The sequence below is a fragment of the Piliocolobus tephrosceles genome, chromosome 13, assembly GCF_002776525.5.
Source record: "Piliocolobus tephrosceles isolate RC106 chromosome 13, ASM277652v3, whole genome shotgun sequence".
In the NCBI taxonomy this organism is placed as follows: domain Eukaryota; kingdom Metazoa; phylum Chordata; class Mammalia; order Primates; family Cercopithecidae; genus Piliocolobus; species Piliocolobus tephrosceles.
The window spans coordinates 65,731,163-65,875,341 of record NC_045446.1 but is presented as its reverse complement, the minus strand read 5'-3'; the positions used below and the strand labels follow the sequence as shown (position 1 = coordinate 65,875,341).

Sequence of the window (144,179 nt, the reverse complement as noted above, 5' to 3'; positions counted from 1 at the left end):
CCTTCCCAACAGAATGGGGCCAGAGGTGGTAAGCTTAGGGCTGATGCATCAGGAAGAAGCGATCAGCATGGTCTTCTCTGGTTCGGTCTCATCCAGCTTCTGGGAAGGTGAGACAGGGCCCCAGGGCCAGGCTGGGGGATCAAGGGTAAGGCTTTGACCAGCCCTCTTGGTTGGAGGTAGAAAGAAAGAGAAGCATGCTAAAATATAATTCTCTCATTTATTGAACTGATATTTATGGAGCCCCCTTTTTTATGCCAAGGTCAGGGGCTTAAGTTACAAAGGGTGAATAAGAGGCGCCTTATGGAGCTCTCAGCCTATGTAATGTCAGAGCTGAGACTCAGAGTCAGTGGGAAAACTGAGGCACAGAAGGAGAGAAAAGAGGCCTGCCCACAGTCATACAGCCAGTTGGTAACAGAGCACAGTCCTCCCTATCCACCTTCCGTGTGCCTCTGGCGGCCACTCCATCACCCAGAGAACCCAGAAGCTTGAAGCTACCTAGGGTGAGGGCAGGGGTTTGCTGGCCACCCCTCTTCTCCAGCATGGAGAGGGAGGACCTGGGACATCCAGGGTGCAAGATGACAGGTCTTGTAGGAGAAGGGACTGGAGCTGGTGCTGTCACTCTTTTGTGCTGTCACTCAAGGTCAGAGGAATAAAAACCTTTCTGTTCTCTTTGTTCCCCTGCATTTCCTTTTATAATGTTTGAGTGACATTACAACAGAGATCAGAGACCTCAGAAAACATTCTCCTCCAGTCCTTTCTCCCATTTCATTGAGCAGACAGAAGCCAAGGAGCAGGAGGCTTGCAGAAGTCTTGTAGCAGCAGTGCAGATTGCAGTGCCAGAATCTGGTCTCCTCTTCTGCATTGCCCGCTCTGACTTACAGCCTGACATGGGTTGGATTTGCAGGAGTCAGGGAAGGCTCTGCAGATATGTTCAACAAACACCTCCAGGAAGTCTTCTCAGAGCACAGCACCTCCTGCTGGGCTCCCTAATGTTGGCCCTGCCCTTTGGGCTCAGCAGAACTCCAAGTGTTGGTCAGCAGGAATGTTGAACTTAAGTTTGTGGGCCTCGAAGAGGTTGCACAGCTCTTTGATATAGCGCTGGTGCAGCTGGTTCACCTCCTCCTCCGAGGGATGCAGCGTCTTCTGTACCTCGATGGGCTTCCCCACTGCAAGGCATAGAGGTGTACAGTGGCTTAGGGTAGGGAAGGGGCCCTTGGGGCAGGGGCCCATCCCCATGGTTCATCCCTGCAGAAAAGTGCTCTTACTGCCATTCCTTCCAACCCTAATCTCAGGTAATGAATTTTAAGACATTAGGGCAACTCCAAGATTCTGATATAATAACAATGGCTGGATTTCTTTTCTTTCTCCCTTTCTCTCTTTCTTTCTCTCTCTCTTTCTCCCTTCCTCTCTCTCTCTCTCTCTTTCTTTCTTTCTTTCCTGCAGAGTCTCACTCTGTAGCCCAGGCTGGAGTGCAGTGGCACAATCTCAGCTCACTGCAACCTCCACCTCCCGCGTCTTGGTTCAAGCAATTCTCCTGCCTCAGCCTTCCGAGTAGCTGGGATTACAGGCATGCGCCACCATGCCCAGCTAATTTTTGTATTTTTAGTAGAGATAGGGTTTCGCCACGTTGGCCAGGCTGGTCTTGAATTCCTGACCTCATGATCTGCCCTCCTCAGTCTCCTAAAGTGCAGGGATTACAAGTGTGAGCCACTGCGACCAGCCAATGGCTGGATTTCAATGTGTCAGGCAATGTATTAGGTGCTTTACATGAAATACTCCCTTTTATCCTATGGGTATAAAAAACTGTCATTATTCCTATTTGACAGATGAGTCAATGAGGCTCAGAGAGTTTACCTGACTTGTTCAAGGTCACATAGCCAGGAAGAACCACTGCCAGGTTTTAGACCCCGGGGGTGTGCCCTTCACCTTCAGACTATATGATCTGGGGAGTCCAAGATGCCATGATTGGAAGCGGCTATATTTCTAAGATGGAGTGAGTTCATAGCCCAGGCAGCTCTTCTTTCCCCTCTACCCCTCCACACTGACTTGCAGTGGATCTCTTACCCCAGGGAGGAATCAGGATGGACCTAACTCATCTCTTTCTCTGGTTCTGCCTGGCTGAGAAGGCAGGTCCTCTGTCCTCTCTTCTGGCAATAGTTCTGGAGGCAGCAGAAGTATTAAAATTCTTGAAAATATTGCCACACAACACAGGGCGGGTCATGATGTAGGGGTTTACCAAGTCTGCTCAATTAGCAAGTGGATGGATGGAGATGAGATAAATGGACTTCTCCCTATAAAGTCTTTCAGAGGCCGGGCATGGTGGCTCATGCCTGTAATCCCAGTACTTTGGGAGGCTGAGCCTGGGGGATCACTTTAGGTCAGGAGTTCCAGACGAGCCTGGCCAACATGGTGAAACCCTATGTCTACTAAAAATACAAAAATTACCCAGGCGTGGTGGCATGCACCTGTAATCCCAGCTACTCTGGAGGTTGAGGCAGGAGAATCGCTTGAACCTGGGAGGTGGAGGTTGCAGTGAGCTGAGCTCATGCCACTGCACTCTAGCCTGGGCAACAGAGCAGGACTCTGTCTCAAAAAGAAAAAAAAAAGAATCAAACCCACCTTTTCTGGCACTGTAAAAAGTCAGAATGATCCTAATAAAAAACCCAACTTTGTTATACAAAAACAGTGTGATATTTTGGAAGATACTTAACTTCTCTGAGCCCCAGTTTACATCAATGAAATGGGTATAGTAACTCCTGTCTTGAAGGTATGGCCAGGCGCAATGGCCCATGCCTTTAATTCCAGCACTTTGGGAGGCTGAGGCAGGTGGATCACTTGAGGTCAGGAGTTTGAGACCAGCCTGGTCAACATGGTGAAACCCCATCTCTACTAAAAATACAAAAATTAGCTGAGTTTTGTGGTGAGCAACTGTAGTCCCAGCTACTCGGGAGGTTGAGGCATTAAAATTTCTTGAACCCGGGAGGCAGAGGTTGCAGTGAGCCAAGATTGTGCCACTGCACTCCAGGCTCCCTGCCTTGAAGGTTGTTAGAATAAGCTGAGTTGCTTCATGTAGGGCAGCTAGCGTAGCGCCTGGCACACAGCAGATGCTCGGCAACTGGTCGCAACTATTGCTCTTGGCACCTCTGCTACAGTTCCTATCCCAGACTGTCTTCTATTCTATCTGCTTGCGTGTGTATGTTTCCCAGTCTAGAATGTGAGCCCCATTAGGGCAGGAATAAAGCTGGCCCATCTCCACGTCCGCTTGCAGCACACAACATAGCCTCCTCCCTCCCAGCCTGGTCCTGGACTTACCCACAGTGGTGATGGGCCGGCGGTAGGGTATTAAACCAAAGCTGTACTGGAAGACACCACGGCCATGAAAGAGTGGGAGGGAGATGCCCATGATCTTCTGCAACCGATTCTGGATACAGCGCAACCAGGAGCCAGAAGAGTTGGGAATCTGGTCAAATAGGTCATTCTCCCCGAAGGAGAAGATCGGCACCAGGGGTGCCCTGGAGACAAATAGAGGAAAGAGGGCATGTGAGAGGCCCCAGAGAAGGCACAAGCTGAAAGGCCCTTTAGCTTCCTGCAGGGACTCTGTGACCAAGAAATGGAGCAGAGGTCAGCCACCTGGGCTGGAAGTGGAGGCCTGGGTTATCTCCCAGACCTTCACAGCCCCATTCTCTGACCTTGGGCAGGTCCCTTGCAGGGGCCACAACTTCCCAGTTGCACCATGAGAGGTAGACCAGCATGCTTCAGACAGTCCAGTCCTCCCAGATATACAAATCTGCATTGTTTTTCCCAGAAAAATCTCTCCCACCTCAGCTGGCTCATGTTTCTCAAGGATGCTTCACCCCAAGTAGGGAGAAGAGCTCTGAAATGTACCCCAAATATCACTCTTCTAGATACCATAGGTCTCAGGTCAAGTGCTAGTTTTGTGGAATATGTTCATTGCCACCTAGTTTCTTAGATTACTGAGTCTCCCTTGTGGAAACTTCTCTAGGTATTTGGGCGTGAGACACCAAAATATAATCTTCATTGTGAATGGACTGAAAATCTCTACCAAAATAGAATCTGCCTTCGTCTCTGCCCTCTTCCCACCAAAATAAAATCCTTGCCAATCGCCAACTGAAACCAGAGTGCTCTTCCCAGAGGCTTGATACCCGTGTGTCAGGGCGAGCCTGATGAAGCCCTTTCGCTTCCGCAGTAACAGCGTGAAGGATCCAGGCCTGGCATCCAGGGCCTCCTGGGCACCCCCTACAATGATGCCCAGCAAGTTTCCGCCACCCTTCCTGTTCAGAATGTGAGCAGCGCTCTCCTTTTCTGATGTGACCAACCCTGTGGAAAGAGAAAGGTGGGTCAGGTATGGGGTGAGGGAGCAAGGGCTATGAAAGCACATGTAGCCCATGAAAGAGATCACCAGCAAGGCCTGGGGTTGCCCCCACTGCACCCCATTCCAGCTAGGAGCTCCCTGAGTCCTCTCCCTCTTCCCAACCCTCTGATGGACTTAGCACCCAGCATGGTGCTGTAGGAAGTGCTTCTTTGGGCCCAGCCTCCTTCTCCTACTGCACACACTCTTGGAAGAAGTATAGAACTGTTGGCAACCCTCCTGAAAATTTGTTACCTTCCCTGAGCTGCTCAGGGGTGGAAACACTCACCTGCGGACATGATGTAATCTCTGAAGAAGGGGGCCCGGAACCACAAGGTCAGCATCATCAGATGGGGGCGGATACCAGGGAAGATCGAAGAGAAGCCTGTGCTCTCAGTGCACAGGTTGGCAAAGGCTCCGGCTGCCAGGACTCCATGGGGGTGGAAGCCCGCAATGTAGTTCCGAGAGGGGTCCAGCTCAGCAGTCTTGACCAGCTGCAGGGACAGCAACCTACTGAGCCAGGGCGGGGCCTGTGTTCCAACCCTGACTCTTCCCCTCACTGGTGTGACCTTGGGAAACCCCCCTGAGCCTCCAGGTCTTCATCCATATGTCTGACCACCCTGGGTTCTTACGAAGATTCAGATATGGTGTGTAACAGCACCTGGAGATACCATGGTGCTGGCTGTGCCACAGAGTTGATGCTGGCTTGGGACAAATTGCTTCCCTCTCCTACAGACTCCTCATTTATAAAGTGGCAATACAGTATTTGGCCCTGTCCCTACTACCTCCTAGGGCTACTGAGAAACTCAGGCATCATGGTGCCTGGAATTACTTATACCAATACCACCTGTACAGGATACAACATGAAGGCATCAAGAGGCTACACAGGGGTATCACCATGCTGAAATAGCCCCATTTTAAGAAAAACAATGTTCCGGCCAGGCGTGGTGGCTCATGCCTGTAATCTCAGCACTTTGGGAGGCCAAGGCGGGTGGATCACCCGAGGTCAGGAGTTTGAGACCAGCCTGGCCAACATGGTGAAACCCCACCTCTAATAAAAATACCAAAAATTAGCTAGGTGTAGTGGCAGGCGCCTGTAATCACAGCTACTCAGGAGGCTGAGACAGGAGAATCACTTGAACTTGGGAGGCAGAGGTTGCAGTGAACCGAGATCATGCCACTGCACTCCAGCCTGGGCAACAAGAGCAAAAAACTCCATCTCAAAAAAAAAAAAAAAAAAAAAAAAAAGAAAAGCATTTGTGCATAGAGAAACACCCTGGTGAGTGGAAGGGCCTGTGTCTAGGTCACTGAGCCAATATTAGAATGGGCATCTACGCGCACTTTATCTATTGTGGTCCCACAGAGCATGCAATTGGATATGTGCACATAGATACATGTACTAATACTGGCTCAGTGACCTAGACGCAGGCCCTCCCACAGTGCAGGCACTTGGATACTGAGGTGTCGTCTGCACCTCCCTAGATGTGGTCTCTATTGGTATCTTTCTATGCTAACCTCTTTCATCTGTCCCCTGGACCCAAATCTATCACAACATCCCTGTGAAGATTACAGACCATGTGTCTGATGCATCTGTGTCCCCAGTGCAGGCCTGGAACAGAGGAGATGCTCTGGAAAGGGTATGGCATGAAGGAAGGAAGGAATAAGCCCAATGGATGAGGATGGTGCAGCCTCAGAAGGAAGGCTCCCTGACCCCAATCCTATCCTGGCATGTTACCGGGGTTCCACTAGTGAGAAAAAGAACCTTGAGTCAGGAGACCCAGGTTCTGCCGCTGGCTCATCACATGACGGTTGTCAGGCCCCTGTCCCCTCTGTGGGTCAATTATTTCAGTCCCACAGGACACTGATAACGCCTCCCTGGCAGGGTTGCTACTGGGTTGAAGGGGGTAAACAAAGAAGAGAGGAGACTTATGAAGTGCTGTGGTCTGTCTCCCTCCCTCAGTTCTGTTAGGTGAAGGGAGTATGACTAAACGAAGATGGATGGCTGTCAGGAAAATCCTGGCCTGGGTACATGCCCTGGCAGGCTGGGTGTGCAGCAGGCAGTGGGGCCTGGAGAAGGGCATAGCCAGGTTACTAGGCTCTGGGGGTTGCTATCGCTTTTGGTTGATATGATTTATATACCATAAAATGTATCCATTTTAAGTATGAAATTCAGGATTTCAATATATTTAAAAGGTATGGGATAGGTGTGGTGGCTCACACCTCTAATCTTAGCAGCCTGGCAACACAGTGAGACTCCATCTCTACAAACATTTTTTTTAAAGTTGTGGTGGTACATGCCTGTAGTCCAAGCTACTTGGGAGGCTGAGGCGGGAGGATTGCTTGAGCTCAGGAATGAGGCTGCAGTGAGTTATGATTGCACCGCTGCACTCCAGCCTGGATTACAGAAAGAGATCCTGTCTTTCTTTCTTTTTTTTTTTTGAGATAGGGTCTTACTCTGTCGCCCAGACGTGAGTACAGTGGCACAATCTCAGCTCGCTGCAACTTCTGCCTCCCAGGCTCAAGCGATCCTCCTGCCTCAGCCTCCTGAGTACCTGGGATTACAGGTGTGCACCACTACCGCCAGGCTCATTTTTGTATTTTTAGTGGAGATGGGGTTTCACCATGTTGGCCAGGCTGGTCTTGAGCTCTTGACCTCAAATGATCCATCCCCCTCAGCCTCCCAAAGTGCTGGGATCACAGGTGTGAGCCACCACACCTGGCCAAGATCCTGTCTTAAAAAAAAAAAAAAAAAAATCATTCATAGGTTAAAAAGCTGTGTTACCAATCAATATCTAATTCCAGAGCATTTTCAACACTCCAAAATAAACTCATACCCATTAGAAGTCACTCCCCCTCTCCCCAGCCCCTGGAACCACGAATTTACTTTCTGTCTCTATGGATTTGCCTGTTCCAGACATTTCACGTAAATGGAATCATACAATATGTGGCATTTGCGTCTGGTTTCCTTCATTTAGCATGATTGGAGGTTTATCTATGTTGTAGTATGTATCTGTACTTCATTCCTTGCTGTGACTGTATACTATTCCATTTTATGGATATTCTACATCTTGGATGTCCATTCATTAGTCAAGGACATTTGAGTGGTTTCACCCTTGGGCTATAACAAATAACATGGCCACGAGCACTTGTGTACAAGTCTTGGTGTGAAAATGTTTTCAGTTCTTTGGCAGGGGCTACAGGGGTGCTACTTTTAACCCCAAGACGCTCTTCAGTCCCTGCCTAAACGATCACAGCACCACATAGGGCTCTCCGGGAGTGGACATCTGGACATTGAGTGGGGGGGAGGACAGCGGGGGACTGCTATGTCTCTACTGTGTCTGTCCATTCCCATTTCTTCACAAACGATCTTGTGCCCCCTCACAGCCGTAGGTCAACTGAAGAGCCTCAAGAGCCCACTGTCCTAACAGATTCTTTATGGTTCACAAAGCAGCCATGCTGTTAGCTTGTTTAATGTTCAATCTGGCCCTAGGGAGGCTGGCTGGAGTATGATAGGCCCAATGTGACAGTCCAGCAAACTGAGCTGTGGAGACCTGCCCTGAGCCACACAGATGGCTCTGAGTTCTGCCATCTCCTGCAGAAAGCATCAAAGAGAGACAGAGAGAGAGAGAGAGGGGGAGAGAGCGCAAAATGAGCCAGGAAGCCTTTGTTCCAGACCCAGGGAAATATCTTGGCACTCAGGACTGTCTTTGGGGCCTTTCACTTGCTAGTCAGACTTGGAAGGTCCAGGGTTCTCTCGATTCCCTTCTCCCAGGAGAAAGTGGCTCCTGCATCAACAACCTGCCTCGCACTGCTCCAGGGCCTGGCGTGGGAGAGCCTGTTCATGGCCTATTTATATGCTTAGATTAATTGGCAGGTTAAAAATGCTGGGCATGCAGGGTCTGATTCAGTAGGTCTGATCTGGCCCTGGGCATCTGATTTGTGACAGATTTCCTAGGGGATTTGGTTACACATCAAAATTCAAAAATCCCCTTTCAGAGTCAGGCGGTTAGCTGTGTGTGTGTGTGTGTGTGTGTGTGTGTGTGTGTGTGTGTGTGTGTTTAGGGACTAGGGTGCTTCCCTGTCTCCCCGCATCCAGCTCAGATGGATGGAAAGGCTTGGATATTCTCCTCGGCCCTGGCTGTAACTCCCTGTGGCCCCGGGTAGGGTTTTGGCCTCCCCAGTCCACTCTGTTGATAAGTTATTAGCTGGTTCTCGCCCCACCATAGTCACACACTCACTTCACAGACACACATTGATACCCATGGACACATCTCCTCAATTCTAACATGCGTACTCTCCCTGCCCACTTGTTGAAGAAATACAGTAAGTGCCAGGCCCTGAAAGCTGGAAAGAGTGCCAGAGTTGGTAAACACTCCCAGTATCTACCAGGCCCCAGGCACCTTGTGTACACCAACTTGCCTCACCCTCCATCAACCGTATGAGGGAAGTATTGTATCATTGCCCGCCCCCACTTAGCAGATGAGGAGATGGAGACACAAGGTTCATTAACTAGTTGTAGGTCATATAGCTAGTATAGACTTAGAGCCAGGGTTTGAACCCAGAAGCCTGGTTCTGTGCGTGTAACCAGGAGGCTCTGCCACCCTGTAGGAGTCCTAAGTAAAAGGGGATTCATGGGGTAAGGGGGTGCACTCCAAGTAAGAGCGCCAGCATAAGTGACATAGCTCATGCCTAGATAGCTCCGATGACAAAGGGAGGACAAGCAGGTGAGGGGTGGGTGGGGTGCAGGGACTGGAAGGCTGCAGCAAAATAGACTTTAAGAGCCATGGGAGTCACTGTCACTGCAGTATTTCACTCATTTTATGAGGATTATTCCAGCCGCAGTGTGGTGGATGGGCTGCTGGGGGCATTGGCAGAAGTAGAGCCAAGATAAAGAGATATGTATGGTCAGGGCTTAGGGCCAGGGGAGAAGAAATCAGGCTGGAGGAGTTTAGGAGGCAGAGCCCAGGGCTTAGAGCAGTGGTTCTTCACTGGGGCGAGTGTATGCCCCCAGCTCCTCCCCCTCCCCTAACAGAAGTCATTTGGTAATGTCTATAAATGTTTTTGGCTGTCACAGCAGGGAGGGATAGTGCTACTGGCATTGAGTGAGTAGATGCCAGGGGTGCAGACAGTCCCCACAACATAGAATAATACAGCCTCAAATTTGAATGGTGCTCAGGTGGACAAAGCTACCTGGAGAGCTACCTGGCTGTGGGGTGCAGTGGACCAGAATAGAGTGGGAGGCCCCCAGTCCCTGCAAGGCAGCCCTGGGGCTAAGGGAACCGCTGTGCTCTGTGCCAGCTCTCCCTGCCCATGGCAGAGGTAGGACTCCTGGGAGGGTCCTGGAGGTGCGCCCCAGCTCCATGTGAGAAGACCTCCCAGGCAGAGCCTTCCTATAACCAAGGGGGCAATCTCAGGGGAAAGCACACATCCTAGATTGTGTAAGCTGGGATTTCTGTCCTGGGTGAAAGCTGGGCACCTGAGTCCCAGTGACTCGGGTTAAGAGACCCAGTGATGGCCGGGTGCGGTGGCTCAAGCCTGTAATCCCAGCACTTTGGGAGGCCGAGGCGGGCGGATCACAAGGTCAGGAGATCGAGACCATCCTGGCTAACATGGTGAAACCCCGTCTCTACTAAAAAAAATACAAAAAACTAGCCGGGCGAGGTGGCGGCGCCTGTAGTCCCAGCTACTTGGGAGGCTGAGGCAGGAGAATGGCGTGAACCCAGGAGGCAGAGCTTGCAGTGAGCTGAGATCCGGCCACTGTACTCCAGCCTGGGCGACAGAGTGAGACTCCGTCTCAAAAAAAAAAAAAAAGAGAGACCCAGTGCTGAGAGGTGGTGGGTAGGAGGTCAGGCACGAAGGCCCTAGAGATGCCTGGCAGGCTGCAGAAGACCTGAGGGTTTGTCACAGGTGTGTGTGGGTGGGGTCAAGGAGGTGGCCTGCAGGCTGCCCCAAGCCGGGCTCTGACAGTGACAGGCATGGTGCAGGCAGCATTTCCTGACAGCTGGTCAAAGCCCTGGTCATAGCCCTTGGTGCCTGAGGCCTTGGCCCATGGAGACCGTGTTTGCTCCAGATGACATGGAGACCGTGTTTTGCTCCAGATGACAAAATCTTCAGTGCCAGGGAAACCCAGAGCCTGGGTGGGTCTTCAGTATCAGGTGGGAACAGCTCCTCCTACACAAAACATTGCCTGACACTCCACAACTAGCTCTGTGGGAGGCTGACTGGGTGACTTTAGAAAGTTCCGAGGCCCAGAAACGGTTTCTGAATTTTTCTTGAAATTCCATCACCAGGTGCTAGTTCATAAAAGCACAGTAAGAACTGATAAAAGCTCAGAAATCACTGGACGGCCACATGTATATGGCAGGGGAACGTAGAGGTTTGTGAATGGTGGGGGAGCTCAGCAGAGCTGGGGCTCCCTACTGTCTGCTCACCCCATGATCCCTTCAGGGCTTGGGCAGTAAAGGTGTGTGGGAGGGTGGGAGGGTCTATGGAAAGAGAGTCTGCAGGCCACAGCCCCACCCAACAGGCCCAGCTTAGAACATAGTCAAAATCAACATCATCTCGCCCTCTGCTGGCCACTCGGTGGCATTGCCACCTTCAGCAGATGGTGCTGCAAAGGGCCTGCGGTGAGCAAGGATTCTGGAAACACACACACACACACACACACACACACAAAATGGTGCACGGGAGCAGGCGCAGTAGCTGACGCCTGTAATCCCAGCACTTTGGGAGACCGAGGCGGGCAGATCATCTGAGGTCGGGAGTTTGAGACTAGCCTGGTCAACATGGTGAAACTCCGTATCTACTAAAAAAGTACAAATTAGCCAGGAGTGGAGGCGGGTGCCTGTAATCCCAGTTACTCAGGATGCTGAGGCAAGAGAATCGCTTGAACCTGGGAGGTGGAGGTTGCAGTGAGCCAATATCACGCCACTGCATTCCAGACTGGGCAACAAAAGTGAAACTCCATCTCGAAAAAACAAAAACAAAACAAACAAACAAACAAAAAAAACGGTGCACATAGAATTTCTGCAAATCAAGGCCTGTGTCCCACCAGTGTTAACAGTACTAAGGTTGAGATATCCTCCTCAAGAGCCACCTGGCTGAGGAAGGAGCAGGAAGGACGTTGATAGGGTAGGCGCAGAGCTGCCTCAGCATTTCTGCCAGACCTGCAACTGGAAAGGCTCCAGGTGCACAGAGGGCCAGATGCTGTCCTTTGAGGCCCTTGGGCTGGCTGAAGACACCCCGGGAGAACGTTCAGGTGAGCAGTCCCAGTCCTGCAGAATGGCCTCCAATGGCCTCCACCCTCTGACCTGAGGGCCTCCCCAGCCTCCTCTGCAGGCCTGCCTTCTGCTTTAGCTGTGCTGGATGTCAGGCTGTGGCTCAGAACTCACCGTGTGGCAAGTGTCTGGGCCTGTGCTTGTGTGTTTGCCTTTTCAGGCTGCTTTTTTTCCCCCAGTGGGCTTGGGATTCACTCAAGAGCGGGAAGTGAGACCAGAACCTCCAAAGCTCTCCAGGAGGCCAGAGCCTGCTTCAGGTTTTCTTTGGCTTGGTCCCTGATGTCACACACACGTCCCCAGGCTGGCCACAGCACACTTTCCCAGGGAGACTCTGACCTTCCTGGCACAGAAGAGGAAGCCCAGGCTGGAGAGAGGAGAGGCAGGAAAGGGAGGTGAATCTCACAGTCCAGAGGTCCGGGGGTGGGGATGAGGACTCTGCCTCTGACACATCCATGGGCTGCTCCCAGAACTCAGCAAGCCCTAAGTTTCTTTGCTGACAAGACCCTGGAGGGGACCTTGCAGGAAACACATATGAGGGGCAGGGGAGACTGCCCCCCTCCTGAGCCCCCCAGGCTAGACCATGTTCTGCCTTTCCACATCTACCACCCCTCGTGAGCATGGCAGTCTCTGCCAGCCACTGCCCGCTCTCTGCCCAGCACCCGCCTTGCCCTTTGCCCTGGAGGCCCTGCCCACTGCGGTGCTAGAGGCTCCTGCATTCCAGTTGTGGCTCAGCCTTTGCTAGTCCTTCTTGGGCTCCAGGACTCTCAGAAGGGAGCAAGGCAGGAATCCCAACCACCTTGCGTTCCCATAATTCAGACAAGTTCCTTAACTTTGGTGGACTTGTTTCCTCTACCCTTCCCCCTTTGCAAGCTGGAGACCTTGTTTCTGGAGGGACAGGAAGAAGTAGGCTTCCCAGGCAGAGTGGGAGAAGTTACATAGGTGTGGAGGTCAGAGCAGCAGGACTCTCAGAGTCCTCTCCAGACTCAAGTCACGACCACGCCTTCTCAGAGTCCCACTGCCAAGGTAAAATAATACTAGCTACCTGTTTACTGAAAACCTACAAAGTGCTAGCCGGGCATGGCGGCTCACGCCTGTAATTCCAGCACTTTGGGAGGCTGAGGTGGGCGGATCACCTAAGGTTGGGAGTTCGAGACCAGCCTGACCAACATGGTGAAACTCCGTCTCTACTAAAAATACAAGAATTAGCCAGGCATGGTGGCCGGCACCTGTAGTCCCAGCTACATGGGAGGCTGAGGCAGGAGAATTGCTTGAACCTGGGAGGCAGAGGTTGCAGTGAGCCGAGATCGCGCCACTGCACTCCAGCCTGGGTGACAGTGCCAGAGCGAGACTCCATCTCAAAAAAAAAAAAACCTACAAAGTGCTTAACCTGCTTTGTATCATTGAATCTACACAACCCAGTGAGGTATGTGGCATTATCCCCATTTTACATATGAGGAAACTGAGGCTCAGAGAGACTAACTTGCCCACGATCCTACAGCCGGTATGGTATGGGGCTGACTTGGGATCAGAGTCTAGTCTGCCTGTCTCCACAGGCCATGTCTTATCCCTTTCTTCTCTCCTGCTTCCAGAGGAGGGCCAACTGCCCCTGCCTGTCCCTTCCCCACCCTATCCCATCTGGCCAATAAACCATCACTGGCTGGCTGCATAGATCAAGGCTTCAGATTGCCTGGGATTCCGTTGAAGGGGCCGAAAGATCTGCTCACTCAAATCCAGGGATCTGCTCTGCTATGGACACACCTTCAAGTCCAGGGCCAAGTGCCCACAATGACCACGAGGTGACAGGAGTCGGAAAGTCAGAGATGTGAAGGCATGCAGAGGAGGAGGAGTCAGTCTACTTACTAGATACATGGGGAGACTGAGTCTCAGAACAGGATAAAGCTTTGCCCAAAGATACACCACATGCCAGTTAGGGGCAGGGTAGGATCTGAGAACAATTCAGGGCTCTCTCACCTGTCCCTTTGCCCACAGTGTACACACTTGGAAATCTGTAAAAGAACTTGTGTGACATTGGTGACATTTCCTCTTTCTCTGGGTATCAGCCTCCCCTTCTGGTGAATGTTAAGTGTGAGGTTAGATGGTCCTTAGAAACTGTAAGTTTATTACCTTCGCTCCCAAGCCTGGGCTGCTCATGGGTCTGTGCCTTTAAGATACATAGGCATGCCTTACATCATATACCCCACAGAACTCCTTCAAACGCTGGGCACTCATCAGTCCCTGTATTGGCCTCGCGTCCCTGCAGATGCGAAACCATGATTGGAGAGAAGCTGGACTCTTCTCCAGGTCACATAGTAGCAGAAGCCCTAGCTCCTACCTCCCAGCCCAGTAACCTCCTCAATGCATGCAGGGCCATATTTTCCCATGAAGATGTGGGCACTCTGGCCCTGACCACGCCCCAGCCAACTCCCTCCCCCACCCCAACCAGCCTCAATACTCACCGAGATGGGGAAATAGTCCTTCATGTACTTCCATATGGTCCAGCACCTGATGGCCTGGACGCGCCGGCCCCCCTGCCGCGGCTTGTCTCGGTCCAGGTACCACCAGGCCGCATACAAGACAGTGAGGAGCCAGAATCTTGTAAACAGGAGGGCTATGAAGCCCACAATGCAGATCTCGGCTGCGGAGAGAAGAAGGAGCTGTCAGGGACAGGATCTGAGAGGAAGGCAGGTGAGATTGCTCAGACTGAGCTCTGTCCATAGGCCTGGCACCAGCAGCACTGTCCTGTACAATCCTTGGCCCCAGGAGGAGAGGAAGGCTCGAGAGGGACTGCGGCCAGCCCAGTGTCACTGGGAGCACGTGTTGAGCCTAGGTAGGCCTAACACCGAAGCTCACTTTCCCCCACTGCACCAGGCCTCTTAATTCACTCCATCCCCTGCCTGTCTCCCTTCTCCCCAGGAGAGTTGTCAGTACTTACCAAGTACTCAATCAATGGGGACAACTGGTTGGATAAACTGTTTTGGTTTCCATCTTTTGGGATCTCAGAGCAAAGGGAGACCCTTTCCTGCTCTCTTTCTGTTCATCCTCTGCCCCATTTTCCCAGAGATAAATCCAGGTAGGTCCCTCCCATTATTCAAGCCCTTCATGACTTCCCCATAACTTGGGGCACAGTCCAAGCAGCTCAACCTGGCCTCCAGGAGCCCCAGAGCTGGCCCTGTCCCTCCCGCTCCCACCTCATGTCTGTGGCCACTCTGAACTACGCAGTGTTCCCAAACCCTGCTGAGCTCCAGTGACCAGTGACGTTTGTTGTTGAAAGAAGGAGGGACAGAGGAAGAGGCCAGCCCTGGCCGCCCCAGAATCAGGGGTGCATCAGGGCTAAGATGCACCTTAGCCCTGGTGCTAGGGCAGGGCTAGCCCTAGCTAGGGCAGGGTCCTGGAGGGCCTGCTTTGCCAAGAGGGAGTTTTTTAGCTACAGAATTGTGCGGGAGTTTCTGAGGAAGTACGTGTGTGTGTGTATGTGGGTGTATGTGTGTGTGAGAGAGAGAGAGAAATGGCTACTGACCAATGTGTTCAGAGTGTGTCAACATTTCAACAACCAGGAGAATGGTATCTGTGTGCAGAACCCCAGCCCTGGAGGCAGCAGTTCCTACCCTGTCTGGTGCCAGCAGATGAAAGGAAAAATCCCACGGACTCCCAGTCATTCTCCCTTCCCAAGCCACGGATCCAGGCCCTCCTCGAAAATGTTACCTTCGGCAGAGCTGTTGTTTGGGCAAGGGTGATCTCTCTGGCCACAAATCAGTGGTGGGGTGGGTAAGGGGCCATGCTTATGCCCTCTAGTGTGAGCCCAGCCCAAGGTCCAGGCCAGGTCTGTGCTGAGCAGAGGTCAGCACATTTCTTCATTTCCTTCACAATAGCCCTGTAAAGCCAGCATTGTTGTCCCCAATCTGCAGATGGTGAAGTCGAGGCTTGGAGAGGTCAGGCATGGGCTGGCTAAAGTCATGCAACTGGTCAGTTGCCCAGCTGAGTCTGACTCCGGGTTTCCTGGTACCCAGCATGCCCACTCCACAGTCCGCTCTCAGCCTGCACTTTCTCCCCGCCCTGTTCTTTCCCTGTTTCTCTCACTTACCCTACTACCAGCCCGTTTCCTCCTCCCAGAGAGCACAGAAGGAAATCCCTCCTCTCTGAGCGGGCCGCAGAGCCCAGAACTCTCCCATCACCACGCAGAGGCTTTCCTACACCACCTGGCAGCCTGCAGATTGGTCTCCATCCAAGTGCCAAAGGAGAACCCACAGTGCAATCCAGGAAGAGTAAGTAACCTACCCAGAGCCGCAGATGGTGACTTCTACCCCACTCCATCACCAAGAAGCCTCTGGGCAGGCCCAGGAGTTCTCTCTGGGCAGGGGCTCTGAGCGCCACAAAGCCCCCTTTAGGATAAGTGTCTTCCCACCATCAATGTGCTGTGTGCACCTGGTGTGGCTGCTCTGCCCCACCTGAGTGCGGTGGTCTCCCATCCCACAGTGCAGCCCAACTTACCCAGAGCCAAGAAGGAGAAGACAAACTGTAGGACAGCAAGGGTCTGCAGCCTGCGCTCCCACGGCACAAACAAGGGCGCAAACTCTACCATGCCGGAGGGTCAGCCTGACTCCCGCAGGTTCTGTGAGCTCTGCTGTGGTCTGAGGCACCCACAGGTTTTTGTTCCTGCCCCGGGCTGTAGAAGCTGGCAGGGAGAGTGCCACACCCAGCCCAGCCCAGCCCCAAGGCCTCCTTGCCCCTGCTGAGGCAGGAACTTCTATCCTACAAGAAACCTTTGAATCTACCTGCTGGAGTCTGGCTAAGGAAGGAGGAAGAGAAGGGGTTGTATAGCCTTTATCAGCCTTCTCAGGCAACACCTTATCTGCATGGCTACCTTTCCCTGATCACTTAAATCTTGTCTTTCCTATAACTAGACAGGTGAAGCCCCAAGCATATGCAATCTTGCCCCCTTCCCACCTATTCAATGACTTGGCCCCAAGGTCAATGGATAAGACGACCTTGTCCTATCCATTGTTCCCCCTCCACACATATGCTGTACTAACTCCCACCTAAAAATCCCCACCCACACTGTGTCCTCCACCTCCTTCCTGCCCCCTTTTTCTGCTCACTCACACAGCAAACTCTTAGAAGAGCTGTCTTTCATGCCTTCCCGTCCTCACCTCCCATCTGTGGTACCACAAATAGTGGTCCACACTTCAGGTATCACCCTTCCACAGAACTGCCCTTGGCAAGTTCCCTAGTAACCTCCACGTTGTTAAATCCAGTAATCAATTCTCACATCTCATCCTGACCTATTGGCAGCATTAGATACGGTTGATCATTCCCGTTTCTTTGAAACCGCTTGGCCTTTGGACACTACGCTCTCCCAGTTTTCCTCCTAGCTCTCTGGCTGCTCCTTCTAGGTCTCCTTTGTGCCTTTCATCTTTCACCAGGCCAGCTGTTAGAGTCCCTCTCCTCCACTCCATCCTCGGGACTTCTCTTTTCTCTCCAGTTCCTGCTCTGTGAGATCTCATCCAGGCTCACACCTGGCATTCTATTTACACAGCAAACACTTCCAGATCTGCGTCTGCAGCTCTGCTCCCTGGGGCTCTAAACTTGAATCTCTAGGTGGTTCCTTGACACTTCACTCAATGCCTGATAGGCACCTCCACTGTAGCATGTCTACAGCTGAACTTGATTCCCTCCCCCACTTCCCTCCTGCCCCGCTGACTCCTCCTCTGCTCTTTCCTAGCTCAGTAAAGGGTAACGCCCATTTACCCAGTTGCTCAGGCCAAAACCTGAGTCACACTAGATCCCTTCTGTTCTTCTCTATCCACCTCTGTCAGTCACCATGTCCTATCAGTTCTTCTAAATCCCTCCCTCTATATGTGAACTTCAAATTGACGTATATCCTACATACGGAAAAATGCACAAATCCTAAGTGGACAGAGGAATGCCTTTTCACAAAGTGAAAGTTATCACCACTCTGATCCACAAACAGAACTTACCTAGCACCCCTTCTGGCCTTGCCAGTCACTGCTCTCCTCCCTGTAGCTCAGCACCATCCTCATCTCTGTTCTTGAACTTTATGAAAAGTGAATCATTTAATGTGTACTCTTTTGAGACATCATGTGTGTCTGTATTGCCTTTGTTTTCATTGCTGTTTAGCATTCCATTGTGTGAATATGCCACAGTGTCCATTTGGCTGCTGACAGGCATTTGGGCTGTCACCTGTTTCTGGCTATTATGAATATTGCTGCTATGAACATTCCTGTACATGTCTTTCGGTATACATCTATACACATTTCTGTTGGGTATGTGCCCGGAAATAGAATTGATGGGTCTCATGGTATATAGCCATAGAGTTTTCCAAAGTGATTGTACAAATCTACACTCTCACAAGCCTTATACAAGAATTCGGCTCAAGCCTGTAATCCCAGCACTTTGGGAGGCCGAGACGGGCGGATCACGAGGTCAGGAGATCGAGACCATCCTGGCTAACGCTGTGAAACCCCGTCTCTACTAAAAAATATAAAAAAACTAGCCGGGCGAGGTGGCGGGCGCCTGTAGTCCCAGCTACACGGGAGGCTGAGGCAGGAGAATGGCGTAAACCTGGGAGGTGGAGCTAGCAGTGAGCTGAGATCCGGCCACTGCACTCCAGCCCGGGCGACAGAGCGAGACTCCGTCTTAAAAAAAAAAAAAAAAAAAAAAAAAAAAAACAAGAATTCTGAGTTCTGAATTGTGGTGGGTGTGTAGTGGTCCTTCATTGTAGTTATAGCATTTTCCTAACAACTAATAAATATGAGCACATTTTAATATGCTTACTGCCCATTGGATGTCATTTTCTATGACCTTGTTCTAGTGTTTTGTTGATTTCAGTCTCTTGAACTGAACAGCTGCTGTCTACCTCCACAGCCAGCCTCTTTTATAGGCTGGCTCTGTCTTCCTTATTGGCCTCTCCGTTTACTTTCTATCCTCGTTCTCCTCTCCACAATTTCAATACAGCAGGAGAACCCGCTGGGATTATGAATACGTGAATGTTCAAGTTTGGGAGTGGAGCCAAACTGTCTTCCAAAATAATAAAATAATACATCAGTGTACAGTCTCCCCAGGAATCGAGAGCTCCCCACCCCTACGGATCTGCTCTGACCTTGGTGTGGTCAGACTGTCTTCCAAAATAATACATCAGTGTACAGTCTCCCCAGGAATCAAGAGTCCCCCACCCCCATGGATCCACTCTGACCCTTGGTGTGGTCAGACTTCTTTTCTAGCTAGGGTATGAAATGAGACCAAGTTTTACTCTTGATTTGCATTTCCTTATCATCATTATTATTATTTTTTTGAAACTGAGTCTCGCTCTATCGCCCAGGCTGGAGTACACTGGCACGATCTCACTCACTGAAACCCCTGCCTCCCAGGTTCACGCCATTCTCCTTCCCCCCGCTCCCGGGTAGCTGGGCCTACAGGTGCCCGCCACCACGCCCAGCTAATTTTTGTATTTTTAGTAGAGATGGGGTTTCACCATATTGGTCAGGCCGGTCTCAAACTCCTGACCTTAGATGATCTGCCCGCCTTGGCCTCCCCCAAAGTGCTGGTATTACAGGCTTGAGCCACCATGCCTGGCCTACACTAATGTTGAACATCTCTTTTTTTATGGGCATTTCCTCTTCTGTGAAAAGCTTGGTCTTCATTTTTGCCCATTTCTCGGGAGTGTAGCTTGTGCTTTTCATAATCATTTGTACTTCTTTATGTACTCAGGATATTAACCCTTTGGGGTGGTATATATACTGTAAATCTCTTCTCCCAGTTTCCAGCTGGTCTTTTTTTTTGAGACAGTGTCTCACTCTGTTGCCAGGCTGGAGAGAAGTGGCGCGATCCCGGCTCACTGCAGCCCCCAACTCCCAGGTTCAAGTGATTCTCCTGTCTCAGCCTCTCAAGTAGCTGGCCTTACAGGTACCCGCCACTATGCCCAGCTAATTTTTGAATTTTTAGTAGAGATGGAGGTTCACCGTGTTGCCCAAGCTGGTTTCCAACTCCTGACCTCAAGTGATTCACCCTCCTTGGCCTCCCAAAGTGCTGGGATTACAGGCATGAGCCACTGTGCCCAGCCCTAGCTTATCTTTTAAGATGTCCTTTGATGAACAAACATTTTAAATTTCAATATAGTCATATTTTCCAGTCTTTTCTAAAATACACATTGTTTGGTCGGATTTAGGAAATCTTATTTTACTTATATATTTAATTAAAAATTTTGAAGTTTTAGGTCAGCCCAGTGGCTCACACCTGTAATCCCAGCACTTTGGGAGGCTGAGGCAGGTGGATCATGAGGTCAGGAGATCGAGACCATCCTGGCTAACACGGTGAAACCCCATCTCTACTAAAAATACAAAAAATTAGCCAGGCGTGGTGGCAGGCGCCTGTAGTCCCAGCTACTGGGGAGACTGAGGCAGGAGAATGGCTGAACCGAGAGGCAGAGCTTGCAGTGAGCCAAGATCGTGCTACTGCACTCCAGCCTGGGCGACAGAGCGAGACTCTGTCTCAAAAGAAAAAAAAAAAAATTTGAAGTTTTGTTTTTTATATGTAAATCCTAATTCATCTGGATGTTTAGATAGCATGAGTTAGGTTCCAATCTTAGCTTTTGACATGTGGTTAAGCATTTGTTTTCAATCTCTGTTGAACACTCCCTCCATTCCCCACGATATGTTATGCCACCCTAGTCATGTGAGACAGTTCTATGGATGCGTGGTCTGTATCTGGGCTTTTATTCTCTCCTATTAGTCCTCTTATCTATCTCTGCCAGCACCACACTGTGTTTAAGAGCCCTCAGCTAAATTAGAGTTCCAGTACCGGAGCAGCTAGCAACACTGCCCGAGCAGGGTGGAGTTTTACAGTATGTTTTCCACAGGATACTCCTTTTCCCTGGGGGACAGCCTAATGCCTAGTTGTCCAACCCACAACCAGGGAGTCCCTCACACAGGAAGCTTGTTTATAGTGGCAGATGCTCTGGATTCAGAAAAGGTTGTGTAAAAAAAGTTAAAAAGAAAAGGAAAATATATTGGCAGATGCCCTAGTGGTTCTTATCAGATCTGTGTCCAATTTGTGTCTGCCTGACCATTACTTGGACTCTGGGAGCCATCGAGGTAGTCTCTGGTTCTTCAGATACATGGTGCAAATTTAATACACCCCACAGTAAAAAATATGTTCACTAACTTATTACTTATGAATCCTGGACAGGGAGGGTGCCATGAGTCAGGAAGGCAGTGCTCCATCCTGGGGTCATGAATGCAAAGTCAGGCAGAGAGAGAGAGAAAGAGAGAAACCCCACAACTAACGGTAGATATAAGGGAATGGGGTGTGAGTCACTTAAAGTTTGCAGGCAAATTCCTGAATTGTCCCTTTAAAGGAATCAGTGGCAAAGCAGAAAGCCCACCGGGCTGGACTGGAGAGATGCCTCTAAGTTCCTAACTCTGGGCCCCTGTTTGAGACATTTGGGTGTGCTGGTCTATTTCTATGACTAGACAGCAACCTTTTCTGTGTGTTCCTGTTATAACTGACCCTGTGATGCCTGGGCATTTGACCTCGTGTTTGGTGACAAGTACTGTTTAAATAGTGGAGACATTGAAGGCTACTGGAGAAATGTGGGCCAGGCATGGAGCAAGGCATTTGATGAGCATCACTGAACACACAAAAGATGTGGAGGCACCACTGTGACCTGAAACCCCATCCACAGGCATCCACTCCACTGTGTGGGGTCGAGCCAAGTAAATAGAGCAACCCTTCATCTTGGGCAGAGTAGGAACGTTGTTGTAAACCCGGTAAGGTTACACAATGCCTGTTATCTGTTGCGCCATTGCTTCTAGATTGGCTTTCCCCAGGCTAGAATTTTGTTGAGGTATAGAGCTGTGCGGCGGTGTACCTTTGAGCAGAGAGCAAGGAGTATACCAAGATCAGGGGCTAAGCAGGCAGTCGGTACAGAAAGAAAAGCAAAAATACCCAGTATCCATTTGTGTTTTAGCAGAGCCAGTCCATGGGCATCACTGGAGTGCAGGTTTAGTGCAAGGAGCGAAGCCATCTGTGGCACCAGGGGCAAAGCTATCTCCAGCATCAAGGTCTTGGGTTCAGGCGTGTCATCTGAGGCAATGTCACCTTCAGTGGTGAATTATAGGACAAAGGTAATGTCATCTGAGGTGTGGGACAGGTGTGTCCTTTTCATGGGACCTACTCGAGTTAATGTGGGCCTGAGCACTGGTCATAATTGGTTAAAACAGTGGTCTGCTGAAGGTTTTGGGCCTCTGGTTGTAACCAGTGAAAGCAGCCAAGGCAGTAGTGATAAGACCAGCCATCAACAGGACGGTGTGCAGCTGCAGCTGACAAGGTTTGTTTTGGGTGGAAGTTTGGGTTCAAATGGGTCCCCTATCAGAGGAGCAGCTGCCTGGTCTAGGGGACAATCTATGATGATGAGTCCCAGGAGAATATGCATCTTTAATCTGGCCCCTAACCCTTGAGGGATGGGGGCGAGATTGAAATTCATAAAAAATAGGTTAAGACCTGGGGTAAACTCAAGATCTTTAGTTTATTTATTGTATTGGAATTTGAAAAGAAGTTGTTTGAGGACATCATTAAAGCAACCATCAGGACCTATCAGGGACATGAAGGTTATATCGGATACCTCCTCTGGAAGCCCAGCATAGTGTATTCTAAGGAGTGAAATGTGTGCCTTCATAACTATTAGTAATGTCTCTAACTCTGAAAGAAAAAGGCAGTGAACTAGCAAGGCCTTGCAACATGGAGTTATGTGATTTTGGTTTATAATTTGGATGTCTGTGAAATAAGAGATTCCCAGGGTTTATTTATTTATTTATTTTTTACCTTTATGGGAACAATTTTTAGGTAATGGCCCAATAATTAATAATGAATGTGAAGATGAGACCATTTGTTGGCCAGGACAGCCAGTGCTAGGATGACTTGCTGAAGTTTGACCATTTGTTGGCCAGGACAGCCAGTGCTAGGATGACTTGCTGAAGTTTGACCAAGTGTGTTTTTTCTTGGGTCCTGTCCTTCATCATCCCGGCTAAGGGATGGAAAGTAACAGCTCTCCACTAAGCTGCATCACGTGTGATGGCTAATGATGCCGCTGTTTGCACAGTCCCATTCCTGTTCATTCAGTTAACACCAAAGGGCTTCCCAGGTAGCCAAGTGGTCTGGAGAGGGGTGACCTCCTCCAGCACCCTGGCATCTGGCAAGGGACCAAGAGAATGAGGAGGCCACACCCTCCTGCAGGTGGAATATCCCAGAGGGCCCAGGGTTCGCTCCATCCTGTCTTAGGGAGGCCTTGGTAGCCAAGCTGAGCTTGTGGAGAGATGTTCCAATAACTCAAAGCACAATGGGCAACTGGGTAGGGCGGGTCACAGGCTCAAGGTCTGTGACGGCCTCTATGTCCAAGACAGCTCATAGGTAGCCAGTCATTTGCTGTTTTAATGGTGTATAGCCTGAGGCCAAGAGGGACAATATTTTGCATCAGAAGCCCTGAAGCAACTAATGACCATCGTTAAGTGAATCAGAAACTCCAGGAGGCATTACAGGAGCTTGCCAAAGGTTTACAGTGAAGGCGTTTTTTGAGGTCACACACAGGAGTGCCTGTTGATTTTAATTTAGCAGTAAAATGTGTCAATAAGAAATGCGTTTGCCACCAGAGCCCAAAAGTATTAAGAAATATTGGGCTTAAATGTCTTAAATGTGTGTATCAAATGCATTTTCTTGGAGTGGGACGTTCTCAATGCAATGTCATATCTGTGCCCCTGGAGAAGGCGGTTGTCATTAAGATCTTGTCTGCAAAGATTGTGCGTGGTGACAAAGCTGTGTAGCTCCCCCATGGGTACCCTGGAAAGGTGTATTGTGTCCCCTCAGCAGTGCAGGCAAACTGCAGCTGAGAGGCTGTTGGAATAGGCACTAAACAGACAAGGTTAGCCAAATATATAAGAGCAAAGTATTTACCACTTGTTGATTGAATAGAATCAGCAACTTAAATAATATTAAGGAGGCCGTGATGGATGGAACCAGGGTGTTAAGACTGTAGTCATCCATCATAAGGTGCATGTTTTAGGTGTCACATATGCCTTAGGAGAGGCAACCTATGGGTGTCACTGGAGTGGAGGTTTAGTATAAGTGTCCAGGCTACATTGATATACATTACATATATAATATATATACACATGTAATACATATATGTTCCATGAATACATATAAATTCTCCTATATACATTATACATACATGGTTACATTATATATACATTATATAGTCATCTTAAATTTCAAAAACATTTTTCTTGGAATATTGGAATTCACTGAATGCAACTCATTTTGAGGAAACACATATATGAATAAAAATGAAAGATTAAGAAAGAATGAATTAAATTCCTAGGTTATAAAATCTAGAAAAAGAACAGCAAAGAAACTCAAAAGAAAGCCCAAGGAAGAAAGTAATAAATACAAAAGCAGAAATTAATGATAGAGATGAGAAAACAAAGATATAATTAACAGATTACATTAAAAATGAAATACACAAACTACTAGCTAATGTTATCACAAAGAGACAAATCACACGTACAAAAAATGAAAAAGGAGAATGAATGAAATGTTGAAACAAAAGAAATTTCTAAAAACCGTTAGAAACTAGAACTACTTTGTAAACTTCTATACAAACAAGTTGTAAACTAAACTGAACCAATTAAAGATAGACTAGTTAAACAAGTTAATTACCATAGCAGACTCAGAGAAAGTTATCAAGGAATTATTCCACAAAAAAAGCACCAGGCACAGACGGTTTCACAGGTGAATTTTAGCAAATCTGGAAAGATTAGATAGCCCCAGTGCTCCGTGAATCAATTCGAAGGTCTTAAATTCAGGAACAATTTCTAATTTCTTTCTTATGTAGCAAGTATAACATTGATATTTATACTCAATTTTAAAAAGCAGAGCAAAAAAAAGAGTACACATTTATCAAATTATTTATGAATATTGATGAAAAATATTTAAATAAAATGTTTAGAAATCTTATATTAGAAAATATTAGAAGATGGAATCCAACATCATGTTACCATACACCATGAACAAGTAGGATTAAGGAAGCCATTAATATAATACAAAGGATTAGTCAATTTAAGGAGAAAATCATATTAGTATCTCCATAGATGCTGGAGAAGCTGCTGACAAAACTCAACACAGAGGGAAATTAATGGGTGTTTCTCAATATAATAAAATATATATACCTTGTTCCTAAAGCTAGATTGTTTTTTTTTTTTTTGAGATGGAGTCTCACTCTGTTGCCAGGCTGGAGTGCAGTGACGTGATCTCGGCTCACTGCAACCTCTGCCTCCTGGGTTCAAGGAATTCTCCTGCCTCAGCCTCCTGAGTAGCTGGGATTACAGGCATGTGCCACCACACTTCCTAATTTTTATACTTTTAGTGGAGACACAGTTTCACCATGTTGGCCAGGTGTGTCTCAAACTCCTGCTAAAGTTAGAATTTGAATGGGGAAATACTAGAGGTGTTTCTGCTAAGTACAGGAAGAAACAAAGAGGCCCTCTACTATTCAATGTCGTGCTGGAGATATTAGGCAAAGCAGTCAGAGAAATCAATAAGAAACAAGAATTTGGGGGGAAAGGAGTAAATTTATCCCTTGCAGATGATATGATTGCATACCTGGAAAGCCCTAGAGAATGAATGGTAAAATTAACCCAGATAATGGAAAATTCAGTGAAGTAGCAGGATATAAAATTAACATACAAAAATTAATAGCCTCAGTATACACAAGCAATGTCTAGTTAGAGAATATAATGAAGGAGAAAACTCTATTTATATAGCAACAAAGAAGATGAACTACTTAGGAATAAACGTAATAAGAAATATGCAAAACCTATGTAAGAAGAACTTTAAAACACTCCTGGAAGATGCTCAAGTAGAAGTGAAATAAACGAAAAGACATCACTTGTTCCTGTTTAGGATGTCTCAACTCATAAAAATATAAGTTCCTTCTTCTTAATTTGTAAATTTAATGCCATCCCAGTAAGAACACCAATAAACTTTTCCTTTGAGACAGAGTCTCACTCTGTCACCCAGGCTGGAGTGCAGTGGTACGATCTTGGCTCACTGCAACCTCTGCCTCCCGGGTTCCAGCAATTCTCCTGCCTCAGTCTCCTGAGTAGCTGGGACTACAGGGGTGCACAGCACCACACCCAGCTAATTTTTATATTTTTTAGCAGAGTCTGGGTTTCACCATATTGGCCAGGCTGGTCTCGAACTCCTGACCTTGTGATCTGCCCGCTTCAGCCTCCCAAAGTGATGGGATTACAGGCCTGAGCCACCGTGTCCGGCCACCAATAAACTTTTTAATGGAACTAAACAAGTTGATACTGAGCATTATATGGAAAAATAGGTATGAAGGATTAGCCAGGAAAACATTAAAGACAGCATCTTCCCTATGAGGCTCAGTATCAACTTGTCTAGTTCCACAAAAAAAAAAGTTTATTGGTGTTTTTGTTGGGGTTGCATTAAATGTATAAATTAAATAAAGAGGAATTGACTTTTGTATATATTGATCTTGTGTCCTGGGACCTTGCCATTTTTACTTCTGTTGGGAATAGACCCCCCAAATCTGGCCATAAACTGGCCTCAAAACTGGCCATAAACAAAATCTCTGCAGCACTGTAACATGTTCATCATGGCCACGACAAAAGTTGTGGGTTTACCGCAATGAGAGCAAGGAACACCTGGCCCACCCAGGGCGCCGCTTAAAGGCATTCTTAAACCACAAACAATAGCATGAGCGATCTGTGACTTAAGGACATGCTCCTGCTACAGATATCTAGCCAGACCCATCCCTTTATTTGGCCCATCCCCTTGTTTCCCTAAGGAATACTGTTAGTTAATCTATAATCTATAGAAACAATGCTTATCACTGGCTTGCTGTTAATAAATACGTGGGTAAATCTCTGTTCCAGGCTCTCAGCTCTGAAGGCTGTGAGACCCCTGATTTCCCACTCTACACCTCTATGTTTCTATGTGTGTGTCTTTAATTTCTCTAGCGCCGCTGGGTTAGGGTCTCCCCCACCGAGCTGGTCTCCCAACTTCTTAGTTCCAGGAGACTTTTTGTAGATTCTGTGGGATTTTTTTTTTTTTTTTTTTTTACATAGACAACGATGTCACCTGTGAGTAAAGACAGTTTTATTTCTACCTTCCCAATCTGTATAGCTTTTATTTCTTTTTATATGTTTTATTGCACTAGATGGTAAGAGATGACATCCTCGCCTGGTTCCCAATCTTAAGGGGAAAGGATCCAGTTTCTCACCATTAAGCATGATGTTAACTACAGATTATTTGTAGACCTCCTGGCAAGACCTTCTGGTCTGGCATATCGTAGAGAATGTATTGAATGAATGCATGCATGCATGAATGAATGAATGGACGAATGGATGAATGAAAGTATCTGGAACATAAAGCGGTGGGGGAGTGGGAGAAGACAAGCATGGAACTAAAAACTAGGAATTAAATTAGGCCCAGTTTTTATTTTTTATTTATTTATTTTTAATTTAAAAGTAAACTTTAATGTCGAAAATGCAAACTTGGGGAGGGTAGAAAGATAATACAGAAGTCATTTCCTGTGAAGGGGAAGATTGGGAAAGATTAAGGGATATAGTCCTGGGTGACCAGGAAGAGAAGCAGGAGTCCACCCCTGAACATGTTGGGTTCAGGGGAACCTGGAGGGTTGCACAGTGGCTGGGCAGAGGCGCTCCTCACTAGGCCCAGTTTTTAAAGGTCTTGAATGTCTCAGAGCTCTCAGCCAACAGGCTGAATCATCTAACAAGAAATAACCAAATGAACCTGAGACCAAAGCCAAGTACTGCTGATGGGTGCCATACAGAGGACCCTATTAGCCACTGGGTGCTGGGTGCCCACCTCTGCTGGCAAGGCCTGGCCTGCCCTGGTGGCCTCTTGCCCTTAGCAAAGAATGAAGAGGACCTTTTCTTTTTGACAGTTTGGCCCTAAGGGTCCAGGATTTCTGTATGTGCTACTGGCTTTAGGCCGGGCACAGAAGAATGACAGGTCCCTGTTCTGCTTCTCATTCCCTAGGTGACCTTGAGGAAGCACAGACCCTCTCCGGGCTGGTTTCCACATCCATAGACTAGGGATGGGAGAGAATTAAAGGGAAAAGAACTAACATTAAGGGCCTACTGTGAGTTGTTCTTTATATCAATACTTCTTAAAGAGCTAGCATTTTTGAGAGTCTACTGTTAAGTAGGCAACCTATGTGTATTATTTCATTTAATTCTCAAAGCAGCCTTCTCAGGTGGGTGCTGTTGGAATCACTAGCTGGCACTTATACAAACTGACATGTCATGTACCTCTCACAACAACCCTCCAACATAGGTGTTAGTCCCGCCAGGCTCTGGGAAGTGAAGCCGCGTATCTAAGGTCTCGCAGTTAATAGGCGGCCGAATTTAGGTTCTGTTTGGGCCTTTTTACCCCAGGGCTTGCTTTCCACTTCATCATACTCTCCTCCACGATTATGACTGTTCTCCTTTGTTGCCCAGCCCGTGAAATCCTCAGGCTCCGGGACCCCATGTCCTCAATGTGAGAGAAAGAGCCTCGCGCAGCGCAGGTGGGAGAGACGTTTGGATGAAGGATCCAGCAATAGGAGGGGAATGAGAGGGAGGAGAGGAGGAAGTGTTGAGGCAGGCAAGCGCCCGCGGTGAGGAACTGCTCTCTCTCGTGGTCATTCTGAGAAGCTGCGGACAGGGTGGACTTGGTGCCTAGCGTGGGGCGGGCTTGGGCTCAGGAGAAGCCTGGCAAGGGCCCGAGCTATGAGGGGATCACCCACCGATGTGGTTAAAGGCTCTAGTTCTGCTGCCTTTGGCTGGAGGAGAGTTAAGTCTGTCCCCATCCAGGACTTGACAGGATGGAGAATTCTGAGCTTTGCTCGGACTCCATCAGCTGTTGAGCTCCTGTCCCTGGTCAGGCATGCTTTGGAGTGTGTCCAATGAGGAGTTACTGTCTCATTTGATGGAGGAGGAAACAAACTCAGAGGTATTAAATCGCTCCAGCTCACCACAGTAACGACCCCTTTTTTGTCTGCTTTTTGTTTGTTTGTTTGTTTGTTTTAATAAGACTGTTTTGAACCCACCTAGTTCCTGGCCCTCTTCTCTCTTTATTTGCCCTCTCTCCCCGGGTGATCTTGCTCATGACATGGTTTTAAAACCCATCTGCGCACAATGCCTCCCAAGTTTAGATCTCCACCCCTCACCCTCCTCTGGGCTCCAGACTGTCAACTGGGTATCTTCACTTGGGTAGCTCCGAGGCACCTCAAATCCAACATGTTCAGGGGCGGACTCTTGCTTCTCTTCCTGGTCACCCAGGACTATATCCCTTAATCTCTCCCAATCTTCCCCTTCACAGGAAATGACATCATCCTCCAGCCAGTTACTCAAGGCAGAAACCCAGGAAACATTCTAGATTCCTCCCTTACCTACACCTTCATCTTCAAACCATGAACAGGCCCTGTTGCTTCTAGTTCCAAAATATATCTTGAACGCATCCACTTCTTCCCATCCGTTTTCCTTCTCCAAGTCATCCTCACCTGCAGGGACTATCGCAATAGCCTTCATGCTAATGTTTCTACCTCTCTTTTTTTTTTTTTTTTTTGAGACAGGGTCTTGCTCTGTCACCCAGGCTGGAGTACAGTGGCTCCATCTCGGCTCACTGCAACCTCCACCTTCCAGGTTCAAGCGATTCTCTTGCCTCAGCCTCCTGAGTAGCTGGGACTACAGGTGTGGGCCATCATACATGACTAATTATTTGTCTTTTTGGTAGAGACGGGTTTTCACCATGTTGGCTAACCTGGTCTCAAGCTCTTGACCTCAAATGATCCTTCTGTCTCAGCCTCCCAAAATGCTGGGATTACAGGCCTGAGCCACGGCACCCAGCCTCCTACCTCTCTTACTGATTTATTCATTCAACAAATCATTGATGAGCACATGTTGCTTACCAGGAACTGTCCTGGACAGTGTGGAAACAGCAGATGCAAGATTGCCCTCTGGCCTCTCCCGGTCTATTCTCCAAACAATGGGCTCGTTACTATTCTCTGTGAGTGTGTGTTTTAATTATGCAGTTTCTCTGCTTAACACCTATATGATGAGTTTCAATTCTTCACTGTGGCCCAAAGTGCCTGGGTGATCTGGTATTTCCAGCATCTTCTCCCTCCAAGCCTCTCCTCTTCTCCATCCATGTTCACTGGGCTTTAACCACGTTGCCTTCCTTTCATCCTTCTGATTCCTCAAGTAGGCCACATTCCTTGCCAGCCACCTGAGGGCCTTTGCTCATGTTGTTCCTTTGGCCTAAAGCTTCCTTTCCTCTCATTCTATGTGCTGCCAACTCCTCCTTCAGGTCTTGGTTTTTTGTTTTGTTTTGAGACGGGGTCTCACTCTGTCACTCAGCTAGAGTGCAATGGCACGATCTCGGCTCACTGCAACCTCTGCCTCCCGGGTTCAAGCAATTCTCCTGCCTCAGCTTTCCGAGTAGCTGGGACTACAGGTGCGTGCCACCACACCCAGCTAAATTTTGTTGTTGTTGTTGTATTTTAGTAAAGACGGGGTTTCACCATGTTGGCCAGGCTGGTCTTGAACTCTTGACTGCTGGTGATCCACCCACCTCGGCCTCCCAAAGTTCTGGGATTACAGGCATGGGCCACCCCACCCAGCCCAGGTCTTGTTTTAAATGACACCTTCTCTGAACACCCTATTTCCTCTCTTTGCATCCTATTTCCTCCACAGCCCTTATCTATTAAGGTAGATGGTAAACTCCTTTAGGGCAGGAAACAGGATTATGTAATTCACCAATCTGTCCTCACACCTCAGGTGTGCTTGTTGAATAAAGGAACTCAGAACTAAGTCTGTCTCTTCCCACTATAACCCTTCTGAGAGCTGAAGCTGAGGTTTCTTTTCTTCTGACTGAACACCCATGCAGTAGCCTGGCCTATGCAGCACTGCTCAAGCTGTGTTCTATGAAACGTTGTTATCTCGTAAAGGTTCCACGGTGAGTGAAATTTAGAGCTTCACAGTATCCAGCATGGGATTAGACTCTGAGAAGTCCTGCTCTAAGGAGCCCATTTAGCTCGATTCAACCCAGACATTCCCAGCCTTGTTTTTCTAACTACTGAGATACAATTTAATGGGAAACTAGACAATCCCAAAGCTCAGGAGATGTGGCCATTCTGTTCAGGAATTGCTAGAGAGTCAGCCTTGAGGCCGGGCATGGTGGCTCACACCTGTAATCCTAGCACTGTGGGAGGCCGAGGCAGTGAATTATGAGGTCAGGAGTTCAAGACCAGCTTGGCCAATATGGCGAAACCCTGTCTCTACTAAAAAATACAAAAATTAGCTGGGCGTGGTGGCGTGAGCCTATAATCTCAGCTACTTGGGAGGCTGAGGCAGGAGAATCATTTGAACCTAGGAGGGTGGAGGTTGCAGTGAGCCGAGATCGCGCCACTGCACTCCAGCCTAGGCGACAGAGCGAGACTCCATCTCAAAAAGAAAAGAGAGAGTAAGCCTGGAGTGGCAGCAGCCTGAGCCTTGGGTTAGACAGGGTCCTGGATTGAATGTGGCTCTCTATGCCCTGGTGATGATGACTATGCTGGTGCCTGTGGTCAGCTGAATAAAGCCCCCAAAGATGTTCATGTTTGAATCCCCAAAACCTGGGAATGATACTTTGTATGGCTGGCAGGAGAGATTTTGCAGCTGTGGCTACATGAAAGAGTTTGAAATGATCATGGATTAGCTGCAGGAGCTAGATGTGCCCAGGGTAATCACACCATCCTTATAAGAGAGATGCAGAGGGTAGGGTCACAGGAGAAGGTCCTCACCAATCTGATGTATGATGAACATGGAAGAAGGGGCCTCAGCCAAGGAATACGGCAGCCCCTAGAGACTAAAAGAGGCAAGAAAACAGAGGCTCCTCTCAGAGCCTCCAGAAGGAACCAGGCTTGCTGATACCTTGACCCTAACAGCCCTGTGAAACTGTTTCAGACTTCCGACCTCCAGACCTTCAGAGAATCAATGTGAATTGTTTCAGGCCACTTGGTTTGTGACTATTTGTTGTGCCTGCTGTGGGAAGTGAAGACAGCACCTCACAGGGGCTCATGATGTCTTGGTTCTAAAGTTTGTCTTTTCTTTCACTCTCTTCAACAGCCATGACCAATCGTCTGTGCTCCTCTCTCTGTGCCTAACATTGTCATCTCCCATGTGCACCACCGGCCCAGCTTCTGAGAAAGAATTCAAACTTCACTTCCTGGCCAGGCTGGTCTCGAACTCCTGACCTGAAACCACACTTCCTTCATAAGGCTTGCTGTGACCCCACCATACCCACCAGGTAAAAGTAGAAACCCACAGTACTCAAAGTGGGGAACCCTTCCCACCCCATATTCAAGCCTTATTCTCCACCAGACTGAATATCCAGGGAGGTTTGTGGATGATGTAAATGGAAGGTGTAGAAGGTGAAGGCCCAGGCTGGAAAGGGTTCTGCCCTCTGGGCCTCCAGTGAATTAGGCCTGTGCTCTGTCTGACCCGGAGAGTGTCCTCATCTGTGCCCTCACCTTGGGTCCACCTTGTGAAGCCAACACGCCACTTCGCCTCCTGGACCATTTCCTCTGGATGTCTCACAAGCCCTTCAGGCCTACCACACCCCAAACTGACATTAGCATATACCAAACACGTGCCCCTCCTCATTCCCTGGTTTCTGTGGGCACCCCCGCCTGCCCCTACCCCAACCCAGGACTCTGACATCATCCAAGCCTCTTCCTTCTCCTTCACCTCACACTCTCTGTTCTTTACAAAGTCCCATTATTTCCGCCTCAGACACATCTCTCAAATCCATCTTCTTTTCTGTGTCTCCACTATCTGTGCTGCAGGCCAGACCACCATCACCTCTCACTGGACCCTGCTCCGGCCACCTCCCCGATCTTTCTGCCTCTGGGCTCGCTCCATGCAGCCCCTTCTCCACACAGCAGCAGCCAGAGGCAGTTTCTGGAGCCCAGAGCTGAATGCGTTGTTCTCCTTGCTCAGGCAGAGAAGAGGACAGATGGGGCTTTGGTCTCCTGTGTGTAGCCAGAGGGACTGCCTTGTCCGTCACCATCTCCAGTAGTTCCTGACACCACAGCTGCTGATGGCAAATGCCCCCAGCCCCAGCCATGCCCCAGCCCCCTGCATTGAGAGACCCAGCTCCACCCAGAGGGCAGCTGCAGCCTCCTTCATCCACAGCTGCTGCTGTGACTCAGAGGGACCTTGTCCTGGAAGGCCAGTGGAGCCTTTCTGAGGCCTTCACAGGCCCAATGTCCACCCTGGTCATGACATGTATAATAACACAGCTCTTGCATTAAATACTATTTATTGCAGCAGCAGTTGTTTTTAAGTTTGTTATAATTTTGAATTATTTTGAATTATTTTATGAAGAGTAAATTATTCATTTTGTTTTTTAACTTGAATTTATTTATTATACCTAAGTAAGAACTGATCTGGGCTATGCTTGACTAGTTGGTATAATACCACATCTGTAGACATTTAATTAAACATGTATTAATTTTAATGTTGTTGTTTTCTGCTCACATGTTAGCATCAATATTTTTTTAATGAGGGCTTGAATATTTGTGTAACTTCTTGAAAAATGTATGGGCCCAAAGCCATGAAGCTATTAAAGGTCCCTGGGTCTCTGCAAAGAGGCCAGGCCTCCCACAGAACTTAGGGCTGAGTTGCACCAGGGCTGGGTGGCTGGGATGGCAGTGTGGCAGGCTCCTCACATCCATGGGTATCCAGGCCACACCTGCTGTGTCACAGAGGGCCTGGGGATGAGAAAAAGAGGGAAAGAGGTTTGAGCTTGGGGATGCCTCTCCAGTGGGATCCAGGATAGCCTGAGCACCCAAACCCCCTCTGGTATACTTCCGCTGTCCTCTCCTGCCAGCCCTGACACCACCCCCTTTCCCTGCCCTAGTGATGCTGGCTCAGACCCAGCTCTCTTGAAGCTTGGCTTCTCCAAGAATTTATGGCTCTGAGCTAAGCGGAGAGAGATCAGAGCCACTGGCTCTCTCATATCTCAGTCTTATTTTCAATATTCCACTTCCCCAGCACTCCAACATCACAGGGCTTTGGGAAATGAATGGAGGCTATGGGGTCGGAAAAGCCTGGATTCATATGCTGGTTCAATATGAATGAGTTCCATGATTTGGGATAAGTCCCTTCCCCTGTCTGAGCCCTGATTTCCTCATCTGCAAAATGAAATACCAACTCATAGGTGATAGGATCAAATATGAAACCACTAGCACCACGCTTGGTAGTCTGTGTAGGCACTTGATAAAGAGGAGTTTCCTCCCTCATCATTTTTGGCCCACAGTCTCATCAGACACATCTGATGAGATGTGTCCCTGCTTCCTTTCCTTTTTCAAGAGTCCTTGCCACCAGGGTACCTGGGATGCCTATGTGAGGTACCCTATGCCAGGGTACCTATGTGAGAAAGGGTTGGGAGGTCTGTTTGCTTTATAGCTGATGGGTGCCGGGCACAGTGCTGGGTGCCTTAAGCAGGTGGTTTATCACTCTTCACCTGCCTGACGAATGTGTTGCTCTATTCCCAGTAGGCTCCGCTCCCTCACTCCTACCCCCAGTACCTCCAGTGTGCCACCACTCTGCAGAGGTGCAGAAGGCAGAATGTGGATCCTCTTGGCCAAGTTCCAAGCCACAGTCCCACAAATACATCAAAATCAAAATTGATTCTAACTAAAAACTACTTCTCCTGACCATTGCATTTGACCCTACTATTTTACTATTTAAGTCCAGGGGGAAGGCATATTTTTTTAAATAGAAAAAATATATAATCACTTAATTTCAGCACTCATCATGAAAGATTTCGAGTCAGCAAATCAGTGTAATGGATTGCAGCTAATGCATTTTCCTTCCAGAAAGTGGATGGATGGTATCCAGTTTCCATCCAAACTGCAGTCACCCTGCAAATGATGGAGGCACAGACTTGGCTCACTCTTCTCTCCACCAAAACTTACTGTGGTGTTCTCACATCCACATCTCCAGAAATCCCAAGGTTGAATATACTGCTCAACGAGCAGGGACTAGGGGCTCTAAAGTGCCTCCCAGTCACCGCCCTCATGATCATTATCATCACCACCACCGCCATCAGCAGCATCCCTACCATCCATCCGTCATCTCTGAGCACCTCCGTGCATCAAGCAGGACCCAGCCCCATAATGTTGCTATGAGGTTTGTATTGTTATCTCTATTTTTCAGAGAAGATGACCAAGGCTCAGAGAGAATAAATCATTTCTCCAAAGTTACTGAGTTGGTGAGAAACAGGGCTAAGACTCACCGCATGGTCACTCTGACTCTAAAACCCAGGTTTTTCCTACTGTAAGATAATTTCTGGCCAGGCACAGTAGCTCACGTCTGTAATCCCAGCACTTTGGGAGGCTAAGGCAGGTGGATCACAAGGTCAGGAGTTCTCAAACTGACCAACATAGTGAAACCCTGTCTCTACTAAAAATACAAAAATTAGCCAGGCGTGGTGGCATGCACCTGTAATCCCAGCTACTCAGGAGGCTGAGGCAGGAGAATAGCTTGAACCTGGGAGACAGAGGTTGCAGTGAACTGAGATTGCATCACTGCACTCCATCCTGGGCAACAGAGAGAGACTCTGTCTCAATTTCTCTTCTGTTTTTCCTTTTATCATCATGATCTACTTTTTCCTTTGCTCGTCAGCCCTTGTCAGTTTCTCCTGTCCAATGCTGCCTAATTTCTGGCATGCCCTCAAGATTAAGTCTTCTGTTTTCACGTACATGTTTTCAACTATAATCTGTGTGATGTGCTTGTGGCTCCCCCATAGCATTACTTACTACAATCTGTCTAAATTTGCATCTACTACTCCCCTCCCATTCCCTCCAGATGTATAGTCTTTGATGGCCAATACTGTCTATTGGTCACTGCATCCCTGATGTCCAGGGCTTGGCTCATGATTTACTCAAAAGTTTATGGGATGAATCGGTGAACAAATGCATGGATAGGTGGATGAAAAGACAGATGCATTGATGGAAAAGTGGAGGAGTGAATAAGACATTAATTGATGGTTAGGGATCACTCTAAAATCTACATTCCTAACCCTCTTCATTTCCCTCCATCCCTGTATCTCCAAATGTCTATCAGAAGCTTCCACTTGGCTCCTTTGCTGTCATCTGAAACTAAACCTGTACAAACGTGAACCCCACCCTAGCTGATTCCTGCTTACCTCTTTTCTGCCAATGGTACAGTAATGTTATTCCTCCCAGTGCCCTCCTGCATGTGTTCTTTGATTCATTCATTCAGTCAACGTTTTTAGTTTGTTTTTCTTTTTCTTTTCTTTTTTTGCTATCTGCTATGTGCCAAACACAGTTCTGGGCAATAAAAAACAAGTAAGTAAGACAGGCAAGATCCTGGGGAATTTCCTCCAAAGGATTTTGCAGTCAACAATGGGGTGGAAAGTGGGATAGCGAACAATAAGCGAGTAAAAAATTAACAAGATAATTATAGAGCATAATGAGTGATACATTAAGGAAAGAGGGTGATGAAAGAGAACAGATCTCATACCAGATAAGAAGGCTAAGCAGGGCTCGTTTGAAAACTGATATGAAGCAAGACCTGAAGGAGAGAATACGCCAGTCAAGTAAAGAGCTGAAAGAAGAGCATTCCAGGCAGAAGAACCAGCAAGTTCAAAGGTCCCTGGGCTGGTAAGAGCCTGATGTGTTTCAGGACCAGAAAGGCAGCTGTGTGACTGGAGGGCAGTGAACAGTGGGAGACTACAGGGGAGGAGGTTTTTCATAGACCTGTACAAGGTTATGCAGGGCCTTGAAGGCCCTGGGAAGGAGTACAGATTTTCTTCTAGGAGCAGTGGGAAGCTACTGAAGAGTCTTAAAATGGGAATGACATGATCCTTCTGGCAAGTAGGTAACAAGCTACTCCCCAAAAGCCCCAGGTACAGATGATTCATAGGTGAGTTACGTGAAGGCAGTAGCAAAGAGATAACTCCAATTCCATTTGCGCTGTTACAGAGCACAGAGAAGGTAAGCATCCACATGCTTTTTATGAAGTCATCATGGCTAGGCATGGTGGCTCACGCCTGCAATCGCAACACTTTGGGAAGGCAAGGTGAGGGGATCCCTTGAGGCAAAGAGTTTGAGACCAGCCTGGGGAACATGATGAGTCCCTGTCTCTACAAAAAGTCAAAAAAAATGCTGGGTGTGGTGGCGCATGCCAGTAGTCCCAGCTACTTGGGAGGCTGAGGTGGGAGGATGGCTTGAGTCCAGGAGGTCAAGGCTGCAGTGAGCTATGATTGTGTCACTGCACTCCAAGTTGGGTGACAAAGCAAGACCTTGTCTCTGATAAATGAATAAATATAAAGTCATTGTGATACTGTTGGCCATTCTAACAAGGTACAGCAAAAAGAAATGGACAGACTTATTTATGAAATTAATGCAAAAAATCTTTAACATTGTAGTAAATAGAATTCTGAAGCACATTGAAAGAACAACACATCATAACCAAATTGATATTGTACCAAAAAGGCAAGAATGATTTAATATTTAAGTGGAAAAGGCATGATCATCTCTAAAAAGACTGAAAGGCATTTGATAGATTCATCAATCCTTGGTTTTTTAGAACACTTTCTTGGTCAAATAACAGTAGATGTACAGTTTCTAAATATTTTATGCCAAAAGTCAACATTATGCTTAATGGTGAGATACTGGAAACACTTCCATTAAAGTCATAAAAATTATTCTAGAGGTATAGGAAGAACAATTGAATAAGAGAAAGAAATGAGAGATATAAAAATGAGAAAGGAGGCAAAATTGTCATTATGTGAACAATACATTCAAGATAACCTATGAACTATTAAAACTAGGAAGTTTAGTATAGTTGCTGAATGGAGATCAATACATGCAAAAATTTTAATAACCATGTTGTTTATAATTACAATTAAAACAATAAATGTAATTTTTTAAAAATGTAAAAGCAGCGCTGAGGCTGGGCATGGTGGCAAACGCCTGTAATCCCAGAGCTTTGGGAGGCTAAGGCAGGAGGATTGCTTGAGACCAGGAGTTCAAGACCAGGCTGGCCAACATGGCAAGACCCCATCAAACAATAAATTTTTTAAAAAACCAAAAAAGTAAAATAAAAGAAGCACTGAAGATATATTAATATCACTAAACATTAGAGAAATATAAACTAAAGCCATAATATGGTTTTAATATTGTGAAAGGATAAGCAAGATCAATAGACCACTAGCTAGATTAACAAAGGAAAAAAGAGAGACGATCCAATAAGCACAATTAGAAACAATAAAGGTCACATTACAACCAATCCCACAGAAATACAAAAGATCCTCAAAACTATTATGAACACCTCTCTGCACACAAACTAGAAAGTCTAGAGGGATGAATAAATTCCCAGAAACACACAACCTCACAAGATTGAATCAGGAAGAAACTGAAACCCTGAACAGACCAATATCAAGTCTTAAAATTGAATCAGTCGAAAAAGACCTACCACCACCAACAACAAAAAAAGCCCTGACTCAGGTGGATTCACAGCTGAATTCTACCAGACCAACAGAAAAGACCTGGTACTAATTCTACTGAAACTATTCCAAAACATCAAGGAAGAGGGAGACTCCTCCACAACTAATTCTACAAAGCCAACATCACCGTGATACAAAAACTTGGCAAAGACACAACGAAAAAAGGAACTACAGGCCAATATCCCTAATAAACATAGATGCAAACATCCTCAACAAAATACCAGCAAACCAAATGCAGCAGCACATCAAAAAGTTAATTCAGGCTGGGCACAGTGGCTCACGCCTATAATCCCAGCACTTTGGGAGGCCAAGGCAGGCAGATTACCTGAGGTCAGGAGTTCAAGACCAGCCTGACCAACATGGTGAAACCCCATCTCCACTGAAAATACAAAAATTAGTCAGGCATGGTGGAGGGCGCCTATAATCCCAGCTACTCAGGAGGTTGAGGCAGGAGAACCGCTTGAATCCAGGAGGCAGAGGTTGCAGTGAGCCGAGATTGCACTATTGCACTCCAGCCTGGGCAACAAGAGCAAAACTTCATCTCAAAAAAAAAAGTTAATTCATCATGATCAAGTAGGCTTTATCCATGGGATGCAAGGTTGGCTCAAATACTCAAATCAATAAATGTAATTCACCATACAAACAGAATTAAAAACAAAAGCCATATGATCATCTCAATAGACAGCAAAAGCTTTCAATAAAATCCAGCATTCCTTCATGATAAAAATCCTCAACAAACTAGGCATTGAAGGAACATATCTCAAAATAAGGTAATAAGAGCCATCCATGGTAAACCCACAGCCAACATCATACTGAACAGGTAAAAGCTAGAAGTACTCCCCCTAAAGAACAAGAACAAGTCAAGCATGCCCACTCTCACCACTGCTGTTCAACATAGTACTGGAAGTCCTAGCCAGAACAATTAGGCAAGAGAAGGAAATAAAGGGCATCCAAACAGGAAAAGAAGAAATCAAATTCTCTCTTCACTGATGATGTGATTCTATACCTAAAAAACCCTAAAAACTCTACCAAGAGGCTCCAAGACCTGATAAATGACTTTAGTAAAGTTTCAGGATACAAAATCAATGTACAACAGTCAGTAGCATTTATATACACCAATAGCGTTCAAGCTAAAAGTCAAATCAAGAATGCAATCCTATATACAATCATCACACCAAAAGTAAAATACTTGGAAATACATCTAACCGAGGAGGTAAAAGATCTCCACAGGAAGAACTAAAATACACTGCTGAAATAAATCAGAGATGACAGACCAATGGAAAATACTCCATGCTCATGAATTGGAAGAATTAACATCATTCAAAATGGCTGCACTTCCCAAAGCAATCTGCAGATTCAATGCTATTTCTATCAAACTACCAACATCACTTTTCCCAGAATTAGAAAAAACTCTTCTAAAATTCATATGGAACCAAAAAAGAGCCCAAATAGCCAAAGCAATCCTAAGCAAAAAGAACAAAGCTGAAGATATCACATTACCCAACTTCAAACTATAGTATAAGGCTACAGTCACCAAAACAGCATGGTACTGGGTACAAAAACAGACACATAGACCAATGGAACAGAATAGAGAACTCAGAAACAAAGCTGCACACCTATGATCATCTGATCTTTGATGAAGTTGACAAAAATAAGCAATGAAGAAAGGACTTTCTATTCAATAAATGGTCCTGCGATAGTTGGCTAGCCATACGCAGAAGAATGAAACTGGACCCTGCCTTTCACCATGTACAAAAATTAATTCAAGATGGATTAAGGATGTAAACCTAAGATCTCAAACTATAAAAATCCTAGAAGAAAACCTAGGAAATACCATTTCAGACATCAGCCTTGGCAAAGAATTTATGACTACGTCCTCAAAAGCAATTGAAAAAAAAAAAATTGATGAGTGAGACCTAATTAAACTATATAGCTTCACACAGCAGAAGAAATTATCAGCATCATAAACAGACAACCCACAGAATGGGAGAAAATATTTGCAAACTATGCATCTGATAAAGGTCTAATATACAGAATCTATAAGGAAATTAAACAACTCAACAAGCAAAAAACAAATAACCCCATCAAAATGTGGGCAAAGGACATGAACAGATACTTCTCAAAAGAAGATATACAACAAACATATGAAAAAATGCTCAACAGCACTAATCATCAGAGAAACACATGTCAAAACCACAATGAGATACCATCTCAGACCAGTCAGAGTGGCTACTATTAAAAAGACAAAAAATAACAGATGCTGGCTAGGCTGTGGAGAAAAAAGAATGCTTATATACTGCAGGTGGGAATGTAAATGAGTTCAGCCACTGTGGAAAGTAGTTTGGAGATTTCTCAAAGAACTAAAAATGGAACTACCATTTGACCCAGTAATCCCACTACTGTATATATCTCTAAATGAAACGAAATCATTCTACAAAAAAGACACATGCACGCACATGTTCATTGCAGCACTATTCACAACAGCAAAGACACAGAATCAACCTAAGTGTCCATCAGTGGTGTACTGGATAGAGAAAATGTGGTACATATACATCATGGAACACTATGCAGCCATAAAAAAGAACAAAAATCAAGCTAGGCATGGTGGTTCATGCACTTTGGGAGGCTGAGGCAGGAGGACTGTTTGAGGCCAGGAGTTCCAGACCAGCCTAGACAACATAGGGAGACTGCTGTCTCTACAAAAAATACAACAATTAGCCAGGCATGGTGGTGCATGCCTGTGGTCCCAGCTAGCTGGGAGACTGAGGTAGGAGGATCGCTTGAGCCTGGGAGGTCAAGGCTGCAGTGAGCTGAGATTGCGCCACTGCACTCCAGCTTGGACAACAGAGTAAGCTCCGTCTCAAAAAAAAAAAAAAGAATGAAATAATGTATTTTGCAGCAGCAGGATGTATGCTCTATAAGGAACTTAAACACTTAACTCAACTGGAGGGATAGAGAGCTGGTTAGCCGTATGCAGAAAAATGAAACTAGACCCCTACCATTCACCATATATAAAAATTAACTCAAGATAGATTAAAGATGTAAATCTAAGACCTCAAACTATAAACTATTATCCTAAGCAAATTAACACAAGAACAGAAAACCAAATACCAGATGTTCTCACTTATTAGTGGGAGCTAAACATTGGGTACAGATGGACATAAAGATAGGAACGATAGACACTGGGGACTACTAGAGTGGGGAGAGACAAGGGAACAAGGGCTAAAATACTACCTGTTGGTACTATGCTCACTACCTGAATGATGGGATCAATCATACTCCAAACCTCAGCATAACACAATATACCCATGTAACAAACCTACACATGTACCCTCTGAATCTGAAATAAAAGTTGAAATTATAAAAATAAAATAAACCGTGATATAATGCCACTGCACGCCTGTTACAATGGCTAAAATAAAAAGTACTGACAGTGTCAAATGCTGATAAGAATGTAGATAAACTGGATATCTCATCCATTGCTAGTGGGAATGTGAAATACTACAGCCAGTCTGGAAATCAGTTTGGCAGTTTCTTAAAAAGTTAAACAGACACTTACCTTATAATCTGGGAATCATACTACCCAGTATTTATCCTAGAGAATTGAAAATGCGTTCACAAAAAAAAAAAAAAAAGCTTGCACATAAATGTTTGTAGATGTATAATGCCTTAATATCCCCAAATGGAAACAACCCAAATGTCCTTCCATGGGTAAATATTTAAACAAAACATGGTCTATACAGACAACGGAATACTACATACAACAAAAAGGAACAAACTGGATATATGCAAAAACTTGGATGGATCTTAAGACATTATACTGAATGAAAAATCCAACCTCAAAAGGTTGCATGCTATATAATTCCACCTATGTAACATTCTCAAACGTGAAATTTTAGAGATAGAGAATAGATCAGTTGTTACCAGGGGAAATCGGAGTAATCAGTAGAGGGTGTGACTATGAAGTGGTAGCAGGAAGGAATTCCTTTGTAGTGATGAACAGTTGTGTATCTTGATTTTGGTGGCAGTGATATAAATATAGATGGAATAAAATGTCATAGAACTGGCCAGGTGCGGTGGCTCACGCCTGTAATCCCAGCTCTTTGGGAGGCCGAGGCAGGCGGATCATGAGGTCAGGAGTTCGAGACCAGACTGACCAACATGGCGAAAACCCCATCTCTACTAAAAATACAAAAATTAGCCAGGCGTGCCTGTAATCCCAGGTACTCAGGAGGCTGAGGCAGGAGAATCGCTTGAACTTGGGAGGCAGAGGTTGCAGAGCCGAGATCAGACCACTGCTCTCTAGCCTGGGCGACAGAGCGAGACTCTGTCTCAAAAAGAAAAAAAAAAGTCATAGAACTGCATGCAAAAATGTACCCAAAACATGAGTCATGCAAAAACTGGTGAACTCCAATTAAGGTCTGTAGCCTAGTTAATTGTGTGGTCCTTTCCTTGTCTTGATAATGTGCTATAATTAAGATGTTACCATTGGGAAAGCCCGGATGATGGGTACCAGGACTTCTCTGTGCTATTTTTGCAACTTGCAAGTCTAAAATTATTCAAAAATAAAATGTTAAAAAGATATGCCATTTCCAGTCACAACAAAAATCACTCTTGAACAGAGAACTTTTCCATCTTTATGAGTGGAATGTCTCAAAAATCATAAAATGAAAATTCTTCTTTATTCAATAAGTTCCATGCAATTCCATAAAACTTTTTTCATAGAAGTTTTCAAAGAGTTTTTCAAGCTGATTCTAAAATTAACAGGGAAGTCTTAAGGACAAGGCTTCCAACGCAATGTAAGCACTATGAGAGAAATATTTTACATCTCAGAGCATGGAACAGTGCATAAATTTTAGATCCCAGAGTATGGAACAGTGCCTGGTACAAAGTAGGTGCTCAAAAAAAAATTGTGAAAAAAAGAATGACAACTTAAAAGAAAAAGCAGGCCAGGCATGGTGGCTCATACCTGTAATCCCAGCACTTTGGGAGGCAGAGAGGGGCGGATCACCTGAGGTCAGGAGTTCAAGACCAGCCTGGCCAACATGGTGAAACCCTGCCTCTACAAAAATATAAAAATTAACCGGGCATGGTAGTGCACACCTGTAATCACAGCTACTAGGGAGGTTGAGACAGGAGAATCACTTGAACCCGGGACGGGGAGATTGCAGTGAGCCGAGATCAGGCACTCCATCCTGGGTAACAGAGAGAGACTCTGTGTCAGAAAAGAAAAAAAAAAGGAAGAAAGAAAAGGGAGAAGAAGAGAAGAAGGAAGAGAGATTTGCCCTACCAAGTATTAAGAACTAGAATAACTCTTGAGTATAATTTAAGCACAGGGTAAATAAATAGACCAATAAAACAGGATATAGAGTTTAGAAACAGACCCACATACATACACAAACTTGTTATATACTGGAGGAAGCATTATTAATCAGTGAGGAAAGGGGAAACTATTCAAATAACCTGCTTAAAGAGATATGAAAAAAATAGATTCTTATCTTTATCCTTGGGATTTACATTCAGCTACAAGCCACAGGAAAGTGGCCTAATGAAAAATGGATTAATTTTCTCTCATAAAAAGAAACCCAAAAATGAACAAAAGAAGAAAACTATGCTGATTAAAAGAACCCAGAGGCAGAATGCCACTAATGTTTCATATTCCTTCTGTCTGTCCATTTACAATCTTTAGTTTGCAATTTCTGTCTTCAAGTTCATCCCGGTGGGTGGAGAGAGGTCTCCAAACACCTGTGGGACTGTGGCCCCAGCCAGTGTCCATGTTCTTGACACTGTCGAGAGAATGAATTCAAGGACAAGCAGAAAAATAGTGAAAGTACAGAGATTTATTGCAAAGCAAACAGTACATACTCAAGAAAGGGGAGTGTGGGTGTACTCAAGAGAGTCATACAGTGGGGTTTGGGGTTTCTACCTTTATGGGGTTTCTTTAATCAGGGGGTGGAATATACATAAAATCCCTGGAAAAAGGTGAAGATTTATCAGAATTGTGGTGCCACCCATTTTTACACCAAATATGGGTGTTCCTGAAACTGTCATTGAATGGGTGGGAGTGTGATGTGTATGTTAATGAGGGCATAATGAGGTCCTAGATGAAACCTAGGTCAAATCCAGCACCACGTTGTGTCCAATTGGTCTCAGCCAGCTTGGTCCAAAACTTTTGTTTTCAGAGTCTTATCAGTCTCTAGCTTCTGCAGCTATTTCAATTTTTCTTTTGCTAGTCATATGAAACTGCTGCCTGGAATTTTCTATTCTCCTGTGACCACCTTGTGTTATTCCTGTGTCAAAGCTTGTGACTTCATGGTGGCAAAAGGGTGATTCATCTCTAGCCTATGTCTATTTTACAGAAAAGAAGAAGTAGAAGGAAGGAGAAAGGTAGATGGAAATGCACTCATATCAAGAAAGCCATATTTTCACAGAAATCCCTAGCAGTCTTCTCCTTCTCTTATACCTCAATGGGCAGAACTATGTCATATAACCTTTTCTGACTACAAGGAATTCCAGAAAGAGAAGTATACTGCTGACCTGAACAGGAATAACCTGGGGTGCTCTAAGTAAGGAAGAAGAGTAGTCTGCTATACTACCTCACATTACACACAAAACATAGACTACAAATCTAAAGACAAAAAACTTAAAAAATCTGAAGACAAAAAACTCAAAAAATATAATATAAGGTAATATCTTCATGACATCAGAGCAGGGAAGTTTTCTTAAACAGGCAGAAAGTGCAGCTCCCAAAGTAATAGATTGATAAGTTTGACTACCTTAAAATTTGAAGGCTCCATATGTCAAAAGATACTATAAACAAGGTTGAAAGATAAGCCACAGCCTGGGAGATGATATTTGCAATGCACATAAACCATGGGTGATTAATATGCAGGCTACATTAGAAAATTGTATAAAATAATTTTTCAAAGTCAACCTGATAGAAAAGTGGGTCAAGGCAAAACAGAACAAAACATGAGCAGCAAAACAGACACTCCAATAGGCAATAAGCACATAAAAAGATGCTCAACCTTACTGGTATTCAAATTTAAACACCCATGATACAACATTTCACACCCTTCTGTATGGCAAAAGTTTTAAAGTCTGGTTATAACGGATATTGGTGAGGAGATTGAGAAATAGAAACTCCCACATACTGCAGGTGGGAGTATAAATTGGTACAACCATTTTGGAAAGAATTTGTTCCTTGTATTTTCAAAGAAGCATATACCCTATGACTCAAAAACTCTACTTCTGGATTATCAACCCTAGGGAATTGTTTTCACATGGGCAATGGAGACATATATGAGAAAAAATATGTTGTATTGTTTGTAATAGCTAAAAAGTAGGAACAACCTAACTGTTCCTCAGCAGATGTATATGTGTGTATGTGGGTGTGTGTGTGTTGGGGGGGATGTATTTAAGTGGTTTATCATACAACAGACTACTAGAGAGCAGTTCAAATGGCCTAACCAGATTTAGATGTATCAGTATGGATAAATCTCACATTCCTATTGATGAGTGAAAAAGGCACATTGTAAGAGTTTCACAAAGCATGATACCATTCAGGAAAAATACAATGTTAAATACACAAAGAATACAGATTATTATAGGTACACATATGTGTAAAAAAACAAAAACAAAAACATGCATCCATGTCATCTTCCATATGGTGGGAAGGAAGGAAGGAAGACGGAGTATGCTCTGCATGGAACCTAAAATGTATCTGTGTCATTTTATTTAAGTGAGCTACAAAACTGTCACCAAGGGTCTCTCACTGGAAAATCTGGAACAACTGGGCATCAAAATTTAAAAGCGGGGAGGGGTCAAGATGGCCAAGTAGAAACAACTCTGGTCTGTTTCTCCCACCAAGACAAATGCAAAAGGCAAGTGATTTCTGTCAACTGAGGGACACAGATGTTCTCATTGGGACTGGATAGATGGTGGGCGTGACCCACAGAGAGGAAGGAACAGCAGGGTGGGGCGACAATTCATCCAGGAGCAAAGGGACCACCCTCCCCCAGCCAAGGGAGGTGGTGAGGGACTGTGCTACCTGCCTGGGATTCTACACTTTTCCCAGGGATTTTTGCAATCTGTGGATCAGAAGATTCCTTTGTGTGCCAACACCACCAAGGCCTTGGGTCCCACGCACAAAACTGGGCATACCCACGACAGGGGCACTGGTTAGCAGCCATTGGGGCAGGCACTGAGCTGTAGGATTTTTACATACTCTGGTGGCTCCCAGAACTCCAGGGTGGCAGGAGAACCATCCACTCCCATGGAAAGGGGGCTGAAGCCAGGGAGGCAAGCAGCCTCACTCAGCGGGTCCCACTCCCATTAACCTCACAAGCTAAGACCTACTGACTTGGAATCCTCGCAGGCCAGCACAACAACCTGGAGTCTGCCTAAGACGACCAAGTTCCCAGGGGTAGGGGTGATCACCATTACTGCAGCTCTAGTCAGTGATTTTCCCTGGCCATTGCTAGGGAGGTTGGGCAGTTTGGACTGAGCAGTATTCTCCACAGTGCAGCACAGCAGCTGTGGCAGATCATGGCCAGATTGCTTCTTTAAGTGGGACCCAGATCTATCCCTCCTAACTGGCCAGGGCCTCCCTGCAAGATTTCAGCAACTCTAGCCAGGGGCATACAGACAGAACTCTCATCTCCCTGGGACAGAGCATCTGGGAGGAGGGGCGGCCATGGTCTTAGGTTCAGTGGACTTAATCTTTCCTGCCTGCTGGCTCTGAAGAGTCCAGGCAATCCAGATGATGGGGATTCCCCCAGCACAGTGCACCAGTTCTGCTAAGGTGCAGCCAGACTGCTTCCTTAAGCAGGACCCTGATCCCATGCCTCCTGACTGGGTGAGACCTCCCAGCAGGGGTGGCCAGATACCTCATACAGCAGAGTTCTGACTGGCATCAGGTCAGTACCTCTCTGGGACAAACTTCTGGAGGAGGGAGCAGGCAGCAATCTTTGCTGTTCTGCAGCCTCCACTGGGGATACCAAGGCAAACAGGGTCTGGAGTGGACCCCCAGCAAACTGCTGCAGACCTGAAGAAGAGGGGCCTGACTGTTAGAAGAAAAACAAATAAAAAGCAACAACACCAACATTCAACAAAAAAGGCCCTAAAAATCCCCATCCAAAGGTAAACAGCCTCAAAGAGAAAAGGCAGGCAAATTCACAAAGATGAGGAAAAACCAATGCAAAAATGCTGAAAATTCCAAAAGCCAGAATGCCTCTTTTCCTCCAAATGATTGCAAAACCTCTCCATCAAGGGCACAGAACTGGGCTGAAGCTGAGATGGATTAACTGACAGAAGTAGGCTTCAGAAAGTGGGTAATAATGAACTTCACTGAGCTAAAGGATTATGTTCTAACCCAATGCAAAGAAGCTAAGAACCATGACAAAACTGTACAAGAGCTGTTAACTAGAATAACCAGTTTAGAAAGGGACATAAATGACCTGATGGAGCCTAAAAATACAGCATGAGAACTTCATGATGCAAACACAAGTATCAACAGCCAAATCAATCAAAAGGGAGAAAGAATATCAGAGCTTGAAGACTATCTTGCTGAAATGAGGCAGGCAGACAAGATTAGAGAAAAAAGATTGAGGAATGAACAAAACCTCCAAGAACTATGCGATTATGTATAAAGACCAAACCTACGGCTGATTGGAGTACCTGAAAGAGATGGGGAGAATGGAACCAAGTTGGAAAATACACTTCAGTAAATCATCCAGGAGAACTTCCCCAACCTAGCAAGACAGGCCAACATTCAAATTTAGGAAATCCAGAGAGTCCCAGTTAGATACTCTATGAGAAGATCAACCCAAGACACATAATCATCAGATTCTCCAAGGTCAAAATGAAGCAAAAATGTTAAGGGCAGCCAAAGAGAAAGGCCAGGTCACCTACCAAGAGAAGTCCATTAGACTAACAGTGGACCTCTCAGCGGAAATCCTACAAGCCAGAAGAGATTGGGGGCCAGTATTCAACAATCCTAAAGAAAAGAATTTCCAACCTAGAATTTCATATCCAGCCAAACTAAGCTTCATAAGCAAAGGAGAAATAAAATCCTTTTCAGACAAGCAAATGCTGAGAGATTTCATCACCAGGGCTGCCTTGCAAGAGCTCCTGAAGGAAGCACTAACCACTAAACAGGGAAAGGAAAAACCATTACCAGCCACTACAAAAACACACTGAAGTACTCAGACCAACAACACTATGAAGCAACTATGTTAATAAGTTTGCAGAATAAACCAAGCAGCATCATGATGACAGGATCAAATTCACACATAACAATATTAACATTAAATGTAAATAGGCTAAATACTGCAATTAAAAGACACAGAATGGCAAGCTGGATAAAAAGACAAGACCATCAGGGTGCTGTATTCAAGAGACACATCTCAAGTACACAGACACACATAAGCTCAAAATAAAGGGATGGAGAAAAATTTACCAAGCAAATGGAAAGCATAAAAATGCAGGGGTTGCAATCCTAGTTTTTGACAAAATAGACTTCAAAAGCCAACAAAGTTAAAAAAAAAAAAAGACAAGGACATTATATAATGGTAAAGGGTTCAATTCAATAAGAGCTAACTATCCTAAATATATATGCACCCAATACAGGAGCACCCAGATTCATAAAACAAGTTCTTAAAGACCTACAAAGAGACTTAGGCCCTGACACAATAATAGTGGGAGACATTAATACCCCACTGTCAGTATTAGACAGATCATTGAGACAGAAAATTGACAAAGATATTCAGGACTTAAACTCAGCTCTGGACCAAGTGGACCTGGTAGATATCCACACAACTCTTCAACCCAAAACAACAGAATATACATTTTTCTCAGTGCCACATGGCACTTACTCTAAAATCGATCACATAATTAGAAGTAAAACACTCCTAAACAGATGCAGAAAAACTGAAATCATAACAAACAGTCTCTCAGATCACAGTGCAATCAAATTACAACTCAAGATTAAGAAATCCACTCAAAACCACACAACTACATGGAAATTGAACAACCTGCTCCTGGATGACTTCTGGGCAAATAATGAAATTAAGGCAGAAATCAAGAAGTTCTTTGAAACTAAAGAGAACAAAAAGACAATGCTCCAGGATCTCTGGGATGCAGCTAAAGCAGTGTTAAGAGGAAAATTTACAGCACTAAATGCCCATATCAAAAAGTCAGAAAGATCTCAAATTGACACCCTAACATCATAACTAAAATAACTAGAAAACCATGGCAGACAAACCCCAGAGCTAGCAGAAGACAAGAAATAACAAAGCTCAGAGAGGAACTGAAGAAGATAGAGACATGAAAAGTTCAAAAAAATCAACAAATCCAGGAGCTGTTTTTTTGAAAAAAAAATTAATAAAATAGATAGAGTGCTAGCTAGACTAATAAAGAAGAAAAGAGAGAAGATTCAAATAAACACAATCAGAAACGATAAGGGGGATAACACCACTGACTCTCCAGAAATACAAACTACCATCAGAGAATACTATAAACACCTCTATGCAAATAAACTGGAAAATCTAGAAAAAAATGGATAAATTCCTGGACACATACACCCTCCCAAGACTGAACCAGGAAGAAGTTGAATCCCTGAACAGACCGAAAACAAGCTCTGAAATTGAGGCCGTAATATATAGCCTACCAACAAAAAAACCCAGGACCGGATGGATTTACAGCTGAATTCTACCAGAGGCACAAAGCAGAACTGGTACCATTTCCTCTGAAACGATTTCAAACAATTGAAATGGAGGGACTCCTCCCTAACTCATTTTATGAGGTCAGTTTCATCCTGATACAAAAAAAAAAGAAGAAGAAGAAGAACACTTCAGGCCAATATTCCCAATGAACATTGATGCAAAAATCCTCAATAAAATACTAGCAAACCAAATCCAGCAGCACATTGAAAAGCTTATCCATCATGATCAAGTCCCTGGATGCAAGGTTGGTTCAACATATGCAAATCAATAAATGTTACTCATCACATAAACACAACTAAAGACAAAAACTACAAGCTTATCTCAATAGACACCAAAAAGGCCTTTAGTAAAATTCAACACTGCTTCATGTTAAAAAGTTTCAATAAACTAGATATCAAAGGAACATACCTCAAAATGATAAGGGCCATTTATAACAAACCCATAGCCAATATCATACTGAATGGGCAAAAGCTGGAAGCATTCCCCTTGAAAACTGGCACAAGACAAGGATGTCCTCTCTTGCTACTCTTATTCAACATAATATTGGAAGTTGTGGCCAGGGCAATCAGGCAAGAGAAAGAAAAAAGGGTATTCAAATAGGAAAAGAGGAAGTCAAATTGTCTTTGTTTGCGGATGACATGATCCTATATCTAGAAAACCCCATGGACTCAGTCCAAAAGCTTCTTAAGCTGATAACCAACTTCAGCAAAAAAACAAAACAAAAACAAAAACAAAAACAAAAACAAAACCTTCAAGATACAAAATCAATGTGTAGAAATCACAAGCATTCCTATACACCAGTAATAGACAAGCAGAGAGCCAAATCATAAATGAACTCCCTTTCACAATTGCCACAAAGAGAATAAAATACCTAGGAATACAGCTAACAAGGAAGGTGAAGAACCTCTTCAAGAAGAACTACAAACCACTGCTCAAGGAAATCAGAGAGGACACAAACAGATGGAAAAACATTCCATGCTCATGAATAGGAAGAATCAATGTCACAAAAATGACCATACTGCCCAAAGCAATTTATAGATTCAATGTCATTCCCATTAAACTACCATTTACATTCTTCACAGAATTAGAAAAATCTATTTAAAAAACCACAAGGAACCAAAAAAGAGCTCATACAGCCAAGACAATCCTAAGCAAAAAGAACAAAGCTGGAGGCATCACACTACCTGACTTCAAACTACATGACAAGGTTACAGTAACAAAAAAGCATAGTACTTGCAGAAAAACAGGCATACAGAACAATGGAACAGAATAGATAACTCAGAAATAAAACTGCATATCTACAACCATCTCATCTTTGCCAAAGCTGACCAAAACAAGCAATGGGGAAAGGATTCCCTATTCAACAAATAGTGCTGTAAGAACTGGATAGCAGCCTGGCCAGCATGGCGAAACCCTGTCTCTACCAAAAATAAAAAATTAGCCAGGCGTGGTGACGCACGCCTGTAATCCTAACTACTTGGAAGGCTGAGGCAGGAGAATCGCTTGAACCCTGGAGGGGGAGGTTGCAGTGAGCCGAGATTGCGCCACTGCACGCCAGCCGGGGCGACAGAGGGAGACTCTGTCTCAAAACAAAACAAAACAAACAAAACAAAACAAAAAGGAAGTGCCTTCTCTCACCTTCTGGCCTCTCCCATCTCCCAGCACACCTACTTCAGCGCGGAACAAAGCTGTGGCTGAGCTCACGTGCTATTGCAACACGACCAGGTGTGTGCACGGTTGGGACACTGCTGACATGCCAGCCCCCTGTTGCCTTGGCCCCCTCCAGACTTTGGATGCCAATGAGCATGGGAGGGAGGCAGGGGGCTAAGGGAAGCTCAGTGCAGGCCTGCAGGTGCCCCTCCGCACGAATAGCCTGGCGACCCTGGAGGGCATGTTAATGGCAGCAGGAGGCAGACAGGCTCCTGGGCAGAAAGCGGTGGGTCCCCGGTGAAAGCCCACCTTCAAGCCACGCAGCTTGAAGCCTGGGAGCTGGGCTGCCAATTCCGGGAGGAATCCACCTACCAGAGTGAGATCTTGCGGTGCTTTTTCCGGGCCGCCCATGGCCACCCATGGACCAATCAGTATGCACTTCCTCCCTTCTGAGCCTATAAAAATCCCCAGACTTAGCCAGACTCTGACAGACCTCAGGACTACCAGCTATGGGAATAAGCTGTCCGCTTCAGGTCTCCTCCATTCGTCAGGATGACCTGCCTGTGGAAAGGAGCTATCCATTGCTGGTCTCTTTGCTGAAAGCTGGACACTTGGGAAGACTGCCTGCAGAGAGGAGCTACCGACTGCAGGTCTCCTGAGAGCTGTTCTGTTGCTCAGTGAAGCCCCTCTCTGCCTTGCTCACCCTCCAGTTGTCCACATGCCTCATTCTTCCTGGACGAGGCAGGACAAGAACTTGGGACTTGCTGAATGGCGGGACTGAAAGAGCTTTTACACAAACAGGGCTGAAACACACCCCCCACCTTGCCACGTTGCGTGTGACGAGAAGGAGAGAAGAGCTGCAGCCTTCAGGGAACCCAGCCATAAGGGCTTCCCAAGCCAGTGCTGTGACACCCTCTTTGGGGCTCTGCAGTTCCAAGTTTCCAGGTGCCACCATGCTCCCTTCATCCAGATGCAGGTGCCCCCTGTAGAAGCTGCATGCCATACGTCTGGTCCAGCCACGGTCAGATGTGCACAGTGACCAGACCCCACGCTCACTTGCTACACACCCCTTGCTGTTCCGTGGCTGGCTCACCCTTGGCAGGTGTGGGATCCGGGCGGTAGCTGGAGCTCAGAGGGCCAAGGGGGTGGAATGAACCAAGTGGCGCGAGCAATACTTAGGCAGAAGGCGCCTCTGGCCACAGAGGTTTGCAGCTGGTGAAGCACACCCAAAGGATCCCATGACAAGAGGACTGATAGTATTTGACTTTAAGACATATTATAAAGCTTAATGATCAACAGAGTGTGATATTAGTGAAAAAAGAGAGAAATAGATAAATGGAATAGAATAGAGAGTCCAGAAATAGACCCACATGCATACAGAGGGTCCCTGACTAATGATGGTTCAATCTATGATTTTTAAATTTTGTGATGATGCAAAAGTGACACGCATTAGTAGTATACAGCAGTCTCTCTTTATCTGCAGGGAAGACATTCCAAGACCTCCAGTGGTTACCTGAAACCAAGGCTAGTAAAACCCTATATATACTCTGTTTTTTCATATATATATATATGTCTATAATAAAGTTTAATTTATAAATTAGGCACAGTAAGAGATAAACAACAATAATTAATAATAAAATAGAACAATTATAACAATATACTATAATAAAAGTTATATGAATATGGTCTCTCTCCCTCTTTTTCCCCCTCTCTCAAAACATCTTATTGTACTATACTGTGGGTATAGAAACCATAGAAAGCAAAAGCACAGATAAAGGGGGATTGCTGTACAAACATTCAGGTTTTCACTTTCAATACAGTATTCAACAAATTACAAGAGACACTCAAGACTTCATTCTATGAAATGGACTTTTTTTAAAAAAATAATTTTGCCCAACCATAGGCTAATGAAAGTGTTCTGAGCATGTTTAAGGTAGGTTAGGCTAAGCTATGATGTTTGGTAGGTTAAATAAATGCGTTTTTGGCATATAATATTTTCAATTTACAATGGGCTTAACTCCATCATGAGTCAAGAAGCATCTGTATAGTCAACTGATGTTTGAGAAAGGCGCACAGGCAATACAATGGAGCAGAGGTAGTCTTTTCAACAAATGAGACTAGAAAACTGGAAATCTAGATGCAAAAAAAAAAATGAATCTTGACCCAGACCTTACACCCTTCACAAAAATTAACTTGAAATGGCTCATAGACCTTAATGTAGAATATAAAGGTATGAAACTCTCAGAAGATAACATAGGAGAAAACATATAGTCTTGGATTTGCTGATAACTATTTACTTGTTTAAAAATTGTGTTTTTTAGAGAGATGGGGTCTTGCTATGTTGCCCAGGCTAGTCTCAAACTCCTGGGTTCAAGTGATCCTCCTGTTTCAGCCTCCCAAAGTGCTGGGATTACAGGCATGAGCTACCACATACAGCCATGGTAATGACTTTTTAGATACAACAACAAAGGCATGACCCTTTGGTGTTGTACCTAAAGAATTTATGAATTTATGAAAGAATTTATGAATCGGACTTTGTTTAAATACTTCTGTTCTTCAAAAGACACTGTGAAGAGAATGGAAAGACAAACCAGACTGAGAAAATATTTGCAAAAGACTTAGGATGAAGGGTATCAAGCTATCATCCAAAATATACAAACAACTTGTAAAACTCAACAGTAAGAAAATGAACAACCCAGATAAAAAATGAACAAAAGTAGGCATGGTGGCTCACACCTGTAGTCCCAACTACTTGGACGGCTGAGGTGGGACAATCACTTGAGCCCAGAAACTCGAGTCTATAGTGAACTATGATCGTGCACTCCCACCTGGGTGACAGAGCAAGACCCCATCTCCAAAAAAATAAAAATAAAAATAAAAATAAATTTAATGGACAAAACACTGGAACATACATCTCACCAAAGAGATGTACTGATGGCATATAAGCGTATGAAAAGATGCTTAACATTGTATATTATTAGAGATTTACCAACTAAAACAATGAGATACTACTATATACCTGTTAGAATGTGAAAAGTCCAAAACACTGATGATAAAACCAAATACCTGAGAGGACATGGGACAATGAGAACTCTCGTTTGTTGCTGGTAGGAGCACAAAATGGTACAGCTACTGTGGAAGACAATTGGGCAGTTTGTTACTAAACTAAGCATGCTCTAACTGTGTCATCTAGCAATTGTACTCCTTGGTATTTACCCAAAGGAGTTGAAAGCTTATGTCCCCACAGAAACCTGCACACGGATGTTTCTAGTGACTTTATTCATAATTACCAAAACTTGGGAGCAACCAAGATATCTTTCAGTAGGTGAATGGATAAATAAACTGTGATACATCCAGATAATGAAATGTTATCCAGCTCTAAAAAGAAATGAGCTAACAAGCCATGAAAAGACATGGAGGAAATTTAAATGCATATTTCTAAGTTATTTGATTCAGGGCAGAGGACTACACAAGGCTGTGAACATTGGGAAGTTAGGGTCACTGTGGGCCTTCTTAGAGGCTGGCTACCATGCAAATTTTTTCACATTTATCAGAAGAAAGTAGTTCTTAGTATTTATCTGTGATTCTTTAAATATGCTATATCAAAAATCATCCCTCTTTACAATCCTAAAGTTTTTGATGTGTGATACTCTCTCTCTCTTTCTCTCTCTCTTGGCCCTCAGAAGTCAAACGATGAGGTGCTGTGACCACCAGAATGAATGCTAAATAAGCCACATAATAGGTGACCGCTAGACCTGTCTATCCCACAGGGTCACTGGATGGTCCAGGGAGGTTGAATGCGTTTTTCAAATCCGAGTAAATAAATGTGGAGGGTGATGTTAATGACAAAATTTTCCTTACATTTCTTATGCTGGGAGAACTCCTACTCGTCTCTTACTAAGCATTCATTCAGCACCAGTGTTAACCTCTGTTAGGTTGACCATACTCTTTGATAATTATTTACTTACGGGTCTGTCTCTCAGTTCTCCAATAACACATTCCTTCAAGTGAGGGCTCCTCCAGAGCTAGAATCCATATGTGTCCTATAGTCCTCAAGGCACAAAGTAAGCATCAGGAGACTAGACTTGCTAAATCAAAGAAGGATAAACTATCGGTGGTTCTCAGAATAGACATCCTCCCTCCAATTTTTAGCCTTTTTTAAACCTTTGGAAATCATTATTGGAAATGCATCAGCCAAATCCCAGGGAGTTCTGCAGGGGTGAAGGGAGGAAATGTACCACCAGATTATGTTCTTTATAAAAATATATCTCCTAACGACTGGAAAACAGCACCAGGCACTATTTTATTTACGGATCTCAAATCAAATCACCAAGAGGCAAAGACCTAAGTAGCAGGAAGTTCAGCAGATAATTGACTAATCAGAGCTGTCTTCTCATCCTATTTGATTCTAGGGTTAAAGAAAATCTGTTTTGTGCAATCCATTTATAATCTAAACACATACATGACTTTCTCCCCCAGAAACACCAATGCTGCCAGCTTAACTGATGCTGAAAACTCTGCCTATATTGTAGGGGAAAAGAGCTGAAGTCCAGTGGATGTAGCTAGTGGAGGAGTGCAGGAGACATAAATTGAGAGACAGCAAAGACAGAACAAAAGTTACTTGGAGGAACAAGAGATCTTCTGGAGAAGGTGTGCAAGTGGTTTCTTAGGATGCTCCACTTAGGGGTCTTCTGGGTGAGCCTTTTGGATACTAATAGCTACCATTTATTGAGCCATTGCCATATGCCAGATGTTGTGGTAAGCATTTTTAGTGCATTATCTCATTTTAATTCTCAGAACAACCTTGCAAGTTCAGTATTGGTACCCCCATTCATAGATGAAACTGAAGGTCAGAAGATTGTAGTGATTTGCCCATTGCCATACAGTTAAGAGCTACAAAAGCCATGAATCCCTGCAGATTAGATTTGACTCAAAGCTTCTGCCCTGGGTCATTAACTATCCTCACAAAACCACTTTTCTTTTCTTTTCTTTCTTTCTTTCTTTTTTTTTTTTTGAGATGGAGTTTTGCTTTTGTCACACAGGCTGGAGTGCAATGGTGCTGTCTCGGATCACTGCAACCTCCACCTCCCAGGTTCAAGCGATTCTCCTGCCTCAGCCTCCTGAGAAGCTGGGATTACAGGCACGCACCACCACGCCCAGCTAATTTTTGTATTTTTAGTACAGACAGGGTTTCACCATGTTGGCCAGGGTGGTCTTGAACTCCCGACCTCAGGTGATCCACCCGCCTCAGCCTCCCAAAGTGCTGGGGTTACAGCGTAAGCCACGATGCCCGGCCCACTAAACCATTTTTGAGGCAGCTAGTAAGTATTTCCTCCATTCTACAGATGAGGAGTCTGAAGCCCAGGGATGACTTAACTTGCCCAAGTGACACAGAGAGTAGCAGAGCCAAACCAGGTTTCCAACTCCAAAATCTCTTCTGCTTTAAAGACAGAAGAAGAGCAACCGCGAAGAGTGAGAACGTGCCAGAAGGCCCCTGCAGGCCAGGCACTGCCCTCTCCTAGGGCACAGCTCCGACCCACACCCAACCTCCACAATTAAGCTACTTTCAAGAATTTTCTTTTCTCTACTTCTGCCCCAGTGTGGCCCCTGAACTGAACAGGGGCTGGGTGGTTCTTGGGAGAGTCTAAAACATACCTTCGCAAAGATTCCCTAGGAAGGGAACAGCCAGGGCACCACCAGCCCTGGTGCTCCCATTCCCACACATCTGAGCAAGGCCTGTGCGTAAGACTGGCAAGTGCTTGAACCAGGAGGTTTTGACCAATACCAGCAGCTCCCTTTTTCAAAACATCTATTCTGCGACAGACATTTCACTAGGAGTTTCCTCCATGTTTTAAAATTTAATAGCTCCCCCTCCACCAACGTTTGGCCCTATTTTACAAAAGAGGAGCCTCCGACTCATGGGGATGAAGCGACAAGCCCAAGGACAGAAAGTCCTCACGAACTTGGGACTTGAACCCACTACGGCCCCAGATTCTGCTGCTGCCCGGGAGCAGAGGAGGGAGGAGCTGCCAGTGCGGAGGGAGGTGGCGAGAGAGGACAAGCTCCCAGCAGCGCAAGCTGACGACAGCAGGTGTTTTTTTTTTTTTTTCCCGGCACTTTTTCAGTCAGCATCGTTCCTGGATTTTTTTTCCTCCCTGCTGAGCGGCGTAAAAGGGTGGGGCCGCTTTCCTACAGCAGAGGCAGAGGCGGCGGCAGCAGCTGCTGCAGCATCTTTCACCGGCAGCAGCAGAGACCGAGAGCTGCAGAAAAGGGTGGGGTCGCTTCCCAGGAGAAGAGGCAGTGGCGGCGGCGGCTGCGGCATCCTCGCGGGCAGCGGCGGAGGCAGCAATGCTCGGTCTTCGCTGGAGGTGATGGCCTCCCAGTCCTGCTAGGTGGCCGGCTGCACTAGGACGCCGGCAGGAAGGAGACTCGAGCCCGGGACGCGAACCCTGCGGCTACACCGCCCGGCCCCTCCTCTGCGCCATGGCTTAAGCCTGCAGCCACCTCTCCTCACGTCGCCGCGCTCGACCGAGGTCTGTGCGCCGCCGCAGCCGCAGGGAGGGGCGCGTCCCAGACACCCTCGCCGGGGACTCGGGAACGCCGTGCCTCTCGCCCTTCGGCGCCTGCAGCAGACTGCGCTCCCAAAGGCGTTTGCAACCGGTAATCGAGGGACTCTACAGCCTCTCTTAGGATAGCTCTCGCCGAGTGCTCGCTGAGGGAGGAGGGCGAACTAGCTCTGGCTGATCGGGGGTAGAAAACGGTGGGAACCACATTGGCTGGTCCGGATCGGAGGCTGAAGGAAGATTAGAGACTTGCTTTAGAACCACAAGAAGAAAGAGGGGGCCGGCTTTTCAGCTAGCATCATGGCGTGGCCGTGCATCACGAGGGCCTGCTGCATCGCCCGCTTCTGGAACCAGTTGGACAAAGCGGACATAGCGGTGCCGCTGGTTTTCACCAAGTACTCGGAGGCCACCGAGCACCCGGGCGCCCCGCCGCAGCCACCGCCGCCGCAGCAGCAGCAGGCGCAGCCGGCGCTCGCGCCCCCCTCGGCGCGCGCGGTTGCCATAGAGACGCAGCCAGCCCAGGGCGAGTTGGATGCAGTTGCCCGGGCAACGGGGCCAGCGCCTGGGCCTAGCGGTGAGCGTGAACCGGCGGCTGGCCCCGGCCGGGGCGGGCCGGGTCCGGGCTTGGGCTCCGGCTCCACCTCCGGCCCCGCGGACTCGGTGATGCGGCAGGACTACCGCGCCTGGAAGGTGCAGCGGCCCGAGCCCAGCTGCCGGCCGCGCAGCGAGTACCAGCCCTCCGACGCGCCCTTCGAGCGCGAGACCCAGTACCAGAAGGACTTCCGCGCCTGGCCACTGCCGCGCCGCGGAGACCACCCGTGGATCCCCAAGCCCGTGCAGATCCCCGCGGCCTCCCAGGCGTCGGCGCCCATCCTCGGGGCGCCCAAGCGCCGGCCGCAGAGCCAGGAGCGCTGGCCAGTGCAGGCCGCCGCTGAGGCCCGGGAGCAGGAGCCGGCCCCCGGCGGAGCGGGCGGCCTGGCGGCCGGAAAGGCGTCCGGGGCGGACGAGCGCGACACGCGCAGGAAGGCCGGGCCTGCCTGGATGGTGCGCCGCGCCGAGGGCCTGGGGCACGAGCAGACGTCGCTGCCCGCCGCCCAGACCCAGGTCCAGGCCACCGGCCCCGAGGTTGGCAGGGGGCGCGCCGCGGCAGATGCCCTCAACCGGCAAATCCGCGAGGAGGTGGCGAGTGCAGTGAGCAGCTCCTACAGGTGAGACGCGGCCGCGCAGACGATCCCCAACGCAGGCCTAGCGTGCAGCCTCCCTCCAGTCCCAGGCCACACCCTCTCCCCAGCCGCCTACCAGGCCACCTCCCGTCGAAGCCTTCTCTTCTGCCGTGTCCTGTGCGCAAGCTGTTAGTATTTTCCATCTCAGCCTGCCTGGCTCTTTCACTTTACAGCTGTAGCCGTTTTCTCCATCTCGCCCACCTCAGATCCCTGGCTGCCCACAGAGACCCTTTGCAATGTCAGCAGTGGCTGTGCTTCCGTCCTGCCCCCCACCCAGCTCACCTGCTATGTTAGCCTGGATGCTGCCCTTTGCCGTCCGACAGGGTCCCCATTCTTCTAGAAGAAGAATTCTTTCCAAGTGGCCTCTCGCCCTCCTCCCTAGCCCAGTTCCCTTGGCCCTTCATTCTTTCCTCCCTCTCTCAGTCTCTGGGCGACACCCAAGCATCATGCCTTTTTCTAGATTACCCACAGGATCTTTACAAATCACCCTCCTCCTTCCACCGCTGGAACTTTGAAGTCATTGTCCTTCTACTTCTTACTAGCTGTGACATATTGGGCAAGTTTCCTAATGTTTCTGGGCCTCAGGTTCTTATCTGTAAGATGTAATTGGTAATAGACATCTCTTAGCATTGTTCACACTTTTATTGATTTGGTATTAAATATTTTATTTTTATTTAATTAATATTAAATATTCAACATATTTTTGAGTGCCTACTATATGCCAAGCACTGTGCTGGACATTGTGAGAATTAAATGAGATGATTCAGGAGAACAGCTCATGCCTAGCACATAGTGGTAATTAGTACATCTTGGTTCCATTCCTACCTTCCACGTGATGCCTTATGATCCTACTTCCTAGATGCCTCCAGCCTTCTCTGCTATTGAGGCATCTTCTTTCTCCTTTCCCTACATGTTCTCCAGATGTCTCTCATTCTCTTGCCACCAAGAAGCCCTTTCTCCATCTCACTCAATTCCTTGCAGACGAATGCTTTCAAGCATGAAAAATCTCTCTCTCTCTCTCTCTTTCCTTCTGGAATTTTCCCTCTGCTACAGCCTCAGCCATTCCAGTCTGCTTTCTTGCCCTTCATCCATCCTGTATATACTTCTGATGGCTTAGCTTTCAATTCTACCCTTATATTTCAACCAACATCAATTAGCTAACAGAACACGGTTGACTCTGAACATGTAACATTGCATTTGGGGTTTCTCGAGGAAGATGTGTATGAATAGTAATAGAGCTAGAGGTGTTCAAAATGCAGCTTATGGGGTCCTTCATCAATGTCACAGCTTTCTGCTGCCTTCTTCCTGAAAGAGGGTGTGGTGGGGGAGGACTAGAGAGTTAGTCCTTTGCCAATACTCTGTATATAGCCTCATGTTAGACTAATGTCCTTCTCCAGTGAACACTACCAATACTCTCATAGGCTGAGGAAAGAATAGCATATCCAGACATCCTTCATGTTAAGAGAAAATCTGTCCCCCAACTCCTACCCCTGCATTTCTCATCTTCCTGAATTCCACCTCCCACTTGGCATCTCTCTCTTGGTTTATTGCTGTCACAACAGCCACACTGGGAACCCAGGAGTACAGCACTTCCTTTGAGCTCTTGGTCAAAGAAGGACATACATCCTTTTCCTTGAGTAGCCATGAAATGGTAGTATGTTCACTAAGTTTTTATGCTGCTATCAAGCGGGGAGCAAAAGAAAAGAAGGGAAATAAACAAGAAACATAAAACAACAAAGGCAGGATGTAGTTTTCTGGTTCTGCTATAGCTTTCTTGCTTCAAGACCCTACTTCATTTCTTGATCTTCCTACCCTGAGAAGCCCACGTCTGGCCCAACATCATAGATTACTGGCCTGGCCTCTTCATCTTCCCACTCTCATTCTAGCACCCTGTGGCAGCTGGAACCTTACTGCCCACTAGCAGGAACTGTCTCTTCTCACCACCATACAGTCAATGCCAATCAAGAGAGATTCCAGATTCTTAAGCCTCTTTGGGTGATCCTGTTCAGTTTATGATTTCAAATTGGCAGGACTTGCTTTGTTTATGGATGAGTGGCCTGTCACTCAAGGAATGACCACATCCTTTGGATATAACGCACTCCAGATTTGGGGTTGTACCTTGTTCCGTATAGCCTTTTCCCTCAAAACAACAGCTTAACTGTGCAGTAAGCATGTCATGCTTCACATTACACACATACTGGAAATTACTTGGTGGGGGAAGGCTATGCCCTCGGAGCTGGTGAGAATGATTATTTTTTAGCACTTATCAATTCTATTAACCTGTCAAAAAAAATCTTTTTTTTTTTTTTTGTGACGGAGTCTCGCTCTGTTGCTCAGACTGGAGTGCAGTGGCCGGATCTCAGCTCACTGCAAGCTCCGCCTCCCGGGTTTACGCCATTCTCCTGCCTCAGCCTCCTGAGTAGCTGGGATTACAGGCACCCGCCACCTCGCCCGGCTAGTTTTTTTTTGTATTTTTTAGTAGAGACGGGGTTTCACCGGGTTAGCCAGGATGCTCTCGATCTCCTGACCTCGTGATCCGCCCGTCTCGGCCTCCCAAAGTGCTGGGATTACAGGCTTGAGCCACGGCGCCCGGCCAAAAAAATCTTTTTAACACCTCAAAAAAATTTTTAAATTTAGGTCTTTTGTAAAATTTAATTATACCTATGACTTAGGGGCCAGGAGTACTATTTTGCTATATAATCAGAAGGGTTTTGAAATATTAAGGGAATGATTATTGTTAAGAAACATTAATTTCTTTAATGAACAATTTAAGTGCATGACAAATTTGATGTGAAATTTAATGGTTTTTTTGTTCCAGAATAAAAATGAACAAATAATTGAGAAATTCACTTTGATTGAAAGTAGATATAAAAAAGTAAGATATTCAGTACATTAAATACACTATAAAGAAAAAATCATTGGCAATTATAAGCTTATCTAGAACATTGATTTTCCTTCCCTATTGTCTCACATTCTTTTCCTTGCTATGATTCTAGGATATCTTCTGAATTTAAGTACCATGTCCACTGTAGATGGGCCTTATGTCACCTTAGAAGCCAAGCTGTGCTCCACTTCAATGATAATTTGATTTGCAAACCCTTTTCTTCTGCCATTCTACATAAATCATGGTGTGTTTACACCATGGTGACTGGTTCATCTCATGGACTTTACAAATGACATCTGCCGCATGACATCAGTGTGAACAGTCTGCTTAAACAGAAAGGGACATACAGTCCATCATGTAAAATATACATTCAAAATTCAGAATAATATGCGTGCTCATTGTTTTACTTTACAATTTACAGTCATAAATAACATTACATACCCTTTGACGTTGTGGTTTTGAGAAACCTTCCCTATTCAGTAACTCATCTAATTCCCAATCCATTCATATCAGCCTGAGATTTTTGCATTCAAGTAGTATCCAAGATAGCTTCAGGGTTATTCACAAACATGAGTTTGATTAATTTTTAATACATTCATTTTACATAGATGATGTTATAAAACTGAGAAGCATGTCTTTTTTTTTTTTTTTTTTTTTTTTGAGCTGGAGTCTCCCTCTGTCGCCCAGGCCCCAGGCTGGAGTGCGGTGGCGGGATCTCAGCTCACTGCAAGCTCCGCCTCCCAGGTTGATGCCATTCTCCTGCCTCAGCCTCCCGAGTAGCTGGGACTACAGGTGCCCGCCACCTCGCCCGGCTAGTTTTTTGTATTTTTTAGCAGAGATGAGGTTTCACCGTGTTAGCCAGGATGGTCTCGATCTCCTGACCTCGTGATCCGCCTCCCAAAGTGCTGGGATTATGGGCTTGAGCCACCGCGCCCGGCCGAAGCATGTCTTTATTACCATTTTTAATGTTAAAGATGGATTTCATTGGGAAGCCATTTGTGACTTTAGACCTGACCTTCTCAATTAGAAAATAGATGAGTCATAAGGAGGTGATTAAAATTCCTCTCCCAGTCAACCCCATTGCCCTGGCCATCAGATAATAGGGGTAGATAGGGTAGCATCTGCTCCCTATAGACATGCTAATAAGAAACTTTTCCTAGAAGAAACCAGCTGAGGCACTAGGAGGTAGAATTAATAAACCAGGGTGAAATACTTGAAAAATAAGGGCAGTAACAAGGAAGTTAGAAAGAAAAGGAGTCTTGAATGTCTGCCCTCCAGCCTTGCATGAAGGTTGCAGGAAGGCCCATCTGACTTACTTTATGCTATGCAGAACTGCCCCATTCCCCAACTGCCCATTTCCCTAATTTCCTCTTGGGTCAATCCCAGCAATGCCTCAAGGCCAATCTTGGATGCTGAATTTACAGTGATGCTTTCCTAGATTCAGCCATTCTGAATGAATTTTTCTTCTATTCCCTTTTTACTTTCTGAACTCTTATCATTGTCTGCTTGATTGTAAAATACTTTTGTCTATATCTGTCTCCCCCACCAGGTCATGAACACCTGAAGAGAAGGCTGTATTTTGTTCACTCTGTACCTCTCACAGCCTAGGTGCTATATAGATTTATTGAATCTAACGGAATTTTTAGGGCTTGGTGAAAATTTTATTTATCTATATATTGATAGAGTCAATTTCATTTAGTTGAATTTTTTTCAGAAAATGATCACCAAACCAGATAAGGAGCTGGGGATACCAAATAAATGAGTCATAATTTTAATGTAAGAAAATTGTGCCGGGGTGGTGGCTCAAGCCTGTAATCCCAGCACTTTGGGAGGCCGAGACGGGCGGATCACGAGGTCAGAAGATCAAGACCATCCTGGCTAACACGGTGAAACCCCGTCTCTACTAAAAAATACAAAAAACTAGCTGGGCGAGGTGGCGGGCTCCTGTAGTCCCAGCTACTAGGGAAGTTGAGGCAGGAGAATGAAGTGAACCCGGGAGGCAGAGCTCGCAGTGAGCTGAGATCCAGCCACTGCACTCCAGCCCGGGTAACAGAGCGATACTCCGTCTCAAAAAAAAAAAAAAAAGAAAGAAAATTGTGTCTTCCTCAATCAAGTTAAAGTCCAAATCCTGGTCAGGCGCAGTGACTCACGCCTGTAATCCTAGCACTTCGGGAGGCTGGGCGGGGGAGGGCAGATCACGAGGTCAGGAGTTCGAGACAAGCCTGACCAACATGGTGAAACCCCGATCTCTACTAAAAATACAAAAAATTAGCCGGGCATGGTGGCGTGCGCCTGTAATCCCAGCTACTCAAGAGGCTGAGGCAGGAGAATCGCTTGAACCTGGAAGGCGGAGGTTGCGGTGAGCCAAGATGGTGCCACTGCACTCCGGCCTGGGCGACAGAACAAGAGTCCGTCTCAAAAAAAAAGAAAAAGTACAAATCCTACCAGGTTAGCACTAAAAGTAAATGTTCAAATGGAGAAGGGCAGCAAACTTTACAGACGTGACTCTACATGGACCTTCACCTAGGGCAGTGGTCCTCAACCTTGGCTAAAGAATCAGTGGAGAACTTTCAAAAGACTGATGCATAGGTGCCTTGCCCAGAAAATCTGATTTCATTGGTCTGGGGTGTAGCCTGGGCAACCAAGTTTTTAAAAACTCTCTCAAGTGATTCTAATGTGCAACTCACGTTATGATCTACTTTTATAAGGCATGGTTCTCAAAATTTAGTACACAAAAGAATCACCTAGAGAGCTTTCTGAAATGCAGATTCCTGGGCCACATCCTCATACATAATTCAATGGGCTTAAAATGGAGCCTAAGTAATTTTTAGCAAGCATGCTAGATAATTTTAATGCAGGTGAGTGCAGGCTTTACTTGTGAAAAAATTACTTGGAGAGATTTGCCATCTTTAGGCTATTGAGTTTTCCCATATGCAAACATGGCAAAGGTTGCCATTTATTTAAGTCTTTTATGTTCTTCACTTATATTTTGTAATTTTCTCCACAAAATCACATACACATATATACTCACATATATACACATATATACAGTTTTAAAGTTTTATTTCTGTATTTAAATTGTTAATAATCTAACTAGATTTTATATTGATGAGTGGAGTGAGGTAAGGATTGAATTTTTCCCTATATGGAAAGTCATTTATCCTTACACTCTTTTTTAAAGCTTTACTTTTCCCTACTAACTTATGATATCTCCTCTATCACATAAGGGTCACATATCTTTAGATATTATGTCTGAGTTCTCTGTTCTGTTCCATCAGTCTGAGCTAATACCACATTATCTTATTTTATTTTTTTCTGATCTAGCTTTTAATTATTGTTCCTATTGTGAAGAGTTTATTACCTTTTCTAATTTATTATTGCCCATATGCAATAATTAATTTTTGTATGTTAATCTTGTATTCAGGAACCTTATCATACTCTCTAATTAGTTTTGATTGTAGACACTCCTGGATTGTCTGTAGAGATAATGTATGTTTTTAGCAAATAACAATTTATTATCTTCCTTTCCAAGATTTACATATCTTGTTTTTTTGTGTGTGTGTTGCTCTGTTGGTTAGGACATCTGGGGTGGTTTCAAATAGTAGGTGATAACAAACATCCTTGTCATGGGATTTGGCAAGTTTCTAAGTTTTATCATTAAGTATGAGGTTTGCTATATGTTTTTATAAGATAAGATTAAGAAATTTCTATTTTTCTTAGTTTGCTAGGGGTTTCTAAAAATTAGTTTGGCTATTGAATCTTACTGAATGCTTTTTCTCTTATTGAAGGCTCAGTGTCAACTGAGATGATCTGTGATTTTTCTTTTTTAATCTGTTAATAGATTTTTTTTCTCATATTGAACAATCTCCGCATTTCTGGGATAAATCTCGCTTAGATAGAAATATATTTTATTATGCTGAATTTGGTTTTTTATTTTTTATCTGAAATGTTTGCATATATATTCATAAATAAGATTGGCCTATAATTTTTCCTTTTTTATATTGGTCTTACGTACTGTTGGGATCAAGGTTATACCTATAAAATTAGATGGATAGATTCCCCTCCTTTTTAGTTATTTGAATAAGTTTATATAAGAAGGACTCAAATATCTGATAAAATTATCCTGTAAAACTTGCTGGACCTGTTGTCTTTTTCATGAATTTTTTTTTAACTATCAATTCGATGTCTTTAATAGTGATTCACTTATCCAGGTATTATATTTCTTCCTGAACCAATTTTGATAATTTATTTTTTCTGGAAAAATGTAAATTTCTTCTAATTTTATAATTTATTGACATAAAATTGATCATAGCATTATCTTGTGGATTTAAAAATAATCTCTACTTACCTGTAGTTATGTCTCCTTTTTCATACCTAATATTTATTTGTGCCTTCTCGCTTTTTTTTTTTCAGGATTAGTCTTGCTCAGATTTGTTTTGTTTTTTAGTCTTTCCAAAGAATAAATTTTTGATTTTGTTGAGCATCTCTTTTTTCAGTAAATTTTACTCTTATTTTTATTATTCCCTTTCTTTTTGTGCTCTGAGAAGTAGGCAGAGGTCAGCTTATCAACAGCCTTGTATTCCTGGCTAAGAAATTTGGATTTGCTTCTATAGACAATAATGAGTCACTGAAAAAAATCTAAGCAGAGGGACAACATAGTTTGATTCAAATTTTATAAAGCTCCCACTGGCTGGCTGTAGCACCTGGGGAGATTAGAGAAAGGGAGGCCAATAAGGAGGCTATTGAGATAATTTGGAGAAAATAACAAAGCCTTAATCATGGTTGAGAGATCGGAGATTTTTTTTTTTTTTTTTTTTTTTGCGATGGAGTCTTGCTCTGTCACCCAGGCTAGAGTGCAGCACATTCTTGGCTCACTGCAAGCTCTGCCTCCCTGGTTCAAGCGATTCTCCTGCCTCAGCCTCCCGAGTAGCTGGGATTACAGGCACCTGCCACCGTGCCTAGAGGCACCTGCCACCGTGCCTGGCTAATTTTTGTATTTTTAGTAGAGATGGGGTTTCACCATCTTGGCCTGGCTGGCCTCGAACTCCTGACCTCGTGATCCACCCACCTCGGCCTCCCAAAGTGTTGGGATTACAGGCGTGAGCCACCGCGCCCAGCCAGAGATCGGAGATTTATAAGATAATATGGGTACAAAACAACAGATCTAAATGACCAATCGAGATTCATAGAAGAGGATATGGCCCAGAGTGACCCTTGTGTTTCTGATTTTGGTAACTGGTAGTGATGCTAGTCACTGGAACAGGGAATATAGAGGGAGAAAAAAGTCCGAAGTGAAAGTTGAGGTACTTTTCAATATATAGAATTTGGATTGTCTATGGGATATCTAACAAGAGGTGTTTGAGGGTCAGTTGAGTAAGTGGATCTGAAAGCTTAGGGAGAGGCCTGGGCTGTAAATATAGATTTGGAAGCAATCAGCTTGTGGATGTTTCACTTCCTGTGAAAGTCATAGGAAGAGGCAAAATTACCCTTGGAAAAGGAGTAGACAAAATTAACCAACAGAAAATGGAGCCATGGGGGATACACATATTTGGAGTACTGACAGCAGAAGGGATGTCCATGAAAAAGATGAAGGAGGAGTGATGTGAGGAAGGAAGAAAGCCAGGAGAGAAACTTGTCATGGAAACCTCATATAAATTCAGCAGTGTTTGATGTCTGTTTGGACATTTTTACTGAGGCATTTTGTTAGATCATTAGTTAACTTTGTACAATTAACCCTCAGAAATACAAAGCTGACCAAGACTAACCCACAAAGAAGATAAGATATATACAATTAATTATTTGTTGCTCTCATAGGGAAAGATTGCATCTAACACATATATGAACTTTAAAAAAATGTCAAGCCAGTGATAGTTCTAAAATCAACAATCACTAAGAATCATTCAATGTCCCAAATAGAAAACTAAAATAAATCAACAAATGTTCATTAAGATTAAGGAGCTATCTCTACAATGCTGCTTTGGCTTTACAAACTGTGTCAACTGTATTAATGTAAATAGGTAAGCTTCTCATTCTCTGCTGAATGAAGATGACTTCAACATGGAACTGAACCAGCAAACTAAAAACTTCTAGTTTCACCATCAGAAATAATAATACTAATAGTAGCTAATTTAGTGCCTAGCATATGCCTGGCGGAAGGCTAGAAACCTTAGATACATTTTCTCCCTGAAATCTTTGCAATCACTCTTCAGGAACCATGCTGTTACTTCCCTGTTAGAGCTTATGATCCCCCTTCCTCTTATCGCCCAGACTGAAGTACAGTGACGCCATCTCGGCTCACTGCAACCTCTGCCTCCTGGGTTCACGCGATTCTCCCGCCTCGGCCTCCTGAGTAGCTGGGACTACAGGCACGCACCACCCATGCCTGGCTAATTTTTGTATTTTTAGTAGAGATGGGGTTTCACCATGTTGGTCAGGCTGGTCTCGAACTCCTGACCTCAGGTGACCCACCCACCTCTGCCTCCCAAAGTGCTGGGATTACAGGCATGAGCCACCGCGCTTGGCCCCTTTAGGTTTTAAGACTGTTGAAATCACAGGCTTTGTCTACACTTGTCTTTCTCTACACTCAGCACTTCCTCCATATCATATTAATATGTACTCTCTTCATTCAGTTTCCATTCAGTAAATGTTTATTTGTATCTACTATGTCAGGTCCTGGACCAAGTCTCTGGATGACAAAGTGGTCCCTGCTCTCAAGAGCCTTTTGTTTATTGGACAGAGACAAGTGTGCTGAAAAGTTACAGGTTCCCTGATAAAATGTCTGTGCAGGGCATGGTGGAGCACAGAGAAGAGAGGAGTTAAGTCTGCCTGATTTGAGGGTTGTTGGAAAAGAATTCAGTAGAGAAGGTTACTAGTATGCTGAGTCTTGAAAGATGAGTTGGCAGTAAATGGGAGAATGGATTAATTTGAGTAAAAGTACAAGAAGAGAAATTATAAGCAGTTCTGTGTGGGCAGAACTTGGAAGTATCGTTGCATAAGGATAGAATGGCAAGGGACAGAAGAGGGAGGTAGGCTGGGGATAGCTCCTTTGTCTTATAAGCAACAGGAGAATCAGAGTTCAGTTTTAGATTTTAGAAAAGGTGACTTTGACAGCAGTAGGAAGAATGGACTGGAGAGATAGACTGGGAATAGAGTCCAGGGAAGAAACTATAGTCTAGGTGAGAGATGATAAAGACCTCCATCAAGAAGAGAATGTAAGCAAGTGCTGATAAGAATAAAATAATAATGGCTAAATAAAAGTAGGCAGAAAGGGAGAGGGAAGAGTCTAGGATGTTTCCAGGGTTCATGTTTTGGATGTCTGGGGCGGGGGGGTGGTGGGGAAATGGTATACACTGAGATAGATAGCACAGTTTTGGTAAGTTGGGTTAAGGGTGTCTTTGGAAGGTCTACTTGGAGATGTTCAGTACAGAATGAAAATGGAAACTCGTACTGCTGCTAAGGGTGTAAATTTGTACAGCCACATTATAAAACTGTTTAGCGTTATCTATTCAAGCTAAACATACATTTACCATGACCGAGAAATTCCATTCTTGAGTATCTACCTAACAGAAATGAATACAGAAGATGTGTATAAGAATGTTTATAGCAGCATTATTAATAGCTAAGAACTAAAACAGCCCAAATGTCCATCAACAGTAGGATACATAAATTGTGGTATATTCATACAACAGAATATTATATAGCAGGGTATGGAAGGCTGAATAATCTCCCCTACAAAGATATCCAAATCCTAATTCTAGGAATTTGTGAATATGTTATCTTACATGGCAAAAGGGACTTTACAGATGTCATTAAGTTATGGGCCTTGAAATGGGGAGTATAGCCTGGTTTCACTTGGGCTCGGTGTAATCACAAGAGTCCTTTTAAGTGAAAGAGGAAGACAGAAGTGTCAATATTAGGGTGATGCAGTGTGACAAAGACTTGACTGGTGGTTGTTGGCTTTGAAGATGGAAGGACACGTGCCAAGGAATGTAAGCCGCCTCTAGAAGCTGGCAAAGGCAAAGAAAGTATTCTCCCCTAGAGCTTCCAATGAGACCTATTTTGGACTTCTGAATGACAGAACTGTGAGATGATAAATCTGTGTTGCTTTAAGCCATTCTGTTTGTGGTAATTTGTTGCAGTAGCTATAGGAGATTGATACACAGGGTTTATCAATTATTGACCAGATACTTCTTTGTTGTGGGCCTGTCCTGTGCATTGTAGGATGTCTAGCAGCATCCCTGGCCTCTATGTACTACACACCAGTAATATTTCCCAGCCCTCCCCACCCTGAGTTATGGCAATCAAAAGTGTCTCCACACATTACCAAAAGCTTCCTAGTGGACAACAAACTTGATCCCAGATACAGGGGTATTTACTGAATTATTCCATTTATATGAAGTTCAAAAACAGGCAAAGTAATTGATGGTGATAGATGTTGGAATAATGGTAATCTCTGGGATTTAGGTGGGTAATTGCCTGAGAAGGAGCACAGCAGAACATTCTGAGGTGTTGGAAATGTTCTATATCTTGATCTGAGTGGTGGTGACATGGGTTTATACACACAAACAATTGAGACTTATGGACTTTATTCTGTGTATGTTATACCTCAACAAAAAGTAAGAAACAAAATACAAAAGAACTAAATGGAGATATAGCTTGAAGCTCAGGAGAAAGGCCAGAACAGAAAAGATCAAGACAACATCAGCCTGTTGGTGAGAATCAAACTCATAGATATTAGGGTGGGTAGGGGATAGAGAGGGTGAGAAGAAAAGAATGCTAAGGTCAGTGCCCAGCAAGCATCAACATCTCTGGTATATGTGGGAGGAGTAAGAAAAGAATGAGCTCGGCCGGGCGCGGTGGCTCAAGCCTGTAATCCCAGCACTTTGGGAGGCCGAGACGGGTGGATCACGAGGTCAGGAGATCGAGACCATCCTGGCTAACACGGTGAAACCCCGTCTCTACTAAAAATAATACAAAAATCTAGCCGGGCGAGATGACGGGCGCCTGTAGTCCCAGCTACTCGGGAGGCTGAGGCAGGAGAATGGCGTAAACCCGGGAGGCGGAGCTTGCAGTGAGCCGAGATTGCGCCACTGCACTCCAGCCTGGGCGACAGAGCGAGACTCCGTCTCAAAAAAAAAAAAAAAGAAAAGAATGAGCTCTTGGTGTCTGTGCTTGCCTGTCCTGTCCGAAAGAGAGTAGGAGCATAGGCCTCACTGTGGTCTCAACCTCCCACCTCCGGTGCTGCTGGCCTTGTACATTACGCACAGGAACTGCTGTGTATTACATAATACACATAGTTATTATCTTTGCTCTCCTTCCCTTATCCTAGCATAGTCCACTGTCACTGGGTGTTTGTTTTCAAACTGAATGAAGAGGCTTTTGCAGGATTAGGCCTGGTGTAACCTCTTTTAGTGGGAAAATTGTGCCCAGGCCTCAAGCCACAAAACCCACCACAAGTGCATCTGAAACAATACCTCCTCCACTGAGCTGTACCCTTGTGGTCACTGTCCATTTTGTGCAGTGACTTCGAAACACTGACCCACATTGTGGCATATCCTAGAGTGTACAGTGCATTTTTGCAAGCCTCCTAGCCCTTAAGGATTGTTCCCTATTAAACCATAATAATTAGGCAGAAGGTAGATCAAGGCAGAATGTGAAAGAGCAGAATATTAGAAAGAACAAAGATATAATTGAGTTTCAGGCTCATCTGCTGAGTGTTTACTCTGTGCCATCTGCTTTAACGTATCTTTTTCTATAGACTTCCTAATGACCTTTTAAGGTAAACATCTCTATCTTTAAAGATGCAGAATAGAGTCAGGGAGGTGTGGGGACCGAGGTTACAGAAACAGTCAGTGGCTGAGTTGGCTCAGAAATCTGATTCTCCTCATTCCAGCCACAGCTGTGTCTTGCTTGTGCAGCTCCAGCAGGCCCCTGCCAAGTCCCCTCATGTTCGCCTAGTCTAACATGCCATTCTTGGGACGGCTACTGCCAACTTCAACCTTTATGTTGTCTTTCTGGCTCCAACTCTGCTAAGCCCATACCATCTCCATCCACTAACCTTGTTTCTACAGTGGAGGAGGGGTGGGTTGTTTCACCTCTTCTTGTCCTAAACTCTCAATGGATTCCCTTCTCCTCCAGGGCAAGACCCAGGCACCTTGGCGTGCAGTCAGTGCCTTCCATTATCTGACCTATCTGATGCTTCCAGTCTTTTTACCCACTGCTCCCTGCACACACTCAATGCTTTTTCTTGGGTGTTCTCAGCCCTGGCTGCACATTAAAATCATATGGGCCTCAGCAGGTGCTCTGACCAAATCACAGCCTAACCTGGGTCTCACAAGCCCCACATTCAAACTACTGCTAGATTTTGCTCACAGTTTCCCCCCTGCCCTCCTCCCATTTTCTTTCTAAATCCTTTTGATCCTTCAGGGCTTTTAGTCCATTGAGAAAGAGGCTTATACTATAAAAGCAGGGAATTAGGTTGGATTTATTTGATCCTAATTCCATAATAATAATGCAGTGGGCCTAATATTATTTTTACTCAGTGTTCAATACAACATCTTAAGAGCATGCCAGGGCTGGGACTATAGGCTATGAAGATTCAAGGTGAAGAGCGCATGACCCCTGTTTGCAGGATATTGCTGTCTTTTGAGGGAGATAATATATGTGCAAGTATTGTATATAAAAGTACCAGGCAGGCCCTGGTGAGAGTGAAAATTGGGAGCCAGAGTTCTCTAGGGGCACAACAGTGGCTAGTTAACACTATTGGAAGATTGTTGGAAGGAATGATTGTATGAGTCCTGGGAGGTGCCCTTGTGTCCTGTGAAGAATTTAGTGTCCATCAAAGCTGGGTTTGAATCATGCATCTTAACTTAAAGTCTGTGTGATCTTGGGAAAGCCTTGCTTTTTCTCATCAATAAAATGGGGGTAACTACACAGTTGTGACTTTACAGAGTCATGATGAAGATGAAGGGAGATAATGCTTGTATACAGTGCATACTCATCATAGTAAGTGCTGGCTACTTTTATTATTATCACTGAAATAATGAAGTAGAGTAGGTCACCAATGAAAGTTTTTCATTTACTCATTCAAGAAACATTTATTGCATCTCAGATGAATCACTATGCTAGGGTAGAGAGATAAATTATACCTAGCAACTGTCCTAAAGGAGCTCCTGGTCTAGTGGGAGGAAGGCATATTTTTCGAAAGTATAGTCATAGTAGTAAGTGCAAGAATAGAAATGTGCGCAGAATATTGAGGAGATGTAGAGGAAAGGGGGTTTCTGGCCTGAGTCATGAACCACTTCCTGAAGGGGTGTACCTGTACAGTGTGTCAAAATCTTAGGAGTTAGTTCCATTGGGAAGGAAAAAGATTAGGAACTATAACTTTCTTCCTAGAGGTTTTTATCAATGAGGTGAAAAATCAGAAGGGCACTTAAAAGTACAATACTTTTTTATAATTCCTGCTTTCCTCTGATGTCTGGCTTTATTTAGGACTTTGGTTTCAAGTCCTGCTTACCACGTATTAACTGTATGATTTCGGGCAAGTTGCTTAATTTCTCTTCTCTGACTTTGTTTCCTTAGTGGTAAAACAGAATCACTAATATCTATCTTACAAGTTGTTGAAAGACTTAACATTCCATTAAGTCTGTTACTCTCTTCCCTGTCTTATTTACCATTGTACCTCTAGCACCTAGCTTAGTGCATGGTATTTAATAGATGCTTAATAGATATTAATTAATTGAACAAATGAATGAATGATGTACATACAGTGCGTAGCACAGTCCTCACCCATAGTAAGCACTCAATAAATGGCAACTATCCTCATCATCATTGTCCCTGGTGGGTTGAGTACTATTTGGCTAATATATAGAGGTCCTTTGCCCTTCTCATTGCACACATTCTGAATTTCTGGGTAAAGAACCATTAAATGCTCAGGTCAAAGATTTTCTGTGAGTATTTTTTTAGTCCAGTAAGCATCTCTGAGTCACCATGTTCTAATCTAACTGGGCAAATGTGAATTATATGGAGAGGCCTGGCTTTTGCCACTTTGTGTACACAAAAATTATTTATTTTATTGCATGAGTAAAATAAGAATCATAAAGTTAGAATTGTAATAAAAGCAATTAGAAAAGAATGATTTTTAACAAGTTTAAATTTGCTCTGAAAATGAATTCAGAGATGTTTATGTGCTTAGTAAAGTGATGTTATCTAATATTTGCCAAAGTCTGGATTTGGGTGGCATCTAAGTGGCACAGGTCAGAGAATGGGTTTATTGTGTACAAACTCAAGGTCGAATTTTCCTCCTTGGATTGTGATGACTTGCCAGCCAAGTATCTGTGCCACTCTGACAGCATTATGCCCACATCTCCTCAAAAAGCCCAGGGGCCCCAAGGACTCCTCCCGAGAATTTGGTATATTTCACATGATTTTTCAGGGATGTACAAGAAAGTCCATTCAGCTTGCTTTCCTTGCAGGCAGAGCCTGGGCCTTGTCTTTTTATGCCTTTCTTAGGCCTGGCACAGAAGAGAGTTCAACCAGTGTTTGAAGAATGACTCTCAGCAAGTGAATGGGTCCATTGCCATTCTTCTCAGAGCTTCCTGATGACCACATTCTCCCTTGTGGATTGAGTGAGCCACTGGATTAAATATGCAATTCAGATACTGAGAATCTGTTTAGCAGGTACAGAGAGAGAAAAAAATGAGGCATCATGGATGTAATATGGGTGGGAGAGAAGTACGCGGAGGAGAAGGAGTAGGGATGGCAGTCGGAGTGTTGCTGCCCATAAGCAGAACCGTGCCCCACGCCTGATGACTTGAGAAGACCACATTGTCAAGGTTTCTAAAGATGGATTCACAGTATTTTTCTTTGTTTTGTTTTGTTTGTTTGTTTGTTGAGATGGAGTCTCACTCTATCACCCAGGCTGGAATGCAGTGGCATGATCTCAGCTCACTGCAACCTCCACCTCCTGGATTCAAGTGATCCTCCTGCCTCAGCCTCCCTAGTAGCTGGGATTACAGGCTACCACGCCCGGCTAATTTTTTGTATTTTTAGTAGAGATGGGGTTTCACCATCTTGGCCAGGATGGTCTCGATCTCCTGACCTCAGGTGATCCACCCGCCTCAGCCTCCCAAAGTGCTGGGATTACAGGCGTGAGCCACTGTGCCTGGCCGATTCACGGTATTTTCTGAATAATACTTACTGTAGTGTGTCAACACACAATTCTCCATCCTTTAACTTACCACAGCCTTGCTGTACCAAGTGCACTTCTTCCTGGGGGTGAGCAAAGACGTAAGTCAGTGGTAGAAACAACCAGTTTGGAGTTTAGATCACCCTTCCAACAGCAGTCAGGTTACCTTTTCATTAATTATTTCTTCCTTTCCTGTTAGCACATCAGTCAATTATTCATCCATTAAACAGACAGTTGTCAGTCTCCTACTATATGTACATAACTTCCTGCCCAGAGGACACTTGCAGTATAGGAGGAAAGGCAGCATGGATGTGAACTCCTTGACTATAGCAAAGTAAATTATGTTTTATAGGATGTCACCTGCTTTCTTTTGTTTTTTTTGTTTGTTTGTTTGTTTTTTTCTTTGAGACAGAGTTTCCCTCTTTCACCCAGTGGAGTGCAGTGGCGCGATCTCCGCTTACCGCAATCTCTGCCTCCTGGGTTCAAGCGATTCTCCTGCCTCAGCCTCCCGAGTAGCTAGGATTACAGGCACATGCCACCACAGCTAATTTTTGTATTTTTAGTAGAGACAGGGTTTCACCATGTTAGTCAGGCTGGTCTCAAACTCCTGACCTCATGATCTGCCCCCCTCAGCCTCCCGAAGTGCTGGGATTATAGGCGTGAGCCACCGTGCACAGCCCAGATGTCACATACTTTTTGAGCAGAGGAATTTATTAATTCTAACTTGAAAAGTCAGAGAAGACTTCAGAAATGAGGATGGCATCTGAACTGGACCTAGAAGGATTAGTCTGATATCAGCAGGCAAAACAATCAGGCAGGCAGCAAGGGAGGTGGCAGGTCCCAGCAGAAGGGACAACTGGGGCATGGAGAGCTAGACATGTCTATGGAGAACCACGAATATTCCCATATAACAGGTGTTCCAAGTATAAGAAGTGACATGGTGGGAGACAAGCTTTATAGCTTTAGTCGAGACCAGTGGTGGGCAAAGTTCCTATAGAGGGACAGATAGTAAATATTTATAGGCTTTGCAGGCTAAGATGCAAAATTAAGGTTATTAAGTAGGTACTTATATAACAAGCGAGAAAACAAATTTCCACCAAAATTTTATTGCTAAAGTTCAAAATATAATAATAATTATTGAAGATAATCTTTTATAATACAGCTATGCTAATGAGAATAATTTTTTGGGGGCAATAACATTTGCTGAATTGGGGTTCAAAGTTAGTGTTCCCTTTCATCAGGTTGACTGCAAACATTCATCTACAAAAACCATTCTTAGCTCACGGCGGAACAAAACAGAGGGCTGGATCTGGCTGGTAGGCAATAGTTTGCCAACCTCTGATCTAGGTTATTGAGGACAGAATACTGTGTTACCAAGTTTCAGACTCTGTATTGAAGTAGCAGGTAACCCCCTGAGCAGAGTGCATAAGAATACTTGGTTCAACTGTGCTTTAGTAAGCACATCACTCATTCTTCCAAAGTGACATAGCCATTCTCTTGTTTCCTTTCAACTGAATAGCAACAGGAAGCTGATGTACATGTAAGAGTCTCTTTGTCTTTATATATAATGGATAACCAACCAATCTCTCATAGCAACCAAGAATGCAAGGTACAGGAGTCCCCATTGTAAAATACTGTTAGTCTCTGGCTACTATGACCATTTTTGTGTGGGGTTCCCTTTAGGGCTACAACATGGAATTTTTTTAAAAAATAGACGAGAGATAAATGGTATTAAAAGGTATACAGTGAGATAATCAACATGTGCTAGCACCCAAAAATAGCACAGAAGAGAGAGCTCTACCATGAAGGACTGTTATGACACCTCACTGAAGCCCTGGTCCAGCATTCCTTCAGAGAGGGCCAAAGGCAGGCTGTGAATTGGAGAGAGGCTTGGTAATTCTAAAAATCTACTCTAACAACACCATTCTCTGGGGAGTCTTTTAGCACGTCATAGTAGTCCCAATTCAGACTGCGTTTGTGAGAATGAGATTCTCTGCAAGCCCTTGGTAGAATGCATTACTTTAGTCATTTGTTCATTCAATTCATATTTGTTGAGCTCTTCCTACAAATAAGACTCTGAGCTAGGCTCTGGGGACATGACTATGAAATCCAGGCATTGGGACGTGCTGATTGAAATAGGAGTGTCAGCTCCTACTTCAATAGTAGAGAGAAATGTGATGATGAAGATGATGATGATGATGGGGATTGTGGTACTGGTGGGTGAGGAAGAGAGGACAGAGCAGCAGAAGCATGAATGCTCTTAAATAAGGAAGGTCTTTAGGGTTAGGAGTATGTGATGTAGGGGAGAAGTGTTCTGAAGAAAAGGTGAGGAACACAGGAGAAATTAGTAATCACAGCTACTCATCTGGTAGCCATGGTGCAGTGGACCCACCAAATGGCTTCGGATCAGAAAACTTCAGCTTAAATTCCAGCCTTTCCATTTACTATTTGTATGACCTTGGTAAAGTTATTTCAAGTCTCTGAGCCTCAATTTCCTCCTTCAGAAAACAGGGCAATATGATACATGTCATAGGATACAGGATATGAACATGTGTAAACTCTCAGATCCTTGCAGTTGTAATTCCTAAATATTAATACTCAGAGGTGAGCGTGGAATCCGAATGCACACCAGTCTGGACACCAAGAGAGCAGTCACTCAGGGAACAGACCCTGAACTAAGTTATTGGATTACAGCCATGAACAAGACAAAGTTCATCATGGAATGAGCAGTGTAATGACAGATAAGGTGTCAAGTGTGTATTTCAATAACTAATGATTAAATTCAGCTGTGATAAATGCTTGGCAGGGAAGGTACAAGGTGCTAACAGAGCATTTAATGGGAGCTGACAAGCTAACCTAGATGAGGAGCTGGAGCTGTCATCTGAGGAAGTGGTGTTGGAGCAGAGCTTAAAGGTTAAAGATGAACCTTGAGGCCAGCTTTGCCTCCTGTGTGACCCTGGACAAGTCTCTCCTTCCTGCTTCATTGTCCTCGTCTGTTACTAGGGGTTGGCCCAATTTTTGGGGGAGTCCTTCCCAGCACTACAGTGCCACACTCAGAGACCCGTTTAAAGGCCTGGGTGCGTGATGCCAAAGAATGGTCTCGCGTTGGAGTGGGGAACACAGGAAGGAGCACGACGGATCTGAAAATCCGATGACATTGAAGAGAGAGGGAGCTCATGGCCAAAGAATCAATTCCATCCATTCGATACTGCTCTCATTCCCACCTAAGTATCTGATGGTGCCTTCTCCAATAAATCCTCAAAGCATTTTCTGGGTTTTTTTGGAGAACTTTAAAAAATACACCACTAAGAAAGGTAAAACACACATATTTTCGTTATCCAGAGATTAAAAAATTAACATTTTATTATATTTGCGCTGGGTGCGGTGGCTCACACCTATAATCCTAGCACTTTGGGAGGCTGAGATGGGTGGATCACAAAGTCAGGAGTTCAAGACCGGCCTGGCCAAGATGCTGAAACCCTGTCTCTACTGAAAACACAAAAATTAGCTGGGTGTGGTGGTGCATGTGCCTGTAATCCCAGCTACTTGGGAGGCTGAGGCAGGAGAATCGCTTGAGCCCAGGCAGCAGAGGTTGCAGTGAGCCGAGATTGCGCCACTGTACTCCAGCCTGGGCAACAGAGCAAGACTCCATCTCAAAATAAATAAATAAATAAATAAATCATATTTGCTTCTAGTCTTTTTTGTATTACAAAATATTTTTTCAGATAAAGTTTTTGTGGGTTTTTTTTCCCCACTAGGCCCAGACCCATTCTGCTTCTTCCCTTGCCCCTGGGCAATCACCACTGTTATAAGGAGGTATACTTTTGTGTATACCTCTTCATCCATGAGCTGTATAAGGCCTTGCAGTTATGTGTGCTTTCTGACATGGCATCCTACACTGTGTATCATTCTGTCACTTTGTTTTTTTCACCCAACATCACATGTCTTGAGAAAATGCAAACACACACATATACGTAAATACCCATACGTATACAGATCGTTCTTTTTAATGGCTGTATAATCTGCCATCATACAAAAATATCACATATTATTTATTTCCCTATTTACTTTTAGGTTTTTGTACGTTTTTACTATCACAAATAATGTTGCAGTGAATATCCTTATACATGTCTAGCTGTGAATATATTAAAGGGTTAGAAGAGAAATTGTTGGGTGTTGGGTTATGCACATTTTGTATTTTATTAAATGTTGAAAAATTGTTCTTTTTCCTGGCTGGACCCATTTATACTTCAACTAATAACATATCAAAGTACCCCCTTTGTCTTATAATGTCAGACTTAAAAATTCTTGCCAATTTCATAATATGAAAATGTTGTTTTGTTTACGTCATATTTCCCTGATTTTGAGTCAAATTAAGAAATTTTCCATATGTTTATACACAATTTGCATTTCTTCTTCTGTGAATTGCATATTCCTACCCTTTCCCATTGTCCTATTCAGGTGTTACCTTTTTCTTGCTTGTCTACATTGATTCTGATTACTAATCTTTTTTTCTGTGGCTTGTCTTTTACCTTTGTTTGTAGTGTCTTTTGTCATGCATAAATTTTTCATTTGAATGTATTCAGTGGACTTAGTCCTTGCCTTTATCATTTATTTTTTATTGCTAATGTAAGAAATGCTTCACTATCCCAGAGTTATAAAGGCACTATTTTCTTCTGATAGTTTTCTGTTTATTTGTTTGTAGACAGGGTCTCACTGTGTTGCCCAGGCTGGAGTACAGTGGTGGGATCACAGCTCATTTGTGTCTCAACCTTCCAGGGTCAAGCAGTCCTCCCACCTCAGCCTCCTGAGTATCTGGAACCACAGGCATGCACCACTCCACCTGGCTAGGTTTTTAAATTATTTTTGGTAGAGATGGGGTCTCACTATGTTGCTCAGGCTGGTCTTGAACTCCTGGGCTCAAGCGATCCACCTGCCTTGGCCTCCCAAAGTGTTGGGATTACAAGCTTGAGCCCCTGCACCCAGCCACTTCTAATAGTTTTAAAATTTGTTTTTCACATCTAGATGTGTAATACATCTGGAGTTCATTTTTGTGTATAGTGTGAAATAGGGTACAATTTCCTGTTCTTATATGTAGGAAGTCAAGTATCCCAAATCCGTTACTGGTCTGACAGGTAATTCTTTTTTCCTTGATTAAAAAAGTTCCCACTATTATATAGCAAGTTTCCTCATTAGTTTCTGGATCTGTTTCTGGGCTCTCTATTTTGTTAGATTGATCTGTTTGTCTTTTTCTAAAAAAATGCCACACTTATTTGTCATAGCTTTGTAATACGCTTTGATTTTTAAGAGGACAGATCTCTCTTGGTTGTTTTTTTACAGAATTGTCTTGGCCTTTCTCAGATATTTATCCTTTCATATTTATGTTGGACTCAGTTTTCAAGTACTGCAAAAAATACTGTTGGGATTTTGATTGGCCTCAGGTTAAATTTATAGATTAATCTAAGGATTAACATCTCTATAATACTGAGTATTTCTATGTGTAAACAAGATGTCATTCCCTTTACTCAAGTCGTCCTTTATATTCTTCAAAAAGGTCTCTTTTCCTTGGGATTTTTCCTATACGTTTTCTAGATTTTGTTGCTATTATGAATGAGTTTTTTTTCTGTTATCGTTTCTAATTGGTTGTTGTGGTATATAGGAACAGTGTTGTTATGTCTTCTACCTGTGAACTTGCTAATTCTTTTATTCTAATATTTTCTCCTTTGATTCTTTTTCTTTACTCCTTTTCGATGCATTTCTGTCTTCTATTGAACTACATTTTTCTGTATTCCCTTCTACGTGGAAGTTACATATTCATTTTTGTGGGGTTTTATTTTTCTGGTCAGGTAGTTTTTTTTTTTAGTAGCTATTCTTATTTTTAAATAAGAATTAAAAAATAAATTTCAGCTGGGCACGGTAGTTCATGCCTGTAATCCTAACACTTTGGGAGGCCAAGGCGAGGATCCCTTGAGGTCAGGGGTTCAAGGCCAGCCTGGCCAACATGGTAAAACATCGTCTCTACTAAAAATACAAAAATTAGCCAGGCCTGGTGGTACATGCCTGTAATCCCAGCTACTTGGGAGGCTGAGGCAGAAGAATCACTTGAACCTGGGAGGCGGAGGGTGCAGTGAGCTGAGATCATATCACTGTACTCCAGCCTGGGTGACAGAGCAAGACTCTGTCTCAAAAAAAAAAAAGAAAAAAGAAAAAAGAAAAAAAAGTTTCAAATCAATCAAGATCTACTGCTCCCAATTCCATGTTTTTCTTGTCTTATATTTTACCTCATCTTTGCTTTATAAATCCTCGATTTAGAAATAATTAGTAATATAATTTTTAAACCCAATGCTTATTAGATTTAGTTTTAATGTAATTTATTTAATTGCATATTTATATAAATTTTGTATAATGGTTGTGCTTAATAACTGGCTCATAAAATTCCAGAAAATTTAGCTGTGGCTCTCTCGAGCCATTGTGAACTGGCTCCAGCACACTACTGACCTCTGAAATAGACTTGCAGACCAGAGGAAGCTTCCTGAAAGACTGACGTTTGAGTGAGACTCTGAGGGTTGAGTAGAATTCTGCTAGATGAAGTAGAGGGTGGCATCTCAGGCAGAGGAAATGAAGAGAACAAGGAAAGATACCCACAAGGTTACAGCATTAGCTTCACCTGGAAGCTTAACAGAAATGCAGAATCCCAAGTCCTGCCCTGGAAATACTGAATCAGACTGCATTTTAGCCAAACCCTTATCAGCATTTTAAAGTCTGAGAATCCCCAAGCCAGAGCAGGCTTTCTCTCAAGTGGTCCAGACCACTTATGTTGGAATCACACGAAGTGGTTGTTTACAGTGCAGATCCTGGGCCCCACTCAGGCTCCTGACCTTCTCAATTGGAATTTCTAAGGTTGGGCCCAGTAACCTGAAATTTCAGTGTGCTTCTGAGATTGTTATTATGCATGTCAGCAGTCCACACTAAAAGACTTTTGAATTGGGTCAGAGAAATGAAACTCCTTAAGCCCTCCTAGTAAACTATTCCCTTCCCTTTGTATGCAAAGCATATAGGTCATTGTCTGACAGACAATAGGTGCTGTACCAATGGTAGCAATTGTTCTTGCAGTATTTGTGATATTTGAAACATCATGAGTTTCTTGTCAAGGCCAGAATTAAGCATGATCTAGGGAAAGACGTGTGTGTGTGTGTGAATGTGTGTGGGGGGGGGGGGCGGGGGTTGGTTTGGGAGGAGGGTATGCAAGGGACTCAATAATTCAGATTGTCCCCTCAGCCTGTTCCCCACCCTCAGTGCCGGCAACCATCTGCTCTAGGAGCCGCCTGTCTGGGAGTGAAGGGTATCCATGGTTACCAGTGTGGAGGTTGCCAAGAGGACTCTGTGGCCGCCAGCCAGAGGGGAGAGTGGAAATTAAGTGGAACTGAAAGTGACAGACTCGTGTGTGTTCAATGGAGTAGGAGGCAGTCAGCTGTGAGAGCCATGGTGGGGCATGGGCATGGCAAAGCTAGCACTGGGGCACCCAGAGGAAGCCTCTAGACAACAGTGACTGCACAGCTGTGCCCAGGAGGATCACTTTAGGCAGTCTGAACAGTAATCTCTCTCTGTGTGTGTCTGTCTCTCTCTCCCGCACACAAACTACCTCCCTCCCTTGTTTTCTCCCTCCACTCCTAAGCAGATGCTTTAATTGTGGTGTTGGTTCATCTGTCTTTCTATACATATTTTTATAGGGTTGAAATCATGCACTTCCAATTCTGGATTCTTTACGAAAAGTTCCTTTGAGTCAGGCATTTAGCTTTGAGAAGAAATTATAGAATTTAGAGTGAGATGTCTCCTGTGTTTGCACCCCGCATCAGCCTGGTCAAAAATTAGTGCCTGAGGCCAAAATGACAAGTTGGCCCAAAATGGATGTTCCTAAGTGAATGCTATTGTACATCTCAACCATTTTACTCATTTCACCAGTTTTCAAGTTGGGGTTTTTTTGTGTGTGTATTTAGCAGCTTTGATAAAGCCTTCTGCATAAAGAAGAAAACACTTCCAACAGGAAGAAAGGAATGGGGGATTGTTTTACTTAGATATATATTTTTTAACTTTTGTTTTTATAGATTTAGGGGGTGTAAGTGCGGCTTGGTTACATGGATATATTATGTAGTGGTGAAATCTAGGCTTTTAGTGTACCCATCACCCAAATAGCATATATTGTAGTTATTAAGTAATCCTTCATCCTTTACCTGCCTCCCATCCTACTACCCTTCTGAGTTTCCAAAGTTGTTATTCCACACTCTGTCCATGTGTACACACTATTTAGCTCCCACTTACAAGTTAGAATATGTGGTATTTGACTTTCTGTTTGAGTTATTTCACTTAAGATAATGACTTCCAATTCTATCTATGTTACTGCAGAAGATATGATTTCATTGTCTTCTATGGCTGAATAGTATTCCGTGGTATATATACCGTATTTTCTTTATCTACTCATCCATTGATGGACACAGATTGATTCTATATCTTTGTTATTGTGAACAGAGCTGTGATAAACAGCAGCAGCTATCTTTTTTATATCATGGTTTCTTTTCTTTTGGGGTAGACACCCGGTAGTGGGATTGCTGGATTGTGTGATAGTTCTATTTTTAGTTCTTTGAGAAATCTCCATACTGTTTTCCATAGAGATTGTACTAATTTACATTCCCAGCAACAATATATAAGCGTTCCCTTTTCTCCGCATCCTTGCCAGCATCTGTTATTTTTTGACTTTTTAGTAAATAGCCATTCTAACTGGTGTACGGTGGTGTCTCATTGTTTTGTTTCAGATATTTTTTTAAAGAGTATTCAGATGTAAAATGCTGTATTGATCTTGGAGTGTGACAGTAATAGAGTGAGAAACATGTAAGTGGATCATTTGTCCTCATTTAGTGGTACAACAACAACCAGAGGCCTCATTATTCCTGTTACCCCAAGAGCACTAGAGGTGACGGTTGGGGAAGTTGGCAGGAGCACCCCAAGGGCAGTGCTGAATCCTTAGTGACCAACCATGTTTCAGGGGAAAATGAGCATTACCTGCCAGGGAGATCAAGATACCATTTCAAGCAGAATGTTTCTCAGATTCATCCATTGTCTAGATGAGTTCTGTTTCTGATCAGTTCATCTAGTTGTATATTATCTTGAGCAGGATACTTCATGGGAGTGGAAACAACCACTAGGATTGCTGTAAGCCAGGCCTGAGGGGCCTGTGAGGAGCTCAGCAGAGCACCGGGCAGATCCAGGCCCAGTCAAGCCACCCTGGTGCTCTTGAATTTTCCCCAAGGCAATGAAACTCTTTATGTACATCATTTAAATGATTACATACTATTCTAGCATGTAGACATAGCACATCTTATTTAACCATTCCCCTATTATTGGACATTTCACTTGTTTTCAGGTTTTCACTCCTGTTAATTCAAAACATTACAGTGAAGGTAGTTTTGTCTGTCCTTCCTTCTTTCCCTCCGTCCCTCCCTCCCTTCCTCCTTCCTTCCTTCCTTCCCTCCTTCCTTCTTCCCTCCCTCCCTCCCTCTCTTCCTTTCTTCCTATCGTTCTTTCTTCCTTCCTTAAGAAACAACTCCATTTCAAGGCCATAATTTTGATCCACTGATAGTTTCTTGACCAGAAGGAGTTTTATAAGTAATCTGTCCTGCCCTCCCATTTTAGAGATGTGACATCTGAGGCTGACAGCAGGGTTTGTGATTTACTCAGTGGCAAATCTACGGTGGGGTTCAGAGTAGAGAATTGGATCCAAGTCTTTTTGGACTCCTACTCTAGTGCTGTCTTCTCTCTCACCAAGCAGCCTCCAGCTCCACCTTTTCATTTTGCCTGATCATGTATTTCACACCCCATCACCCAGAAATACTACAAAATTAGTCCATTCAAGACCCTATAAATAGCTGAGTTTATTTTATTGGATGTGTTTCTGTCCTTTTAAATGTTTATTTATGAGTCAATACTGTTTTCACGGCAAACTAGAAAGCAGGGACTGTATCTTTTTCAACTTAATGTCAGTAAATGCTTTTCTTGCATGATTGAAAGGAGCCTGTGAATAATTCAACCACTCCATATATACAGTCTGCCATTAACTTTTACATTTTTGCTTGAGAAAAACATCAGTTTGGCAGCAGCTTGAAAATTGATTTAAAATTCTAACCCCAAAGATGAGCAAGATCACCAATAGAAGGCTTCGCTTAAGCTTCTTGACTCTTTAAATTAACTCAACAAATAGTTTTGGAACATCTGCAGTGAACAAAACACCAAGTTAATCTAATTAATAGCTGTTGAAAAGGGAGAAGGGCTTTATCCTCAGGTTGCTTCCAGTTTAGTACGGGAGGCTGTTTTCAAATGCAAACTTCATTATTACTCATATATGATGAGGCCAGTGGATCAGGAGATAACTGCCATTGAAAGAGATAGTTCGCTCCCAGGAGGAATATTGCACCATGCAAGGCCACACAGGGAAGCACCAAGTTGGTTCAGGGGGCAAGAAGTATTGAGGGGGAATATGAATGAAAGGCTTCTTTGTGGTTTTTGCAGGAAGGAATGGATAAGCTGGGGTAAATAGGCTAAGTGGGCTTAGGATTGGCTAGTTTGAATATTTTCAGTGGGTTCTGGGGCACGGGGGCTGTCCACAGTGGTCTGGTACCTGGCCCTGGGGTGATTAGGGCAGGGGAATAGTGGTCCAAGTGTGAGAGCCTGCTAAAGGAGGTGGTTGGGGAATGGTTATTGGGTTGGTTGGTTTGCATATAAAAGGCACCCTCGTAGACAAGTTGTTTACTATCTCTAAAAATTGTCTAGTCCTGGGGTGTATGTGGGGGCTGGGGAGTGAGGGACAGTTTCCAGAGCATCTCTAAGGCCCCAGATGCCAAAATATCAGAATAAAAAAGATGCACTTAATACAGAGGCAAAGCAGGTGCTTCGTGCTAGCATTGTATAAGATGAAAAGCTGTAAGTAACAAAAGAGAAGCACTCTTTGGTTAAGAGGAAGAGATTATTTCAAGTATACTTGTTCTGGCACAGGCTTAATAGAAGAAATGGCTTTTCAGCAAGGCAGGTGAGGGGAAGGAGCCCAGCTCCCATCGCTCATTGGCAAGTCGCCCACCTTGAGTAAATTACTTGAACTCTCTGAACCATATTTATTCTGTTTATATCCCAAGGTTGTTGGGCAGATTCAGTAAATATCTTAGAGTTTCTCTCAACATGCACCATCTGTGGACCTGCATTGGAATCACCTGGAGTGCTCATTTCAAGTGCAGCTTCCTGGGACCCAGAAGTGGACTATGGGGGTGGGGCCCAGGACTCTGCATTCTGACAAGCCCCTCACTCCCACCCTAGGTGATTCTTAGGAGCACTAAAGTTGGGAACCAGCATGGAGCAAACAATGCCAGATGCATTCTAGGATCTAAAGGGTAAAACATTACGCTTGGGTAAAGAGGTTTTGTGTACTTACTATAAAACAACCGTAGCCTTTCCCGTGCTTCAGTATCTCATGCCTGGCAGCTCCTTACACGAGTGTAGGATCCGCTGAGCTAGATGTTAAACACACGGACACAATGAAGATACCTCCCCAAAGCCCTACCTCCTGCAGCTCTGGCTGGCTTGGGCCAGCTGCACGGGGAGGCTAACGTTACAGATGTTCTGATATGGCTCAGAAAGGAATGAAGCCAAGGAACCAAGTCCTCAGACTGCAAGAAGGCTTGAGTCACAGCTTGGCTGCCGATGCAGCTGTGTGGTTTCAAACGCCATGTTTATCCCCATGGGTTTCTATTTTTACCTCAAAAATTTAAAAATATCAACCGACAAACTAATTGAAAGTGTTTTAGCAGTTTCAAGTAAACTTGAGTAAAAATTATTGAAAAATTGCTAAGTCTTTTGGCCTTGCCTAATTGGGCTTTTGGCAGCGAGATGCTGCCTGGCCTGGTGCTGATGGAAGGGGCTTAAGGAGATGAACACTTTGTAAGCACCAGATGCCGCTCATTTATCTTGGTGTTGATGTGTTTAACCCTCACAGCAGACCTAGGAGTTACATTTTTCCCTTTTCACTTTAATAAAATGAGGCTCAGACACGCAGGCCCCAGATTTTACAGGAAGTGAGGTGTGAATGAGGACTTCAGGCTGGCTCTGTTTGCTTTCGGAGGCTCCTTTATGTCCCAGGCAGGCTGCCTCCAAGAAGAGCAGAGTCCCCAGGGAACCCAGAGGCTGCTCCTGCACCTCCTATTGATTGCTTTACAATACCCGAGTGCCATTGCTTCCATTTTATGAGCCTTAAACTTTTGGTTCACTGACTTTCACAGAGATCATTATTATCAAATCTCTGACAGAACAACCAAAATCCTGGCCGCCTATTTTGCTCCACATTTTCCTTCCCACTCCCCTAGTAATTATACAGTAATTACAACGTTGGTAATTACCTCATTAGTAATTTGGTGTGAGAAAGCTCAATGAAAGAATAATGAAAGGGCATCTCTTTATAGCTGCCAGATTACAGATGACAAACACAGTTTTAATAGCCCTTAAACACTCATTAACAGAAAAATAAATTTTCCTGCACAATATTTTGAAAAGTGTCAGCATCTCTCTTAACCCATGCATGGCTTTCTAAAGAGGCCGAGGCTTTCTCGTCTGAAGAGCCCATTTACAAGCAAGCAAAGGTATTCTGAAAGTTCTAGTAAGAGCCGTCTCTGTGGAATTTGCTTTTGCCATCCTTTGGCCATGAAAAGCCATGTGTCTCCCATCTTTGGTGAATTCATATCATAAAGATGAGACTTGGCCGGGTGCTGTGGCTCACACCTGTAATCTCAGCACTTTGGGAGGCCGAGGTGGATGGATCACTTGAGGTCAAGACCAGCCTGACCAACATGGTAAAACCCTGTCTCTACCAAAAATACAAAAATTAGCTGGATGTGGTGGCACACACCTGTAATCCCAGCTACTCAGAAGGCTGAGGCAGGAGAATTGCTTGAACCCAGGAGGTGGAGGTTGCAGTGAGCCAAGATCGTGCCACTGCACTCCAGCCTGGGTGACAGAGACTTTGTCTCAAAAACAAAAAAGAATAAAAAGATTAGACTCGTGTCTTCCTTGACATTTTTGTCACTGCTTCCAATTCCATAAAGTAGAATACATCTTCTCATTTGTGTGCTCTTAACACTGTTTACATACTTCCTGTATAAGATTCTTCATTCATTCAGCAAGTTTCAGCAGGTATCTCTACTCAAGAGTCTCTTCTGCTGAGCCTGGGGATGGGGATGCAGCTACTCTCGCCCACCCATCATAATCTTTTGTCTGGACTATCGAAGGAGTCTCCTAACAGGTCTCCCTGCTTCTGCCTTGCCCAACTAGTGTCTGTTCTGAACGCAGCAGCTGAAGTAAACATAAACTGAGAGTCAAATCATGCCACTTGGAGCTAGATCAGGTCTGTTCAAATCCTCCAGCCTCTCCCCATCACACAGAGGATTAAACCAAATCCCTCTCTCTGCTATCCAAGGCCCTCCCGCTTCTGCTCGCCCTTCTCTGATCTCTGCTACTGCTTGTTAGCTCCCATTCAGCCTCACTGGCCTGTTCAGCATTCCTCAGACACATCCTCCTGCCTTAGGGTCTTTGCACTCTTCCCGCAGAAGCTCCACAAGGCTCACTTCCTCCAGGTGTTCAAATGTCACTTGTCAGAGAGGCTGTTGTTGACCCTAGGTAAGCACACATATACACACACAGCACATGTGACTTTCTGTCACCTTTATTACTCTTGTTGGAACTTCCCACCACCTGACATACCAGCTTATTGGCTTCTGGTCCCTCTCCCTTCCCTGGAATGTAAGTCACTGCTCTCCGAGAGGGCAGGGACTTTGTATCCTCTGTCCTCTGTTGTATCCCAGTGTCTTCCCACAGCACCTAAGTTAATATATGTTAAACAAATGAATGAGTGAATTTTTGAGCATCTCTCACTAGCATTCCTTATGAAATACTTACCCACAGAAAAATCTTAAGTTTGCCCAGAGTATCTGTCAGAGGAGTGAGATTTAATTTCAAGTTATATGAGGATCAGCCTAAAGAACAAAAGGCACATGGACCTTTTGGGAAGACCATTTGCCTTCACAAGTCCCATGGGATGGGGATTTATGAGCAAATCCAAGCAATTCAGAGGACATACTTAATGGAATCATTTCTAATGCCCTGTACATGGTAACTCACATGAAATTCTTAAGTAAAGGTATGTTACAAACAGTCAGGTTTTGTGGAGACATTGTCTATTGTTGTTTTTAATAACAATATACTATTAGTACCTTTAAAATACTGTCTCTTCTGGTGCAAAACAACAACAACAGCAACAACAACAACAAAACTGGACCAGGAAATGAGAAACTGGAATGCTGGTTCCAGCTCTGCCATCAGTTGCTATGTGACTTTAATGGAGTTATTTCCTCTCTCTCCATCTAATTTTTTCAATCTGTGAAAATTAACATATTGAATTAAATTATCTCTATGATGTCTGCCAGCTCTAAAATTCTAGGGTTCTAGGAATTACTGACTGGCTGGCTGGATGGATAGCTAACTCTAATTTCCACATTACACAGTCATAACAATAGTGATTAGTTCTAATCTCTTCTTATCACTCTCTTCCCACAATTCCCTAGTCCAGAGAATACTACCCTTTATCTGAGGTTATGTACATCTCTTACCCTTAGGTCCTTGTATCTATCTTCTTTGAATAATGAACAGTTTGAAGCCAGTAGATTATAGAATCACACAAAACAAAAGTGGTGGTAACTGAAGGGTATTTATTCTGTGAGAAAGGAAAGAGGAAGATGGATGTATTAACTTACAACCAAGAATCAGGAAGGCATACAAAGTAGTTCATGCAGTCCACTTCACCATGCCTGTCTGTTTGTGAGAGACATTTCTTTACACACTTTTGCACAAATTATTACAGAGATTATACAGACATTGAATCTTCCCTTTGGTGGATTATAAACTCTGATGGCTGAACATGGAAAAACCCAGAATAACATCTGAAAAAGTGATCTTTTCCCCCTAATTTGCTGTCCCTGTGCAAGTCACCAGAGTTGGAATGGAACACAGAGGAAGCCTGCCCTGGGCTCAGATCTACTTCTTACTAGCTGGGTGACCTTGGGTAAGGTACCCGCTACCCCCATGTTCCTGGAAATAGAATAGAGCTAATAGGGTTGAAGTGAGGATTAAACAAGAAGGCTCAGTGAGGTAAAGTAACTTGCCCCTAATGTCACAGAGCTAATCATTTGAATCCCAAAGCCATAGTAGGAAATGAATGTAAAAGGAATCAAAAGAGACTCCTATAATTTTACACTCTCCGTTGACTAAATTGATGTATATTTAAAGTAAGGAATGCCTGTATGGGGCTCGCAGAGATAATTTCCCCATTGCTAGAAATTCACTTATTCACAAACTTGGTGTCCATTCAGCAAAATATACCAGGAATGTGTTCACTGGTGGTACTTGCTGGATGAAATTGGATCATTCCATCTAAGTGAAATAATTGTATACCCAGTGCCTATCTCCTGCGACAGCAGAAATGATCACTTTTCATTGATCTCCTTTTAGACCTGACCTTGATATTCCCTCATTTCCTCCTAAATATATCAAAGCACCCGAGGATATAAGTGTGCTCTGCCTCAATTGAATTTCACTGGTCTCATGTTGAGATTTGTGTTCTGAAGCAAGCACTTGATCATCTCATCACCAGCCTTTGAATCTGCTTCCTTTTCTTCTCTTTTTATGTTTGAGTTTCCTTAGCTAAGACAGCCACTTGACAGCCCATCCATCACTGTAGCTGTGAAAGTGCATTTGTGCCGTCTCCTGCTGGCCCTGTGTTACATGAGCCCATCTGGAGGAGGGGAGTGGAGAGAGTTGGGCAAAGGGCAATTAAGAAAAAAAATTTACACTGTGTTCTATTAAATCTGCACACCACCACAGCAAGGTAGATGACATTATCCCTGTTTACAGATGAGGAAGCTGAGGCTCAGAGAGAGTAGTTCTTGAAGTTCCACAGCTGATACACAGCATAATCGAGATTCCAAACACAAGCCCTTTCTCATAGTCCATGCTTTCTTATTGCTGAGAATGAGTGGAGATTGTGGGAGAGTGACCAAGAATACCTAGATAAGCCTGCAGTCCTATCAACAATTTTTACCTAGCTCTAGCCCTGTTTAAGGTAATTTGAATTATGCTTCTTAAGCCAGTCACATTGGCACCCACAGCATGCCACCTTGAGCCAAGTGGTGTGCCAGGCACTTTATTATAGACACAAATTACTTTATTCATCATCTTTATCCACAAAGTCCTGATAACTTTAAAGTGGTGTTTTTCAAAGAATGCTCCTCTGACCAACTGCATTAGAATCACCCAAGGAACTTGTTAAAATACAGATTCCAGGGCTTCACCACAAGGGTAAGAACAGCGGAATTTTCATTATTAACAAATTCTATGATACATTTGGACAGTTCTTAAAAGGTAATAAGTCCTTGTTATTAATAAAACACTTGAATCATTACCTTTTAACAAGCCTTTATAAGTTAAGCATTTTGTATTTAAAATGTAGCTGTGGCTTCCTTTAATTAGTAATGAGTTTAGGGAGATACAGATAGGAAGCTGGAACTCAGTGCAGGGCTTAGTTGAATGACTGTTACCTGGTACCCAGAGACATTTGAAGGAATCTATTTTTAGGAGTGACTAGTTGGTCACATCTATGAAATTCAAGATCTGGTATAAATAGTCTGAAATTTGTACTTCAGTCTAGACTTTTGTAGTATTCTATGATATATCAGATAGAAGCCTCTTTTAAAAATGTACGTTAAATATTCATCATTAAATTATATCAGGTGGGATACAAAATTATAGAAACAGATTCATTATCTTTAATAAACATCCACTGTGAACTAGGTGCAATGGTTTACAAAAACAGTTAAGCTGGTGATTCCTGCCAAACATGCAAAGAAAAATTAATACCAATTTTCACAAACTCTTCCAAAAGATAGAAAAAAAAGAGAGAACACAGGGCCGGGCGCGGTGGCTCAAGCCTGTAATCCCAGCACTTTGGGAGGCCGAGACGGGCGGATCACGAGGTCAGGAGATCGAGACCATCCTGGCTAACATGGTGAAACCCCGTCTCTACTAAAATACAAAAAATTAGCCGGGCGTGTTGGCGGGCGCCTGTAGTCCCAGCTACTCGGGAGGCTGAGGCAGGAGAATGGCGTGAACCCGGGAGGCAGAGCTTGCAGTGAGCTGAGATCAGGCCACTGCACTCCAGCCTGGGCGACAGAGCGAGACTCCGTCTCAAAAAAAAAAAAAAAAAAAAAAAAAAAAAAAAAAAGAAAAAGAGAGAACACTTCATAACTCGTTCTATAAGGTCAGTATTACCCGGACACCAAAACTGGACAAAGACACAAGAATTCACCAGTGAAGGTGGGAGGAGTTTAAGCCCGGGTTCCGTGCTGGTTCTTTAACTGGGCGGGGTGGATTTCCGGGAGAGGGTAGAGTCGGAAAGCTCAGAAGACCGCGACGAAGACAATGGTGTGAAGGTAGTGGTGATGATAGTTACGGCAGCACATGCACACACACTCGCATCACTCATATGAACACAGATTTGAAATCCAGTAGTGTGTTTTATCAAGCATTCTTCTGTAAGGTAGGCCCTGGCCTTATCTTTGCTATAGTTACTAATTGTGGTGGATATTAGAAGACATGAGAATTCAGTGTGTTGCTGATGAACAAGAACCAAGACTTTTGTTCTTGTGTCAGTAAGACTTCCTCTCACTGCCTTCTTATTTTCTCTTCTCCTCTTCATCTCCCTCAGCCCACTCCCCTCCCGGCAGTGCCCTCACTGTCCTTCAGTAAGAGCTCCCTCCACACCCCTGTCAACATATCTATAGCCCTGTTTACAAACTTGCATCCAGACCTAGATCTAGTTATTTGGTTATGACACTGCAGTTTTTGTTAACCCTTTGACAAACAAGCAGGTGACAGCAGCTGTGGAATAAACTTTTTCCAATCCCTTTGACCTCAAAATAAAAGAACATAAGAATATAAAGTCAGTCTTTTGAGCAAAAAAAAAAAATGTACTTCATATGCAGGATGCCAAAAAAGCTCCCACCCTGAGCACCACTTTTACTGGCGCAAGTTGACCTGTGAAGTCCCAAGCAGAGACACGATAGAAAGACCCACGCTTGGCAGGGGGTGGTGGCTCATGCCTGTAATCCCAGCACTTTGGGAGGCCGAAGTAGGAGGATCACTTGAGACCAGGAGTTGGAGACCAGCCTGACCAACATGGTGAAACCCCATCTCTACTAAAAATAAAAAAATTAGCCAGATGTTGTGGCACATGCATGTAATCCCAGCTACTTGGGAGGCTGGGGCAGGAAAATCACTTGAACTCAGGAGGCGGAAGTTGCAGTAAGCCAAGATCACACCACTGCACTCCAGCCTGGGTAACAGAGCAAGACTTTATCTCAAAAAATAAAAACAAAAAATGAGAGATGCAGGCTTTTTGTCCTCATGAGGCTGAGTCCCAGCACTGCCACTTGTCGGCTCTGTGACTTTAGGCAGATCTCTTTACGTCTCTGAGCCTCTGTGTTCCAACCTGTAGAACAAGGGTAGTAACTTCTATCTTGCAGTGTTGATTTAAGATTACATTAGATCAAGTGTGCAAATCTATTATTAAAGCGTCTGGCACATAGTAAGTTTTCATTCATTGTAAATGTAACTTTTACTTTCAACAAATGCAGCTCATCAGACATAATTGCAAGGTGATTTTACTTTTGCCTCCCACTATCCCTTTAAATTTATTCTCCAGGTCAAGTTCTTCCCCTCCCCTTTCACAAAATTTGGATGAGTCTCATAACTTGTACAATATTTAGGGAAGTCTTGTAACTTGGCAAATGTCAGCAAATAAAAGTCCTCCAGTAATTTAAATGTTCAGTCCCATGTAATAGTCAAAGTAATCAGTCTATTTAAAGTGAATGTTTTTCTCCCTCCTGCTGTTCTGGCCTGCTGCAGAGGAGATACCTACAGTGGGCTTCTACTGCCCTGTCCTCCCCTCTGCTAGCTCCTCACCTTTCCAGGGTTGGTTTTCAGGGAGCAAGGGCAGGAAGGAGGCGAGCTCTTGCTTGGACCCGTGTGGCCACAGTGACTGCTCTCCCCCAGCAGGTGTTTAAGGTGGGATCTTTCTCTTGTGGGCGCTTTGCTGGGTTCTTTGGAGGCCCCCACCTGTCACTTTGGATCTCATCCCACAGTCCCTTGATAACTGTGAATCTCTCCAGCTGCTTCCATACTCCTTTTTCACCCCCAACATCCTGCAGTCCCTCCAGCTTCTTTCTAGTGGGATCTGTTTGCCACTTCAGCTGGCCCTCTTGACCCCATCTGCTCCAGGAAAACAGCACCGTGCATTCTTTGCTCCAGCAAACAGAGTACAAGCCACCCCCAACACAACCATTTCTCTCTCCCTCTGCTCCGGGACCAGCTAGCCAGCTGTCTTCTGGGCCTTTAGGTCTCTCAGATGAGTCAGCTATGGCTCCAGCACAGCCCCTGAGATGTGGGTGTCCTTGAGCCTCTCTCTTGTTTTCAGTAGAGGAGAGAAGTAGCCCCATCACAGCACATAGAACTCTTGCCAGCATCCTCTCCCTCCACCATTCTCAGCCTTTCCTTTGAGGATCCTGCATTGTGACCTTGTGCCCACTTTGATGTTGTCTCAGTTCCTCAGCTGAATGTTCCATTTCAGTTCTGGGACATGGCTCTTAATTGTAGCGTTTTTGTTTAATCCTGGCATCTCTACTTATTGCTGTCCAAGGTCAAGACATGGAACCCCCTCACATCCTGTTTCCTCATCTGTGAAACAAGGATGATAATCACAGTGTCTACTCCATAGGGTCTCCATGACGATTAAATGAGATAGTGAAAAAGTGTGCCTCATATAGTTTCTGGAACCGAGAAGCTTCTGTGTCATCTACCTTCACAATCGTCACCATTACCATCAGTAGTCTCAAAGCAAATCAGTTTCTCACTGGGACGGACTCCTTGTTTTCAGGTCCTTTTGTTACCAACCCTCCCTCCTCCTACTGTTTGACCAGAGCACACACACACAAAGACGTACAGACACGGACGTACGTGCAAGCACAGCCGCATGTGCAGAGCAGAGGCCGTTTAGGCATGTCTTTGATGCTGACGCTTCCACACTCAGCACTCTGGTGCCCCTTACTAACTGGTTTATCTCTGCACACTGCCCTCCTAGGAACCTAATTAAGTTGTGGGCCTGTGTGAGGCCAGCTGCTGCTGGACCATCAGCATCTCTCTCCCAGGACCCCTAGGTCTCCCCAGATGGCACAGAATTCCCTGGGGCAGAAAGACAGGCTAGTCCCATTGTTGGGAAGTCAGGCGTGGAGTGTCTGTGTTGAATGATTACAAGCATGAAGATGATTTTTGAATCTCACAGAGGGGTGCTATGCATATTTCCTCTCTGCTTTCAGCCATTTCCTAGGTTATACACAGTTTGGCTCTGCTCCAAAAAGAGAAAATGTAAGTAATAGGACAGTAGGCCTGTTTTCAATTTGTAATGCATTTTTTTCTGCCACCATCACAATTAGACTTCACTCATTGCCTCATGCCAGTGGTTACAGCCCTGCTCTGGTCCTCCTCAGCATCCTCTGTTTCTCTGGGTTATAACATCTCTGATATCAAATGACTCAAATCATTTATTTTCCTTTTCTGCCCTTCACTAGCTTGTGGACTTCTTGTCTTTTCTTCCCAGGGCCTGGATCATAGTGTCTCTGAGGCCCTAGATAAGGAACTTCACCTCCCTGAGCTTAGTTTCCTCATCCACAAAACAAAAAGTAATAGTGCCTACCTCAAAAGGTGGCTCTGAGGTTTAAATTAAATAATGAATGCAAAGCACCTGGTACACAGTGGGCCCTCAGTAAAGGGTACCCATGTTATAATTGCTGCAGGCACTCAATAAATGCATTAAATAATTTATTAACAGAAGTGACACTAAGTTTGTGATTAAGATTATTATTAAATAAAAGATACGTGAATCTGCAGCCTCTAGTCTCTCCCTATACCAGCCTCTTATTGTCCCAAAGTGGCCTGAGTTACCAAAACAAAATATCTCCCAGGCCACATCATCATGTCACTCCTCTGCTCTGAGGTCTTGAGTGGCTCCTGCTGCTTCCAGAGTCAAGCCTGAGCTCCAGTGTGTGGTCCCTCCTCACTTCTCCACCTTCTTTGCCTCTATTGGCCTTCATATAATTCTTAGCTATAAAATGAAAGTGTTCAGATGTCTGTCCAGCTCTGCTACTCCGTGATTCTTAGGCAGTCATATTCACTCAGCAAGCCTTTTCTCAGTGCCTGCTCTGTGCTGGGCTAGGCTCAGATACACTCCCATCCTCTAGGGCATCCAGTTCAGAGAGGATATATGCTTGTCAAGAGATGACTGCAGCAGACCGGGATGCCGTGTGGGAGCTGGAGTGAGAGTTTTCATCCCGTCTTGGGGGTCAGTGATGGCTCACAGAGGTGACACATGTGAGGTGAAGCAAAGAGCATGGGGCCTGGGAGAGCATTCTAGAAACAGAGCAATATAAGCAAAGACCAGGGGTGTGGATAAGCTGCTCAGAGGACGAGAGTGGGAGGCAATGGGCCTACAGAAGTGGGCTGTGCTGGACTGGATCCGTGGTCTGGCTGAGGAGTCTGGCCTTGATCCTCCAGAGGCAGAATTAGCAGAGGTCTTTTAATCAGGCCGAGCCTATTTTCAACCGTGGCAGAAGTGTGCCTCCCTTCTGGTAGTGTAATTTGTGCATGTGATTGGTACTAAGTTTTATTTTGATATTTAAGTAAGAGAAAAAAGTTGTGGGGATTCTTTTTTTGTTCTTTGTTTGTTTGTTTATTTGTTTTCTGTACAGAAACTGATTACTGTAGAAAAGTAGGAAAGTGTCAGATCTGAAGTTAATGGTTCACGCTTGAATTTGAGTTCTGGTCCTCCTGTTTGTTAGCTGTGTGCCCTTGAGCAAATCGCTTACCTCTCTGGGCTTTGGTTTTCTCATTAGAATGAGGGGAAGTCCCCGCCTGGTGGCAGTGTGTGGGGATTGAGGGCATGTTTGTGCAGCATCTGGTGCACACTGTAGGCCCCAACATCCTCTTCTCTTCTGTCCCCCTCAGTCCCAGGATGCCAGCCTGACGACCTGCACAGCTGACAGATAAAGAATGCAGGGTGCTGATGCAAAGGAGGCTTCCTTTGAAATATTAATTACTTCCCCCAAAGACTAGGTGTTTTCAAGGGCTTTGTTTGCCCAGCTGAATGCACATGACATGACGGGCTTGGACCTGCCATCCCAGGCTGCCTGGAAAATGCCTCTAAAGATGACTCCAAGCACTGTGGCTGTGTTAATTAGTTTGTGGGGATGATCTTCCTGTGAATGCTGGGAGGGAAGGATTGCAGAAATGTCAATGCCTCCCCTTCCCTGCCTGAAAATCCCTGCTCTTCTAAAACTGCCCTGAGATTCCTAGGCGAGGCCCTTGAACTCCCAGAGCACCTGCTCTCCCCAGGTCCTGGTGTGCACTTTTGTTTTCTTTGTGTTGAGGGAGGCTTACTGCCCCACTCAGCTGAACATGATTAGAGGCCAGTTCACATCTTTGTGTTACTCTAGGATGCATACTCAATGCATGTTGAACAGAATCGGCGGCAGAGGCCCAGCGGCATGAAACAATGCTTACTATGTAGGCTGAGCACCTGCTGTGTGCAAGATGTGTTCAGTAGGCACTTGTTGTCCATTGGAATATGGACGTGTTGTGCAGGTGATCATGCCTTTCGAAAGAACATGGCTATTCTCCTGATGGGTCCGTGCTTTACGCTGACTTGTGCCCTTAGCCTCTTTCTCTCTACTCCTTTTGTTGGGCTATATTTAAGTTGCATCTCGGGTAGAAAAGGGAAGCAGAAAATTCAAGGCAGGGGCAGTTCATGCAGACACAGACTAATGAACATGCTTCAGGCATCTACAGGGGAGCTCGTGGAGCTTGAGATATGGAGTTGGATTGGCCTGGGTTCTAGTCAGGCCCTCACTGGCCGTGACACTTCAGGGAAGACCTTGAACATCTCTAGGAGCCAGGGGGCCTCCAGCCTTACTGGGCTGTGCTGAAGGTGAGAGAATGAGTGCATGTAAGTGCTGCCCATCCCTCCGGCATGGAGAGGAATTAAGGAAGTCGTGCGGCCGCCCTGAGCAATTGGCCTCGGAGGTGCTGGCCACAGCACGTCCCTGTCACCCTGGGTCCCGGCCCAGGCAAGTTTTGTGCTGCAGCTTCATGATGAAATTCCACATCCCATTTTTGAGGAAGCCCCTCTGGATTTCATGGCCTGAAAAACAAGTCTCACATTTTCTCAGACACTGACACCTTTGAGTATGTCTATTACTTCTCCTAGAGTTAGCAGGTTGCTGAAAAGCTTGCTGAAAGTAAAATTACAATGTGAAAAAGAAAGAAATATATCGAAGCCAGGGAAGGTTAGTTGGGCCTGGGTAAATGAAGTCCATAATTCACTCACCAGACTGCCCACCCACAGCTGGCCCGGCTGCACATCCCTGACGCACTCCAGAGCTCTGGCCGCTGCAGGTGAGACAGTGTGGGCAGCTGAGGGTCTCAGTGTGGGCAACCGGGCTTCATTGGCATCACTTCCAGGGAATCAGTAGCAACAAGAATCAAAAGCAGCACAAAATGCAATAGAAGTGGCATTTCATGCCACTTTCATCATGGATGAATTGCTTGAACCCAGGAGGCAGAGGTTGCGGTGAGCTGAGATAGTGCCACTACACTCCAGCCTGGGTGACAGAGCGAGACTCCGTCTCAAAAAAAAAGTAAGACAAAGGTGTTTATTCATTGGTTAAGTAACACTGATTTGAGTGCATGCTGAAACGTGCCAACCTCCAAACCAGACACCAGGGATGCACAGATGGGTCAGATGCCACCTCTGCTCTCCTAGGCCCCACAGATGAGCTTGGAAACAAATAACAAAGATCACAGTATAAGTCAGACAAAGAAGGTGGGCATCAGAGGAGGCAGGGATCACCTCCTTGCAAAGGGAGGGGTGTCAGGAAAGGGGATGTTCCAGCTGGATTTTTAAACAGCTTTATTGAGGTATCATTTACATAACATAAAATGCACCCCTTTTAAGTGTATATTTTCATGAGATTTAGTAAAATTATACGTTGGTGCAGTCGTCTCTGAAAGACAGTTTTAGCATCCTCCCTCTCACTCACAGGCCTCGGCAACCACTGATGTTTCTGTTTCTACAGTTTGCCTTTTCTAGAATTTTCATAGAGTTGGAATCATACAATATGTGTTATATTCTGTTAGCCTTCTTTCATTTAGCATGTTTTTAAGAGTCATCCATATTGGTTCATTTCTTTTTGTTGCTAAGTAGTATTCCATTATATGGATACACTCATTTTGTCTATTCATTAGTTGATGGACATTTAGGCTGTTTCCATCTTTTTGTCAAAAATAAATTGACCATATATGTGAGCCAATGGTATGATGATGAATGTTTAATAACTTTTTCCCACTTTCTGGGGAAAAAAAGAAGGGCCTTATTTGTCTTATTTATAGTGTTAGCCAATTTCCTGATATGAATACTGTCACATGGCTGCTTTCAAGCTACCAATAGTTTAACAATCAGTTCACCGAATTCCTGAAAATTTAACAATTATTGCTGTAAGCCAGTGTGAGCCAGCTTTAGCACACTTCTGTATGCAAAGATCTATTTCTGAACACTCTATTCCGTTCATAGATCTCTGTGTCTATCCTTATGCGAGTAACACACTGACTGATTACAGTAGCTTTATAAGTTTTGAAATCAGGTAGTGTAAATCCTCACACTTTGTTTCTCCTATTCAAAATTGTTTTGGCAATTCTAGATCTTTTGCATTTCCCTGTAAATTTTAAGATCAGCTTGTCATTTTCTACAAAGAGTCCTGCTGGGATTTTGATATATATATTTTTGTTTGTTTGTTTGTTTGTTTGTTTGTTTGTTAAGACGGAGTCTCACTCTGTCGCCCAGGCTGGAGTGCAGTGGCCGAATCTCAGCTCACTGCAAGCTCCGCCTCCTGGGTTTATGCCGTTCTCCTGCCTCAGTCTCCCCAGTAGCTGGGACTACAGGCGCCCGCCACCTCGCCCGGCTAGTTTTTTGTATTTTTTTATTGGAGACAGGGTTTCACTGTGTTAGCCAGGATGGTCTCAATCTCCTGACCTCGTGATCCGCCCGTCTTGGCCTCCCAAAGTGCTGGGATTACAGGCTTGAGCCACCGCGCCCAGCCGGCGATTTTGATATTAGTTGCTTCGAATTTATAGATCAATTTCTAGAGCGTTGCCATCTTAACAATGTTGAATCTTGCAGTTTATGAATATGGTGTATCTCTTTATTTATAGTATTTCTTCAATCTCTCTCAGCAGCATTATGTAGTTTTCAGTGTAAGCCATTGCATTTCTTTTTTTACATTTATTACTGGCTGAGTGCAGTGGCTCACATGTAATCTCAGAACTTTGGGAGGCCGAGGTGGGAGGATTGCTTGAGACCAGGAATTTGCGGCTGAAATGAGCCATGATCACACCCCTGTACTCCAGCCTGGCTGACAGAGTGAGACCTTGTCTCTTTAAATTAAAAAATAAATTAAAAATTAAAAAAAGCTTATTCCTATTGTATTCTGATTGATATTATTGTGAATGAACTTCTAAAATTTTATTTTCCCATTGTCTGTTACTAGTATGTAGACATACAATTAATTTTTGTGTATTGGTCTAGCATCCAGCAATCTTGCTAAACTCACTCATTTTTTCTAGTAGCCTTTGTTGTTTTGTTTTTGTTTTTGTTTTTGTTGGGATGGAGTCTTGCTCTGTGTCCAGGCTGGAGTGCAGTGGCACTATCTCGGATCACTACAACCTCCACCTCCTGGGTTCAAGCGATTCTACTGCCTCAGCCTCCCAAGTAGCTAGGATTACAGGCACCCACCACACCACCTAGCTAATTTTTGTATTTTTAGTAAAGATGGGGTTTCACCATGTTGGCCAGGCTGGTCTCGAACTCGTGACCCCAAGTAATCCACCCACCTTGGCCTTCCAAAGTGCTGGGATTACCCGACCAATTCCCGAGTATTTTCTAAATGCAAGATTATGTTACATGCAAATAATGACAGTTTTGTGTCTCCTTTTCAAATCTGTATGCCTTTAACTTCTTTTCTTGTTTTATTATACTGACTATGGCTGTCAATACAATATTGAATAGAAGTGTTGAAAGTGGGCATCCTTACTTTGTTCCTGATCTTAGAGGGAAAGCATTTGGTCTTTTACCATTGAGTATTATGTTAGTTGTAGGGTTTTTGTAGATTTCCTCTAGTAAGTGGAGGGAGTTCCCCACTATTTCTAGACTGATGATATTTCTCTCTCTCTCTTTCTTTCTTTCTTTCTTTCTTTCTTTCTTTCTTTCTTTCTTTCTTTCTTTCTCTCTCTCTCTCTCTCTCTCTCTCTCTCTCTCTCTCTTTCTTTCTTTCTTTCTTTCTTTCTTTCTTTCTAGTAAAGATAGGGTTTCATCATGTTGGCACGGTTGGTCTTGAACTCCTGGCCTCAAGTGATCTGCCTGCCTTGGCCTTCCAACATGCTGGAATTACAAGAGTGAGCCATCACGCCCAGCAGTATTTCTTTTTATCATGAAAGGGTGTTAGATTTTGTCACATGCTTTTTCTAAGAATATTGAGATGATCATATGGTTTCTGTTCTTTATTCTGTTACTATATGATATATTATCCTAATTGATTTGGAATGTTAAACTGACCTTGTACTTCTGGGATAAACTTTACTTGGTCATGGTGTTTAAATCTTTTTATGTTGCTGGATTTGATTTGCTAATATTTTGTTAAGAGTTTTCACATATGTGTTCATGAGGAATATTAGCCTATAGTTTTCTTTTCTTGTGATGTCTTTGACTGGCTTGGTATCAAGGTATCAGGGAAATGCTGTCCTCTTAAAATGAGGTGAGAAGCATTCTCTTTTCCTCTATTTTTTTTTTCTTTCTTCTTTCTTTTTTTTTTTTTTTTTTTTTCTCTTTTGAGTCAGAGTCTTGCTCTGTCATATAGGCTGGAGTGCAGTGGCACCATCTCTGCTCACTGCAACCTCCACCTCCTGGGCGCAAACTGTCCTACCACTTCAGCCTCCCAAGTAGCTGGGACTACAGGCATGCCCTACCACACCCAGCTAATTTGTATGTATTTTTGTAGAAATGGGATTTCACCATGTTGGCCAGGCTGGTCTCAAACTCCTGGGCTCAGGTGATCCACCCACTTTGGCCTACCAAAGTACTAGGATTACAAGCTTGAAACAATATGCCCAGCCTCTTTTTCTCTATTTTCTAAAAGAAGTTGTTAAGATTGGTATTTATTTTTTCCTTAATGTTTGATAGAATTCACCAGAGAAGCCATCAAGCATCGGACTTTGTTTGTGTAAAGATTTTAAGTTACTAAGAGATATGCACATCAAAACCACAATGAGATACCATCTCATGGCAGTCAGAATGGCAGTTATTAAAAAGTCAAAAAATAACAGATGCTGGTGAGGTTGTGGAGAAAAAGGAATGCCCATACACTGTTGGTGGGAATGTAAATTAGTTCAACCATTGTGGAAGACAATTCCTCAGAGATCTAAAGACAGAAATACCATTCAACCCAGCAATCCCATTACTGGATATATACCCAAATGAATACAAATCATTCTGTTATAAAGACACATACACGTATATGTTCACTGCAGCACTATTCACAATAGCAAAGGCATGGAACCAACCTAATTGCCCATCAATGACAGACTGGATAGAGAAAATGTGGTCCGTATTTCTTTTTTTATGTCCTTTGCAGAGACATGGAAGGAACTGGAGGCCATTATCCTTAGCAAACTAACGTAGGAACAGAAAACCAAATACTGCATGTTCTCACTTATAAGTGGAAGCTAAGTTACGAGAACATATGAAAACATAGAGGGGTACAACACACACTGGGGCCTGTCAGAAGGTGGAAGGTGGGAAGAGGGAGAGGATCAGGAAAAATAACCAGTGAGTTCTAAGCTTAATACATGGGTGATGAAATAATCTGTACAACAAACCCCTGTGACAAGTTTACCTATGTAACAAACCTGTACATGTACCCTTGAACTTAAAAGTTAAAAAATAAATAACAAACAAAAAAGATATGTACAGATTAAAAAAAAAGATGGCCGGGCACGGTGGCTCAAGTCTGTAATCCCAGCACTTTGGGAGGGCGAGATGGGCGGATCACAAGGTCAGGAGATCGAGACCATCCTGGCTAACACGGTGAAACCTCGTCTCTACTAAAAAAATACAAAAAACTAGCCGGGCGAGGTGGCGGGCGCCTGTAGTCCCAGCTACTCGGGAGGCTGAGGCAGGAGAATGGCGTAAACCCAGGAGGCGGAGCTTGCAGTGAGCTGGGATCCGGTCACTGCACTCCAGCCTGGGCGACAGAGCGAGACTCTGTCTCAAAAAAAAAAAAAAAAAAAAAGATTTAAAATTATGAATTCAATTTCTGTACCTGATATAGGTTTATTCAGGTTTTCTATTTCTTCCTGAGTCAATTTTTTTAAAAGCAAATAAAACATTCATTCAGATTTTTCTCTTTTTTACAAAAATGTCCATACATACACAGGGTATGGTTTGTCCTAGGAAAGACACACACTAACATGCACGCCTCACTCACGGACACACTTGCGCACACTCCTCACACACACTCCTCACGCACACACTTTCCTGCTTGGCCCCACGCCCGGACCTCCAAAAGCCTTAAAGACTTTGCCAGAGCAGCCTCCCCTCCTCCATGTTTGTATCTTCTCTCCCACCCCCTCCCCCTCAGCCTGCTTAGTCCTTTGTGAGGCAGGAGTCAGAGCTGTGGTGGGGGAGGCCCCAGAAACAGAGAAGGCTCACGGATCGGGCGGTGGCCGAGGGGTCCCAGGGATATGCTGTGCTTCTGGGGGAGATGAAGGATTTGGCACTATTGGGTCAGGAAGCACAGGACTCCCAGAGCACCTGTTGGCTCCACCAGGGCATCAACAGGAGGCCTCTGGCCAGGGCAGGGATCAGATAGAGGTCTGCCGGTGACTGTCAGGGAGCTTTGTCTCAGTACCCAGTGGTGTGGGGAAGCTTCCAGAGTCATCTGAGGAAGCAGGTGAGAGAGACTCCCCCTGCACTCAGGGATAAGAGTCAATTTTCTTTCTTTTTTTTTTTTTTTTAACAATCTCACTTTGTCGCCCAGGCTGGAGTGCAGTGGCATGATCTCGGCTCACTGCAACTCTGCCTCTCAGCTTCAAGCAACTCTCCTGACCCAGCCTCCCAAGTTCCTGGGATTACAGGCACCCACCACCATGCCTGGCTAATTTTTGTATTTTTAGTACAGATGGAGTTTCACCATGTTGGTCAGACTGGTCCCAAACTCCTGACCTCAAGTGATCCACCTCAGCCTCCCAAAGTGCTGGGATTATAGGCGTGAGCTACCACGCCCAGCCAAGAGTCAATTTTATAATTTGCATCTTTCTAAGAGTTTGCCTACTTCATGTGTATTGTCAAACTTACTGACATTGAGTTGTTCCCAGTATTCCCTTATAAAACATTTTAAGGAGTAAATTAGCATGGTTCTCAAGAATTCATAAAATGATGTTATTTTTAGTGCCAGCTTTGTTTAAAACACAGTAAGTACTTTTTTCAAAAAACAAAAAAAAGAAAGCAGAAATTTAGGTTTATGGAGTACTTCGCTAGATGTACCATACTGTGTCCTTGGTAGTTTTTACAGAGTTTACTCTCAGAACTCTAGGTTACCCCACTGAAGGAGCAGCACTCCCTCCCACCTTTCAGGGCTTATCTCCCTTCAACATTTCCATTTCCAGTCTAGGGAACCATCTTTCTGCAAGGACAGACACAGATCGTTGGGGACCCAGCTAACCAAAAGAGCATAGCCTTCTCTCCTCAATCTCAACTGATAACTCTATGGCTTTGTGGCACAACCACCTCAGCATTCCTAGGACTGATAAACCCTGACAGTGATGGGGAAATGGTTATGGGGAAGTTTTCTTACAACCCTATCACTTCTCATCTATCTCTTATTTTTTCTACTTGAGGTTTATTTGTAAGTGTACTTGTCTTAACTCTCACACTCCCCTACTCTTATCCTCCACCTTGGCCAACTGTAGGTTTTCTCATTTTGCACCATTTTTCTTCCTACAGTTTCTTTTTTTTTTTTTTTTTTGAGACAGAGTCTCTCTCTGTCGCCCAGGATGGAGTGCAGTGGCGCCATCTCGGCTCACTGCAAGCTCCGCCTCCTGGGTTCAAGCCATTCTCCTGCCTCAGCCTCCCGAGCAGCTGGGATTACAGGCGCCTGCCACACACCCGGCTAATTTTTTGTATTTTTAGTAGAGACGGGGTTTCACCGTGTTAGCCAGGATGGTCTCCATCTCCTGACCTCGTGATCTGCCTGCCTCGGCCTCCCAAAGTGCTGGGATTACAGGCGTGAGCCACCGCGCCCAGCCTCTTCCTACAGTTTCTAATAGATACTGCAATTGAAATTAATTTGTGTAGAATCAAACTGACTCCTAATTTGAGTTTGTGGGTTTTTTTGTTTGTTTGTTTGTTTTTGGAGACAGAGTCTTGTTCTGTTGCCCAGACTGCAGCGCAGGGGCATGATCTCGGCTCACTGCAACCTCTGCCTCCCAGGTGCAAGCCATTCTCCTGCCTCAGCCTCCTGAGTAGCTGGGATTACAAGCACCCACCACCACACCTGGCTAATTTTTGTATTTTAGTAGAGAGGGGGTTTTACCATGTTGGCCAGGCTGATCTTGAACTCCTGGCCTCAAGATATCCGCCGGCCTCGGCCTCCCAGGATGCTAGGATCATAGGCATGAGCCACCGCGCCCAGCCTAGTTTGAGCAGTTTTCATTTTTAATTGTCCATCCTCGTAGTTTTATATACATTGTTCCTGTGGACTTTATTTGAATGAGACACCGTTTCCCAGATGCACAAGGGCCTCTAAGCTGCAGGTCACCCATAACTAGACTTAGATAGCAGCTATATGCAGAATGAGCCATTTACCTAGTACAGGGGCCCAAACCTTGACACCTATCATTGCCAGATGTTACTAATCTTTCTATGTAAGAGAGAGGGAGCATTCTTTTCTATTAATTATCTACTCAGATTAGCTTCAAACTTTTCTTTATATACTTGACCATGTTTTGTCCAAGTATGTGCTTTCTCATTTTATGAAATCATCATCCATGGTATACCTGTATATACCTGTACTTACTGGATATTAATGGATGAGAAAAATGATCCTAAATAATTAGAATACTGTCATTCTCCATGCAATACTTTTTTCTCCCTTTCACACAAAAGAAACTGAGAACTGCGCGCGAGCATGTACACATACATAGATCTTCAAGCTCCTCTCTTGGCCAGGTCATCTCTGGCCAGGAAAAAGCAATCTTCCACTACATTCTAAAAGGAGACAGAAGCTCTCTACACCACTTGCAGCCCTCTAGGCCCCAGGATGTTCTCTGTTTTTAATCTATAGATCCTGCTTCCATTAACCACCTCCTGACAATAGCTTGGCAACCGACAGCATTCAGCGACTGCCTCCATCAGAGTGCACAAAGGAGATGGCTTCCCTTCTTCAGGAACACTTTACAATAACAAATGTAGACAAGATTTTTGAACAGAGACTTAAGATGTTTCCATGGCAACATAAATCACCTACAAAAATCTGTAGGAAAACTAGACCCTTAAGACTTAAAAGCACTATCTTCTTCGTTTGTAAAGCAGTCGAGGAATGTCAAAAAATTTTTATGAAGAAAATGGGGAGGCCGGGCGCGGTGGCTCAAGCCTGTAATCCCAGCACTTTGGGAGGCCGAGACGGGTGGATCACGAGGTCAGGAGTTCGAGACCATCCTGGCTAACACGGTGAAACCCCGTCTCTACTAAAAAATACAAAAAGCTAGCCGGGCGAGGTGGCTGGCACCTGTAGTCCCAGCTACTCGGGAAGCTGAGGCAGGAGAATGGCGTAAACCCGGGAGGCGGAGCTTGCAGTAAGCTGAGATCCGGTCACTGCACTCCAGCCTGGGTGACAGAACGAGACTCCGTCTCAAAAAAAAAAAAAAAAAGAAAAAGAAAATGGGGAAAGAATTTTATTTTCCCAGGATTTAGATACATAATAAATACCTAGACACATAATAAATAAATTCCTCTTCCCTTATGAACAGAGAAAAGAGATTTTTGTATGACCATAGTTGGCAGCAATCCATTATTCTAAGTCTCTATTTTTATCAAGAAGTGATTTGTACCAATTAACACATGTAGATGTTCTTCACAGCAGTAAAACTTGTTCCTTATATAATTATATTTCCTTGTTTCTTGTAAATGTCAGTGTTTTTCACATTAGCAATGAAAGCACAGCCTGCCCTCTGTTCTTTTACAATACTTTCCAGGGCCAAACCCGCCCACCCCGCGCACTCCTGTTGCCTCCCTCCCTCCCTCTTCTGGGGCCTGGCCTCATCTGTGACAGGCTGTCTTCGGGCTCTCCGTCTATAATTGCTCTTTCAGTATCTCCCCTTGAATGACTGCGAGCAACTATGCTTAAGTGGAACAAGGTCTTAAAAAGGGAACATCTGTTTATAGTGGGTACTCAGTATTGGAGGTTCAATTAATCAGGCATTCATTGAATGCTACTTTGTTCAAGTCTAACTTGAAATGCACTCAGAAGTAAGCCTGGCGCTGGAAGCTGCTGCCCAAATTTTGCCCACTCTGGGCACCAGAACGTTGACTGCAGCATTCAGAAGTGTAACAATAGCTGTCACAGATATTTGATTATCTGTGTAACTGTTGCTCTCCCCACCTGACAACAAGGTCTGTGGAGGGAGGGGCTTCATCTGTCTGTACGCATTGCATTTCTAGCTCCATGTCTGGAGCACAGAAGAAAGGCAGTAATTTTTGTTGAATAAATGACTCTGTAATGAGAGCCAAATACATTTATTATGCGCGTGTCTACCATGGGCTTTGTAATTCTGATATGAATGTCCAAGTCCTCTTCAACTAAAGAACTGCTTTACATTCTTTCTTATTTAACCCCTGTATCAATTCTATGAGTAGGTCGTGTATGAATCCTTTACAAATGAGTTCACCAATGTTCAGAGCAGGCAAGACCTGGCCCATGGGTTAGAGCTAGGATAGATGTATCTTACTCCAGAGCCAGTTCTCTTTCTAGTAACTTATCGTCATCATCTGGCCCAGGTTCCATGCTTCTTCTCACCCTGTTAACCTCTGTCTGTACTTCTGAGAAGCTTGCATGTGCTGTGTGCTCTGAGACATCATTTTCTTCTGTGATGGCCTATGTTTCTTTTTTCTGCTTATGACCTGGATCCAAGGCAGTTGCATTGTTATCAGCTTTGCTGCACTGGAGGCTTTGCTACCTTCTAAAGAAGGCTGCAGACCATTCACCCTGTTTCTTACAACAGAGCATGGCTTCTCTCCATTAAGGTCATGCTGCAGCTCTGCTGGAAACTTGAACTTCTGTGCTCCACTTACACCAGTATTTTCTGCCTTGCTAAGATGACACAAGTGTTTTAAACCCTTTTTGATGAGAAGAGAAAATTTTCTGATTGGGGTTTGTATTAGAATTTGTTGCTTGTAACAAATTACTCCAAAACTTAGCCACATAAATAGCAATAAATATTTTTGACCTCATAAAGTTTCTAAGAGTCGGTAATCCAGGATGGCTTAGCTGGATGGTTTGAGCTCAGGGTCTCTCAGGAAGTCATGTGAAGGGTGGTTTGGGTCTTCTAGGACTTTTCACTCCCATGGCTTTCGGTAGGAAGCCTCAGTTCCTCCTGACACAGGCCTTTCCACAAGGGCTACTTGAATGTCCTTATGACATGGCAGCTTGCTGCCCCAGAGAGAGTAATCCTGGAGAGAGTACAAGGAGGAGGCTGCAAAGCCTTTAATGATCCACTCTCAGAAGTTATGCACCACCACTTCCACCATCTTCTGTTTGTCAGAAGTGAGTCCCCAAGTCCAACCACACTGAAGAGGAAGGAATTAAGCTCTGTATAAGGTAGAAGTATCAAAGAACTTGTGGGCATATTGTAGGAAGTTATATGGATGCCATGAGATGTTGCATAGCAACTTTAGACCCCCTCCCTGGCTGGAGCAGCCACAGAGAGGTGGGAGCTGCATTCCACATCCCTGTCGTAGACATGATGAGACTTACATGGATGCAAAAGGACCGTCTTTACTCTCAGGGATGGCACAGTCTGGAAGGGAAGAAAGTCATCTACACAGGTAGCTTGAGGTAAAATATAGCACATTGCATGCTACAGAGAGGTGCAGGTCACAGAAGGAACAGAGAGACCAGATAGGAGGAGTTGAAGGTTGAATGTTGACTCCTCTGAAAACTTTGCCTGATCAGGAAGATCCCAAAGTCCTGCTTTGGCAGCTGCTCTGAATGTGACTATATGGCTGTTCAAAGGTTCTGGAGGAGCAGCCAAAAAAAATCTTGCCCACTAAGTCTCCATGAGATGGTTCAAACTGGGCCTGGCTCTGCCATCCCTTAGTAGGGGGTTGAGGGCTGGCCCAGCCTTCTCTCCATAAATTTTCCCAGCACAAATAAGCCATCAAAGAGTCATTTAAACCCAGATCTGAATATATCGATTGAGCCCACTCATCTGCAGTTCACCCACTGGGGGATATCATAGCCCCAGACCCTCCTTCTGCCGCTGCAGGATTATATATGAGATAGGTCATGTTTCAAGGCTCAAATAACAGGGTCCACCAGAGGCTCTGTTGTGGAGGGGACAGCAGGCCTTTGGTGATGCACTTACAGAGCACCCTGTCCCTGTGACTTCTATACATCACAATACTAGAGAAGCTGTGGCATGAGGAGCATCTCTGGGATGTCAGGAGTAGAAACTCACAGATATGGGACCCTCCCAGTGTGCCCAGGGCCTCACTGTGGTGTACACCCAGGCTGACTGAAGGGAATGGCTTTCTTGTGATTACTTCCAGGAGCCAAAGTGGCCACGAGCTTGAAGGACACCAAGACAAGCTTGGGTTACACATCCACCCCCAGGTGTGAGCTTTGGAGTCAGGCATTCCCATGCCACTGAGAAGCAAGTATCTGCCCCATGTAGGGCAGGGAAGGAAGGGCTCAGGAGGAAGTGACATCAGCTGACCAGAAATAAATCTAACAATAGTTACTAACATTAACTGCCCACTGAATGTCAAGCCCTTAAATCCTGTGAAGAACGTAAAGAAGATACGGAGTGTGGCCTTGTGTGGCAGCCTAGGGTGTGGGAAACAGGCAGGGATTGGAGTCCTAGCCTGGATCGACCCTACCCTGCAGCCTGACATGGTATACCCCTTTGCAGCCATGCAAATGAGATTAGACTCAAGAGTAGGATTCTGTCATAAAATTTGTCTTATCTTATCCCTTAAGAGAGATAAAATGGACTCATGAAAGAACTGAAGAATGGCATGAAACTGCCTGGTAACCACAAAGATGGCCAGTAAAGTAAATGGACCAGGAGCTGAGAGATGGGAAATTTTGGGTTGAGTAACCCAGGAGAGGTTCCTGGAAGAGGAGACCCCTGAGCTGGGCCTTAAAGAATAGGTAGAAGCCGGGCGCGGTGGCTCAAGCCTGTAATCCCAGCACTTTGGGAGGCTGAGACGGGCGGATCACAAGGTCAGGAGATCGAGACCATCCTGGCTAACACGGTGAAACCCCGTCTCTACTAAAAATACAAAAAACTAGCCGGGCGAGGTGGCAGGCGCCTGTAGTCCCAGTTACTCGGGAGGCTGAGGCAGGAGAATGGCGTAAACCCGGGAGGCGGAGCTTGCAGTGAGCTGAGATCCGGCCACTGCACTCCAGCCTGGGCGACAGAGCAAGACTCTGTCTCAAAAAAAAAAAAAAAAAAAAAAAAAAAAGAATAGGTAGAATCGGGGCAGGCTGATAGTAGGAGAACACCATCAATGGAGAAACAGTGCTGCCTTGCTCAGAAACTTTCAGCATCTTCCCAGGCATAGCACATGCTTCCAAACATGGCATCCAGGCTCTGTTCTGCCTGGCCTCAGCTCCTATCCACCCTGGGCACTTTGCACAGCTTCCAAGACTCCACCCTGCATCCTGAGCAGCCACCCTGATCAGTTCACCTGCTCTCTGAACCTGCCATACAGACTCAGACTAGTGCCTGAATTCCCTTCATCTGCCTCTCTGTTGACATCCTTCAGTACCCCTTTCCCCAGTCGTCACTCGCCTTCAGAATTAAGCATTCCTTTCCCTTTCCCTCTTGCCCTCTGAACCCTGTCCCATTTGATTCATTCTGTCTTTTCTTAGGATCACACATGGTCAAGTCTAGATACCTGAACTCTAGACACCTCATCTATGGCTTATACATCCCTGTGGGGCACATTCCATGCCCTTGGATAATGTGTGGCAGATGCCAAATGAATGGATGAGTGGATAGATGAATGAATGAATGAATGAATGAATGAATGAATGATCAAGAAAAAATATAGTTGCATAGGAAGGGGAGACCATGTTACAGGGGACCATGAATTTGTCAAGAGGCACTGGGCATGACAGGGCAAGAGTGTGGCCATATTGCTCTCAGTCTAGCATCTCAGGGCTGGAGGAGCTTAGGTGCCATCTAGCCTGGTCTGTGTCATGTAACTCCTCTACAGCATTGCAGGCAGCAGGCCAGGCCCTGCACAGACACCTCCAGTGAGGGCAGGCCAAGCACACTACAGCTCTGGCGCATTGCCGAAGTGTAGTGGGAAGGCTGTGGGCTGTGGAGCCTGACTGACCTGAGCTCAGACCCCAGCTCTGTTATTTGCTAGTTGCATTGCCTTATTCTAGCCACTTAACCTCTCTGAGCCTTAGTTACCCTCCTTTATAAAAGGGGCATAATAGTACCTGTTCTCCAAGTTGTTATAAGAACTATAGAGAATATACCAATAAAACAAAATCCTCCAGCTTATAAAAGGCAACTGATGAATGGCAGCTAATTTTCTTTCTATGACATAATATTAGTTGCTGCATGTGACTGGAGGTTTTATGGAGAGTTCAAAGAAAGTTCTTTTTTCTCTCTTCTATTTTTTATTTTTTCATTTTTTATTATTTGGCTCATTTTCACACCTTGACAAAGAAGTTTCTAGGAAATGGAATTTGGGCTTAAACCTAACCGTCTGTCATAATTACAGTGAACCTGTTCTGCAACTCATTAACAAGATCTCATGTGAAGATGACATACCAGAGTTGTTCAAGATCAGGGGTTACCAAACTTTCCCACAGGGACATGTCCCACTGATAGTGCTCACAGGTGAGATGCTCCCCAGCCCACAGGGGCCACTGCAGGGATGCAGGAGGCTGCAGAGGCTGGTCTGCAAGAGGTGACCCAGAAGCAGTGCTTAGGAATAGGGTACACATATCTCAGTGCTAGTTCTGGAAGTGGGCAGGGGTATGACAGAGAATCCAAGTTTCTGCTGTCACATGTTCAGGAGCAAGGCTGTTACTGAATTGGTCCTGGGAGGCTCAGGCCCAAATATCAGGAGCCCATCTAACAGGCAAGGCTTCGGCTCTGAAGGTTAGAAGGAAGGAGGGAGGGACTGTAGCCTCTGGCAGGTAATGGTGGCCACAGCCCCAAAGCCCCTAGGTCTGTGTATAGGGCCAAAATGGTTCAGAAGTCAGGTCAGGAAGGAGGATTGAACCTAAAGAAGGTGGAGAAGTGAGGAAGAGGGATGAGGAAGGGATCTAAGAACAGCCTCATTACTGGGGTGAGTGGGATGCCATGAACACAATCAGGAGGGCCTCAACCTCATTCCAAAGCCCATTTTCCTCCCAATTTCCACGTCTCAGTGGGGGACTACTGCCCCCCAGCCAGAGTCCTGGCATCTCCCCAGATGCCCCCTTGACCTCACCTCCCACCGCTCATGAGTTTCCAAGTCCTGCCCATTCTCCCTCTTGACCCAGTACCCTCTTCTCTGTTCCCTGCTTCCGCCACTTCCTAACTGCACAGTCTCCTGCCTGGCCTCTTGCCTCCACTCTTCCCTTCTGTCCGCTGTTCACACTGCTCTCAAAGTTCTCTTTCCAAAACTAACCTGGCCACACTCATCCTTGGCTTAAAATCATTTGGCAACTCTTAGTTACAGTGGAGACCGTCCCCTTAACATGGCTGGCAGGGCCTCCATGGCCTGTCTAGCCTCTTATGCCCTTCCCCACTAAATGTGAGCCCAGCCACCCACACTGCCTGCAGGTCCTCACAGGGCCTTTTCCTACTCACTTGGGTTCCACAGCACCCAGCATCCTGTTAGGCAAACCATAAGTACTCAGTACATATTTTGTGAATAAAGGAATGAATGAATGCATGAATGGGTGAAAATGAATGATGAGGGAATCCAGGAGGAGAAATAATTTTTGGCAGGGAAAACAAGATGATTTGGGTCTAGGGACATTGAGTATGAGTTGTTGGTAGGTGTCTTTTTCCATTTTCTGTTGCCTGTAACAGAATATCTGAAACTGGGTAACTTATAAGAAATAAAATGTATTCCTTACAGTTCTGGAGGCTGGGAAGTCCAAGGCCAAGGAGACATATCTGGTGAGGACCTTTTTGTTGGTGGGAACTCTGCGGAGTCCTGAGGCAGCACAGGGTGACACATGGTGAGGGGGCCAAGTGTGCCAGCTCGTCTCTCTTCCTCTTCTTATAAAAGCCACCAGTCCCACTCCCATGGCAACTCATTAATCAATTACCTATTAATACATTAATCCAGGAATTGGTTAATTAATTCACAAGGGCAGAGCCCTCATTACCCAGTCACCTCTTACAGACCCCACCTTTCAATCCTGCCACACTGGGGATGAAGTTTGAACGTGAGTTTTAGAGGGGACAAACATTCAAACCATAACAACGGGGCATCTAGGCGGAGGTGCAGGCTGCACTGGAAAGGACAGTCTGAAGCTCAGGGAAGGGTCTCTTAAAAGCCAGTGGTCTTCACAAATGAGCCAGTTCCCCTAGAGAAATACAGAGATCAGGAGGTCAAATAACCAGCAAGCTCAGTATTACCAAATCAGCTTTATCAACTAAGACAGCCTCAGAGCTAGAAGGACATTATAAGGACCTTGTTTGGCCTAATTCTTTCATTTTACAAATGAGAAAACGAATGCTTAGAGCAGGGAAAGGCCTGCCAGCATAAGGCAGTGCTAGCGCAAGAGCCTGCGTGTCTCCGTCGCAGTCCAAGCTCTTTCTTCTGCCTCCTGCGGCCTCCTTGTTCCTGGTAGTCCTCTCAGCCCTGAAGGAGGGAGTCATCAGTGAGGGAGACAGTGGGCCTTGGAAGAACCTAACTCCGCAGATATTCATGCCCTAACTCCTCCTTTCCCACAATGCAGCTTTTTGTGCCCCCAAAGGAGAACAGACCCAATAAAGACCCCAGAAGTCACAGAGCTCATGCATTGACTCTCGTGCACTTAACAAACAAGATAGACCCTCGTGACCTCCGTCAGCAGCTACATTTTTTAACTCTGTTTTGATCATTGTCAGCCATCTACTCTCCAGTCCTATAACAAATCATAAACAGCCTATTAGAAACCACGAGAGGGATTGCAGAGAACAAGAAAATTAACACACTGACTCAAAAAAGCAGCAGATGAGGATCATTTAGGATAAGGACCAATAGCCATTTACACCAGAGCACATGAAGACGCTCCCACACACACCGACAGCCCAATACAAGTTGTAGTTGTGAACTCCAAATTATGTTCAGTCTGTGTTGCTTACTAAAGATCTGCAAATATTTAGACATTTCACAAGGATGTTCATCTAAAGTAATTAAGATTGTTGAGGTTCTGGCACTCCAAGAAGCAAGTCCTCTGCTATTCAAATGGGGGAATTATCCTCAAGGAATCTGGGCAACAAAAGTTCTTCATTATGAAAAAGGGAGGAAGGGAACTGGCATTCATTGATATGCCACAGTATATCACACAGTGTGCCTAATACATTGTCTCATTTAATTTCACAACTCTTTAACTTTGCACATAGCAGACACTCAGTATTTTTTGACTTCATGAATGAATGAATGGGTTGAGTTTCTTCAGTCTCATTTTCAAGATTGGGAAAAAGAGCCCTGAAGATTAGAATTGCCTCCCCATGGTCACACAGTGTGGAGCTGGGAGCCTGATCTCTTTCTCCAAGGCACAACTACTATTGCCACAACCCGACCTGGGTCAGCTTTGCAAGAAGGGAGATTTGCACTCTTTCCTATGAAAGAGTGAGGCTAACCCTCCAGCCACACTTCAGTCAATACTGTAAGCACTGATGGAGAGCTTGCTGTGTTTGCAGCCCTGTTTCAGGAACTCTGCTTCCAGGCAGATAATGCTTCATATCACATATGCTTTCTTTGACTAACAGGAATGAATTCAGGGCATGGACGGACATCAAGCCTGTGAAACCAATAAAGGCCAAGCCCCAGTACAAGCCCCCAGATGATAAGATGGTTCATGAGACCAGCTACAGTGCTCAGTTCAAAGGAGAGGCCAGCAAGCCAACAGCAGCTGACAATAAGGTCATTGATCGCAGAAGAATACGCAGCCTCTACAGTGAACCCTTCAAGGAACCCCCAAAGGTGAGACAGAACTTGTAGGAACCCATCAGCACAGCCTGGACCATAAGGGTTAACTGCAGCAGAGCATGGGGTGGGCTGCTGTCAAATCTGGCCCAGTCCCTTTAAAATCCCTGCTTCCTCTAAAGCACAGTGAAGACCAGGGGCATCTTCAACAGTTTGTTAAACTCAAAGGGAATATTAAAGAGGAACATCACCTAAAATAAAGACAGCTTAAAGGCTGGCAGAGTTCCAGGGAATTAGCTTCCGATTTTGAGAAATCCAGATAAACAGTGGCAGAAAACCTCACCTGAGCCCTAAATCCCCTTGTCTTAAAATAGATGTGCTTGGGCCCCGGAAGGGCTGGCCCAGTATTGCAGGCCCCCATGCCCAGCTCCCCTCCCGCTAGACCGTGCCCTGCCTGATCCTTGGCTCCAATCACTGGACCCTTTCTTCCCTCCCTAGTCCCTGAAAAGCACTTGCCCTCTCTCATCTTCTCAGTCTCTCACAATACACCTGTAGCATCAGCTATAAGATATGTTCCCAGCAATTTGTTACCAAAATGAACAGTTTGTGAAAGCAGACTCAGGGATTTTCCTAAGGTAACATTGCTCCACCTTACGTAGGAGTTCGTGAGCAGAAGAAGCATGTTGGAGATATAGCTGGTGAAGCAGGACTCATACAAGCCATGCAACCTAGCATCTTCTGATGCCAGGCCCCGTGGAATTGCACAAATATCCACTGTCCTCTGTATCATAGCAGAAAATGTCTGAGAACCTAAATAACTCTGGAACCTAATTAGCCTTTTCTCTGCTTTTGTCTAAAAGTCTTACACTTAAGTGGAGTTTCCTATTTGGTCCAGGACCAGTTTATGGGTAAGGTAACTAACCGACCCAGTTTGCCTGGGATTCTTCCATCTTAGCACTGAAAGTTCTGTGTTCCAGGAAACCTCTCAGTTCCAGGCAAACCAGGACGACTGGTTCCTTTCCTTACAGGTCAGGAGTGACTGAAAGCCACTGCACCTCAGTGAGTGAATGATCCAGCCTGTGAGGCCCAGCATCAGCTCTGTCCATCCAGAGATGGGTTGGAACCCAGGGCGTGGGATCGGCATTGGACAAAAGAGGACGTAGAGGAGAAAGGAAGGAAAATGAGGGGAACTAAATCTAGAGATGGATGAGGGCAGTGGCCTATTGAGGGGTCACTTTCAGTGACTCCGAAGTTTCCTGAGAAAGAGCAGGCAAGGCCATCTCCAGATGAAGGGGACAGAGTTAGAGGAGGGAGACTGGGGAGGCTGGAGTGCGCTTAGAACAGCTGCTCTGGGGAAAATGGTGGGGGAGCCAGGCAGAGAAGAGGAGCAGAGGGCTGGCGGCAGAAAGCCCAGCTGAGACTGGAGACTCCCCTGCCCAAAGCATCTCAGCAAGGATGCTTCTCCATATGGGTGAGCCAGCCTAGAGACAGGAACAGGGGAAGCCAGCGAGTGCCACAGTGACCCACCGCCCCAGAACCTCTGCATCTTACATCAACAAAGGTTTATTTCTTATTAATGTCCATTGTGGGTTGGCTGCCGCTCTAACCCTCTTCATCTGGGTCTCAGGTGGCGAAGCAGTCTCTCTCTGCTGCAGAGGAAAAGAGAGCACTAGGCAGCACAGGCTGACTCTCAAATCTTCCACCTGAAGGTGACCCAAGTCACTGCTCACATTTCATTGACTGAAGCAAAATCCTATTCCTGTGGGCAAGTTGAGCAATGTGATGAGGTGTAACTTCCTGCAGGGAGGGGCTCAAATATTGCCCAACAGTGGTATGGCCACTGCCTGGGGTGGTCGGGGGAAGGCTGGCAGGACAAGGGCACCCACGTGGCCAGTGAGTGCTGCCAAAGCAATGGAACAGGGAGTTCAGACGGGAGATGCCGAATGCCCTAATGTCCCTGGGAACACCTTATACACTGTGCTCCTCTGGGAGCCAACCTCTCCACTGGGCCAACCTCTGTCATTACCGTTATTCCTTAATTAACCATATCTTCTCTCTAAATTCTCTCCCACTCCCCCCCTTTTTGTGTTTCTGTATTTGCCGTCTGTCTCTCCGTGCAGGTGGAGAAACCTAGTGTTCAGAGTTCCAAACCAAAAAAGACCTCAGCGAGCCATAAGCCCACGAGGAAGGCCAAAGACAAGCAGGCGGTGTCAGGCCAGGCTGCCAAGAAAAAGAGCGCGGAGGGCCCGAGTACCACCAAGCCAGACGACAAGGAGCAAAGCAAAGAGATGAACAATAAACTGGCTGAGGCGAAAGAGTAAATTTCCCTGCACTTTCCTTTTACTCTTCTCTCTCTCTCCCTCCCCCCAACTTTTTTTTTAAAACCAACAAACCAAAAAAGGCCACAAAATTAATTAGAGGCTTCTCATCTGCCTTGGTCCTGAGTGTTCCAGGAGCTCCTTGGTTTGGCTTCTTTTGATGGAAGAATCCTGCTTCACAGACTGAGTGGCAGGCCTCCTCCTGAGGGCAGCCCCTGGAGCACCAGGAAGCGTTGCCTCTGGCTGTGCCCTCCCCTGGCACTCCGACTGCATGCTGATGGGCAAGGCAGGCAGGTCGGAGAGGCGAAACTAATCTTCTGGCAGTGCTTGGAAGTGTCTGTGGGGTCTCCTCCTCCCAGATCCCCAAGATCTGTGTCACTGGTCGATTTTGAACTTTAGGTACGTGTGTTCTTTTCCAGAATTCAGAGAATCGCCATGTGCCACAGAAGCTCAGCCTGGGCTTCAGCAATTGACAAAATTTGAGGAAATGTTAAACAGAAACAACAAAGAAAGAAACAACCTTGGCCTTAACGTCAGTAAAAGGGAATTGTGTCTGTTAAGTGGTCTTTTCATAGAATCGTCCATTAGACATGTGTGCCTGTGTTTAGTTTCCTATCAGTGGGCTTTAAATTGTATACCAAGTCATAGATTTGCCACTGATAACTAAAACTAGGCCAGGGCTGGTGAAACAGGTTAGGTGCTTTAGGTACATTCTAGCTGTCATAGGAAGATCACAGAAATGAGGAGGCTGTTTTCCTCTGATTCCCCTCAGCCGACCACCTGTCCAATGCTGCTGGTTTCGCAGAACGACTGGTTGGAAATGTCTGAGGAAGAAAGTTCAAGGTGTAGGGATAGTGTATTTGGAATTTGACTTTCCGTTTCTGAGAGACCCAAGGGGGCGTAGACGTAGTGGCAAGTGTGGCGATGTTTACTCTCCCTTCCTGAACCGCTCTGGTCTGCTCCCCAGAGAGGGCAGCAGTGCCAGGCCTTAGGTCAGGGAGAATGTCTGTGACTTAGCTGCAGACTAGGAGACTGCTCTGCTAACTAATTAGCAAGCAGCTTTGACCTCATTAATATATAAAAGCAGCTCTCCGTATATTCCGTGTCGTGTGTGTGTGTGTGTGTGTGTGTGTGTGTGTGTGTGTGTGGCCAAAGCCCCCGGGGTGGCAAGTGCCACCTTAGCTGTGCTAGAGTTGTGTTGTAGGAATTAGGGAGTTGTTGTGAAAAAAAAAAAAAAAAAAAAAAAACCCAGTGCTTGTGAGGGAACGCAAAACAGTTACCAGAAAAATAAAATTTGCCAATGTGATGTGTATATTGCTCAGCACACTCTATCTCCTGTCCTTAAAATTCTCTCGTCCCTAGCATTCTGACATGCTGGGCTGCCGTCCAGTGTCAAGCCCCGGCGCAGGCTTGCTCTTCTTTTATAATGAAAGGGGTGAAGAGTGAGGGTCTCACAGTTCCTTACCTCAAAGTCCCTTTAGGTCATTCTGGTTTGGAGGAAGTGGAGCCTCCGCAAACTCTCTCTCATTCTGACCATTCAGGCAGCAAAGTCTCTGCTTACATCATTTTGGTTGTCACCTTGGGGCTGAGTGAGAAGTCTTTTGCAAATTAATTTGGCATGTGCTATGTGAGCCATAATTATTAACAGAATAGGAATACCAGAAATGAAGTCATTGGTGAGGCCCACTGCGACCTTCCTTTCTATCTCAGGGTTTGAAACTGTGAGGAAGGAGAAGTATGAAAGAAGGTAGAAAATGCCGGTGGGTTCCGGTGTTTATGAGTCGCAGATTTTGAAAGCTATCAGGAAATGACTGGAGTGGATCTCAGTACTGATTCCGACTCTTTGCCAGCTAATCTTAACATTTACCAGAAAGCTCTAGCAACATGATCTTAATTGTATCCAGAGAATACAATGTATGTTCAGTCTCTCAAGATTTGGCATTAGTCAGACATGTTGATGCTAGCCACAGTTTGGATTTCTCCATAGAATAATCTTTTATTTTTGCAGATCAAGTAAATCAGAGTTTACAATGCACAGAGGATCATTCATTTAGCATTCTCTTGCTAGAAGCCTGTGTGCCAGGCACTGTGCTGGGAGTGGTGGGCAGTATAAAGAAATCTGTCTCCACAGCCACACAACCAGAGGGTGCACATGACTTGATCCCTGTAACCAAGTCAAGTTGGTGTTGCCCAAATCGCAGTCTGCCCTAAGGGTCCCGCAGACTTCCCCCGCCCCCACCCCACCCCCCCACTCACTGCCCCAGGGACCAACTTCCTACCCTGCCCACCCGAGGCTTTAGAGGACCTGTAGAATGTCTTTTTCAACCTGTCAGTATCCCCTGCTGTTTAACACACCCACTGAGAAAACCCTGTTTGTGGTTCACTTTGACTCTTGAATGTGTCGCTTCAATGGCAAGAAACTTCCTTTGATTTCTACTGTTTACAAATAAAACTCAGCCAGTCTCATTCTATATCCCAAACATACTGAATGAAACTGATTTTGGTTCCACAAGCAGTGTTTGGGTGTTGCCTTCCTGAAGGTGACCAAGCTTCCAATGCTTGTCCCACTGGTCTCTGTACATTTCCCTGTGGTTCTCTGTCCTTCCCTGGTGAGGGAGCAGGGACTGAAGCTTTCCCGCTGTTTTCCTGCCTGCAAAAGCAGCCCCAAGAGCTGTGCGTTGGCTTCCCTCAGCAATCCGTCCTCTGTCCGTGCTCCCATTCGGTCCACATAGCTTTGCCTCTCTGAGGCAGACAGGAAGTGTCTAATTATGATTTTGTGGCCTGGGTTTTGTTGCATACCACAGATTGTCTATGTAACGTGTAGCGCACACCTCTCTTGGTGCTATTTCATTCCTGCTGTAAGAGAATGACAAAAATATTCATGTATAGCCAATTGATTGTGACGTGCTTGTGGTCTGTGCTTGCTCAGAAAAACAAACAATAGTTTTTCCAATTATAAATAAATACTAAAGACGAACACCACTTTCTTGATCTTATTTCCTTGATGAGGCCCACCTGAGTAGGTGAAGGAACGCACCTTTTCCATTTGAGCCATTCTCTGCAAGATGAGCTGTGCCCTGCAGTCTTCCTGGGGCTCTCCATAATGCAGCTTGACTCTTTTAGATTGCCTCTCAGATACTATTTGCAAGCAGTCAGAGCTAAGTGTTGGGAAAGCGAAGATGGACCGGGAGACGCACTGGCCAACAAGGTAGTGTAACGTTCTGATCCCATGTTGCCGGGAAGAGTGACTGCCTGCCCCCAGCACCACCTTGCCATGCTGGGAGGCTGGGCTCTGACTCTTTGCCTCCTTCCTGTTGACTGGCAGGACTGTCGTTTCTGGCTTTTTCTCCTCCCAAGGGATGGCAGAGATGCCTTCACTTGCTCAGTTAATCTGTGGTCATTATGGATGTTCCACCCTTAGGGGGCTGGCTCACTGTGGGTTGTGTGGGTGACAGTCACGTGTGTGTCTTAGGTGGGGGTGCTGAAACAGCCACCAGAGAGGCAACCAAGTAAAGTAACAACAGATCAGGTAGTTGGGAACTCAGATGAAGGACAGGCTTCTTCCAACAAGGGCTGGGGAGTTGCGGAAGGCTTTGTGGCAGAGGGAGCCCTGGAAAGCAGCTGGGGTGTGGATATGTAAGGGCAAGGCTGCCGCAGGGAGCAAGTCTAGAAATGGAAAAGTGGGGGAGCTGGGTGGGAACCTGAAAGCTAGGACCAAGTTTGCCCACTTTGTTATCCTTCTGGTAAAGTGGAAGACAAAAGATTTTATACTCTTCATTTTTCCAACATATGTTGATTGAATACCTATTATGTGCCAGGCACTGTGCTGGGCACTAGGGAAACCAGGATGACTGAGACCCTGCCTCTGATCACAGTGGGGCACGAAGGAGGAGGCCATTCTAGCTGGTTCCATGGATCAGGGAGGACTTCAGCGATGGGTAGGTGTTGACCAGGTGAACAGAGCTGGGGGTGACCAAGGCATGCCAGACAGAGGGGTCTGCCCAAGCAAAGGTTGGAGGGTGGGGGCCGTCAAACGCCAGATGAACTTAAGTTCTGGGGGGTAGTTCCCTTGGGAGGGTCATGGCACAGGCTGGAGAGTGGCAGAGCTCGGTGGTGGAGAGGCCTGGTGCACGTGAGTGGGCGGTTGCTAACTGGGATCTCCATTTCCATTTGCCCAGATTGCACCCACACCTCTGCATGCTCCCCGTCATGCTTCTCTCGCTTGCTTACACGTCAGGCGACACCACAGATCCTCTCTTGCTCTAAGCTAGGAGCCCTAGGGTGGACTTTTATTGCTGGACCTGATTGCTGAGTTTTGGGGGAGGCAGGGGTAGAAATCAATCAAGGGTGGTATAAATGAAAAGTCGTATGTATTTGTTTTCCACATGAATAGAAAACATCCCACCCACCTGTCTACTTTTGTATGAGGCAGAAAACACAAAAGCTGCTCAAGAAATAAATACATAAAAGCATATTATTAAGCTCTATTTTGACAAGTTAAGGGAGAGAGACAAAGCGGGGATTGAGAGAGGTGGTAAGAAAGACAGGCGAGACGTGAGAGGTAGAAATAGTGGCACAGAGAGAAAAAGACATGGGAAGGCACACATATGAAGACACCTAGGGTAACCTAAGAGAGTGCGAGAAGGTGAGACATACTCAGAGTCAGAGAAAGGACAAGCACTGGGCAATGGAGGAGGCAGGAAGGCAAGGGCCTTGCCAGCTTTGTCAGTGCTGCCCACACACTCAGGGCTCCCCCAGAGGCTCTTTCGCCTGTGGTTCCCACCATGCTCCCCTCTGCTGCCCAGAGCCCCAGGAGGCGAATCTGTAACCCATCACTCACATTGCCTCCCCCAAACAGCAAACAAACAAAATTCAAACCAGCCCCCTATTTTCAATGAAAAGAGGTCATTGTTGCTAAGTTAGCTATAAATGTATTTCAGTTCTTCCTTAGAGTTTGTGTGTTCTTTGTGAAATTCTTCCCTCTTTTGTTTCACTAAAGTTTAAGAATTTACAACCTGCTTCTCATAGATTTGAGGAGTGTCAAGTCCTATTTCACAAAGTCTATGGACTCCTTTAGTGTGTCACTGTGGTTTAAGGCTCCTTTTACTGCTAAAATGTCAAAGCAGTTCACATTTTCAGGACCATAGGTAGAGAAGTTTCTTTCAGGATGTAACCAGTGGACCATCTGCCTTAAAGCAAGGCTCCACCCCTAGCACCACCTGAGACCAGCAGGGCTAGGAAAGTGGCTAGGGCAGCCAAGGCCACTGAAACAGGAAAGACAGCTATTTCAAACAAAGGGAGCCCAAACTCCGTTCTCACAGAACCAGGCATGTGATCCAAGCCCCACTTCCACCACACTGCCATTTGATGCATATATCCTCATAACACGTAGACCATCCTAGAATTCCTACAACAGGGAGAACTAGAATTAACACTGGTATGTGCTATGTTATTTACCCTATGAATACTGGTTAACATGGACAGTGCTCTTAGGTATTTACAAGGTTCATGGGTGGAAATCAGTGCTGCTGTGCAACCCTGTGTCTCTCACTAACCTCCTGGAGCATTAGTGTCCTCCTCTGAAAATGGGGACACTAATACCCCCTCAGAGGAGCACAGTGAGGATGAAATGACATGAGTGCTGTAGGGAACCCATGGAGGACACTAAACGTATCACTTCATGCCCTTCCCCTCCCTTTGGAGTACTTGAAAGTACATGTCCACTTTCTGATAGATATATACTTAGCTGTGAGTAATACATGAAATTGATTGAGGCAAACATTCTTAAGAAGATTGCTTTTAAAGAATTACAGCTATTGAATTACCTTGAGTCCACAGACCTAAATGATAATATTCTAACAATTTATATGTATGCGTTGTTTACGAAGCATTTCTTTCTGTGACATTCCACTGAACCCTGCCAATGTTACGGGGCAGTTGTTGGCCTCAGGTAACAGAGGAGAAAGGGAAGCTCAAAGAGGAGGGGGCACCTGCCAGCTTGGTCAGCCTTGGAAGATGGAGGAAGCACTGGAATCTAGGCTTCCAGCTCCATAGCCTGCTGTCTCTCCCTCTCACCTGAAGGAGGCTGGGCTGGCCTGAAAAGAATCAGGTTTCAGACAAGTGGGACTCCCAGTAAAAACTAAGCCCATACCCCACAGGGCCACACTCTGGCTGGGCCATTCCAGGTCCTCCAGCAGCCTTACCTAGTACCCTTTTTAAATCTTGGGACCCAGATATAAACTGAGGGAAAATAAGAATGGGGTCAGGTCTTTACACATCTGACTCAGACATCCTGGCTGTACTGACCAGTCATCACAGCCAATACACAGTTTTTCTCCTTTTGGTACTAGCTTGCCTGGGTGACTGCAATGTAGGTTACTAAATGCAGAATGGTCCAGCAGATTCTTCATTCATAAGAAATATACTCGGTCCTGGAGGTACCAAGATAAAACTGGTATCCATTATTATCTGCAGTATGTGGGTATTGGATCTGAGACTGCCATTTTGAGCATTTTATTTCAGTCAGTGGAATTGAACTTAAATTTCTGTCCCTTGTCCTCATGTAATGGGTCTCGATTATTTGTTAACCTGGCATTGTATATAGTGATCTCAACAGATGGTCCCAGAACTCTTACCTGGGGCCAAGAGAGCTTCAGATGCTGAAATTTAAAAGTTACTGCCACTGCTTGCTACTGGTTTAAGCTGCTAGAGGGATCTTTATGCAAATCTGACCATGTCACCCCGTGCTTTAAACCATCCGTGGGCTCCTCGTGGCGCAGAAGCTTCTTGTTCCCTCGGTGCACCATGCTGCTTCTCACCTCCATGCCTTTACCCTCGCTGTCCACCTGCCCGGAATGCCCTTCTCCTGCTTCTCCACCTGGCTAACTCATCCTTCAAGACTCCGCTCAGGGGACAGCTCCAGGAAGCGTTTCCCGCACCTCCCAAGCTGGGTAAGCTGCTCCCTGTGTGTCTTCATGATGGAACTTGCCACATGTACTGTGTCATCCGCTCATGTGTGTGTCCCTCCATTAGACCGTGCTCCTCCAGGGCAAGGGCCAGGTCTCTCTGTTCACCTTTGTAGCCCTAGCTCCTGGCCCAAAGTCTACCATAGAGAGTGTCTTCTAAAGTGCTCGTTGAATGAAAAATGAGTGAGTGAATGAATGACAAGATTCACTGTCTGCCTCCACATTCACCATGGTGCCTCCACAAGGCTCTTCTCTGACTAATAACTGTCTCTGCTCCCATGAAAGGGGCAGTTTTGTGAGAGGTCACGGCAACTGCGGAGCAAAGAGCAGTCAATGGCTGGTTTTATACTGGCTGGCCTCTGTTCAGGCCTGCATACCTCTGTACTTTAGATAGCCACTTTTTCTAAACAGTCTTGATTGCATAAAATCATGGGCCCTTGGTTACAGGGTAATCTAAGAGGTTGGCCAATCCCACTCCCTGCTCAGTTCAGGGCTCCTAACTCTAGGGTGACGGGATCCTCCCCATCACCACCCATTTCATAGGCATGTCTAATTCCAAGTGAGGATTACAACCAATAGGCCTGGTTCTAAATCCAAGCTCTACTATTTACTAGCTATGTGACCTTAACTGAGTCTCTTAATTTCTTTAAGCCTCCAATAGATAGCAATAATACAAATATCCATCACTCTGAATATATTTGGTTCCCAAATTCAGGAAGTAAAAATTTGGCCAGCAAGGGATAACATGTTGTATCAATTTGTTTGTTTCCAGAGTTCAGGATAGCAGGTGGCCAGAGCTCTGATAGCAAGGGATACCTGATTCCCAGGCCTGCAGTGAGGGCCCTGTGGGGAGGCATGCAAAAGTCCTCTGCAAACTGGAAATGTGCAACGCCCTTGCCAATAGCTCATGTTATGGGTAGTTTTGCTGACCACAGCTTCCCAGTTAATTACTGCCCTGGTCCCCAGCAGTATGGCAGCTGGAGCTACACAAGGTGAATCCACTCCTTCTGCCACAAAATGGCCTGAGATTAAGGCCATCTAGTGTTGGTTCTTGCTGCCTCTTCCCATCCCCCAGCCCTTCATCTGGCCCCTGCTCTCTGAGCACACCCTATAAATCACCTGGTGCAGATCCATTTCTGCAATTCCACGTTCATTTGGAGTGATCCCCTCTGGACACAGGAAACCAATTTTGATTAATTGCTCCAGATCTGATCCTTTGCTTTAGATGGGGGTTGGGGGAAGACAATGATTGATTTGCAAGTTCCCAGGAGCATAGTGTTAGACAAGAATTGAGCACTGCCTTAGTCCAACACTTTACATTTTAAAAAGGGTCATTAGCAGAATTATTAGATTCCTGGCAGCCCACTGGGACAATCTACTGTGCCTTTGACTTTGCCTTCTTGGTGCTAAAACAATCAAGAATGCTTTTAAAAATATTTCTCATACAATTGGAAATTTATTTAGTTCTTGTTAGCAGGCCAAATCTAGAAAAGGTATTTAACAATGGCAAAAATAAATAGGTAAATAACCACAAAGAAAACATAGCCACCTACCCACCTAGTGCAACCATTTCCCTGAATTTCAGAAGAACATGTCTGCCTGGAAGGAAGCCGGAGTGGCAGGGAAAGACCTGAACTAGGAACTCGCCCCAGATCTTGATTCAACTTTTGTAAAATACAGAGTTGCCACAGCCCAGGGAGAGGGAATGAACCCTTACTTGGCCTTTACACACTTCCTCTCATTAAATCCTCACAGTAAGGTTAGAGTCTGCAGGTGTCACTCCCATTTACAGATAAAGAAACCAGACCTCGGTGATTAAGGAACAAAGTCACATAACTTGTAAGTGGTGAGACAGGATGTGAACCTAGGTTTGGGTGACCCTAAAACCCATTCCTTGTCCAGGACCTGGGACTATCTGTAGGATTCCCATTGTAAAGATGTGCATCCCCCTGAAACAGCAGCCTCCTCCTCTGTCCCTTGCTTGCTCTGAAACGTTCGATGACTCTCTGTCCTCTGGTCTATGGAAAATGAGTCACAAGAAGGTCACAGATGCTGTTGATCTACACAGTTCTCTCCTCCCACCCCTGACCCAGAATTAAGTCTTGTGGAGGCAGCATTTCTCCTAACTGTGGTCCTAGCTGGTGTTTCCGTGTGATGAACCACATCTGGCGGACTCAGTGTGGCCCTGGGCTGGTAGACTGATTGACAGCTGCACAGGTAGGGCTTCCAGGTGTGAATGTGGATGGGCACTCTTAGGCAGGACGCCACTGCTTTCTGGGGCTAAGGTCTTCTTTTTCAGGGTTGGCTGAATACTAGGAAGTAAACGTGGCGGGTAGGGGGCGCTGTGCAGTGGGAGTAGCCAGCCAGGTTGTTGGGGACCTGGGCCCAGAGGGGCAGCTCTCTAAGGAGATGCAGTTGGGAGCTCTGAGCTGGGACCTGCAGAAGTCATTGGCTCCAGCCAGAGCCAGTCAGAGTCATTTCAAGCCGAAACCAGTCCAGACATCTGCAGACAAATTTGGAATCTCTGTATCTGTATACCCCACCAGGAGGGATATTATAGAGGGGAAAGAGCTCCTCCATTAAGGTCCTGACTTTGCCCGAACTCACTACGTGACTTTGGGCAACTTACTTCCGCTTTCTGCACCACGTTTTCGCTTCTGGAAGGCGAGGTGAGGACTTTCTGTCTGCCTGGCTGACACCGTTGTTGTGAGAATCAAATGCCTTGTATGTAAACTTATCTCAGAAACCTTAAAGAGATGTTATCATTTGGAGGGACAAAAAAGGTGCTGAGTTAAAAATAGGAAAACATTTTTATGTTATGTAAATACGGTTGTTAGAATTTGATTTTGTATGAGCTATTTTAAAACTCCTCATTGAGAAAGTAGGCCTCCTACTATGTGCCAGCTCTACGCTAGTGATCCCTATGGCCTGGTACATAGTAGGCATTTAGTAAATGTTTGTGGAAGTAGGAAGGAGGCAAGAGGCAGGGAAGAGAGAGAGGAAAGGAGGGGAGGGAGAGAGGGAAAGAGAGATGAAGCAGGCATGGTCCCTGGCCTGAAAGTGCCCAGTCTAGAGAGGCAGATACAAAACTATTGAAGCTGATCTGACAGGGGCTGCTGCGGTGGGGGTGGGGGTAGGGGTGAATAAAGACTTGGTTCTCAGAGCCCTCATATCTCAACTGCCCTCCTTACAACATGTCTCAGTTGGCTGTGTCCCTTGGACAGAGTGAATAAAGAGAAGTGAATAAAGAGAAGAACCTGGAACTGATTCCTCAGTCACGGAGGAGGGGTTTGTGAGGCGGACGGCGAGGGATGGTGTTTGGGCAGCCTGCACTGATAAAGCTGGAGCTGCTTGGGCTGATCATTGGAGGTGTAGACTCCAGGGCAGAGAAGGTGTGGCCTGTGTGGAGACCACACCTACAATATGGCTTTCAGTTCTGGAGTTGCACTTTCCAAGGGACAGAGCCAACTGAGACATGTTGTAAGGAGGGCAGTTGAGATGTGAGGGCTGTGAGAACCAAGTCTGAACTGTTGTAGGGCATGTGTTACTTGGAGAAGCCAGGGATACAGACCCAATTGCTGCCCCATTCAAATACCTGAAAGGCTGTCCTGGGGCAGCCATCAGGGCATTCACTAAAAGGGTGGCTCCAGAGCGCAAAACAGGGATCAGTGCAGAGATAGGAAGGAGTGGAACTGACTGTAATGCAGACTTCTGCTCAGGTCTAACCAGTGGCCACTGAGGAGGAGGCTGCCTCACCAGGCATGTGCAGCCCACCCCAGGCAGTGTGAGCAGCAACTGGGCAGCCACCTGCCAGGGAGACTGCAGCAGAGGCTCAGGAGACCCGTGGCCCAGCAGTCTGTCCTTCCAGCCCTGGCCGCCTTTGATTTGGCTTGTGGAGTTGTGCTTTTATGGAATAGAGAGGGAAGACTTCTCCAACAGAGTGACAGCTTGGCCCCTAATAAGACCTTTGAGCCTCTCTGGTTTGAAGAGATACAGGCCGATAAAGTTTAGGGCCCAGCTTGGAGGTGGTGCCTGTACCTGGGTGGTGGCGTCATGTTTGTGGTGTATGTTGACAGGTCTGTCTCTTGCCTCACTCTAGGAGCTCCTTCCCCCAAGTCAGGGGTTGGCTCTCATTCACTTCTGTGTCCCCAGTGAGGGCCTGACACAGAGCAGGGTCTCAGTAGATTTGTTCAGTGAATGGATAAAAGAGAAAAAATTAAAAGTGAATAAAGAGAAGAAGCTACACCAGCCATGTGTTTTTCCCACCAATATCTGCCAGGTACTACAATGAGCCAGACCCTGTGCTAGATACTCGTGATGCAAAGACGAAGAAAACACAGTCCCACGGGCTAGCAGGAGAGGCAAATAATTACCAAGCAACAGGATAATTACTAAAAGAGAAGCTCCCACAGAGTCTTGTTGAGGAGAGAGGCGGAGCGAGAGTTGTTTTGAGAACTCCTGTCTCCTGCAGATTCTTCATAAGAATAATGAGCCTTTCAAAGATAGTTTCCTTGGCAATCCCCCTTGGCGGCTGTGTTTCCATCACGTGTCAGGAGCTTTGTTTGTGTCTAAGAATTATGAGCACGTGTATGGGGCCCATGGAGGCAGGCAGCAAGGGAACAGAGCCCTGGAATCACCCTGTCTCTGTCCATGTCCTGCCAGGGGCCCTGTGGTGCCGTTGGCCTGGGCCTCGCTGTTCCCCTCCTCCCCATCTTTTCTCCAAGTGAGTTTGCTCCATCTCTTCCACCTGCCTGCTGAGATGTTGAGAGGCCCATGTTTTAGTCCTGGACCTGGAGAGTCACTTGCCCATTCTGGGCCAAGTTTCCATCTGTGGAGTAACACAATTGGACCAGATTGCCAAGTCGCCCTTTGGAATTAACATTGGCTAAACGTCACCTGTATTCCAGGGGCCATGCCATGAGCATTCACATAACCTAATCCTCCCTAGAAGGTGGACCTTCTAATCCTCCTTTTATAGATTAGGAAACTGAGGCCTGGAGATGTGTGCCCCTGATGCCATCCTATGGCTAGGAAGGGGTTGAATTAACATTCAAACCCAGCTCTTCTGGCCTCAAGCCCAGTCAATGCACTGTCTCTTTAGCAGGTTGCTTTTTACATTATGAGAAATAATATATGTTAAAACGTCTGGCACCAAGCCTGGCCCATAGTTATTGCTCAGTTTCTTTCTTCCTCAAGGCTTTTCCACACTGCCCCACACTCCCACACTTCCCCGGGAAGGCAGGGGATTCAAGGACAGGGTCCATAGGCTCCCTGCTTTCTGAATGGAGCCCTATGCCGGGAGCATTGCCGCAGCTGTTGGCTGCTTTGATGGTGCAACAGGAGACAATCTGGGAAGAAAAAACTACGTGGATGGACTATAGGACTGGAATTGTGTGCAAGGGCAGGAATCAGTGGGAGGGAGTGAAGTCCTTTCTCCATCCAGTGGAAGGCAGGGCTCAGTAATCCTGCTTCTAGACTCTGGAAAGTACGGATCCAATGTCAGTGTGTGTGCACTCAGAAGGCATTACCTGTCTCCATGGAAACAGGAAGAAGGGCCTAAAATGAAGTGTCTAAGACAAGATGTCTCATATAACCTTGGAACATTAAGTTTTGCAAATAGGACAGAGCTTGGCACAGAACAGTCTCTTTATTCATTCACTCAAGTGTTAAGTCAGAACCCACCTGGGCTCCAGTACTGTTCATTTAAGGTACAGAGGATACAATGATGTGCAAAACTGACATGGTCCCCGCCCTCTGGACACTTCAGGCTAGTGGGAGAAACATTAATCCAAAAGAATACGAGGAATTCACTGAGCTAAGAGAGGAAAACAAGTGCCAGGGACTAGGAGAGCCTGTAGCAGGGGGCTGGCCATGACTGTGGGGTCAGGGAAGGCTTCCCAGGGCAGTGCTTCAGTGAGCTGAGAGAGGACAGCTGAGTAGACACTAGCCAGGTGAAGAGGGAACAAGAGAATATTCCAGGAGGAGACAACTGCATGTGCAAAGCTGTAAAATGGGAAGGAGCAGGGCTTGTTGAAGGAACAGAATGCTGGGCACAGAGAGCCAGGAAAGGCAGGAAGGAGAGGGGTGAAGGGGTAAGGAAGCAGGTAGATTGGCCAGCTAGGTGGGGCTGTGTAACAGATTTTCTTCTTTATTCTTGGTACAAGGAGGAGGTATTGAAGGGTTGTGAGCAAGGAAGGGACAAGATAGGGTTTGCTCTCTTAAAAGATCATTCTGATTTCTGTATGAAGAATGGATTGGAGGAGAGCAAGAATAGATGGAACAGGAGACAGCAGTTAGGAGGCTGTGACAGTGGTCCAGGGAGATGATGGCATAGCAGGTAGTAGGGGAAGGGAAGGAGGGAAAGAAGTGGGAATATTCAAGAGATAAATGTTAGGAGCTGAAATCAATGGGAACTAATGGATGGGGTGAGGGTTTTGAGGGAGAGGGAGGTATCAAGGATGAATCTGAGTTTGTGGCAGGGGCTAGGGAATAGAGGATGAACCAGCTTTCAGCAACAATAACTTTTAAAACTTTCCATTTTGCCTTCTTTGTTTCAGATACTGTGCTGAGCACTGGGGCTGCAGGCAAGGAGGTTGGCCCCTGCCTTCAGGGAGCTCACTGTCTAGTAGGGGAGCCTGGCCTGCAGTGGGGATATGTGAGAAAGTGGAGAGAGAGACTGTGAGATGGTGCTGCAGCAGGGATGCAAATGAAACTAATCTGGAGAGACACAGGCAGGAAGACCTGGGAGGAGGTGGGAGCTGAGCCGAGCCTTCAAGGACAGGCAGGGCCCTGACAAAGAAAAGTGGGTGAAGCAGAAACAAAGACACAGCCCTGGCTGGCAGTGTGCAAAACAGCATGAGAGGATGATGCAGGGAAAGTGGGGTTCCCCCAGGACTGCTGTGAGGGTTGAATGACATAAGGTAACAGACGCATGAGCATTTTAGTAAACTGCTATCACAGTTATTACAGAAGTGGACTTATTTGTGCACTACCCAAGCACTCCGAAAATATCAAGAATTATTATTCCAGATGCCCACCTAGCAAAGTCTTCTGTTGTAATAATCCCTGACATTTATATAGTTATCCCCACTTGACAGGTGGGGAAACTGAGGTCTGTTGTGGTTAAGCAATTGCCCAAGACCTTTCAGGCAATAAGCAGCACAGAAGCCAAGGTCAGCCCAGCAGGTGGTTTCTGAGAGGTTAGTGCTTTCAGGGTGCACAGGCCGGGAGAAGGCACCTGTGGCATATGCTATCTTGAGAATATATGCTGCTGACCAAGGACACAAGATTTGGTTGTGCAGGTTGGGCCATGCCCAAGGACAGCTGGCCTGTGGCCTGAGTGGGCTGAATGCAGCCTGCTTCTGCTCCCCAAGCCACGAACCAGCTTCCACTTGCCTCATTCATACCAGCCTCACTGGAGGAGGTGAGGCACTTTACAGATGGGAGTCTGGCAGGCAACTGGAACCACGTGAGGACCAGTCAGTGTCAGTGAGGATTTCATGGTGCCCTTGAGTGCAGTTTCGTGCATAGAAAAACTGTCCAGGCAGCTTGGATTTTAAAAAATAAATGCTTAATAAAAAGTAACAAAAATCAAAAACTTAGTAAAATGTAACAATCTCTTTTAAGGAGGATGTTATAGTTTACTTCAATTACCCTAAATATAAATTAAATTATAAATAATTTTAAATAAATTAAGATTGACCATTGGCTTGTCATAAAAGTTCCATCACTGTTTAAAAATGTGTAAGACTGTCGTATCTTTCAGCTTTAAATTATACATCTAATTTAATTATTCCATTACACATTTTATATTGGGATTACAAAACTAATCTGTTAGACATTCTAATATACTAAATTATCTTAAACATTACAAATACCTTTGAAGTAAATCTATGCATATTTTTCCTAAACTTTCCTTCTTCGTTTTTTTTTTTCCTGGAGCCAGTGTCTTACTGTGTCACCCAGGTTAGAGTGCAGTGGTGTGATCTCACCTCACTTTCACCTCCACCTCCTGGGCTCAAAGGATTCTCCCACCTCAGCCTCCTGAGTAGCTGGGACTACAGGCACCCGCCACCACACCCAGCTAATTTTTGTATTTTTAATAGAGATGGGATTTCACCATGTTACCCAGGCTGATCTCGACCTCCTAACCTCAAGTGATCTGCCCACCTCGGCCTCCCAAAGTGCTGGGATTACAGGGTTTTTTAAAAACTTAATGCAAAAAAAGTAATATTGGGGACTTGATTTAATTCATCATTTTTAATCTTAATTATAACCTTCCCATAATTAAAGATACCTACTAAAGAAAAAAGTTTTCTAACCTAAGCAATATGGGGTTATGTATCCATGCAAAGTTGAGGTTAGCTCACAGCTGGCTCATTAAACAGAAGAGCCCATTAAACAGAAATTTGGTACATGGCTCAGGAGCCAATGCTGTAAATATCCAGGGAAACATACTTCCTGGCCCAGGCTGCAGGGCTGGCCTTCTTTGTGACCTGCATGCCAGTAGGAGACTCCAGGCCCATGGCCTACCCTTGGGATAGGTTCTGCAGCCCAAGCCCCTGAGATGGAGTTAAGCTCCCATTTTTTTCTTTTGTCCCTTCTCAGTTTCCTCACCCTGTTGGGAGGACACCACCCAGGTCGCTTCACAATCTAAGAGAATACCCCTAATCAATTTCCTGCTCGGCTCTATTCTGAATTCAGTTTTTCTTTTTCCTCTCTGACCAGCCACCAGTTACTGGAGGTATTTTAATGCCACTTTTGGATTCCACATGCTTCTCACGGCCTTGCCTGGCTCTCTTCTCAAACACCAAGGTCCTACTGATAGCAGCCAGCTGTGTCCATCTGGCCAGAGCAACTGTGTTCCATGTCGTACTGAGCCAGAGAGCCGCCCTGGCCCCTTCCACTGTGATGCTCAGGGACAGCAAGGGGAACTGGATGGAGAGGTTGCCTGTGCTGCGTGGACTCTGCTGAGAAATACCAGTCCCTGGGTGACTCAGGATGCTAAATACAGTAAAAAGCTTCTGCATCAGGACAACACAGAAGAATAAAAGTAGTCCAAATATACATAATTTTACTTCTAAGTAAATAGAAAAACAACCATAATACTACCTAATAATACCATAGTACAAGGTGCTCTAGGTACTGACCTCTAATCATTATAGATTTCTGAGTAAATATCATTATACCCAATACATAGAGTAATAGTAATAGCCACCTTGCATTGAGCACCTACTATGTGCCAGGCGCGCTAAGGGAAAGAGCACAGGCTCCAGGAGTGGAAGGACCCAGGTGCTAGTCCATGGGGGTCCCCTCACTTTCCCCATCACTTGTCCTCTCACGACCTCATTTTCTTCATCAGACAAGTAAGGGTAAGAAAACCCTTCCTGTGTGCTTCACAGGGCTGCTCTGTTGCTGAAATGAGCTATAAAAGGGAGTCATTTGGAAAGCTGGATGTGTTGTAGGCGTGCAAGGGCCTGTGACACTTGCTGAGCCATGCCACTCTCGAGTGGTGACTTCCAACGTGGCCTGCAAGGAAGGAGTGTGCACTCTAAACCAGAGGGCTCCGGGCTGGCCAGGTCTAAGTGTGGCAACAGTTGTCTTTGAGAGTTAGTGTTGTCACATGCTCTCCACAGTGTGGGTGGGCCAGAGGATGAGGCAGAGGGCCGCAGTGAGGCAGGGGGAACAGTGCCTGAGGATCCTGATGAAAGACTGGGACTTTTGGCTGCAGGGAAATAAGCCCAGGAGCCTTGGAGTTGGTGAGGGCAAGGGTCTCAGGAGAGCAGAGAGAGTCAGAAATGGGAATGGAGTGAGGGGATCAGGGCCTCATCCCTACCTGAATGCGGAGTCCCAGTGAGTCACCTACCAAAGGTTGGGGTTAGTGGGAATGGTGCAGGCAATCACAGGGTGCACTGTCTATGGAGAATTTAAAGCAATAAAGCTAAAAGCTGCCTGTAGTCCAGCTATTCAGGAGGCTGAGGTGGGAGGATCATTTGAGGTCAGGAGCCAGAGAACAGCCTAGGTGACATAGTGAGATCCCATCTCTACAAAAACAAATAACAAAAAAACTAAGCTGTCCTGCTTTTTCTTATCACCATGTGCTGCTCATTCTATACAATGTCAGTGATAAAATACTTTTCCCCTTGCAGGAGAGGGGGAGGGGGCATTCCCACTGCTTCCTTTCCTAGTATGCCATGGACCCCTTGGCCCTTCCTGCAGCCAGTGCTTAACAAGGGGGCAGGGAGTCAGGGAGGGAAAAGAACTTGGAAGGCCCTGAGAACAAGGAAAGAGCACCCTGGCCTGTGGGGGCATCTGGTGGGCAGCTAAGATGGGGCTCCCAGGATGGGCCCAATAATCCCAGAAGAAAAAGTAGGAATCTGGATGGAGTGTGGGGTGGACGGGCTGCTGGGATGCCTACTGGATGACTCTGAGTCCAGCTATAGTACTGCCATTGTCACCAGGGTGCTACCCCCTGTGCCACGTGCAGGTTATAATCAATTGGCAAGCACATTGAATGACTGATTTCCTGAGCCTTCCCCTCACCCCCGTCTCTCACCCCTACCCACATTCTGTACTGAGAACACAGAAATCAGATTCTCCTGGCTCTCCAGCAAGAGCTGCCTGGCCCAGGCTCCACTAGGCCAAGACTTATTAGGCAATCTGTACTCTGCCCTGTCCCTGCCTGAGCTCTACTCTCACAGTGATCACCTCTCTCTCCTTTGCAGGAGCCTGGCTCAACCCGTCAGTGATTCAAGTAAGAATCAAGGTCCTGTAGCCACAGAGCCAGAGAAGGATCAAGGTTCTGTGGTCCCAGGCCTTCTGAAAGGTCAAGGTCCTATGGTCCAAGAGCCTCTGAAGAAGCAAGGTTCTGTGGTCCCAGGTCCTCCAAAGGATCTAGGTCCCATGATCCTGTTACCAGTCAAGGATCAAGATCACATGGTCCCTGAGCCTTTAAAGAATGAAAGCCCTGTTATCTCAGCACCAGTCAAGGACCAAGGTCCCTCGGTCCCAGTTCCTCCAAAGAATGAAAGTCCTATGATTCCAGCAAGAGCTAAGGATCAAGGTTCTGTGGTACCAGAGTCTCCAAAGGATCAAGGTCCTAGGATTCCTGAGCCTGTGAAGAATCAAGCTCCTATGGTCCCAGCACCTGTCAAGGATGAAGGTCCCATGGTCTCAGCATCTGTCAAGGATGAAGGTCCCATGGTCTCAGCACCTGTCAAGGATCAAGGTCCCATGGTCCCAGAGCATCCGAAGGATGAAAGTGCCATGGCCACAGCGCCCATAAAGAATCAAGGTTCCATGGTCTCTGAGCCTGTAAAGAATCATGGTTTAGTGATCTCAGGGCCAGTCAGTGATTCAGGGCCAGTCAAGGATCAAGATGTTGTAGTCCCAGAGCATCCAAAGGTTCACGATTCTGCAGTTGTGGCACCTGTAAAGAATCAAGGTCCTGTGGCCCCTGAGTCTGTGAAGAATCAAGACCCCATTCTCCCAGTACTAGTGAAGGCTCAAGGCCCCATGGTCCTGCAGCCTCCAAAGAATCAAGGTCCTATAGTCCCTGAACCTCCGAAGAATAAAGTTCCTGTAATCCCGGTGCCTCTGAAGGATCAAGATTCTCTGGTGCCAGCACCAGCAAAGGACCAAGGTCCTGCAGTCCCTGAACCTCTGAAGACTCAAGGTCCCAGGGACCCTCAGCTACCTACTGTCTCACCTCTACCCCGAGTCATGATCCCAACTGCCCCCCATACGGAATACATTGAGAGCTCCCCTTGACACTCACCCCTTGACACACCAATGAAGGAGCTGACAGTGAGAGTGCTCCCCTCCCAGGGGCAGTGAAGACATATTTAATCTGCATGAAACATGTACAGTAGCCTTGCTGGAATCTAATAAAAATGGTCCGACTTAGCAATGTTTCTGTCTGTCTCTGTTGGGCAGGGGTGCATATGTGTGTATAGGTGAGCCTGTCAGGCTCTGTATTCACCCATCTGGACCAGAGGGGTCTGAGAAGCACCAGTTCCTGTGAGTTGTCAGCATAAGACAGGAGTGGGCAGGCGATGCTAGGTTGAAACAGGACCCCATCACGGAGGTGGGCAGAATAAGGCAAGGGTCAGATGCCATGACAGCCTCACAAGAGGTGCCAAATCCCAGCAGGCTGAGCCCTGGGTGGCTGAGTTGAAGCCTGAAGATGAAACAGGAGCAAGGACCCACCTAGCACACGGGAATTCTGGATAACAGTTGTTTGCCAAGAGCTCAGCCTTAAAGCTCATCCAGGAGTCAAACTTAGAAACCAGGCCTCTGATCATAAGTTTCAGGACACTGTAACACCTGTTAATCCTCATTCAATATTCATGACAGCTTAACTGAGAGCTTCTAAAAAATATACCTAGAGCCAGGAACAGTGGCTCAGGCCTGTAATCCCAGCATTTCGGGAGGCCAAGTTGGGTGGATCATCTGAGGTCAGGAGTTCGAGACTAGCCTGGCCAACATGGTAAAACCCTGTCTCTACTAAAAATAGAAAAATTAGCCAGGTGTAGTGGCGGGCGCCTATAATCCCAGCTACTCAGGAGGCTGAGGCAAGAGAATCACTTGACCCTGAGAGGCAGAGGTTGCAGTGAGCTGAGATTGTGCCACTGCACTCTAGCCTGGGCAACAGAGCGAGACTCGGTCTCAAAAAAAAAAGTGTGTGTGTGTGTGTGTGTGTGTGTATATCTATATATATAGATATATATCTGAAGTCCCCATTCATTTCTCCGTGCAGCAAGCTTGTCCTTAGCATGCACTTTGTGCCAGACTGTGCTGAGCACTGGGGTCACTATGGGAAAGAATATTATGACAATAAAACGTGGTATGGGATGAGGCCCTAGGACAAGTCAAGGCCTGGCTTTAAGAGTCCAGTGAAGGGAGAACAGGAAGGCTTTCCAGAGAAAGTGGCTGTGGAGTTCTGATGGAGTCTAGGTAGTCCAGACAGGGTAGACAGGGCGGCATGGGTGTGGCTGAGAACTGGGTAACACTCCCTCTGGAAGTCCCTGAATAAAAGGAATCTGGTTTGCATGAGGACTTGACCAAGGGTATGGCAGGTCTCTGGGGTGGAAAACTAGGACGAGGCAGGGGTGATCCATTTTCTGAATTCCAGGAAATCAGGGAGGGAGTGGGGTCGAGTCCTGTAGGCTGTAAGTGTGGTGCTGGCAGGCCGAGGAACAGCCACAGCCAGGCTGTGGGGAAGAAGGCTGGGAGCTGCCAGCAGGCCTGGAGCTAAGCCTCAGTCAGAGGTGGGTCCTGCTGGAATGCCACTGGCACGGGCCACAAGGCTGTACTGCAGCCTCCCTTTCAAAGTCCAGAGCCCCTAAGGAGCTAGGATGGAGGCTTCACCGGTTGCCCCCAACAAAGCTGGCTCCCAAGGAATACTGCTACTCCTTTCAAAGGAGCTCAGCTCAGTTCTTACAGGAAAATCATCAGAGGAAGTACAGTACGGAGGACACCCAAATCGTCTAGTTTTCTTTCTTTCTTTTTTTTTTTTTTTGAGACGGAGTCTTGCTCTGCCGCCCAGGCTGGAGTGCAGTGGCCGGATCTCAGCTCACTGCAACCTCCGCCTCCCGGGTTCACGCCATTCTCCTGCCTCAGCCTCCCGAGTAGCTGGGACTACAGGCGCCCGCCTCGTCGCCCGGCTAGTTTTTTTGTATTTTTTAGTAGAGACGGGGTTTCACCGTATTAGCCAGGATGGTCTCGATCTCCTGACCTCGTGATCCACCCGTCTCGGCCTCCCAAAGTGCTGGGATTACAGGCTTGAGCCACCGCGCCCGGCCAAATCGTCTAGTTTTCTAAGCAAGCCTGCCCCATCCAACTGGCCCCAAGCCTGCCTCCTCATGCCTTCCCAACAGCACTAGGGTTTTCTCTACACACACACAAACACACACACACACAGAGGTTTCTTCACAGTGAGGCTGGCTTTTTTGGCCCAACACAAAAGTAGCCCTCAGAGCTTGCTGCCATATGAGCTCCAATAGTCAGGGACCTGAAGATAAGACAAGGCCACATTGAGGCTAAAGAATTGCGTGTGAAGGCCGGGCTCCATGGCTCACGGCTGGAATCCCAGCACTTTAGGAGGCCGAGGCGGGTGGATTATTTGAGGTCAGGAGTTCAAGACCAGCCTGTCCAACACGGTGAAACCCCGTCTCTACTAAATATACAAAAATTAGCTGGCTGTAGTGGCAGGCACCTGTAATCCCAGCTACTTGGGAGGCTAAGACACGAGAATCGCTTGAACCTGGGAGGCAGAGATTGCAGTGAGCCGAGATCTAGCCACTGCACTCCAGCCTGGGCAATAGAGGAGACTCAGTCTCAAAAAAAAAAAAAAAAAAAAAAAGCTTTGCGTGTGGACACCCTCCTCCTCCTCCCACTCCTTCCTCTGACCCACACACCAGGTCCCATGACACACACGTTTCCACAGGCCAGGCGGACCGTGGTGCCATCTCTGAGAAGCAAAACAAGGTTTCCCCGAGGGCCTCCGAGACACCCGGGGGCAGATGTCCAGGCCACTGGCTACCAGGGCTTGACCTCTGAAGAGACGTCTAGAAACACGGCCTGGGAGTCAGCTGCCCCGGGGCTGGGGGTAGGATGGTCACAAGTCCCACATGAAGGACACTGCGCTTCCTCAGAGAGTGCCAGAATGGAAAGAGATGCGGGTCCAGTTCCAAAAGGGGCTGGCCCATAGCTGTAAGGAGGAACCAGGGGCCTGTGGTGCCCGGAGTGATTCAATCAGGAGACAGTGAGGCCGGGTCGAAAGCTGGGAGGGCCGGCGCAGATGAAGACTGCGGGGTGGCCGCTAGATCTGGCAGCTTCTGCTATGAGCCCAGAGTCAGCCCCTCAATATCTTCATTTGCAAGCCGGTCCCGACTTAGAGCAGCGCCTCTGAGCTGCAGGCATTCCCAGCTCAGTCCAGTTCAGCTCTCCACTACCGAGAAAGAAGGCCCAGTGGGGGAGGGGCTCTGGGTCCCCATCCTGGGCTGGGGCAGCGAGGGCGGGGGTGCACCCGCCTCCCCTGGCCTTTCTTACAAGCAGGCTTCACTCGAGGCCTAGCTCCTCCCTGCGGTAGGCACTTCCCAGTCGCCCGCGGCGTCTCCGTCCCCACCTCTCCCTCCTCCCGCCACTCCTTCCTCCTCCCCGCTGCAGGGCCTCACAAAGCAGAGGCGACCGCAACCCCCGCAGTCCGCGGGCTCCGGCGCCCCTACTGCAGCAGCCCGGGGAGGGGAGAGGACAGCCCCGCGGCAGCGCAGAAAAGACGCCCCTACGCCGCGAGGGGCTGGGAGTTGGGGGGGGGGTCTCTGGAATGGGAGTTTCCCCGCCCGGCCCAGGGGCAAAGGCGACTTGCTGAAACCGGATGGGCCGGCGGCGGAACTCCTACCCGAGAGTCCCACCCCGAAGCCCAGGCTCGGGAGGGCGTCTCCGCCCACAGCGCCCCACTTGACTCGGGCTCTCGGCTCGGAAACAGCAGCCCCCTAGCCCCGCGCACTCGCACAGCCCCCAGCCTGCAGGCTCGTCTCTGGCCCCGTCCCGGGCTCTGAGTTCTGCCGCCCGTACAGCCTGGCCCCGCGAGATCTCGGGACACGGGATCGGGCCAGTGGGAAGCACAGTGCCCTGGCGAGGGTGGGCGAAAAGAGGCCCCAGGATCTGCGCTCCGCCTACCCGCCTAGGGCCGCTAGAGGGCCTGGCTGGGAGACCCTTTCCGGGAGCTGGGCTGAGGCCTCGCTGGAGCCCGGTGGCTGGTCTCGGGAAAGGCCGCGATGTTACTTCTCACACAATGGACCCCACCCGTGATACCTGCCGACGCCCCGCACGGCCTGGGCACCTTGTGCCATATTGAGGGAGCGGGGAGACGGTCTTTGTGGACAAGGGACAGGAGCCAGGTCGGACTGGAGCGACCCTTTCGGGAGTCTGTGCCGCTGGGTGGATGAATGGCCTAGAGGAAGTGGGTGGGAATGTACTCGGGTTGACCCAGTTCTCAGCCAGAAACCGGGAAATCCTTTTTAGTACCAGTCTCTGACCCTCCGCTTCCAATCTGTCGCTAAGACCTGCCTGGTCTTCCTGCTAAATAGCAAATTTGCACACTTTTCACTATCGCTATGGCTACTCCCTCTTCCTTCACACATCTCACAATTTGTAATTCAGTCTATGCATCACAGCATGGCACTCAGGTGTAAGAAATGCCGCGTCTTTATTTTGGTAAATCTCATTAAATACACTGGGAGCCCCCTCCTCTGGTTGCCAGGGTTGCCAGGAAATCTGATATTAGTCATTTTCCTGGAGCTTATCCTGTCTTTGGGGCTTCTCACAATTCCAGGAGGCTCAGGCCATCCTGAGAAGAATCACTATGGCTTTCCTGAGCCCAAGCCAGCAGGGGCTGGCAGCCCCGCTCCCTCTCCCTCTCCCTAGGGCTTGGCTTGGGGGCTCCCAAAGCCTGCCCAAGTTGTGGTATTTCTGCCCAGTTTGCCCAGGCATTCCTATAGCCTCCACATCTGAGCCCATCATCCCTCAGAGGCCCTACAACGCAGCCCGCAGGCGCCTGGCCCTTTCTGCACACCTTCATTCCCCGAGGCAAGCCACTCCATCCCTCATCCATCAAAGCACCTGCACTTTCATTCCCTCTCCACCTTGGTCCATCAGTTCAACATCCTCTGCTGGGTGTGGTGGTGCATGCCTGTAGGCTTGATGAAGGCTGCCGTGAGCTCTGATCATTCTACTGTGCTCAAGAGCCCATGTCTTGAAGTGGGGGGAAGGGGGGAAAACCCTCTAGGGGGTTGATTCTGGTTCTGGGTGGGCCAGGGCTCCACTATTTTACATTCCTACCCGCAATGTAGGAGGGTTCCAATTTCTCCACATCCTCACCAACACTTGTGTCCATCTTTTTCATGTAGCAGTAATTTCTTTGGGTTGTTCCAGAATCTTACATTTTTTTCTTACACACGAATTGGTATCTAATAAATATAAGTAGACCTTTATTGTTGTGTGGATTAATGGGAATCCAGGAAACAGCTTGTTTTGGCAGGAGGATGGACTCAATTTGGTGTCCAGGAGACTTCTGGACATGGTGATCTGAGCCTGGGAAAGGGGTCTGAGCTGAAGGCGGAGATGCAGACCTCATTGCAATGTGAGCCTCACCAACCCACAGAAGGTAAAAAGGCTATGAGAGAGGGTGAGTTTACCTAGCAAGAGTGTGGAAAGTGAGAGACGGATGGGGTCAGGACAGAGTGCTGGGAAACACCCACATTCAGGGGACAGGCAGAAGAAGGAGCCGCCAAGTGGAGGCTGCCCTAAAGAAGCAGAGGAGTCAGAGGAAAACTCCAAAGGAATGTCATCTTGGGAAAGACATCAAGGATGAAGAGTCAACAGGGTTAGAGACCATAACGGCTTCCATACAATACAGATTTAGAATCTGTTGAACAAAATGGGCAAAATGTCGTTACATATTGAAGTTTTGTGATGGGTACTGTTATTTATTTATTTTGAGATGGAGTCTTACTCTGTCGGCCAGGCTGGAGTGTAGTAGTGAGATCTCTGTTCCCTGCAACCTCCATTTCCTGGGTTCAAGTGATTCTCCTGTCTCAGCCTCCCGAGTAGCTGGGACTACAGGCACACACTACCATGCCCAGCTAACTTTTGTATTTTTAGTAGAGACAGAGTTTCACCATGTTGGTCAGGCTGGTCTCGAACTCCTGACCTCATGATCCACCCGCCTCAGCCTTCCAAAGTGCTGGGATTACAGGCATGAGCCACCGCGCCCAGCTATGGGTACTATTATTTAATTGTCATGTATGTTGGAATTTTTTTCATAGGCATGAAATTAGTTGTTTTTTTGTTTTGTTTTGTTTTTTGAGACGGAGTCTCACTCTGTTGCCAGGCTGGAGTGCAGTGGCGTGATCTCGGCTCACTACAATCTCCACCTTCCAGGTTCAAGGGATTCTCCTGTCTCAGCCTCCCAAGTAGCTGGGACTACAGGTGCCCACCACCGTGCCCAGCTAAGTTTTTGTATTTTTAGTAGAGACGGGGTTTCACCATGTTGGCCAGGATGGTCTCGATCTCTTGACCTCGTGATCTGCCTGCCTCGGCCTCCCAAAGTGCTAGGATTACAGGCATGAGCCACTGTGTCCAGCCGAAATTAGTTTTTTTAAAGTAGCAATAAAGAGATCACTGACCTTGGCAATTGCAGACTCTCTGGAGTAGAAGAAACAGAAGCCCGATTTCAGTGAAGGGGGATAAGAAAGGAGAGAAGTCAAGTGTGTTTTCAAACCTGATACATAATTTACTGACATCTCATTTAGCAACCACTGAGCACATATAACCCAAGTATCCCTGAGAAAAGAACACAGTGTGTGTAACAGTCATTAATTACTTTCACAATCCCTTGGTGCCTCCCACATTGGGACCACTGTCAGCTAAGCCCAGCCAGCAGTGAGCAGTCCTTCCCCAAAAGGAGGAAAACTGCTTGCTAAGGAGCACCAGGCTTCACTCCTAAATTGTAGATACTCCATTGTGATTCTTCCGTCAGAGTCTGCCATGGGTTCAAATACCATCCCATCTGCTGCAGACACTTGAGCCACCTTGGGATTGGCTGGGCTATCAGGGCCATGTGGCAGAGTTGCTTGCCTTTCATTCTGGACCACCTGGAAACTTTCCTTTTCTCTGGGCCCCACTCCAACCCTGCAGTCTTACAGGTTACTCAGTAACCTTATAAGGATCAGAGAAA

At 45.7% G+C, this 144,179-nt stretch overlaps 2 protein-coding genes across 2 annotated transcripts; one reads left to right on the top strand and one right to left on the bottom strand.

The window, feature by feature from the left end:
- Positions 1-961: 961 nt before the first annotated feature.
- On the bottom strand, positions 962-16,295 carry MOGAT2 (monoacylglycerol O-acyltransferase 2). The gene is made up of 6 exons (XM_023209136.1): positions 16,135-16,295; positions 14,103-14,281; positions 4,659-4,863; positions 4,164-4,338; positions 3,313-3,512; positions 962-1,166 (listed from the first exon to the last, which is right to left on the bottom strand). The coding sequence occupies exons 1-6, from the start codon at positions 16,223-16,225 to the stop codon at positions 1,012-1,014; spliced, it is 1,005 nt and encodes a 334-aa protein (XP_023064904.1). The 5' UTR covers positions 16,226-16,295; the 3' UTR covers positions 962-1,011.
- Positions 16,296-58,498: 42,203 nt separating this feature from the next.
- On the top strand, positions 58,499-137,209 carry MAP6 (microtubule associated protein 6). The gene is made up of 4 exons (XM_023209137.1): positions 58,499-59,406; positions 116,001-116,214; positions 118,278-118,474; positions 136,165-137,209. The coding sequence occupies exons 1-4, from the start codon at positions 58,499-58,501 to the stop codon at positions 137,207-137,209; spliced, it is 2,364 nt and encodes a 787-aa protein (XP_023064905.1).
- The last annotated feature ends 6,970 nt before the right edge of the window (positions 137,210-144,179 follow it).

Excerpts from the sequence above, each read along its gene's own strand:
- MAP6 (XM_023209137.1), top strand. The coding sequence starts at position 58,499 with ATGGCGTGGCCGTGCATCACGAGGGCCTGCTGCATCGCCCGCTTCTGG. Across the intron at positions 59,407-116,000 it reads GCAGTGAGCAGCTCCTACAG|GAATGAATTCAGGGCATGGA; the intron begins GTGAGACGCGGC and ends TTTGACTAACAG. Across the intron at positions 118,475-136,164 it reads AAACTGGCTGAGGCGAAAGA|GAGCCTGGCTCAACCCGTCA; the intron begins GTAAATTTCCCT and ends TCTCCTTTGCAG.
- MOGAT2 (XM_023209136.1), bottom strand. The coding sequence starts at position 16,225 with ATGGTAGAGTTTGCGCCCTTGTTTGTGCCGTGGGAGCGCAGGCTGCAG. Across the intron at positions 4,339-4,658 it reads AGATTACATCATGTCCGCAG|GGTTGGTCACATCAGAAAAG; the intron begins GTGAGTGTTTCC and ends CTCTTTCCACAG. Across the intron at positions 1,167-3,312 it reads CCGGCCCATCACCACTGTGG|TGGGGAAGCCCATCGAGGTA; the intron begins GTAAGTCCAGGA and ends TATGCCTTGCAG.